We start from the raw sequence: 144,179 nt of genomic DNA on the forward strand, positions 1-144,179 counted from the left end.
CTTCTGCTGAAGCAAACATCTGTATAATGGTGGTCTTATTAACAATTAATGTTTGATCATCTCTTGTTTCCAATTGACCTTTCCTGTATGTAGAAACATACTTCTGGTTGTGCTTAGGTGACCTAGCAATCCTGATTGCCCTGTGAGTGAGTAGTCACTGTCACTGTTCACTCTTCGAGCAGTATGGGGGACTCAGGTAGAGAATATCATCAGCTTTTAAAAGAACAATCTAATGGAACAGTGAGGAAGCATAAGCCAGAGACCTGATTTAAGAGGTCACCATTTAATTACAAGAAAAGTAAGTAGAGAAAGCAAACAACATAGTCTGCAGTCTTGGAGGTGAGAGAAGGATGGGGAGAGAAAGTAGTAGTTTGAAAAACAGTTATTGTTGAGGAAAATGTTTTTTTGGCATGGAAAAAACAAGGTGTATCCCTGTGAGCAGGTGGGGGGAAAGGGCAAAAACTATGAGAAATTGCTTAAATGGAGAATAGGAAAAAGATATAAGGGATGGAGAAGTAATAGGATGAATTTGGAAGTTTGAAGGGAAACTGAGGCAGGATAGTCTGCAAAAGCACATCTCTTTTAAAATGAAAATTAACTGGTTCTGTCCAAAGCCTAATGCAGCATGATTTTTTTCCCTGGAGTTTGTTTCTTTCTTTAGCTGAAATTGTGGTATTTGTTATTACCTGAAATTACCCACTATGGAAAAATAATCACTCTCATACAATGCACTGAGAAACCCATTATGCCATTTTAAAGGTCAGATTTTATAATGGATTTGAACTTGCTTTATTGATGTGAGCCTGGAAACATTGCACACAGTGATTTCTGACTGCAAATAAAGAATATTTTACCTACCTGACTTGTGGGTAAAAATTGCCTGGGTCAGCAAACAAGTTTCAAATACCTGTATGTTGTTGCACATGGTCTTGATCTCTAGATTGCAATGGAGAACAAAAAAGGCTGGTTTTTTTGTATTTGGAGTTCATTACATTTTCTAGAAGGTGTTTTCCTGAAGTTGGTAGGACTGCCCTCTGACCTGCAATTTCATGTGTTCATTCTGTTGCCAGAAAAGAGTTGGGGAGGAGTTGTAGCTTTTCATAGGCACGACCTCAGTGCTGAGTACAGGGGGACAAGTACTGCCCTGGCACTGCTGGCCACACTATTCCTGATACAAGCCAGGATGCTGTTGGCCTTTTTGGCCACCTGGGCACACTGCTGGCTCATGTTCAGCTGCTGTCAGTCAACACCCCCAGATCCCTCTCTGTCAGGCACTTTCCAGCCACTCTTCCTCGAGCCCATAGCACTGTCTGGGGTTGTTATGACACAAGTGCAGGACCCGGCACCTGGCCTTGTTGAACCTCGTACAATTGGCCTCAGCCCAATGATCCAGCTGGGCCAGATCTCTCTGTATGGCCTTCCTACCCTCCAGCAGATCAACAGTCCCATCCAGCCTGGTGTCATCCGCAAACTTACTGAGGGTGCACTTGATACCCTTGCAGGTGGGGTCTTGCACACAGGAAAATTGCCAGGTATGAAACACTTGTATAAGTAGGAACTCCACTGAAGCCCATGATGAGCCCTGTTGTCCTTACATTAGAAGCCTCCACTCTACTGAGTTGTGGCTTTGCGTTTGTCTGTGACTTCTCTCAGGAGTGCTTTGCTTCGGAGATCTCACAGTCAGTGCAGTATGACCAGCATGTAACCTTTCCAGCCTAAGGGGCCTGTAAGCAGATTACTCAGTCTGCCTCTTCTAAAGGAGGACAAGCAACTGCTGTAACCACAGGAGCTGACAGAGCCCAGGGTGCTCTGCTGTCTTCCCAGGAAGGAAGCAGATACATACCTCTACTACACAACCATATGGAGCACATACAGCAGCCCAGCATAATGACAAAGAAAGAAGCAAGCTAGGTAGGAGCTTGTTACCACCACAGCAGCAATTTATGCACTCCTCTGTGGAGTCTGCAGGCTGGATGAGCTGCAGGCTGCAATCAGACTAGGAGCCCTTGGCTTGGTAGATACCACGTTGTCACTTTGTGAGTAAAATTCTTTGTATGCAGCTGTTCATCAATCTGAACTCCTCAGGTTTATAAATTTGGGGCTGCCTTCAGGACAGCGGGCTGAGGTGCTGTGCGTGGGGTGACTGCACCTCTTTGTTGCTGCACTTCCAGCATTGTGCCTTGAACCTACTGCAGCCTTTTATATTCTTTGTCCTATGTGTGAGACATAATTTTAACACCCCTATTGCCACAGCTGGGAAGAGACTCTTGAATGCTTCTTGGAGGGCAACACAAGACACCTTCATTGCTTGCAGAAATGAGCAGATTGCAGCTGTTGTTCTTCAGACATGACTGTGCAGGTCATAGAAAACTGGGTAGTTCTGCCACCATATCTCTTCAGGAACTGGTATGTTTTATTACCTTTTTTTTTTTTAAGCGTTGCTGCTTTTCTGTTCCTACTCTGGAAATTGTTTTTCTCCAAGCCTTCTATAACTACAGCTAACTTTACAGAATTCACGAGACAAGCATAGGTATTATAATAAAGGATATACAATTTTATTGTGACACAAAGTTAAATGATTCAGTGTGGGGGTTTTTTCTGTCAACTGCTGGATCTAGTGGATATTCATGACAAGGCTTTTCTAAAATTAAATCACTCTAGTCATTCCTAGAGTAATGTTGCTCTTTCTTGTATTTGCTTACACTAATTCATCCATATCACTCTTCTACTCCTCTGTCTCCTTAGTTGTTCAGGGGTGATTGTGTTTGTGCAGGTTCATTGCATTATTGCAAGGAGATGAAAAAATCCGATTATTTCTATATGATGACCTGGGTAGTGGTTTCTTAGAGCTGTAACACTGGAGAGATTTCAAATGCACGTGTTAAAATATTTGTATTCTAGCTAGTGCAGAAATATTCATCTGTAAATCTCAGTTAACCACATATTTTGCACAAATGTTAATGGCTTGTGTGAAGTTTGTATTCATCATAGCTGCCTTGGCATGAGCCCTGTGCCTATCCATCCACACACAGGTGTCACACAAGTATGCAGTCTGTGATATAATCATCATCTCTGGCAAAGGATTGCTTACAACCTAGTCCTGCTGTGGAGTGCCCTGAAATAGTGGAATTCATGCTTGTGTGTTTGAAGCCTTACCCTGAGACTTTACAGGTACAAAATTATTCATGTCACTTCCTTCTTTTGTGCCCTGGCCAAGTAACAGGGATCTGACAAGTATTGTAGCTCTTGAAAGTCATACTCATATCTCTCCAAGGGAGGAAGATATCTTCAGTAAGTACACAGATTGACAAAATGAGCAGAGGAGGAATTTCCCTGTGATGGCTAAGATGAATACTCCTAATAAAGTTTTATAGCAAAATTTATGTCAATGGATACTCAACAGCAAATCCCTAATGCTGTTTGCGTTTGTTTGTGGGAGACAGTAAAAGGGGTAGAGAACTTTGCTTGAGCTAGAGATTGTTTTTATTTCACATTGCTTTTAAGATGAGTTTGCTCTGTAATGCCTTATATTTTGAAGGCACAGCAGTACAAGTCAGGAATTACTGGGTTCCTTAAAACTATTTTCCAATTAGAGAATGCCTCCTTCATCCAGTTTTATTAGTGGCACAGTTTATTGCAGAGTCAGGAGAGGACCATATGAACCACCAAAGCCTTGTGTTGCAGTGAGAAGAGAACAAGACAATGTCTTCATGTGAACTTCACTCACGAAAGGATCTGTCCTTAAGTGTCCTAAGTATAACTGAGGGACAGAAAATCTCACTTGAAATATGTGGTGAGGTGTATGTTCCATGTTCTAGGTACAAACGGCTTAATGCTGCTTAATTTCGCTCCGCTGAGTTGAGTGTTTCAGTATCTTTAGTTCTTCTTCCCAGCATGGCGTAATGTTCTCCTCTGATTTGCAGTACTTCTAGAGAGAAGCGATACCCCTCATGAGTGCTCGCTTTGTGTGATGTTTTTGGCTTTCTGGCTAGTAGTCTACAACTAACTTGTAGTTACAAGTTTTTCTATGCTATTTTTTTACTATTTTCATAGTTCAGTACTTTTTATTTACTGCGTAAGAGCATAAAAGAGTCCCATCAGACTATCAGTTAAGGACACATTCAACAATAAATTTGATTTTCTATCAAGCAAATTAACCACTCCAAGGCAAGACAAAAAGGCAATTTATAGCATCAGCTGATATGTATTTGAAATATTACGGCATTGACTGCATACAAAGCTTACACTCTAAGAGATTAACTAGGGCAAATTAAATAACTGGTACACTCTGAAACCTATAGATATCAACAAGATTAGTGAAGGATTCTGCAGCCTTTTACTCATGCTATCAGTCCGAGCAAAGTCAAAGACTATCAGGACTATCTGAACCCTGCTGGAAACTCTTTGAACTGAGATCTCTCACCCTCAAGTGACCAGTGACCATTTCATGCCATCCCGTTGTTTCTGCAGGCTGGGCTCAAGAAATGGGACTGGGAGTGACTCAAAACTTTTGTGGGTTTTTTTTTGGTCAAAAAGTCCATGAAGATGTCTGGCTGTATGGGACAGAATTAGACCAACATTTCCCCTGAAGGTTTTTGAGACAGCATCAAGCAGGGGAAGAGCTTGGAAATATGATGAGTATCCCAGAACCAGGCCCTTCAAGTGCAGCATAAACCCACAGCTTTATCATGTTTATCTTTTATGTAAAATGGCAGTGAATTGTTCAGGAATGCGAACCTATTACTATTGTTACTATTATTTATTATCATTATTATTATTACTATTATTGAGTGACACTTCTCTGAAGCATGGTTCTTTCTTAGCCAGTGACAAAAGCAATGCTTTTTTGAGTATTCATCACATGACAAACTTCCATCAGGCAGTGTCCTATTCACCCAGCTGTGCTCTGCCAGAGACTATTGTTAGTATTTGTCTCAGCTTCCAAAGTCAACCTTTAATTATTTATTTTCTGCTTATCCTTGTAGTGACCTGAAAAGCTGAGAAAATAATATTAAACCCAAGCTAGTGTGTAAGTACTGGATAAAAACCAAACCAAAACAAAGCAAAACAAAAAAATGAAACCATGTTCTGTGCTCCAATTTGGCTTGCAGCCTGGTAAATCACAGCCTTTCCAGGATTAATATTCTAACCTACACGTAGGTTATATATATTCGGAAGTAAAAATTCTTTGTTCATTTTAAGCACAGCTAATTTTAGATTAGATATCTATTCAGATCTAGCAGCATTTTCAGTGCTGGCCAAATATAAATGAAAAAGAAAAAAACTTCCGGTCCAAGTGACAAAGACATCCTACTCCTGCCTACCATGAGGTCAGAAATTCTGATGGCAGAGAAATGAGTGAGTATGGCACTGAGTCTGTCTGCAGGACCGGGAATGTTTTATCATCTGCTTTGCTAATGCCAAACAAACAGACAAGTGCAAACTTAATCTGAGCTTTGGAGTATGCCTGAGCCTAGGAGGACCAAGCTCTGGTCCTTGCAGTTGGGGCAGGAAGGAGTGTCTGGTCAAGCATGCCTCAGCCTGACCACCAGCAGGTACCTAGAGCTTGTCTCTTCGTAAACGACACGTGGATACTGTGAGCTGAAGCTACAGCCGGGCTGCAGCCAGCTAATGAGGCAGAAATGGATTATGTACCTTACTGTACATAGACCTACTGGTCTGCTGCTGGAGTCTTATCTGCAACATGTCTTTGGTACTTCTTTCAAAAGTCCCAGAACCCATGGAGTGGGCATTTCACTTGCAAAGAATCATGAACCGCATTGCTGTCACAGAACAATTCAGGAACAGATGGTGTACTCAGGGAAGTCCACTCTGGGGAATCGGCAAACACTCTCTTACTATTTGTATGATTGCAATAACATCTCAGGAATGGGCTCTGCACAATCAGCTTTGTGAATGAAAGGAATTTTAATGGCAGATTTATACACAGTAAAGAAAACTGCAACAGCCAAGTGTTCAAAACCTGACTGGCTGTGTGCAAGAAAGAGCGAAGTGAACAGCATAGGAATGAAACAAGGAACTTCCAGAGTGATAAAAATGTTGCAAATTACCTCCTTGATACCAACAGAAGAAAGTCCCAAGAAATTAACACTAAAATACAACCTGAAGGAGGGCTGAAGTTCATATACATTACCCACTCGAAGGCACAATGTTTAGATACTAGCATTTAAAGATGTTATTCAGGACACTGGAGTGTACTTACAATGTTCTAAGACCATAGCAGAATCAAATTAAGAATGATGAAATATATTAATAAAAAGGAATAAAAAAGCCATAAAGCTCAAATGAAGGACCTAATTCCATCCCTATTAAAACATAAACAGCCACATTCCCATTAAGTTCAGTGAGAGTCGTATACCGAGCCTGAACTGGGGTCCTTAGTGCATGCTAAAATATACATGCATGCAAAAAGTACTAAAAAAGCAGATGATTTACTTTGTATTTTAATTCTATACTTAAAAGAAAAGTAGGCAGACTAATTCCCTATATTCCGGCTGCTTCCCCAGAAACAAAGGCTGAGTTACTTTTTATTTTCTAAAGCACTTCAGTTAGTGTCAGCAGCCCTGTCCTAAGTTACAGGTGGATAAAAAGTGAGTGGACCTGTGCATGTACTCTTTGCTCAAGGAAAGCCTTGCTGACAGCACGGTTGCTGCAGGTTGGCATCCTCCTTTCAGAGTGCATGTGAAATGCCGTTTGTCTGCCACATACTGAGAGTGGTCGTTAGTGATGGGGCTGAGCCTTCTGCTTTTCCCATGTCAACTTCCCAGCGCTTGCAAAGAATTGACACTCTGGCTGGTCTCAGCATTCCTCTAGGGAGTGTTCAAAAGCCACGTCAGCTCAAGGGGGAACATGCAAGGAGAAATGCAGGGAAAGGCCTTTGTGGGACCTGCAAAAAGTCTATGTGGCTGTATCCAAAACTTAGCACTGTGGGCACTTCTGAGCCCTTGTGTCCAGATGAGAACTTTCCCCTGATCGTGATTCTCTGTCTGGGTGAGTGAGATCCTTCCTCTTTTTCCTGGGTCTTCATTGGGAAGGCAGCCTGAATGGCAGGAGTAAAACACATGCTTTTATTGGTCCCTAATTTGTCTGCCTGGGGAGAGAAGGGTCCTGGGGCACGCTGTGTTGCTTGTATGTCTGACAATCCTTTGAGATAATGGGGCAAAGCTGATTCTGAGATTTATGGTTGGCTGGTTGACACCTGCCACTTGTGCAGAGGTGTTGAAGAGGAGAGGTTATACCTCCTCAGTTATGCTTCCTGGGCCGCAGTCCCAGGTATCCAAGAAGGTGGCTGTACACAGCTGAGCCTGTAGCAAACCCCTTGTCCACCTCATCCATGCAGGACCAGAATCTTTGAGAGAGTGCCAAGGACTCAAGCTCCCAGAAAACAGCTCTTGCAGTTGTATGGCCACAAAAGGGGAGATGTTTTGACCTGTTGTTGAGGACATTGCAATGTGTGTGCTGCCTGGGGTTTCTGGGAAGCTCAAGGAGGACGGTGTTTGCTGACCGTCTTCTCCCCTAGAAGTAGGACAGTCCCTAGCCTCAATCTGACATAAGCTGCTGACCCACATGAGTTTTATGTCTTCTCTCTAGAACTAATTTTCTGCACAGGTTCAGTGCTTTGGGCTTATTTTGTGTTGTGGACTGTGGTTTTGAGGGCTTTTGGCCAGGCAGCTGCTGTGACTTGATCACTACTTGTCCCACAGCTCCCAGTCATCTTTAATGTTGCTCTACTTTTGTGACATTCACGTGCTCTCTGCTCTCTTGTGAGCAAGCCTTTGACTTTTTTGGGTAGAGATTGTTTGTTATTGTGTTTGCTGAGCATCTTGTACACCTCCCTCCTTGAAGCCTTGGGTACCATTACAACACAATGACAATATTGACAGTATTAATGAACTCCCAAGAACTAGAAATACTGCAAAAGGAAAAACAGTAAAAAATCTGGTTTAAAAGCATGAAGGAGAGAGCAACAAAGTGAGAGTCAAGTCCAGTCAAGCCCAAAGATGTAATTCCCAAGACGACGCATTCTACCTACCTGGTACTTGCTGCAAACTAGAGTATCTCAAAGATGCAAATGGACTGTTTGAAGTAGGTGTCTGGTCTCAAGTATGGCAGTTGAGATTTGCTCCAGATCATGCTGCCCTCTCTCAAACCCAGGCAGTTTGTTTCCCCTGTCCATGACTGTGAGGTTAGATTTTACCTGAGGATCCTGAAAAGCACCAGCAACAACCTATCTGCTCTGTAGGTGGTTTTACCACTTTCTCCAGGGGATGTAAGGGTTTGCCTTTTTTCAAAGGCTGTGTAACTTAGCAACCTTACTTTCGGGGGGCAGTTTTCCCCATTACTAAATATTCCCGAACGGGGCAGAAGATGAGTTCTACGAGGCACAGGCAGGGGGAGGAGCCGGGGGGCCGGGACAACTCGGGAAAGCCGGTTCGCCCTCCTTCCCCAGTGGAGTCCCGGAGGCGAAACTCATTTTCCTGGAGGGCCTCTAGCACAGCGGTGCCGGCCGCGGTGCAGCGGGGGAGCTTCGGAGCGCCGGGCCGGCCCCCGGGGAGGTGCCGGCGGCGTGGGCCGGGGCCCGCCCAGTCACCTGGGCAGCCGCGCCGGAGCGCCCGTCCCGCTCCCTTGCGCTCCACGGAGGATGAACGGGTCAGGGAGGAAGGTAAGGGGAGGCCAGGCGCGTCGCGGGGCAGGGGGGCGATCCCGAAGGTCTTCTCCCAGTTCTAGGGGACTCAGAGCTGGAGCACAGGGTCGTCGGGTACTGACTGCCTCCGGGTGATCTCCCGCTCCGGGAGGCACCCAGGGGGATGGTGGAGATGTGTCCCAGCGCTGGTGCTGCCAAAGCGTCTGCCTGACCCCCGCTCTGTACAGCGCCGCTCTCCTGCATTCAGCAGGTCCCGGTGTGCACAGCCAGGGGCTTCCTGCAACGCAATGACCATCCGAGAGGGTTTTGCTGCGTGAGTCCTCAAATATTGCCGCAGAACAACGATTCAAGGGAGAAGGCTTGTGTTATTAAAGTAGTAACGAGTCAAGAACAAGGTTCTTCTGAGGAAACGAGCACTGAAGTCTTGCTGGGGGACTTCTCAGTGCTGGCAAGAGAACCACAGTCACTTTTCTTGAGTGCAGTGATTTACTTGAGTCCTGCTCAAAGGCAAACCAAAGGGTTTGGTAGAGCGCAGAAGTCTAAGCCTTTTAAATGTGATATGATCTCTGTTGTCCTAGGAAATGTGCATGTAACTAGAAGTGTCTGGCCACTGTCGCACCAAAAGTTGAGTTCCTCAAGGGGAATAATGCTAACACATAATGCTATTGCGGGTGACTAAAGCCTATGGTTACTATGTAACCTTCCTCTTCAAAGCAGCGCAGTAAAGGGTTGCTGAGTCTCTCAAGAATATGCTGATAGAAAGGACAGTGCCAGGTTGGCCCATTCTAGGGAAAACTGCAGGTGTCTGTCCCCAGGAGGGAACCTGCATCCCTGGGGCAGCTCATCACCTGTCAGCAGTGGAAAGCAAAAGCCCACGACTGCATCTTCTCCTGCCCCTGGGGAGAGAGAAACAGCTGCAGAGAGAGAAGGGCAGGAACCGCAGCTCTTCCTTGCTTGCAAATGGAGGGGTGCAGAAGGTAGAGTGGAGGAAGGCCCCTGCCCCTCTGTGCACTTTTGGCACAACTTGTGCATTGTGGCATTTACAGCAGCACGGACTGCCAGCAGAAAACGAACCAGACTGAGTTCCCTCTTCAGCTCTGCTCCCTTGAGTGAGCTTGGAAACAGGCTTCTCTGTGACTCAGTTTCCCCACTTGCAAAATATCAATAGTGCAAAGTATTTTATGAACTTCTGAGGAAAACTGAGATAGCTGGTATTGTCCAAGCCACTCAAATTCTGACTGTAAAAGAAGGCCCAAGTCAGGTTTTACAGTATGATTAGAGAGCAATACCAGCAAACCCATTCTGTCTGAACAATATCTACCTGAGGGTGTCTTACTGCAGAATGTTGCTGTTAGGAGATTGTTATTCACAGCACTCACAGAATTTATGCACAGAATATGCAAATACAGTATAACAAATTCATGGTATATTAAAACACAGTTTTGCTGCAACAAATACTTTTTCAAAGTTATCAAATGAAGGTAGATTTGGACATGGAAAAAAATAAGACTTTTTTCTGCTTTATGGTTGAGTTGGAGAAAGGTCATTGCTTTCAGCGTAGTTACTCTTGATTACATTGGTGTGAGAGTCATTGGATTTGTGGACTGAAAACACATTCTGCTCTTCCTCAGGAAAAAGAAATAACCTTTACCTCTTGTATTTAATAACTCTCTATTTTCCAAGCACCATAATTTCTTGTATTGTTGATGAATACCAGCACGAGGTTAGCATTTGATAATCTATTGCAGATTATCACATTATTATAGAGGTGTTTGCAGGTTTGGGGGTTTTTTTGTTGTTTTGGGTTTTGTGGGTTGTTTTGTTTTGTTTTGTTTTGTGTCACAAAATAGAGTTATACAGAGGAAAGTTCTGTTCTAGATGCCATGATTATTATTTTTCTCATATCTATTTTAAGTTAAAAACACAACATACAGTCTGGATAATTTAAATAATTTTTAAGTACTTACTTGGCTCTAATCTGGATATGCAGCATGTTAGTTTTTACTGTAGTTTAGAAATCTGTTGGACCAATATGAAGGGACTGAGCAACTGTTGAACCTCCTATGAGCCTTGTTTGGGTTTGTTTTTGGTTTGGTTTGGTTTTTTGTTTGTTTTGTTGTTGTTGTTTGCTTGCTTGCTTTGGTTTGGGTTTGTTTGGTTGGTTGGTTCGTTTTGGTACAGGCTTATTTACACAATCTTAAACTGATTTTACAGTAAATGAACCATGAATAAAGGTAAATGTCTTCAGTAGCTGGTTGTCAAGTACCAGATTTTTAAGTGTCTGTAAAATGTGACTTCTGAAGTAGTCTATTCTTACTGTAGCAAACTGGGATTTACAGATTTTACTTCCAATAATGCCAACATAAATTTACCAATCTACTCATAGCATAGAGTCTTAATACTGAGTTCAGAATGAAGCTTATGACTGTCTTTGGAATGGATCTGAAGTTTGAAGGAGTATACTTTCCTCATTGTGGAGGGATTTGCAGGTGTAAACACCATAGATAATGTATATCCACTGCTTTTTACTGGAAAAAAAATATAAGATGCTTCAGGGTTCCACTGATGGCTTCTAGAATCACTCATATACTTAAATTAATCATGCTGAAATTAGTCATGTGTAAGAAATTGTTTTCCTCTGAGCATAAAATTTGTCAGGATTTATACAGTTGCAACTAAAACTAGCAAAGGCACTTCAGTAGTGGAAAAAATGGTGCATGTGGTTATCTTGCAGTGCTCTGATGCACTGGCTTAATTCTGGGGCCATACTAAATATGTGTTTCTGAGGGCAGAGTCTGCTTCAGTACATTAACTGCCTCTCTTTTAAGTCTCTGGTTGAATTAGTACATGCTGCTCACAGCAAAGCCTTCTGCTTTAGTGGGCATCAGTCAGGACAGACTGCAGCAAGATGACTGCAGGAGCATGAATTGACCTTGCCGTAAGAGGTGATGCAAGTGTCTGTGTGTGTGTGCGGAATATTCCCTTTTACCTCCCACCCAGTAAATTCGTGGTTGTCTTCTCACAGGAAAGGTGCAGGAAGAGTACCGATGTTAGGAAGAGTAATCTCTAAATTCTTGATTTTGTATTTCAGTGGCAGACCGTCAACCTTCTCCACTGCACCCACTCACTCTGCCCCACTTAAGTGTTCTATCACTCTAAGTTCCTTCTGACCACCATGCATATGAGGAGAGGCTGAGAGACCTGGATTGTTCAGCCTGGAGAAGGCTCAGGGGTATCCCATCAATGCATATAAATACCAGAAGGGAGAGTGCAAGGAGGACAGAACTGGGCTCTTTTCAGTGGTGGCCAATGACAAGTCCAGAGGCAATGGGCACAAACTGAAACATGAAAGTTTCCTTCTGAACATCAGGAGGGAACTGTGATGATGACTGAGAACTGGAATAGGTTGCCCAGGAAGGTTGTGGAGTCTCCATCCATGGTGATATTTAAAAAATCATCCAAATATGCCCATCCTGAGCAGCTGGCTCTAGATGACCCTGCTTGAGCAGGAGGTTGTGACCAGGTGACCCTTCCAACCTCAACCAGCCTGTGATTCTGCTGTCAGATGGAGTTACTCTCCTACCTTTTCTGTTGCTTTTCAACAGTCCATATAATTCCCCATCCTGCAGCCTTCTCTCCTCTCAAGCACTCTGGCGCTTTGCACAGACAGGCTCATTCTCTTCACTGGCGATCCTTCTCTATTGCTCTGAAATCAATAGCACAGTGAGAGCCACTTGAGAGCTGCATTTAGCAAAGGTTCTCCAGAGCTGTGACATCTTATTCCTATGACTTATTCTCTGACATCAGCTCAAACATGTGAGAATGGGTAGGTACCTGCGATGCTGTCTGAAATAAATAGCAAAGTTGTTAGAGAATTTAGTGAAAATGAGGCAGAAACCTGAGTACAGGGATGTTAAAGAAACCTAGGTACTGACTGATGAAATAACTTATCACTGATATCAATTCAGAAAAATGGACTGTGAATATCTAGCAACACAATGTAGGGTGTGACTTGACATTTTCACCAAGCTCAGCCTGCAAAGTCAAAATACAGTTTACATTTAGAACCTTTATTAAAATTTTAGAGACTGTTGATATCTGGGGTGGGTAAATTCCTATGAGCAAAGTTGCAAACTAGATGGTCTACAACTCTTAGAGGTCTTTTGGAGCAATGTCATTTACAGCAATGCATGCGTTCTGAGTGACATTCCTGAGCTCTTGCCTCTGCTGCAAATCTCAGGTGTACTCTAGGGCAGATAACTCAAATCCCCAACTTTAGTTTCCCAACCATTAACAGAAATGAGGAGAATATTAAAATATTAGAAGTAAAACTAAAAGTAAAAATATTAAAAGTAGTGGATACAACTGGTTGGGGTTTTTTGTAATTAAATGCAATTTTAGGACACATTTATCTGCAACTAAGTGCATTATGTACTGGAAAACTGAAAGGTCTCATCCCAAACTGCAGACTAAGTAGCAACAAAGGCTGCATGGCTGGGTCATGAAGTGTAGTCTGCTTCATTATGCTCATACTGAGCCTGTCTTCAAATTGGTCCTCAAAGACAGACATCAGCAGAACAGAGTGGCAGCATGCAAACATGCAGCATATACAGGATATGAGCCATAACTTGGTTTGTGAACATTGGCAACCAGTGGTGAAAAAAATTATCTAGAGAAATTTGATAACTAAGGCCAACACAGGGTCTCTCTGGTGACTGGAAATCTACAGTTTGTCAAACAGGTTGGTGATCTCAGTCACAGTCTTGATGGATGAGTGAACGTACGTAAGTACAATGACCCATGGGCTGGATCAGCAGAGACAGAGGCTAAAGGCTCGATCTCTCTAAATTTAGACATTTTAGCCATGAAGCCACCACTTCTGAATAAACTGGTCTGTAATCCATGAATGCACTTCGGGAGTATTATGAGCCAAAATAACATGTTCATAGCACTTTGTCATTCTGCATCACAATCCTTGCACCAACTGTGCTTCACATTTCTAGTATTTTCACATCACTGACTAAAAACTAGGTGGGGAAACAGTGATCAAACATCAGGTAACACTCCAAAGAGAAGAAAAGGTGTATGCACAAGTGTTCGTTTGTAACTGGGTGTCAGATAAATGCTTTATTAGGCAGGGAGCATACTGCTTGGATGACATTACCGATTCTTGAAGGATTTATAATGTGCCATTAAAAACAGAGAGATTTAAACTAAAATCTTGCAAAGACATAAAACCCACATGTTTAGCTTTACACCTCGTAGGTAGTTTCACTGAGGTCAATGAAACTATTCACTGTGGAAAGCTAAGAAGGTGTGTAAATCTCTGCAGCTTTAAACATTTTGCTTTATTATCTCCCCAGGGACTGGAAACAAGGACTGGCATCTATCAGATGTACAGGCTAAAATACCAGTTTGTGTCTTTGCGTATTTGCCTAATTGAAAAACAACATTAAAAATTGTGGAACAATCCTGGCCCTTTTTCTAAATTTGTAGAGAGTGTGGTGCAGCTCTGAAGTCCTCCCTGCAGTCCCCTCAAACAACTGAGGTTTACCCATCCATGGGTAAGGGAAGTAGGTGCATTTTAACTGTGAAAATAAGTATTTCTAATGCTTTAAAGAAGAAAAAAAGTATTTGGCACAGTTGGAGGTTGTCGTGTTGAACATGTGGAAGGCTTGAAAGCAGACCCTCTGCCAGGGTCGGGAGGGGGCTGCACCACCGATGGTGCTTCTCCTCCTCCCTCCCGCCCCCGGCTGAAGGGGCCGGTGGCCGCAGGCACTTCGTAAGACGCTGCCGGGGAGGGGAAGGGGCTTAACTGGTCTGGGGTCCCTGGAGGCGGCGCGAGGAGACGGTCGGGGGTGCTGGGGAGGCGACGCATGGGCGGGAGCGGCGAGGGCAGCGCCAGCGGCGGGGGGTGGTGCCGGTGCCGGAGCCGGTGCCACCGCGGGGTGCGCAGCGCAGCGGCGACGGCCCCGCAGCCCGGGCGGGCGGCAGGTGGGAGCGGAGCGCGCCGGCCCGCCGGCGGTGCAGCGGGGCGGAGTGGGGAAGCGAAGGGATGGGCTGCGCCCCCAGCATCCACATCTCGCAGAGCGGCTTGATTTACTGCCGCGACTCGGACGACTCCAATTCCCCCCACCAGACCACCACCATCTCGCAGGGCACGGCCACCCTGCACGGCCTCTTCATCAAGACAGACGCTGCCGACTCCATCCCCGCCGTCCTCGCCTACCAGAGCCGGCAGCCGCCGCCCTTCGGCGGCCCCCGCCGCAAGGAGCGCAGGGACCCCGGTGTCTCCGCCCGGGCCAGGACGCCCCGCTGCTGCGGCATCGAGGCGGAAACCCCGACCAGCAACGCCAGCATCAAGGTAAGGTAAACCGAGACCATTCCGTGGGGTGGTCCCGCTGGGGGCTGGTCCCGGCCGGCCGCGGCACAGGGAGGACAGAGACAGAACGTCCCCCGCCTCCGCCGGGGAGAGAGATGATGCTTCGGCGGGAGGGATGCAGCTGCGAGAAGCGGTTGCCCTGGTGCTCACTGACTCACCGCAGCTGCGGCGGCCGGGCCGGGTCGAGCTGGCACTGCTGCGGGGGGGCCACGTCTGGAGCCCCCCCGGGGCTGAGCGCCGGCCGCCGGGCCTCTGGGATCTCTCCGCTCCGCAGCCTTCCGAGGGCTCCGGGGTTCCCCTCTGCTGAGATTGCCCCTGGAGTTGGAACTGGGGTGGGAAGGGTTTGTTTCGAGTCCTGTGGCTGGTGGCAGAGAGTGGGCGTCTGGGAGAGGTGTTAATATTCTGGAATAAAATCGACCCTTAATTCTCAACAGCAAACAGCCCGTACTTGCTGTTGGGTTTTCTTCATCCCGTTTTCTTCCGCCTGTATCTGGTTAAAATGAACTGTTGCTGCTAGGTGCTGACGTTCAACTGAGAACCGAACCACTATGATTTGCACACATAGGCACATAACGCCTCTCTGGTGTAGGGCTGGGGGATACTCCGATGAGGGGCAGACAGGGGCTGGATCTGTAGGGTCACCTCACTCCCAATCTGGAAGGCTTGGGTCTCTCTCTCAGTGGCCAAGGCAGGCGCTGCAGTAACCTGCTCATTAACATCTTCACGTAAGTTTAGCACTTTAAATAAAGTATTGCTGTGTTGTTTTTGTTTAGTTAGTTGGTTTGGGGTTTTTTTGTTATAGTTCGGGGTTTGTTTTGCTTGGGGATTTGTTTTGTTTGGCTGGTGGTTTTTTTGTTGGTGTGGTTTTATATATCAGAGTAGATTTAAAATTTATTCCTCTGAAAGTTGACTAACAACTAAATTTTACTTTGTTGCCCTATTCCAGAGTTTATTATCAAAACAAATGGTGTTGCGATCCCAACTGCACCTTAGCTTACTTTTCTCTTGTACCACTAAAGTGGGATATCATGTCACAAAGTAGTCCCATAGGCTTAAATAAGTCCTGGGTTTTTTTAATATAATTAAGAAATTAAAAGATCATGTGATGTTCAAAAGTCAGAAGTTATCTAAGGAAAACCTTTGAGAGAGATCACAGAGAAAAAACAAAAGCAAAAACAAAAACCGAAAACAAACAAACACCAAAAACTACCACCATAACTCACATTCAGTTTGTTCGTTCAAATGCTGAGAAACTTGCAGAATAGTCTGCAGTTACGTTGTCTGTTTTCCTCATTCAGAAACAGAACTTGCATAATCAGTGATAGGCATAAAGTCTGAGCAGGACTAGAGTAAAAAAATCGTTACATTTCTTGGATTTTTGGAATTTTTTTAGATTTCAGAGTAGAATACTTAAGGCAAAATGCAATATATAGGTATATTTTTAATGCAGAGGAGAGCAAAATAGAAATTTTTGCACAATTCTTTAAACTGAGATTTGAAAAAAGTTTTTTTTAAAAAAAGTGGTAATGCGCTTTTCTGTTCTTAAGAATTATTGTTTGTTATTACATCATGTGCTCTTATAAACTAATATATTTGTCAACTTTCTGATTATTAAAAGTGAACATATTTCAGAGGCTTTTGAGCTTCATATTTGGCACTGTAATATTATTTGGATAGTTTCAGTTCTTTTTACAATTTTAGAGTCCCAAGCACATAAGGGAAATGATGCTTTTTTACTTAACAACTGCATCAATGACGTAGTAGAAATGTTTCCATTCTTATAAGAATTCAGATCTTTAAAATATTTTAGCTCTTTTTAGACTGTTAGAGCCTCCAGTCTTGCTGCTATTGCTGACACAATTTCCTGCATGTTAATATCATACTTGAGTATTTGTGTGGCCAAAGCAAGCTCAGAATATTACAGAGCTATCATAAAAGCAAGATAATACTTGACACTTGGTGGGCTATAAGAAGTGGAAAAGTGTGGAAATACAGTTCTCCAGTAGTACCTGATAACAAAATTTATTTCCACAGAAATTCTAAGATGAAGCAAAACCAGAAAAAAGTTTCTAGTAATACCACATGGGTTTAACTGCTGTGATGCTTGGCTGCATGTATTAGCTGCGTTGCAATCTCATCTAACTGTATTTAGGGGACAAAACAAATACATGGGTCAAATGGCTGTCGGCACTGTTACATATTAGTACAATATTTAAGTTGTGCAACTATTCAGTCCACTTAAACCATGCTGTTTCATTTGTCTTCATTTTCTGTTCAAAATTGTTCTTCAGTTGTTTACCCCATCAAATATTGCATTATTTACATTTGACCATATATTTATACAGTATTTTAAAACTCAACCATACCATAATACTAAACTGGCTTTAAGAGAAATCAACCTGTAATGATTTCAACCTGATTCAATTCAAATAAAAACCATCGCATCCTGCTCGCACTGCTTATGAGTAACCACTCAGCAGTTCTCGTATGTGTGTGTTTCTTCGTGGATCTCAAAAGCTTGCTAACAAATATCAACAGGTTAGCTGACAAAGGTGTTCAGTGGACTTGTTAAGTGTTATAAGGTGCATCTGCACCATAATTTGGAATAAGACCCGCAGTTTCTGGTGCCCAGTCAGCCGCTATGTTGCTAAGGTACTTGAGCAGAAGCGCTCGTGTAAAAATGAGATATTTCTTGACCACGTTCCCTCCTTAGTAAAACCAGTCAGTATCATGACAGCAAACAGTGTTAATATCTCAAAATCTGCATCAGCTTCATATAAAGATACAAGCCACTTAGCTTACATCACCGAGGCATACTATTTAGCACAAGATGATACTGGGTGTAGAATGGCTGCTCGACCCATTGCTCAACTATTGCCAGTTCTGAAGTGCAACATTACCCGCTATTTAGCAAGAAGTAAACAGTTTCTTGAACACTTCCTTGGGGATTTGAAAATATAATAAAAGTTCACCTTATTTATGTTTACAAATGCAACTTTTAATTATGGCCAAATGCAAATCTTAATCAAAAGTATATGCATAGATGTACTTTTCTTGAACATCTTGATACTTAAACATTAGCCAAACATAAAGACTACAAGAACAAACAAGTCTTAAGGCTCTTGTTGCTAACATACAGTCTAGTGAGAGCAAAAAAGAATAAGAAGACCCTCTGCAGTCTCCCATTGATTAATCTTTTCTTCTTGAAATGACAAGAATTGCAGGTATAATGGTTTAGTTCTTCTTATGCTTCTTTCTTCTTTGTGGAAGAGAAAAGACTGTTTATGAACCTTTCTTGAAAGTTAGTCACACTAGGAACAAGTTTTATCAGTTCTCAGGCTTTTCTACAGCAAAATAATTATTAGAAGCAAAGCTCAGAAATAAGAGGAAATACAATGGGACTGTATCTGTTACTAATGTTGATCTGTGCAGGTGGAAGCACTGAGGAGAAGGATGTGCCCCAATATGTCAAGCTTTTACTTTTTTTTAAAAAAAAAAAAAAACCTAGGAGAACAGGGGAAAGGATGCAGCTGCCAAATATAAAGTGCTATGGCGATCATTGAGAAATCCAGGTATGGAGAGAGTTGCATTAGGCCCACAGGTCCTGGAAAAATGCAACCCTAAGCATTGTTTTGATTTCAAATACACTTCTTCTCTTTAAAGCAGTATCATGTGTAAGCAAAGTCACTGTACTTCTTGCATTTCTTGTTTTGTTTGAACTATACTCCTGTTTAACTGGCTGCTAGTATGTTCTGTAGAGCATGGAACATACCAGATGTAGGGCAAACTTGGAAAATAGATCTCCAAATCCTGTGATTTAATGTGATGAATGTCCCTTTCACAACTCAATAGAACATCTAAGACATCAGAATCCTCTTGGAAGTCCTGAAAAATTGGCAGAAAAAAAAATTTGCATTCCAAAAAGTGGTTACAGTTCAGTCATATCTGAACTGTCTTACAGTGCAGAACCTTTTTAGTTTAAGCTAGCTGTTCTGAGAGGTGCTGGCCTGAATATCTCTTACCATAAGGAAAATTGCTAGTAGAGAAGTGCTTTTATTGGACTTCTTAACCCAGACTTCTTAAGTGAATACAGGACTTCTGCAAAGATTTGCTGCTCCATATCTAACCTGTCCATTCCTCCTTCAAATGGTGCAGGTAAACTTCAACAAGCACTGTATTTGTGCTCTTAAGCAATAATAATCAGGAGAAGGTCTACAGAATGGAGAAAACAATTTCCTTGGAAAATAATAAACCACTTGGCAAGGGAAATAGAGCAGTGTGGTAGATTAAACTTACTTGGTATTGAGTCGCACAGCATTCTAAACTTCCAAAACTGTTCTCCAAGATAGGTGTTTATATCATTAAATATAAAATACATCTTCTTCCACCCATCCCCCTTAGTTTGTATAGGAAAAGAGACGTGTTGGCAGCTTGTAAGAGAACAAAAAGCCCCAAACATTTTGCCATTGAAAGTCAACAAGTGTCTCAGGATCCCTGAACCCCTCTAAGACATAGAATCTTAGAATTATTTTGGTTGGAAGAGACCCTTAAGATCATGGAGTCCAACCATAACCTAACACTGTCACTAAACCATGTCCCTAAGAGCCTTGTGTATATGTCTTTAAAACACCTTCAGGGATGGCGACTCCACCACATCTCTGGGCAGCCAAATCCAGTGCTTCACCATCCTCTCCATGAAGAATTTTTTCCTAATATCCAATCTGAACCTTTCCTGGCACAACTAGAGGCCATTTCCTCTCATCCTATCACTTGCTCTAATACCTGGGAGAAGAGACCAACACCCTCCATGCTACAACCTCCTTTCATTTGTAGACAGCGATAAGGTCTCCCCTCAGCCTCCTTTTCTCCAGGCTAAACAGCCCCAGTTCCCCCAGCTGCCCCTCATAACACTTGTTCTTCAGGCCTTTCACCAGCTTTGTTACCCTCCTCTGCACTCTCTCCAGCACCTCAATGTCTTTCTTGTGGTGAGGGGCCCAAAACTGAACACAGTATTTAAGGTGCGGCTTCACCAGCACCAAGTACAGGGGGATGATCACTTCCCCAGTCCTGCTGGCCACACTATTCCTGATACAAGCCAGCATGCTCTTGGCCTTTTTGGCCACCTGGACACATGCTGGCTCATGTTCAGCAGGCTGTCAATCAACACCCCAGATTCTATTCCACCAAGCAGCTTTTCAGTCACTCTCCCAAGCCTGTAGTGTCACATGGAGTTGTTGTGACCCATGTGCAGGGCCCAACACTTGGCCTTGTTAAACCTCATACAACTGGCCTGAGCCCAACAATCCAGCCAGTCCAGATCCCTCTGTATGGCCTTCCTACCCTCCAGCAGATCAACACTCCCACCCAATTTAGTGTCATCTGAAAACTTACTGAGGGTGCACTCAATCCCCTCATCCAGGTCATTGATAAAGAGATTAAACAGAACTGGCTCTAACACTGAGCCCTGAGGAACACCACTCGTGACTGGCCACCAAGTGCATTTGGCTCCATTCACCACAACTCTTTGAGCCCGGCCATCCAGCCAGTTCTTCATCCATCGCAGAGTACACCCATCCAGGCCATGAGCTGCCAGTTTCTCCAGGAGCATGCTATGGGAAACAGTGTCAAAGGCTTTACTGAAGTCCAGGTAGACAACATGCACAGCCTTTCCCTCATCTACTAGGTGGGTCACTTTGTCATAGAAGGAGATCAGGTTGGTCAAACAGGACCTGCCTTTCATGAACTCCATTAAAAAGTTACTTTGGAATATTTGCTTTCAGTGCCCAAAACACTAAACTGTTTAAAGTAAACTGAGTGTTAGTAGCATCTGTTTTTCACTTTGTACCATTTGCTATGTGCAAAATCACAGAATCACACAGAAAGGCTGGGGTTGGAAGGGACCTCTGGAGATCACCTAGTCCAACCCACCTGCTAGAGGAGATACACCTAGAGGAGATTGCAAAGGAATGTGTCCAGGTAGGTTTTGAATGACTCCACAACCTGACTCTGAGGTTTTACTTTCTGAGGAGCTTTATGTGGATCTTTTGGCAATTTCTAATAGTCCATGATCATGCTGAATGCAGAGCAGATGGATTTCAAATAAAACTGACCACACAACTGAAAAACATAATGCAAGCTGAGAAGCTGTGCCATATACCCTGGGGAGCAGCACATGCCCTTGGGATGCAGGTGATAGGTTTGAAATCATGCAGCTGAGAATGCTTGATGATCACTAGGGTGTGACAGAGAAAATGTGCACATAGTTTCCCATTCCTCTCTTCAGGTGAGGAATAATCTAGTCCTCTATCATACTTTAAGTGTTGTTTTAGACAGCTGAGTAATTGAACAGGTTTAAGTTGTGAAATGAAACACCACATCAGGTCTGCCATTTGTCTAAGTGAGAGGCAAGACTACCAAGCATCTTACGTAGACATTTCCTTTCAGCTGGCTCGAATGCGTCCTTTGTGCCTTGGGCATCTATCACATTGAGATGATGAGTTTGGCCTATTTGCTGTAATAGCATTTAAACACCTGACTCTCAAAAAAGTGTTCCTGGCGGGGGTTCTTCAGCTTCTTCAAATACATGGCAGATAAAACTAGCACCAGAGGCAATGTAGGTCCACTGATGAATGGGGTGAATGCCCTAGTGACAGAAGATACAGAGAAGCCAGAGTTACTGAATGCCTTCTTTGTCTCTGTCTACTCTGCCGGAGGCTGTCCTGAGGAGCCTCGTACCCCTGGGGCCCCAGAGGAAGGCAGGGCAATGGAGGAGTTTGCCTTAGCTGATGAGGATTGGGTTAGGGAGCAATTAAGCAATCTGGACATCCATAAATCCATGGGTCCAGATGGGATGCACCCACGGGTGCTGAGGGAGCTGGCTGAAGTCATTGCTGGACCGCTCTCCCTCATCTTTGCCAAGTCTTGGGAAACGGGAGAGGTGCCTGAGGACTGGAGGAAAATGAATGTCACTCCAGCCTTCAAAAAGGGCAAGAAGGAGGACCCAGGTAACTATAGACCAGTCAGCCTCACCTCCATCCCTGGGAAAGTGATGGAACATCTTACCCTTGGTGCCATCTCAAGGCATATCAAGGATAAGAGGGTCACTAGGGGCAGTCAACATGGCTTCACCAAGGGGAAGTCATGCTTAACCAACCTCATAGCCTTTTATGAAGACATAACAAGGTGTACAGACGATGGCAAAGCAGCAGATGTGGTCTACCTTGATTCCAGTAAAGCATTTGACAGTCTCCCACAGCATCCTCGCTGCTAAACTGAGGAAGTGTGGTCTGGACGAAAAGAAGCCAGAGAGTTGTGGTCAATGGGGCGGAGTCTAGCTGGAGGCCTGTATCTAGTGGAGTGCCTCAAGAGTCAGTGCTAGGACCAGTAGTGTTCAATATATTCGTCAACGGCTTGGATAAGGGAATAGAGTGCACTGTCAGCAAGTTTGCTGATGACACCAAGCTGGGAGGAGTGGCTGACACGCCAGAAGGCTGTGCTGCCATCCAGCAAGACCTGGACAAGCTGGAGAGTTGGGCAGGGAGGAATTTAATGAAATAGAACAAGGGCAAGTGTAGTCTTGCATGTGGGCAGGAACAACCCCAGGTTCCAGTATAGGTTGGGGAATGACCTGTTGGAGAGCAGTGTAGGGGAAAGGGACCTGGGGGTCCTGGTGGACAGCAGGATGACCATGAGCCAGCACTGTGCCCTTGTGGCCAAGAAGGCCAATGGCATCCTGGGGTGTATTAGAATGGGGGTGGGTAGTAGGTCAAGAGAGGTTCTCCTCCCCCTCTGCTCTGCCCTGGTGAGACCTCATCTGGAATATTGTGTCCAGTTCTGGGCCCCTCGGTTCAAGAAGGACAGGGAACTGCTGGAGAGAGTCCAGCGCAGGGCAACGAAGATGATTAAGAGAGTGGAGCATCTCCCTTATGAGGAAAGGCTGTGGGAGCTGGGTCTCTTTAGCTTGGAGAAGAGGAGACTGAGGGGTGACCTCATTAATGTTTATAAATATGTGAAGGGTGAGTATCATGAGGATGGAGTCAGGCTCTTCTTGGTGACAACCAATGAGAGGACAAGGGGCAATGGGTACAAACTGGAACACAGGCGGTTCCACTTAAACATGAGAAGAAACTTCTTCACAGTGAGGGTGACAGAACACTGGAACAGGCTGCCCAGGGGGGTTGTGGAGTATCCTTCTCTGGAGACATTCAAAACCCACCTGGACACATTCCTGTGTAACCTCATCTAGGTGTTCCTGCTCCGGCGGGGGGATTGGACTAGATGGTCTTTCAAGATCCCTTCCAAACCCTAACATTCTCTGATTCTGCGATTCAGCTTCTCAGGGGGCCTGTTATTTCAGATAGTTTGCTGTACCTCTTCTGCATCCATGAGTTCCTAGATGAGGTAGCTGTACCAGGCTGGATCATACAGCATAGTCTTCTGTGAAGTAAGGAGTAATGCAAGTGCATATTTTCACAAACTTGGTAATGTTCTGTGAAGAAGTCCTGAATTTTGTGTAATGATACCTAAAGCCTGTGGAAGTTAAAAGGAGTATCGTTTCTAGATCCTAGTGATTTCTGAAATGCTGTGTGCTCATGGACGAGCTTGTCAGATTAATGCAACCAGAGCTGCGGGCATTAATACACCTTAATGTTATACAGAAAAAAAAAAAAAGCAGCAACTTTGAGGGTTTGTTTGATTTTTTGTTGTTGTTGGTTTTGGGTTTTGTTTGGGATTTTAATGAAAATCTTCACAGTGCAAAGCAGACTTGGTGTTTGAATGACTACTGTAATCTCACTTTGGATTGTCTGCAGATTCCCTCAGAGGTGCTGTTGCCTGAAAATTCAAGTGCAGGACAGTAAGATTTGGTGAAAGTGTAAGCAGATGTGTGAAGAGGAAGCAGAGATGGAAAAGAAACCATACTTTGGGTTAAATTTTCCTCTTGGGCCACCTTGCACTGCTGCCAGATCTCAGGGCACTTTACTTTCCTTATAGGTCATTCTCTGCCTGTATTTCCTGTCTGCCTTTTGGTCACTTCTCTTATTTTTTTTAAGATTCAGATCTGTCTCTATTACAGAGTTTTTCAGTGTAGCCTGGAGTGAAAGAAGCATGGTGTATGTGACGTTTGCAGAATTATCTTTGATGTATATGTAGCTTTTTAAAAATTGCCTTCAGTGAAGACTGTGTGTACCTGTGCCGTTGCTAGGAAATAGCATGTGAAGTGTTTTACAGTGTAGTAGAGTTTAACTCTTTTTGGGGAGTGTTGTCGTGGTAACTAAACCCACTGTTTTCTGAACTTCAAAATAAGTCGATGGTAGCAGGATTATGGCTTCAGAAAACCAACAGTCACCTTTACAGATGTCAAGATAAATGTGTGGGCCACTGTGGAATGCAGTATGTGTGTTCGAAGTGCATTATTTTGTGGTTGAGGCTATGAGTTTACAGTAAGGAGTGCCACCTGACAATCTCTTGTGTAGTACTGTCTCACTCTGGCCCAGTTTAGTAGGTGCATTTCTAGCCCAGTAAGTCACTGGTCTTGCAGGGCAGCAACAGCCAACTGACCCCTTGTTTCTCTGAGGGCATTTTCTTTGGGGCAATTCTCACAGGCCATGAAGTACAATGAGGTCATTTTATAGAAGCTCCTATGACTCCCACAAAACACTGCTGGTTTTGGCTCATCAACCTTGAGTCACCTGTCCTTTTGTGTGAGGAAGAAGTTCTGTCTGGAGATACATTCTTAATTCTGACTAAGATGGCATAGGGCACAGCCTTCTGGAGGTAGTGTCTAGTGCAGGTAACTTTCTTCACTTGAGAAGGCCATTAGTCCATTTGCTCATGAGCTCTATTTTTCCCTTGCAAGTCAAGCATTTGTGGCAATCACTGCCCCAGCTTTCAGCACCCAATTATTTATAAATCTCTTTCTCACTTGTATTGTCAGCTAAAAAAGAAGAAAATGTGTTAGAGACATTCTATTCTTTTGGATTAGCCCTAATTCTGTGAATAGACAGTTACTGTGGAGAATTGTTTAAAAAAATCCCTGTATATCTCTACCCACTCATTTGGCCATCCAGTGACAAGTATTTCACACCCTGAATATAGAAAAGGTAGAATTTAGATTTATGCTGACAAGCCGCTCTGCGAAATGGTGTTACTTTAGAATCAGTCTCAACATTAAGCTCTTAATGATGTGAGTTTCTCACTTTGAAAATGCAGAACTAATTTTGATGTAGATTTACAATTTGTCAATCTCCTACCCTGGATTGACACTGCAAGTGAAGAGACAGCTTTCTTTCTAGAAGAATGGGAAAACTGGACCAATGTCAGCTGGTTTGATAGCATGGAAGAGTGGAGCAGAATTTGCAGAGATTTGGGCCGCCTGGACTCCAGCACACAGAATTCACAGAGAACGCAGCCAAGTATAAGCAAGCATATAGATATTATGAAATTGCATTTAAATACGAAAATCAAAAGAAACAACAGGTATCTGGAAACTCTGCATCAGTAGGGTCAGGAATGTCCACTGTAAGGTAAGGGAACAAGATGAAAAGTGCAGAATGGACTTTAGAAGCAATGTAGCTATTGGAAAACAAGCTATTCAATCACTGTTTATAAGCTTAAGACAAACTGTGCTCACAGCCACTTTGCATATAGAGCTGTAACCTGTTAGACTTAATTACAATTTATTTGTTTATATTTGGGGTAGTGGTATCTGATTCCTTTCTCATGGTATGCACATTTTAATCAAAACAGTGATACACTTACCAGAGGTATAAGTTTTAGTGCTATAAAAAAATAAGCTTGATCAAATGCGGAATTTGACTTGAGGTCTCTGAAGTTGGCTTTGGAGCTCCTTCCAGCACCCCATTTTCCCTTTGCTCTTAGGTCTGCCATTTCACCACAAGGACAGCAAAAGGGACATTATTCTTCCTCTGTCATGGATTTGGAAGGCTGTCTGAAGGCACTGTGAACTTGAATTTGTCAATGATTGTCATTGTCAACAGTTATGTTTAATAATGTTGTGTCCATTTATGAAATGCAACTTATCACGCCATTGTGCTACCAGAAAACAGAGAAATCTCTTTTAGAAAAGGAGGGAGAAAGTGAGGCTTCAGTTTTTGTGTGTATTCACTTACAAAGTGAATCAAATATCTCTTGAAACTCAAGAGACTCCAGGGTAGGTGCTGATGTGGTGGCAAGGGTGTTTTCTGGAAATAAGACACCCAATAGAAATTATCGGTTTTAAATGAGTCTGAAGAGGTTCTCCCAAATGAGTCTCCTGCCTCCTGCACTGTTGGCTATTATGACTTTCTCTGAGACTGCTTCCCTGAAATCCATCCATTTCCAAATAATCCTGTCCTGATGTATCACTACTTCCTGCTGTCACAAAGAAAGCTGTTTCCTAAACAGCTATTTAATTATACTGGGAAATGACACAATCTTTCATGAAAAGGTGGTATGTTTCTTTTCAGAATAAAAGCATTCACATGTGTTAAAGGGTTAGGGCTATGTTCATGTGCCAGGTAGTGTTGTGACTTGTGGAAGATGTGAGTAACTGCCATGTCGAACACCTTGCCACAGCATCATTTCAGGCTGTTTCCATTTGCTTCAGATTGCAAAGTGATTTCTTATGTTCTTGTGGACATGGTGTGGAGGGCCATGGACATGGTCCAGTTGGCGGTGGTGGGGTGCTGGCTGGAGCAGCTGGAAAGTGCTTCTGTCCCCACAGATCTCTGGCCAGCAGCTGAAGCACACTGGTGGAAACCTGGGAAATCTTTGTCTACCTTTGTTCTGGAGTTTTTTGCAGACATAAAAAGGTCAACTAGAGTACTATGAGGGTGCAGTGGATGTTTAGAGAAGAGATGGATGAAGTGAAGATCTGAGATGGGCTAAACAGAGTGAGACATCAGTGTCCAACTGAAAGGAAAGTAATCAGTCTAGCCTAAGTTGGGATGGTTGTGGAAGGAGCAGCTGTTATGGACTGGAGGAGGCCAGGATAGAGACTTAAGCTAAAGGGAGTGGGGCTGAAGGGACACTTGTGTAGAGGGCTATTTTGGGAAAAAGAAAGATTTGTCTTGGTGGCACAGGAAGCTGATGACACTTTTCAGTCTTGAGGAGATGTGGTGTCTGAATCTAGTGATTTCTGTCCAGATATTGTAGTTACACAACAAAAATGTAGCTCGCAACTCAGTGCTAAGAAATTTTGTGGCTTTCAGCAATCATCTTGAACATGCTGCTTCTGGAGTTTGTGGTAGTTTTGATGAACTTGTAAAATAATTCATCACTTTCCCTGCAACAGGACATGCATAGGCGGAGTTCTGTCCACTGCTGCCTGAAGTCACCTAATAGTGCTCTTCTCTGGTTCTATTTCCCATCCCGTCACAAAAGCTAAGAAGTCTTTCTAAACCTATGTAATTTAATATTCGAGAGCAAGAGAAAAATAACTCATATTTGTCTAGACATATGGAAGACTACTACGCCAGTCTGTTTGCCAGTGCAAGCTCTATACTCTTGAAAGGAAAAAGAATTCTTAGCTTCAGGTGTTTTTTCTCCTTATCTGAAGTACTGCTCTGGGCAAACTATGCTGGTTTGTTGTGGTGTCGTGATAGTTGGGGGATGAATGTCAGTAGCTAAATCAGTGCCTTTACTATGAGACAGGAAAGGGAGCTTGCAGGGAGAGTCTTGTTGTCCTGACAAGAGCTTCGACAAAACAGGGGAAAAGAAACCCCACTCTACATGACACCACCCCATTGCACCTCCTCCTACTCCCCTCCTAAAAAAAAAAAAAAGCCATACCAACACAAACAACCAAACCAAAACCAAAACCCCACATCCAACTAAAACCACTAAGCAGGGCATAATGATCAAAATAGTTGTAATATGAAGATACCTCTGGTACCACTTTGTGAAATGACAGCATACACATCTACATTACAGGCCCAAATAGGATAGTGCCAGGAGAGGACTCACACAGTATATTAGGCCAGTGGGTTTGGTGCATGGGAATGAATTTAATCTTAATGTCAGTTTTTTTCCTTTCAAAAGTGATTTTGAATAAATGTTGACAGTTTATTTTGTGCAGCAGTTTCTTTGGTGCGTTCAGCCATTTTTGCGCATTTCAGTGTGAACAAGCTAGCTTCTACTACTCTGGTCCTTCAGGTGAGCTTGGAGTGACCTCTGGTAAAATCCTGCAATGAATTATATCTATATGCTGCTCCTGTGGGTTTGGGTCCTCATGAAAGTACTTGGAACAAAGTCTTCTACTTCTGTGCGTTCATAGGTTTTGTTCTAATACCTACCATTTTGTCTCAACACATGCTTATAGAGTGCAGGAACTAAAAATAATAGGTGGTGAGAAACTCTCTTAAAAAGTAGTTCAAACAAAGAGTTTTAGAGTTTGGGCTTACATTTGTTTGGTTTTTTCCTATGTTATCAACTCGGAAGGTTCCTTTGTTGCCTGTTGCAGATATGTGTTAACTAGAACAACCAATGCACATACAGATGTTTTTTAGCCTTCTGGCTTTTTACTGGCTTAGGGACCATCCATAGAGTTCAAAGAGTTCAGTAATCAATCATATTCAAAGAAGGGAATAATTTTCATGGACTCCACCAGATTTATACAAGAGGCTATTTTTAGATCAAGGATTTTTTCCCCTTAGAACTATAAGATGTCTGTGGCCCCATCTTAGATTTGCAAAATCTGCTGTGCTTAAATCTGCTAACTCCTTAAAGGCCATTCTTTCCTGTTCACTTTATTGTTATTTTTAATTTGATTGTGAACAGTCTGCAGATAGCTTAAAATTGAAAACGGCTCTGTACTTCTGTAGCTCACATGTAAAGTCTTATCAGAGATCTCTGGTTTCCTGCATGGTTAATGCAGATGGTTGCCTGTGAAAGGATGACCCATAACTGCCACGGTCATGCTTATTCTCTAGTGTAAATACATAATGCAGTTTACCTGTCCAAGTCTGAGTTATGTGTATGTTTACAATTTGGTATTTCACGACATACGATTTTTGGCATATAGCATGTTAAATAGCAATTGAGTAAAGAGTGTCTTCAATATACCCTTGTTTTATTCAGGAACTCGTGTAGTATAGCTGCACAGAATCCACTGGAATAAAATGACGTAAAATGGAGGCAACTTGCTCGCAGTTGCAAGGTGTTTCAGTTTGTGTTACTGGTGTTGTAAAATGGATACTAGACATACATGATCATCTCTGAGTTTCAACCGGAGAACTACTCCTACAAGGTACTGTCACCAGGCAGATTTAGGAATATCTGGGTGGTAAAGAGCAGCAATAAACTTTTGTGAACGTCAGAGTCTTTTAGGAGAGAGATCAGGTTAACTCTGATTGTGAATACACATTGTAAGAACATTTAACATAACTATCTTTCTAACTGTACACCAGAACATGAAAAAGAGAAACATGACTGTTTTTTAAAGGTGCTTGCAAAGAAGTACTCCGCATTTTTCTCCTATCACTTCTTATCATTGAAGGAAGAACAGTATTTTATTTCAAAATCTAATGAAAGAACTTAAAATACAAAACAGTGTTCAATAATACAACAGTAAAAACTTTGTACCTTTTTGCACTTCTACCCCCAGTGTGTAAATGTACATTTCACAAATGTAGTCTGGTAAAAATGGCCAAATTCAGAAGCCACCATTCCATATGCTAGTATCCAAATCATGCTTCTGGGAAGACTTCACTGACATCAGTGAGATGAATATTTGGCACTTTTCAGACAAGAAGACAGCAATGGGCAAAAGGCTATTCAAATTCTCTGAAAATTTGCCCACATTTTATTTTTGATTCAATAGAAATGACTTATTCAGCCCTGATATTTCCTCTTCTGGTTGATGGGCTGTCAGAGATCAAAACAGTTGCCAGCGTATCTGCCACACAACCCTTAACTATTTTAGTTGTAGCTAGTAGTTGGTCTGGGCATTGCCTCTGCTCCGAATGCCTTGTTCCTAACTCTCCCTAATCAGTGTTCAACATTTCTTGACAAGTGAAGGAGGTAGTGACATGATATAGGCACAACATACCACGTTTGCATCACTTGGAGATGTTGGCAGCGCTTCTTGCCACTACTCCCTTTTGTTGATCTACCACTGTCTCTCTTACAGGATTTCTATTTTTCACTCATTCTTTCAGCATAGGAAGACTGAACAGGATTGTCTGCTTTCTTTGGATGGTGGGCAATCCCTTTGCATGTTTGCATGCATACTTCATGTATGCTTGTCTAGCAGCTGCCAAGTCTTCTCATTCATTCTTTGATGAATTCTTTCTCACTCTGGAGGAAAGCAGTTCTAACTTTTTATTCCAAGTGTCATCTGAACTGATGAGTAGCTGACAACAGTAGGTGTATCTTCTTTTCTGTTACCAGCATGTATGCTGTGGACAGGAAAAACTTTGGAGAAGTTGCTCCAACAACAGAAATATTTTGATGATAAAATTCTGGAAAAATATTTCAACTGTCTCTCAGATTCTGTTTATATTTTTATTGAAATGCCCACCTGATTTGCTGCTTCTTCAAAAGGCTTCACTTCTAGTACATGAAATTTTTGTGGTGGCTAGGAGGATCCAGCTGGGAAATTTCCAACTATCTAGCAATTCTAACTTGGATAATTTCATGCTGCAGCTGAGAGGTCCAAAGACACATTACCATAGAGATATCCACAGTAGTTTTAAACCATCTTTAAATTACTAAAGCTTTAGGGCTAATGATGACAGCGATATCAGCTATGACACACACACTGGATGTATGCTACAGTAGGTGGCTGCACTGACTGCACCTAACTACAGCCCAACAATGTATATGCTGTTTAGGTTGCAAGTGTAGGACCAAGATCTCATAGTTCTTGCTGAGACACAACCAGTCTTGTGCTAAGGGGGCCTGACCACATGCCTAAACACCTCAGTTGTGCCACTATTGTAAAGGACAAGTAAGTGGCCCTGGACAACTGGATTAGATCTACAAAGGTCCACAAATGGGATTGCAGTGTTTGCTGCTGCTCTTCTTCCTCATTTGGTAGCTGACTTGATTTTTTTTACTTTTTGCAGTGACGTATCTTGCATCTTTGGTAGAGGTTGCACTGTTAGATCGAAATTCAGGGTGAAAAATTAAATGAGTGATTATTTACTCTTCTTACCATCAGCCATGACATCATTTTTGTTGTTACAGACGTGGCTTCACTCTCTGTGTTTAATGCTTGCAGATGTGTTCAGTGAGCACATATGAAAATGGAAAATTGTTGCCTTTGAAGGAAAAGATGAAGGTGAAGAATTTAGCAAGCTATTTTTAAATAATGGTTTCTGACTTGGTTTGCATGTGAGTCCAAATCAGTCAAAACAAGCCAAGCAAGGTTTTAAATTGGACTAGTAGGCTGTTACTCAATCTGTTGTCGTTATGTTTCTTTTCATGGAGAACCTAGCCATATGAGGAAGCATATGAATGAAATGCTTACCTGATATTACTGTCAGCAACAGAGAGGTAAAGTGAATGACAGTCAATCATGTGTGTTCTGCTGTACATAAAAATTCATGGAGACTTCTGTATTGCTTCATGCTGTACACATTTCAGTGATAAGTAATAATCTCAGGCGGAAAAGTCTGCAGTCTACCTTTCAACAGCAGCATAGAAAATCATTAAAACAGGCCATCTTAAATAAGATAGATGTTCTTGCAGCTGTTTCATTTTCTCAGAACGAGTCTTTCCACTAGAGCCCGGTTATAAATCTTTGCCAAGTAGGGTATATTTATTCTATTTCTGTACACAGTTGCAGCATCTTCATTAGTCTTCCAAGGATAATAAAATAATTTGTGTTGGGTACCAGTGAAATTACTGTGTTTGTCGTATAATCTATTTACTTGAACTTGCATAAAATTTCATTGCAATTTACAGCAAGTGTCTTATGCAACAAAGGAAAACTCAAAGTAACTGGCATGCAGGAGAAACAGAATAATATTTATTTGCTGTGAACATAGGTAAGGTTTCTATTCTAATATCATATTTTCACTTTCTTAATCTGATGACATAATTGATAACTACAAAATCTTAAGTTTTATTACACGTAGAAATAGGGTAAACTTTTTTCTGATCTGACATAGACAAAGTCAGTTTAAGACTTCTGTGTCCCAAGTCCTGATATGGCCTGCTGTCTTTAATGCTGTGGCTTTTACCTCCCTCAAGAGGGCTGACAGCAGAAAGAGTTCTTGCTTTGCAATGAGGATTCCTGTACCACCACAGAGGTTGTCCCAGTGCTGCCAAGTGGTAACAAGCTCCCAGGTGGCCCCTCCTTGGCTGGAAAAATAGTTCCCAACCCAGAGATGAAGATCCCACTCTGGAGAAAAATGAGAACTGTGCATAGAGTTGCTTGTAGTTATCCTCTCAAAACTTCCAAATCTATATTCCTTAGGTGACTTATGTAAGTGTTTTGAGGCAATCATATTTTAAACGTGACAAGAGTGATTGAATAATTTTAAAATATTTCTGCATACATCATGATTCAAATTAAAATACCTTATGAGGGAATTACCTTTTTTTTTTTTTTTAATGGCAAAGGATATTTGTTTGGGCTGGTTTTGTAAAGTGAAATATAAAAATGCAAGTTAGTGCAAAAGTATTTCATTGTAACTTCTATGGGAAGAACTGTACATGCAAATATGTGTGTCTCTCTACTGGAAGATGCAAGAGGAACTAAAACACAACAAAATTCCAGAACATGAAATATTAAGCATAACCCAGCACTCAGACTTTTATGGGGGAATGGTGTTATTTCAGCATTTTGGGTGTATTCATTGCAAATTAAAAAAAAAAAAAAAAATGCTGAAGTAGGTCAATAATGCATCCTTCTAAACTCCTTACAGTTCTCATCACTAACAAAATGACTTCTCTCTTTCTTCTCTTACTGCTAACTTTTGTGGGGCTCCTTTCCTAAAGTCTCCCTGAAACCAAATTATCTTAATCTGGATCTGAGAAGCAGTATTCTCAGTTTCTGTAGGGAAATAAAATCACTGGACAAGATGCACAGGTGCACATAAGTGATGTATCAAGGTCACTTTTCTTTTAGAGTACACAAGGCAAACTCCCATTTCAGAACAGATATCTCTGCAAGATAAGTTCACCATGCTGACTGTTTAATTGCCATAAAAGCTATCTGACCTGTTGTCTTAGACCTACTGTAGATTCAAGGATATGCTGACTCATACTAACTTTGAAAATACTACTTTATCTACCTTGAGGACATAAAAATGACTTTGCTTTATTTTTAATTAAAGTTTTCCAAGTAATCTGTACCTGACATACAGCAGTTTCTGTGAAAAATATAATGATTGCAAATTGCAGAATGTGTCAGACTGTGCCTTGCATTACAGCTATAAATACAGAAAAGAGGTAGTGTTCCACAGAGCGTGTAACATGAGTTCACTGGGATGCTGAAAAAAATAAGTGAAACAGAGATCTTTTGAGGAGTAATAAATCAAAAATGACTTCTGTGTATTTTGTAAATCTCCAAAGCCTGGGATGGGGGATGGGTGCAGGAGGCATCATATGTACTTTCCCTGGTATTGCATGTATTATCCGGTGTTGACCATTCTCAGACACATGATGTTAGTTTGGTGGGTTGATCTGACCCAGGGCACCTGTTGTTATGTGTTTGCAATCCTGGCCTCCACTGAAGCCTGACTTAGCAAAATATTTAAATGCACAGGTAGAACCATCCGGCTTGACTGGAAAAACAAGAGCATTGGTTTGACTTCGTGTTTCTACAGGGTCATTGCACTCAGAAGAAGTCTAAAACAGCCTTGGGGTGGTTATAACCTGTATTTGGCAGTTAAATATAGAACAGTTGGTTAGCTCTGTGTCACTAAAAAGGTCTAAAAAGAAATATGGAGAAAAGTGTCATTTCCCCAGAGAAGAGCTGCATGTGTGAAATTTCTTGCTCTGATAATGTTGTGTGGATCTGAAGACTTGGAGCCTAAATTCTGTAAGGAGGACTGCTAATATATTTGCAATTCCATAACTGAAATAATCAGTGATGCTCTTATGTGTTACTCAGTGTGGAGGATCTGGCTGTCCATACTGTGTTATCACTTCATCACAAAGTTTCTGCAGATGTGATCAGTGAGTTAGTCAGACTGTTTTATGTGTGCCCAGAAATGGGCTTTTTGTATGTTCAACAACCATAACAATTATAGATATTTCATTGCAGATGTATTTTGTTAGGAGGCCCCCTAGCCCAATGCCTCTCAGTTACTTTTGGGGAAGCATTTAAATTTTAACAGTAACTTACTATGTAAAGTAAAAAAGTAATTTCCAGAAAGGACTCTTGAGTCAGAGAGCTGGCCCTTGCAATTGTAGGAAGCCACCATCTATAAGCCTTTTAATTTAATCAAAACCTTGAAAAAGTTTACTTCTAGTCCTTTCTGCCCTTACTGATGGGAGTCCTAATCTGTGATTTCTGCTTTTTCTGTTGTATTCAGCTAAGAAGCTTCTAACAGATAGCAAAACACGTAAGTGCACAGTGTGGTACTTTATACTGTTTGAATTTCAGCCCATTTCTGCGACTTCTGCCCTCCAGGTTCTCTGCTACCCTACTTACCTTGCAATTCTTTTATTCATCCCATTTTCTCTGACTTTTTTAACAGCTTCGCCTTTGGCATCCCAACAAATGACTTCCAGTAGTCTTGAACAGGACAGGTTTATTAAGTTTCCTTTCTCTAGGTAGTAATTATCGTATCTAGGTAGCAATTATCCTATTAGTGTGACCCAGTAAGTTTAGTAAAATGCTATTGAATTGCATCTTCTGTTCAATGTAACACAATGTCTTTATAATTCCATGCAAACGTGGCACACATTTTTAGCATGAGTGCCAATATGATGGGCCAGTGATTGCCCAGATTGCTTTCCCTGCTCTCTTAGCAGCTCATTTCCTTCATCTTACGTCAATTGTGTGCTTCTCAGCTCCTTTGAAAATTGATTGTGATTCAGCAAGATATTTATAGAAATTACCGTTTTCTAGATTTTGATATGGACTTGTAAATAAGTAAAATATTACAAGGAACTAGAACATATTTCTCTGCAGTGCCCAACCAAAGACAGTTGTAAAATAAAGATATATATAAGAATGATATACAACAAAGAACTCCAGGACTATATATCTCTGTTGTAATCTGATGAACTGTAGTGTTAGATTATAAAGAATTTATGCATAAGCAGTTCTTCAGTGGAGCTGTATGTGATACTGAGTCTAATCCACCAAAATGAAGAGATCATGCCCTACAAAAGTTTTGTTGGTAAAAACGTTGTCTGTGAATTGGATCTAAAATCTTTTACGACTTTTCAGAGACAGTAATTCTAAACAAAAGTGGTTGGAAAGTGCCAGGCTTTGAAGTCTCCATGTGACCTCTTGGAGAAGAGATTAATATTCTCCTACAGTTCGTGATATGTATATAATTCCTGTTACTTCATAGATGCTTAATTCTGCAAAATGCAGAGTGTTTGGGCTATGCTCCTTTAATTGTACAAGAAGCCCTTCTTGTCCCTAGTGATATCGCTCATAAAATTAAATGTTGCCATACTGAGGCTGTGTTGCACAGAATTTAGCTTCTGCAATATAAGATTAGTTGAAAACAGGCATCTGTAACTATTCTCTAGGGAGACAAATTGTGGCAGTTAGCACTGCATTCAGCAACAAGAACTTCTGGTTTTAATTCTTGACTGTGGAAGTTCATTCTGTACACATGCAGAAGCTATGGGAGAAGACTGGTTGCTGAGACATTTGCAAGAAAGTCATGTTTTACTATCTCTGGAGAATACAACAGTGTAATTTTTTTATCTCAATACTGTTTTGGTAGTGAGTTGCATAATACATCCTAATGGTGGATGATCCTAATGGTGGACTAAGCTGACTATATTCTGTTCTAATAGATGCCAGCACATAAAAAATGGAGTCATGGTAAGAGCACTCTGTAGAGCATTGGCATGACTCTTGTAAAGCTGCGTCTGGAAATTGACACTTAAATTTGGTTGTGCTTCTCCTCATTAAGTCTCAAATAAAATGTCAAAAAAAGTATTTTTCCAGAAAGATTTTAATGATTTTCCCCCATACTGTGGAAATAGTGATGAGTAACACCAAGATGATTATTGCTTATCTCATAAGCAATAATTTGCTCTGGTGCAGCAGATCACTTGAAGGACCATGCAATGCCTTCTTTCCATACTTTTGCAGAGCTTATTTGGACTGGAGCTGAATGCAAAAGTTAGACTCTAACATAAGATGCTGATGCTACCAGCATTTACATGACTAGAGTAAGGGCAGTGAAAACGGTATGGCTGCATTCAAGTTTGTAAGACTGATTAATAACTTCCATGTTTGTCAAGGTGATTCTTACTTTTGCGAGGTATAATGCTTCAAGCATATCTAAGACTTGTTACTCTGTTGCTCTGGGGTCAGAGCTTTCCCTTCCTTTGACCGCTTCATGTGTGCCGCTGTACCTACCTTGTATAAATACTACTTCCATTCTTCCTCACTCCTTGTCTGTATTTGGGTAGGGCTTATAGGATCAGTCAGCCTATTTGACCTGTTATATGAGGTATTATAAAAGTGAGAGGTGATCTTCGCCTCTGAGATTTATAACCTAAATAGATAAAACAAGCTTCATAAACCCTTTACAGTCTTGAATTACAAAATACAGACAGTAAAAATGCTGGATTTGTGTTAAATTCATGTAGCTCAGTTAGATGACTCACCAGTGGACAAGGCACTGTCTATGTCCCAGAAGGTGTTATCCAAATGTCAGTATTGAACTCAGATTCACACACTACTGCTGCTGTCTGGGTTACCTGTAGTGGCTTTTTCAAAATTAAAATAGAAACTTTAACTGAATTAAATGTGAAAATGAATTATTCAGTCCGCATGAGAGCCTCAGAGTTGTTTGTTTTGATGACATTTGGCTTTTATTTTTGTGGTCTGCATGATTTTTAGTGTGAGAAATGGCACGGATTTTATGTTGATAATCTGTAGCTCCACAAAAACAGGTGGTGTTGAGCTGGAGGCTTTGTTATTGGAAACAGCATCACTTGATGCTTGAGATGGTAAAGTCTTCTCTGGGAATAATTCTTCTATCTGTGGGTTTCTGATAAAAGAAGTGGCAAAATAGTTAATTTTGAAATATAGTCAAATGCTATTTTTTTGTTTTAGACTTAATGTTACATTGTAATAGCAAAAAGTGTACATACGTATCCATTATCCTGAAAACTTGTGAAGATTTTTTTTTTTTGGTGGTTGTACTGTATATTTGCAATTTGGAGTTGTTGTTGGGTTTTGTTTATTTGTTTTTAATAGAGTTTCTAGGTATAATTCTAAGGCATATCTTGTGGATGCCAAAACTTTAATCAAAAGGGCAGCTTGTTGGTTTCAGCTGCCTGTCCACAGACTTGAACAATCAAGACAGAAGAACTGCAAAGCAAATACTGTCTGGCAGTGTGAAGGACTGAGACAGAGATGGCATTATGCCTTTGAAGAATGTAAGGAATACCCTATTGCTTAGTAGTGCTTATTTTGGGGTTTTTTTGTAAAATACAGATCAAGGTTCACAGCTGAGATTTTTCTAAATTAAAGATTATTCATAGCATTTCAAGAAGTGGATAGCACTCATCAGAACATCTTTTTCTAGGTTTCATTTGTTTGTTTTCTGTGTTCCAGCAAGAGTGAAATAGCATTCGTTTTAGGCTGAGATAATATGTAGGTGCCTTACAGACCTTGTTGAAGCAGGAAGAAATTTTTTCCAGCTATGTCCACCTGGGATAAGAAACAAGAGGAGGTGATACTAAGCCTAAGCTCTGATGGTGGCATCCAACATGCATCTCTGAAGAAGACGACCGTTAACCACTCCATCTTAAGGTTGATATTAATATCTAGTCATATCTGCATTTAATAACACTGGAGAAATGGTAGACTAAAAATAGTGCATCCCTTGGGTAAAACGTTGTCTTCCTTTTAACCCTTGGAGTCCATAGTGCCCATATGTGCACTTGCAGACCATTATTTGAGATGACGCTTCTAATGTCTCTCAGACTATTGAGAGGCATAATCCTATTGGTTTGAAGGCAAGAGAGAACCTGTGAATTCATCTCAATCTTAATTAGTTCACTTTCAGGAAAACACTGTAGAGTTTATGTTAGATAAACAGTGGAAGCCAAGACAACTAAAGTTTTCTCCTTCAGTAAGAAAACAGGTAGGTTACCTACTACTGTAACAGCAGTGTTAAATTATTTGAGAACACACCGTTTCTTGTAAAAATGTCCCTGAACTAAAATGATCCTCCAACAAGCAGCAGCCAAAGCTAGTAATACATTGAATTGAAAGACAAATTGCCCTTTTCTACTAGAAGTAAACCTGTGGAAAGCTCTGAATATTCACATATTAAAATACTTAAGAGGAATTTCAAATATGATAATGGTCTTCCAGGAAACTCTTACTGACATTGCAGAGTCCTGGAACTATGCCTCCCCACAAACCAGCACAAAAGTGGTACTTGCAATTTGTTTTGGCAGCACATTCCTTGTGAGGTGGAGGGAACTGAACTGTCTCTAGAGCAAATGCTGAGCTGGCAGCCCCTCAGGTATATACAAACAAGCTCCAGAGGTTTTTTTTCTTAGTCAATCTTTGGAAGGCAAAGTTAATTTTACATTTTAAAATGACCAATTGCAGACCAACGATATGCTTCATAAGTTATGAGTATTTGCCTAGACCAAGAACTGGTGGAAGAAGATCAGGATCATCTAGATAGCAGCTTGCTGTGAATGAATGTTATAGCTGTTTCCATTCATACATGCATGATCATATTACCTAAATCTGGTATTGAAATCCTCTTCATATCTTTTTGTATCAATTTTAATAGCCATGCCCAAGAATTGATCTGCTATATTGAACCATATATCTGCCGGTCCATTATCTTGTCTTGGGCAAGACCAAAGAACTTTACACAACGGACAGGAAAGAGAGCAGAGGGAGGGGAATATCTCCCTGGGTCCCTCTTAGCATATGACTGAGGAGCTTCTGAGTTGAGGTTATGTTCCTACTGACGTGTTTCACAGCAACACAGGGGCCTACCTTTGGTAAATTTTGTTCAACTGTTTTTTGAACAACAGCCCCCCCGGTGACCTGATAATTGAAGCGAAAGCATCATATTTCTTGTATTGTGATGACTATTTATGAGTCATTCTTCATTCAGCTCTACATCATTCACGATTTCATAGATGCCTATTCTGTTCCTTAGTTTCCTTTCTTTCTGACCGAAGCAGCCCAGTCTTCTTAGTTTCCAAAGATGTCTTGGAATATCTATGATTATTCTTGTTGCATTCTCTTTATTTTTTCTAGTTTTGGTTAACTTATCTCAAGGAAAACAAAAGATGATGTATAGCATTGAAATGTGGGTTCATCATAAATTTACACGGCAGCATAAAGTTTTTTTTTTACCTCTTTGTGCTTATCCTCACACTGGTTACTTTTTTGACTAGTTGAACATACGAAGATGAAAATAAGATTAATTTTTAAATCTTTCTGTGTCTGTAGTTCTGGATTTTGCTCTCTCCTAAACACCAGTGCAAGTATTTCTGAAACAGTTCAGACTTAGTTGCTGTGTTTTTCCCTAAGACTGTTATAAGGAGATTTGAATAGATTCTCTAGTAATGTGTGTGACTCGTTCTCCTACAAAGTTGAGAATGGACAGTAATGAGAAATAGATTTACAGCAAGATGTCTCAACATGCCAAGATCCACAAGTCTTAGGCAGATTGTGCTTACTTTGACAGATGTTTGGAAAAGTCTGTTTTCCCCATGTCTCTTCACACTGCAAGGATGCTAATGTAACCTACTTGCCATGCATATATAGTGAAGTGAAACGTATATGCTAGCAAAATAATTACACTTCCAGAGAAAATTCTGTTGACAAATTGAATATTCAAAATAAACCTGATGTTACTAAAGACCGCGTTCTGTAACTGGTTTTCTTTTCACAGGTCCGAAAATGTTGCTCTTTGTGACATGGGTCTGTCTCTTTATTGTCTGTGTGCTGCTGGATAAAAATGTGGAAGTGTGTTTTTCTCAAAGAAGCCATCATTTTTGAGCTTGCCACAATAGTTAGAGGTACTGGAGTTTCATATCTATGGAAAAGACTATAGCATCTGTCCAATGTTAACATTTGAAAGTATTTTAAAGTAAAAAATTGTTCGCACGTTTTACAGAAAAAATGTGCCAGTTTGGTCTGAATTTACTGAATATCCCAGACAGAGGAGTGAAATAAAACAGGACAACATTATGACAGCAGATTTTTCTCTTACACAGTAGCTCAGAAGTTAAAGCATTTAGCCAGTCTATGTATTTTAATTCCTTCCTTGCCAGTACAGGCTGGGAGGTGATTGCCTGGGCAGCAGCCCTGCTGAGAAGGGGTAGGCAAAGACATGGTTGACCTGATTTAGCATTGCCATAGCACCACTTGCAGGGACCAGGTGACTTTCAGAAGTACCTTCAAGCCAATAGTTTTGCGATTTTTTTCTACTCATTGTTGTTTCACTGAGCATATCTAGAAACTATTTGGATTTTGAGTATCTGGGGGAAGGGGAGGATGTTTCCTACTGCTGTAGACCTTGAGGCACCACAGATAGTCAGTGGAGAAAGGTATGCTCTTAATTTATGTGTCCTGCTGCTCTGTAAGCAGGAATACCTAGTCCAAATACGATTGGAAACTGATGTTTTAGATTTTTGCCATTACTTAATCCCATAATTAGGAAAAAGTACTGCAGGGTGTTTTTTGCGTTTTGGATGTTTTGAGGGCCTGGGGGATTTGTTTCATTTTGTTTTTCCTTTTGAACAAATTAATGGGATCTGTGGATAAGAAGCTGTTATCATGAAAAGATACCTTGTCACAGCCAATTTGGTTTCTCAGTTATTGTATTTCTATGGTATAGAAATCCAGGCAATTCTAAGCAAACTTACCTCTAAATTCTACTTAAACACAAGAATAAGGAACACATAATACCTAAGAACAGCTTAATATAAAGAGGAATAAATGCTTAGCTTTCTTGTCAAAAGGTAGAAAATAAACCAACTGTGCTCTATTTTTCTTGTTTCTGTAGACTTGCATGTAAAAACATCAACCAGAAAGCCTCTCAAGGAATATGATTTTTTTTCTTACAATCAATACTGAACTTAGAGTGAAAAAGACAGAATGTATTGAAGATACAATTTCTTGGAAGAAAATGTTTGGTATCAAACTGTAATGTAGCATCTTGTAATTTGATGTCTTCCTGGGTGTGTATTTTACCTATTAAAATTAATTTATAACACTTTCATCATACTTTCATTTATGTCATTGCCATAAAACTTCACTGACAGTGAGGACATGGATAATGATATCTTTTGAGACCATGCCCTTCTCAAGTAATGTGAATAGCTGACAAGTCACCTTAGCCACCTCTTTGGGCACTGCTCTTAAACATGAACACATGGGTAGTAGGTCTGGGGATGTGGGCCATTTATTGCTCTGCTGTAGGAAGGAGGTGAAGTACAAGGAAAGATTGCCAGGACACAACTGGCATATTGAACCAGGAGTTCACAAGAAACATAAATCTGAAGTTGCTGAATTACTATCTAAGACGTGTCACTTGTTCTTTAAACTAATCTCAGTGCTAGAGGAGTGAAAATCAGATAATGACATGTTAGTCTTCCTTAGAGGGTACTACAGACAATTTAGGAATTACATTCTGTTTCCGTACTGTGCAAGGCACTGTCTCTAGAGATAAAACATAACTGAAGTAAATGTGGTAGGTAATCAGATAATATGATGTCCTGGAGAAGAGTTAGCATGGCTGTTTCTGTAAGGAAAGCATAAGGTGAGATGAGCTATCATCATCAGTCTTAGGTGGTATAAGGGACAGTGTCACTCTGTGCTTACCCTGGTTTTGCATTTTTCAGTTCATCATCTGCTGTTGGCCACTTGTGGAGACAGGATGTTGGGCCAAGATAGGTTGGTCTGACCAAATTTTTGTTGTTCCTCACCAGGCTTCTGAAAAAGACACAGGAATATATTTTGAAATTGCCCCAGAGATTTGTAGGGTTTTATTAAGGGATATCTTCATCAACTGTGCTTAATTAGCCGTAACTTGGCCACCAAATCTATTTTGTGCTAACATCAAGAACCAGAATTGTGGTGCTGGTCTTATTATGAGCCTTGAATCCATTTAAGAAAAATGTGTGTGGGGAGAAACTGAATGTACAAACCTGCAGAATTGCTTCCAGATTATGATGGAAGACTTAATCTGCAAATTATAGGAATAAAAGGGATGTGGACTACTCTTTATGGATAGTGGGCCTATATTCCCTTGACAAGTCCCAAATCAGCTGCTGCTGTGAGCAGAATTGAGGACCGACAGACAATGGTAGTTTTTGTATGTCAAATTTAACAAAATAATGGCAAAACCAGTGTCTTTTCTACTTGACTGTTCTACTTCCTATTATGATAATGTACTGATAAGGAAGCTGCTACCAAAATGTGAACAGAATGCAAAAAGTCCTAATACAATATTCTTACTTCAGTCGTCATTTTATATCAAGCACACATTTGTTATATTAGAGCTCATATAATTATTTTACAAGTGTCAGCTTGCTTGTTCAAGAGGTTGCCTAAAATTGTCAGCAACTTGACACCGGTACATTTTGTCTTTCTCAATTCTTTCTCTCTTAAGGATGATCTAGTTTCTGTGACTTGTTTGTGCTAGTTGCCCTTTTTTCCTCCTCTCTTTTCCCCTTGTCTTTCAGAGGTTTACCTGCATCCCATTGGTTTGCTTTTATTCCCTTACCACTGATTTTAAATTGAAACAGCAAGATTATACTATCACTACTGTCTGTAATTGCTTAAAAATACATGAATTATGTTGCGGGGGTGGGGAAGGAGTGAGCAATAAAGAAACAAATCTGGGTTTTTGAATACTTACTTTTCTATTTTCTTATTTGAAACACAAGCCAGGAAACCATGCAGAGTGGAAGGAGAATGAAGGAAGAAAGAGAGAAATCTTAACATCTGCTCCTGAAGCTGGCTCTGATCAGATAGGTACTTGCAGCTTTTCACAGAAGCAGTTATAGGTGCAGACTCTGAGAACCAAACTCAAAAACCAGCTTAAGCATCCAATATGTTACCAATCGTGTGATTCACAGAAATTCAATGTCAGCTCTTTGATCCTTGGACTCTGAAGTTTTTATGAAGATTTCTGCTTATCTCCAGAACTGCTGCCAATCTTAGCTCTACTAAGATATATGGTCTTGGCACGTACCTCACACACTGAAGAATATATGGAATTCACAGCCAGAGGCACTTCTATGGCAGGTCCTCTGAAGAACCCAATCAGCCTGGTGTTCTCGGAGCACATGGGAAATGCAGGGACAACAGTGGGCTGGTGCATCTGGTATATGGTAGTCTATACACAGCCAGGGTTGGTTTCAAATGCCTTTCTCCCAGGTGAGTGCTCCCTCACCAGTTGAAGGCAAGGTTGGTGGGAAAGAGGGGCATGGGAAACAAAGTTAGATATTGCTTAAGGCTCCTTTTTTCAGGCACAGGTCACTGCAAAAAAAAAGAGTGCAATGGTCATGGGTGAGGGAGAGAGTGTGCAACAGGAGCCTGACCTCATCATCCAGAGGTGAGGGTGGTTATGGAAGGGAAGGTTCTTCTTCCTCTTGACTTTCTCCCTCTACCTCACAAATTTTCAGTTCCCTTGTCTACAGTGACATAGTTTTAACTGGAGGCATTGCAAGGGCCTCATCCTAATTCTGCTTAGTTTTGGGAAGCACAAGAACCAGTTGCAGGTTTGTGAACTCTACCCTCGAGCTAGGTGCATGAAAGTGCAGTAGAGCCTGCCAGACCTACATCTCTTTGTGAATTTAGATCTAGTTTATTGCCTGTATATGTAGTGTTCATGCTATGTGCCTGTGTGTGGTGTCCTGAGCTGAGGATTTGGCCCAGTTGAGTAGTTGTACGTGTGACTGCAATACAAGTAAAAGTCACTTTTTTGCTCCAAGGGAATTTTGAGGTTTATTGCTTGTGAACAAAATCTCATATAGTATCTGGAAGAGGAGAATCCGTTACAGGTCGTGCATTTTTCTCGTACATATGAGAAGAGTACGCTCAAAACTACACAGTAAAATTTTCCTGGTGTATAGGTAAGCTTTAAGAGATTAAATCCTTAAATCAGGGAATTGCTACACTGCATGAGTTAAAACTAAGATGCAAACATATTGCAGACCTCCTAAATGAGTGTTAAATTAATATATTAAGGAAAAAAACTACACTTATCTTAGAGTTTTGTAGGGAGACTTTTTAGTACTCTTCATTGAGTATGCTGTAAAAATTGTTTTGATTTTAGGTTTTTATAGCATTAACCTATTTGAGGTGTTAAATTTTAAATAACACTTTCTTGAAAACAGAAAGCATTCTGAAATCTAATGGAATGTTTTGCAAAACAAAAAGACCCAAATTCCAAACAGTCATGTCCTGCTTGCCTCCATCTGGAGTTGTATAATTATAGAGAAGAGAGGAGATAGTTTTCAAGACATTCAAATTTCCTTCAAGGAGAGCTTGGTTCTGATTTTATTTTCTACAGTAATAAGAGCTGTATTGGTTCCCTAAAATGTGGGAAAATACCACATATTTGCAAGGTCTATGAAAATTAAGGGCTATATTTTTAATACACCAATGTTATCCTAAACATGTTATCACCTATCTTTTAAAAATGTTGTACTCTGCTACAAAAGACAAGGCAAAGAAAAGAAGGGGAAGAAGAGAGGGATGTGGCATTGCCAAACAGTGGAAGAGGAGCTGGACACACCCTTGTCAGGTGTGTTGTAGCAGGAAGATGAGCAGGACAACAGCTCAAGGCCAGGGATATTGGAGAACAGCTGTGAGTGCTGTGTCTTGTAAGGAAATCCAGGCAAACCTAAAGACCAGTGTTGAGGTATATATGGTTGTAATCCTTTTCAGGGCTGCAGTTTGGCCAGGGGAAAAAAAAAAAAAAAAAAGAAAAAGAAGCATGGGGGGAAGGGATTTGAGCTTAAAAGTAGTGGTATAATCAAGTATGGAAATGGTAATAGCCAAAGGATGGGCTGAGGTGTCAACTCTCATCAGTAATGTGGATGGGAAAAGCTGAGCTGGAGAGAAATGCAAATGAGCCCTAGCAAAGTTGGGGAGATGGAGGCAGGGGAACACAGCAGTGTGGTAAGAGCTGGCTCAGAAAGAGAGTCCCATTACCCACTTAAAATATCAGAGGGACAGAAGTCTGAAAACACACTACAAAGGTGAGGGAAGGAATGCCTCATTGTAGGAGCAACTAAAGAAATAGCAGGTAGAGGGAAGGAGCCTTCGGGGCTGGTATCTGTATTTGTATGTACCTTGGCATCTGTGTGATGTTCCCAGCTCACCTGTCTGTCCTGAGTCTTTCTAGGAGGCTGAACTCCCCAACATCTTTGCTTCACCACTTGGTTGTCTCTAGTTGTTGTTGTTTCTCTGGAGAAATGAAGAATTATACAAGATTTTGCTGTACTAATTAATATTTTTTTACAGTGGTTGCGTTACTAATTATTGGTGATTCATAATCTGCAGGTGCTCTAAGTCTGCAGGCATATGGGGGAGGTAAAGATTTTGTATGAGTGATTTAAAACGATGGAACTTTAATGATGCGATAAGTACCTTTTGCTTGATGGTATTACTATCATAGTAAGGTAATTGCTGATCACTGGTTTACATAAAAGCATAGGATTTAAGAAAGCAGTATTGACTTTTTCTTTAATTCTTTGATTAATAGCTGATTCCTGTGGAAATTGCCTAAGAGGTTAGAATGACCTGGAAGTAATATTGAACAGCTTAAAATGTTAAAACACTGGGTTTAAGCTTTTGTTATTCCCAGGTAGTTGGTTTATTTATGATTTTTTTGCTTCTAGCTCTCTGTATGTTCCTCTGCTCATGGAAATCAGGATTTTTTTTCACTGACCTCTTTGGAGTCAGGCTTGTCTTCACATATTTTACCAGAAAAGTTCGTCATGAGCTATTGTACTAATTGCTATAGGTTGCAAATCTATTAGCAGTCCTTCCTGACAGTCAATAAAATAAAGAGATTTATTTAAATTGGAAATCATTGGCAATGAGATGTTCACTTACATCAGGAAATGAGCAGAGGTATGATCGTGGTATCACTAAAATGCAACGTCCACATGGTCAGATTCTTCTGGGACTTGGGAAGGTGTGGAATTAGTTCCTTCAGGCCAAGGAGAGACCCATAAGACATTTGTGAAGGACAGGCCCTCATGTCACTATTCTTGCTGCCTTCTCTAGCTGTGTTTTGAAAGAGAAAAGTGAGACAGTCACTTGTACCCAGAGCAATTTGGGCATATAAATCTAAGGGACTGATTAAGCTTGTAAAACAAAACTCAGAACTCCAAGTCCAGGAAGAAGGATTTCAGGCATACTTTTTGCTGTGTTCGATGAGGATTATTAATCCTTCCTACACTCAGGTTCATTACTAGTCTTAATTTGAGGGTCCCATCTGTTTCCATGCTTAGTATAAGTAATGAAGTTGAGCAACTTAGGGTCTCAAAGGTTATACATGGCAATTTTTCAGATAGAGCAACACCTTTTCTGCATCCCTGGGTGGTTCTGACACTATCATGTCTGCACAGAGCAGGACAGGGACAAGTTCAGCTACTTTTGGTGCTCTCAGATTTTCTAAGCATCATTAAGCTTTCCTACCATTAGCAAAGGCAGGAACACCCAGAAACTGGGAGCGAAGGAGAGGCAGAGACTTTGATTTTTAGGCCCTTCTATTCAGGTATTTTCTATTCATGACGCTGACACAGAAATAGCAGGGACAGAAACCTTGAGTCACAGTTGTGTGGACTTTTTCTTGTTGTTGTTTTAAAACACCCAGGCGAAGAGAAGCGGCTGTCCTATAAATGAATCTCTTTAAAGGGACTGATAGACTTGCCTGCATTGATCTATGTCTTAGACACAATTATTCCATCCTGGACAAAACAGAGTAATTAAAGCTGGATGTCCTCCATAGTGGCAGAAAAGTGGAAGACATTAATTTACAATGTCAGTTCCCTAGTAGCATTAATAAATGGATAATAAAATAATTATCTGTGTCCTGTCTTTTGTGAAGGAATCCAGGCTCTTGATCAATACATTCTGGAACAGTCTGAGCTGTGCATTGTAAAAAAAGAAGCTTTTGCACTGATACTGACCCAAGTCTGTTGCATTTTCTGTTCTGATACACTTACTGGCATTAAGTTACCTTTTGCTACGGCGGAAGCTCAAGTGGGAAGTGAAGCTCTTGTGTGAGAAAAGGAGAGGTTAACTATGCTTACATTGGGGGCAGGTTTTGCTTTGGAAAACAGTGGCAGGCTTTGTAGTTTAATATTTTGAAGTACTGCCTGTTACCACCTTCTGACGTATGTTGTTGGGCTGAGAAGAATTGATGCTCAGTGATGCATGATAATCCAACATGTCAGTTGTAGCTATACAAAATATCACTGTCTCAGGAGCAGGCAAGGAGGTTTATACTTAACATGGTATTGTACTGTCTAAGGAAAAATGTTCAATAATGGTAACTTCATCCATTTTGAATGTTTATACACGTTTCTTTAAAAAATATTACATTTAAGAATAAGGTAATACTTGGAAAAAAGGCGTGAACTAACGAGCACTGCAGAGCAAAATGCTGTAGAAAGGAGGGTCCAGGACTCCTGATTTTGTTGAAAATACATGTCTTGCAGGCTTTAACTTGCCTACACCTGGCACCTGGGGTAACTGGTACCAGGAAAGCAGAGAATCTGCCATTTGGAGATTGCTAACTTGTAAATAGTCCTCCATACACATGAGGGGAATAATATTTCAAGTGTTCAAAGACTTCTCCTTAAGTACATACATCTGTGGGAGGACATAAGTATTGTTCAGTTGCTTAACAACCTTCTGTGGCTAATGGTCTGAAGTGAAACAAATCAGTAGTGTACAGGAGAAGTGTATTGAAATGTATCAAGAAACAAAAAGTATTAAGATAATCCAACTCCTAGGATATGTGGCAACAAAGCAGCCACAGCCGATGTTCGCTGGCTTTCTTGCCGTAGCTTTAGATTATGATGTGCTCTCATGTCTTCTAAAAAAATCTTGGTTCACATGGTAGTAATGTTTTTTTTTCACGCAAACTAAAGACTATGCTTCTGGAAAACAATTTAAAATCCAAAAAAATTCCTCCTTTCTGAAAAGTCACTCTTTTTCTATCAAGGCCATTAAAATACTATTATTGAATACATGTCACAAGACTTTTAATACAAATTCTGTAATACATTCAAACGAATAAGGCAATTTTTGGCCAGAAAAAAAAAAGCTAGCTTTCTGTAGTTCGAAGCAAAATGTAAGTCATTTGCGTAACCAAGGTACTCTGATGAAAGAAAGGAAAGGAAGTTGTGCTTCTTGTTTCCTCAACGATTTTTAATTTGAGACAAATAAAACAAAATTAGTAGTTTGGTAAGATATGGTCATAAAAGATACACTTCAAAATAACTAAATCAAGGCTGCTAGTAATATGCCTGCCTGTCTTTGAGTGTCTTTCATGGTTCTGTTTGATTTTTCATTCTTGCATGTAAAATGCTACCTTGTTAAAAAACAGACTGGAGTAAATATCTGTATTACTCTTCTTTAGCAGGCATCAACTACAGAAGTACAGATTGGGCCCATGAGACTAATGCAAGATCCAATTCAGGTAAGATGCTCTTTCAGTTTCTTGATACAGTGCTAACAGGTGAAGAAATTAAGGTTCAACCCCTATAGTTAAGTATAATGTTTTCATTTTACTTGTGTAAAGACTGTCACATTGGTAATTGGTATTTGGTTTATCTGATTGCTTGAGATCTACAAGTAAACTAAATTGGTAAACGAGGTACTTAGACTTCCATTAACATCAAACCATTCCTTTTATATTTCCTGTCAACAGGAGTGTGTGTGCATGTGCATTACTGGTGAAAAAGCTGCCTCTCTGGATGTGAAAAACTGTTTGGTTCTGAGATACCAAAGCAGAAAGCTCCATTATGATGTTTAGGTACCTGGCAAGTTTTGCTGGGTTTTGCAAAACAGGACAGAGAATGGTGCTTTTACAAGTCACCGATTCAAGAACTCACCACGTCCAACAAGAAAGGTTGAACTTCAGCGTAAGGACCAACAGCTCTCACCTGTGCTTGCTTCTATTTCTGTATATTTTGTTCCAGTGCCAGTAATCAGAGGTTAAGCATTATTATTTTAGCTTATAATGCGTGTTAGGGCTCTCAGATTATAGGAATTTATATCGTCTTAGTCTTTAACATTGCCCTGGTGATACATCATTCGAGTTAACTTTTTGCGTCACTTAACTCTGTAAAATACCAAGAAGTTTCGTCACCAGTGACCTTTTCTGGTTTTGGTGTTTTTCTCTTCCATATCTGGCCATGAGAGGGAAAAAACCTACACGTGGAAGACATGCAGTTCTCAAGGAAAATAAATCATGTGTATATGCATCATTAAGCTTTACATTTTTTATTTCTGTATTAAGCATTCAGTCTTGATGATGAGCTGATCTAATTGAACTATTTGTTTCTATTGTAAGATGGTTGTGGAACCGTGGCTTCAGCAGTAGACTGGTCTTGGGTTTTGCAAGGAATTTCAGCATAGAAGTGTGTAATTCCTAATGGAAAAATGTTCTTCAGATTGTGACCATCTTCAGTTATGATGTCAGGATTTTACTTTGCAGAAATTGAATTTGCAGAAATATCATAGTACAAGTGCTAGCTGTTTTAAGGGAAGATTTTTCATATAAGGGAAAGTGTTGGGTTTTTTGAGGTTTTTTTGTGGGGTTTTTGTTTGGTTGGTTTTGGTTTTGTTTTGGTGGTGGTGGTGGGTTTTTGTTTGGTTTTTGTTTGGTTGGTATGGTTGGTTGGGTTTTTTTTAAGTTGTTGACATTCTTCTTGGTATCTTGTCAGGTGTGGATGTTGTTTTGTCCCTACATCACACAAGTGAGAATCTATGGTGCTACCATAGAAGACTTTAAGTTAAGCAGACCTTAAGAAAAACCATTAACTGAAGAGTTTTCTGTAAAGACATGACCATACACTGACTTATTTACAGTAAAGTAAAACATTTTGTGTAAACCCACCTCCTTTGTTTGTAGAACAAGCCACATTACCTCAGCTAATTTGGCAAGTATTGCACACATGCATGCATTTACAAAAATGTGTGTTAATCTTTTATTCCATCTTGACAGTAGAGTTACGTATTTCTATGTGCAGTGCAAACAAGCTACTGAATATCACATTTTAAATATCTATTTGTGGGTGCTTAATCATATTCACAATTGTCTGATAAGTCAGTTTAGCTTGTTAAAACAATTGACATCAGGGCTTCTTTTAGCAGTATTAATTTTATTCTGGTGTATGTTTTATGCTATTATTTGGCACTGGGACACCTGTGCTTACCTGGAAATGGCCTGTACTTTTTTTTTGTCTGAGACATGACTTGAACTTGTGACTGCAACCTGCCATAAACCATTTAATAAATTCCTCACTGGACTTTATGACCGTCTGGGTTAGAGGACGAATCTGGTTTGGTTTGTACTAGATCATGACAGAGGCGCTGCTGACCTTAAAGGGACAAGGGGAAGAGTCCAAAGCAAACCTACCAGCTCCGACCCTCCAAACACCCTCCACACACACAGCTTTGCCCCACCCTGGTTTTGTACCAAGGCTTGCAAATAGGCATGGTTTGGTTCTGAGACCTTAGAAATTACTATGGTAAAAGTACATGTAAATGTGCTTTCTCCAGGGACACAGGAGAAAGATGGTTTTTATAAATGTTTAGTGCACAGAAAAAAGCTATCTTACCCTCTTGCAGAAGTGTTTACCAGGGCTAATAAAGGTTGGGATGTGTCCCCCATTTAAATACTGCGTATTCTCACCTCTTAGGATATTCAATGGCCATCATCTCATTCTTAGCATTGACACCAAACTCCTTTTCTCATGATGATGATCTTCCCTGTTAAGCTGCAAACAAAGTATGATGATGTACAGCTTTTTATTGTTCCTCCATGCCAATTTTTGGTGCAACAAGAGCTCCTCCCTACTTAATTCAGAACTACTGTGTGTTTTCTACCTTAAAACTGTCTTGCTGCGTTACAATAACATAACACTAATTAAGTAACTTTAGTTTTTACATCTTCAGTTTCTGTTTGTAATTTTCTTGGTTTTGTTGTTGTACACTATGTGTCTGTACTCATTTGGTGTCACTTGTTTTATTTTGAGCTCTGTAAAGCAAATATCTGTCCATTTTCTGTATTTGTATGATACAGTGGGAACAAGACATCTAATAGTTGTGCAAAGCAAATACTTAGAAATATGCTAGGAATTCCAATACATCACAAAAATTGTGAACGTCCCTGCAGAAGTCCACAGTGCATTTAAACAAGGGCAGTGCTGAGTAGAATTATTTTTTTACAGTAACACTGACAAATAATACACCATAAAATAGCTACATGTTGTGTTTTGGGTTTGTCTGGGTTTTTTTTGTCAAGAAACATAGACTGAATTCAAGCTTTTCCTTGACTGTGTTGTTTATAGGGATTTTTCTATTTTTATCTTGACTTTGAGAGCATATCTTGCAATATACTTCTAGTTACATTATGCTTTCATGGTTTATAGTAAGATTCATCCAAATGTTAATGAGAAAGCATGGTAGTAATACTTATAAAAAAACCTTTTAAAGTTAATACTCTCAGAAGGATTCACACACTCATAATTAGCTACCAGTGGGAGATCAGGTAGTTTAATTAAGCTCCATTATTTTCCAGCAGCAACTGGGAATACTGAAAGAAGGGAGATATCAAGAAATGTGCCCTAAAAAGACTGTTTTCTGGCCACATTGCACCAATCAAGCTAGGAATAAAATAAAGCTACTAGCAGTTGGAACAAAACAGAAGATAGTATCAGGGAAAGGACTTCATCAGAGTATTTGCAGACAAAGTCTGCAGCTCAAGCCATGTCACTGTTTTCCAACACGTCGATATACTTTCTAATAAATTGAAACTTCTTAAGTTATTTCTTAATATTTATGGAAATTCTGAGCATATCATTTTCTCCTACTGATTAAGGAAACCTTGACTGGTTTTTGTCTTGCAATAGTAACATTAATTAATTTATTTACTGTTTAGAATTCAACAATCCAGACAGCTCAAGATAAGAGAGAAGTTGTGGTCACCTTTTCTAGCTTCTAGACTGATGGTGTTGAATTTCACGTGGTGACACCACGGACATATAGAGCAGCAGAGAGTAAAAGTTTTTGGCTTTTCTTGCAGGCATTTGGGGCAAAATTTTGCATATTTTGCTCAGACAGGTTGTTTCAGTAAGGTCAGAAGATGACTTTTATTCATGAAATGAGCAGGATTTTGCTTTATACATAGATTATTCTCTAGCCGCTACCTTTCTGTGAAATTTGAATAGCTGTGGATAAACTCTTGACTTTTTGAGGTCTTTCTTTTTCACAGCATATTTGCACTAAATTACCTTTTTTCTTTATCTGTCACATTGGGTAATCTGTTGCTATGGTAAATATGTGCATACTGTGAAGGGGGTGTCTACATGGCTTGCATTTCTAGCTGTGTAATTTGTTTGCTGATAATACATGTATTACGTGGCAAGGGTCAAAAAATGTTCTTTCCTAAAAACACTATTTCTTTAACAAAAAAAGCACATAAACACAGCTGTTTTCAGCCTATATTCTGTGCGTCAGTTAGCAAACAGACTTCCTACAGCACTGATTTGGTATTTAGAACCGTGTCTCAAAGCACATCCTACCTCATCTTGCGTGAGCAGTTCCTTAAGTGTTCAGTGGATGTTGTGAAAACTACTTTATATATTTACATAATTAGGGACAATTCACTGGGTAAAAATTGTGATGTTTGAATCAGGCTTTTTTCCGTACTCAACCCTCTCCATACCTGCTTGTCTGTTATTCTTTTCAGTTTTGAATGAATATGACTTAACTCCATTTTTTTTTGTATGTCAAAGGAGAAATCATGAATAAAACCGTTACGTCAATATTTTGTCCCTGAAGAGTGATAATTAGGGACAGTTGCATTTCAGACAGTTCATTACAATTGAAAGTGGGTGTAGCTGGGATGGCCTGATGAGAATGGCAATGATGTTTCAACACTTACCTACCTACTCTGGGTGGCTGCCGACTGAATTTGAAGATGAGTTAGAAAAGACTCATCATCTGGCAGCTGGTTTTGTCCTAAACATCAATCATACACAGTTAACTGTTGATTACCTGTTGATAATCACTCTATCTATTAAGAAAATTGTGCTACTGCATCAGCTGTTTTACAATCTATAGTTCAATCTTCCCACTTTCAAAGTAGACTCTATTTTCTATATAGCAGAAGTGTTTGTTAAGATTTGCACCATGCAGAAAAATATTTTGTATGTTTAATGTGGTGCCACTGTTTTACATGCTTTACAGGTTTTGCTGATCTTCGCAAAAGAAGATAACCAAAGTGATGGTTTCTGGTGGGCTTGTGACAGAGCTGGATACAGGTGCAACATTGCCCGGACTCTGGAGTCAGCACTTGAATGTTTTCTTGATAAGCACCAGGAAATAATTGTTATAGATCACAGGAACACCAGATATTTTGATGCAGAAGATATCTGCAGGTAACCTGAAGAACCTTATGCTTCTCTTGAACTTCAGAACACAAAACCAAATCTCCTCATTTAAAAATAAATAAATAAATAAATAAAGTAAATAAATAAAAAACCCCACAAAACTCTACTAAAATGGAAGTTTGGGAACTGAGGCCAGGAGGTTTGCATATGTGTGTAGGAGGCGTACAATATGAAAAATACACTTTTGGCAAGGTTGAATTGTAGAATCCTCTCTTCATGTCACGGCTTCTATCAAGCGTAAGTCAGAGCTGTTGTGAAATTATTCTTTGCTGTTTGTGCCTGCTTCTTTCCTGGGTTAGTGCCGCAGCAAAGTCTGAAGGTTCAGGGCTTCAAAGGAACGTGTTTGTTGGTCCACTGGGTCAAGCACTGCCAGCTTTTCACAAAAGTTTGCATCACACGTCTGGTCCACATGACTCTTTCTTAGCAGTTCTAAGGTTTCAAGTGCTTAGTATTGGAGTTCTTTGCTAAAATACACTGTTTCAGCCAAAGCATACATATAGAATCACAGAATCATTTCAGTTGGAAGAGACCCTCAGGGTCATCAAGTCCAGCCATAACCCAGCTCTAGCACTAAACCATGTCCCTAAGAACCTCGTCTAAATGCATTAAAACACCTCCAGGGATGGTGACTCCACCACTTCCCTGGGCAGCCTGCTCCAACACCTGACAACCGTTTCCATGAAGAATTTTTTCCTAATCTAAACCTAATCTTTTTTCTTAGTCTAAATCTGCCCTGGTGCAACTTGAGGCCATTTCCTCTTGTCCTATCACTTGCTACTAGGGAAAAGACACCAACACCCTCCATGCTACAACCCCCTTTCAGGTAGCTATAAACAGTGATAAGGTCTCCCTTCAGCCTCCTTTTCTCCAGGCCAAACAGCTCCAGTTCCCTCAGCTGATTCTCATCAGACTTGAGCTCCAGACCTAGTACCTCAATGTCCTTCTTATGATGAGGGGCCCAAAACTGACCACAATATTCAAGGTGGAGCTTCACCAGCACTGGGTACAGTGGCACAATCACTTCTCTAGTCCTGCTGGCCACACTATTCCTGATACAAGCCAGCATGCTCTTGGCCTTTTTGGCCACCTGGACACATGCTGGCTCATGTTCAGCAGGCTGTCAATCAACACCCCAGATCCTATTCCACCAAGCAGCTTTTCTGTCACTCTCCCAAGCCTGTAGTGTCACATGGGGTTGTTGTGGCCCATGTGCAGGACCCAGCACTTGGCCTTGTTAAACCTCGTACAATTGGCCTGAGCCCAACAATCCAGCCAGTCCAGATCCCTCTGTATGGCCTTCCTACCCTCCAGCAGATCAACACTCCCACCCAACTTGGTGTCACCTGCAAACTTACTAAGAGTGCACTCAATCCCCTCATCCAGGTCATTGATAAAGAGATTAAACAGAACTGGCTCCAACACTGAGCCCTGGGGAACACCACTCGTGACCTATCACCAACTGCATTTGGCTCCATTCACCACAACTCTTTGAGCCCGGCCATCCAGCCAGTTCTTTATCCATCGCAGAGTACACCTATCCAGGCCCTGAGCTGCCAGCTTCTCCAGAGGCATGCTATGGGAAACAGTGTCAAAGGCTTTACTGAAGTCCAGGTAGACAACATGCACAGTCTTTCCCTCATCTACTAGGTGGGCCTCCTTGTCATAGAAGGAGATCAGGTTGGTCAAACAGGACCTGCCTTTCATAAACCCATATTGACTGGGCCTGATCATATGGTTCTCTTGGATGTGTCATGTAATGTTACTCAAGATCATCTGCTCCACGACCTTCCCCAGCACTGACAGGTTTGTAGTTCCCTGGATCCTCCTTCTGGCCCTTCTTGTGCCATACACCATATTGTTCTTCTCAGTTCATCACAAGATGTAACTTGCCATGTTTATGACAACGAGCATTTTAAAGCTCAAATACTTATGCTGATGGAAGTTCTTCTAAAAGACCAATACATCAATATAAAGACCATTTATTCAGGACAGTGTGACACATTTTTAAAAGTTACCTTTAACCAGTGAAAGGTGAATAGATTGTTCTTCTGATAGTTGGTCATATTTTTTTCAGTTTCTCAATAATAACTAAAGTGGTAAAATCTTGTTTATTCAGCATCTCATAGATGATAGGCTAACATATATATTTGCTATATCCTCTTTTTTTAGTTACATGCACTAAAAGCACTTCCTGCCCTCTAAAGAAAACTTTATGGTATCTAGTAGGACAATGGTAAAGATGGGAGAAGGTGGTGGAGATTGTTTGAATTAGCTAGTGGGGATTGCAAATGCATTGTTAAGACTGACCTTTCTCAATCCATGCAGTCAGGGCAGTCTGCCCCAAACAAAGTAAGTAAACAGTGCTGACCTTCGCTAGGTTATAAGAGTAGTTTTGAAGAACTGCTGTTCATGAACTGTGTTTTTGGAGCTCTTGCCTCACCACAGCATGGAGGAAAACCTGAGGAATCTTCTAGCACAATGGAAATGGATTGTCTAAGTGGGAGTAAGTAGGTTTTGGCAATGCGTTATACTATTTTCTAGCCTCAATGCTGTCTTTCAGTCCTGGTTTTCATTTATATTGTCTGCGAAGATACTCAGAGTAACATCGAGAAAGCATATTGTGTAACTGATAAATTTTTGTTTTCTCAGGTCAATTCGTGCCACAAAACCATCAGAGCACACTGTAATACTTGCTGTGGTTCCACACACGTAAGTATGACAATTATGTGTAGAATTTTTATTTTACTTGATAAGAGTGTTATGTGTAATAGTTACCTAATAACAGAAAGTATCTTACAAACAAGTCCCATAGAGTAAGTTTAACATTATTTTAACTGAAACGGGTTAGTGATTTTTTATGTGGCCTATATAAGTATTTGATAACTTTCCATTTATACGGACTAGTACTATCCCTGTTACCTTCAGAGAAGCATAATGTAATGGCTTGTATAGTAAGAAAAATAGAAAGCTTTCTAAAAGAAAAATATAGAAAACTATGTATTAATTTCTAAAGGAAAAAACTAAATCAAATAACACACTGTGTTTACTAGATAATGGAGAAAACTTAAATCCTTTTGCCACTAAACTCCTGAAATCCTTGTTCTGAAATCGTTGTTCATTAATTCATAACCTATGTATTCAGGCAGAATTCTTACTGACTTAAATACATTGTTTATCATACATCTTTGAAAAAGAGGCCTTTTTTGTCTTTGTTTAAAATTCCTGCACACCACTGAATCCATTCTAATTTTATTAATTTCCTAGCTCACGTAAAATACTAGGAAATAGAGTGGCAGGTGAAGAATTCTTCCTGCCAAGATTAGAAAAATTACTAAGTTTGTTGCTGAGCAAGACTTTACAACTTGCTTCATCTTTTGCTTAATAACACTTTTTTAGATTCTTTCTCATAGGATATCGTAGGATGTCCTTCAACCTTTTCATGCTTTCTTTTTGTAATGCCCCCATGTGTTTGTGAAGAGGGCTTCCATAAAGTACATCTGTCAGGTTTGCTGTAGGGATAACTATCACATTGTAGTAATAGCTGCAAATACCTATAAAAGAAAACTATAATATCATCTTCTGTAATAGTATGATTTAATGTATGTATTTTATGCAAGAGTGTTCTCACTGCATCCTTTATTTTCAGGTAACCACATCAAATTTATACCACCTAATTCCTAAATGTTGTGTGACCATATATTTTGTTTTGTAGATCTGCTGATCAAGAAGAGACTTCTGTTCTTCCCCTTCTTAATGCAGGCTTTAATAGGGTATGTATAAACTACATATTTAATATAGTAATCATGATTACTTGATAAATTACAGACACTTCTGCTTCCTCAAATTGAAAACTATGCATTTCCTTCTGTCAAAAATGTATTGATAAGAAACTGGTGGCAGTTGATTGGGTACTCTTTTCAACAATTTATCCAAGAAGCATGTGAAATAATCTGTTATCTAGCTAATCCTTCCAGAATAAGCAGGAATACTGACATCAATTTGTTGCGGTCTGGGCAGGTTGTGGGCGGGGTTTGTTTATGATTGCATTAAAAACACAGTGATGGTGAACCCTGATTAATATGTCATGCGTATCTAGTCACCTGGACATCTCTACATGCCCCAGACTGCTAGGATTCCCCTTCTAAAAGGGCTACAAGCCTAGTCCAGCTCCTTCTGATGTGAAGAAGAATTTTCCTTTTTTCATAAGGGCTATTATGTTGGCTTGCACCTGTTCTTCTCAGGACAGCATTTGAGGCTCTCCTGTACAGGCAGTAGGAAGGAAGATGATAACTTCATAGTGTTTCTCAGAACAGCTTTGTAGAGAGAGTAGAAAGGCAGGAGTTCTGACCTCTGAAAATCTAGTTTCAGTTGCTTACCATCTTCCAGCTTTTGTAAGTGGTTTTTGATGGATATTAATGTTATGTTTATGTAATATAAATCAACCGTAATATTAAAATTAGCCATTCATAAGGACAGTTATGTATTGAAGTGATAGAAGCACATTAATGGATCCTGTAGCTAGAGAGAATTAACTATACACAGTTTGGACAATTAACTATAGTAAGGAAAATCAGAGAAGGAAGGGAATTAACCCAGGCAGAATTTCGTGTTAATATGCTCATATTGAATTGAGTATCTGAGTTAACTCATATTTAGCTTAAGTTTCTTTACAAAGCAGAACATGCGCCAGAGTCACCATTTGGAGATCATCTCCAAAAAGAGGTAACAAATCTCGCCCCTTCTGCAAGGCTACTGTGGAAGCAAAAGTCCTTCCGAAGTGCTTAGATGTTCCAAAAATCAGAAAAATTGAGGCTAAGAGCTGTCCCAAATTTATTGGACAGATTGCATAACATAGTAATTCCCTATTGGAATTATTTTTAGGCCTTTAAAACACATCTGATGTCAAAGATCTTATTTTCACAGCAGGATGGACATTGGAATTATTTCTGCTTGGATGGGGATCAGTAGAGACTAAATCCATTAACACAAAGAAAACATACAAATGTGTGTGTGTGTGTGTATGCACGCAAAGATTTACAAGTACCATTCACAAAGATTTAAAAATACCCTTCTTCAAATGGAGAGACAGTATTTGGAGGGAATCTCTTCCTCAGCAGCAACATATAATTTGAACAGATATGATTTTCAAAAAATAAATTATAAGCTTCTCTTTCTTATTTTTATTCTTACAGTCCAATCTTCCTGGTTGCATTATTACTGTTAATGACACCAGCATTTGTCCTATTTTTGCTCATCTTCTTCCTTCTCCCTTGAAAAAACACTGAATGTGATTGCTCTGTCTGGCGGTGGCTGTCTTTTAAATGCAGCTCCAACTTGATTAGTAAAGAGTCTGAGCTTCTATCCAATTTGTCTGTTATCTTTTTGTAGAGTTTTGTAGGCAAACCCAGACTTTTTACATCAGGTTTGGAGAACTCCTTTAATTTGGAGCAGGGATACTCTTGCAAATAACCATAGTTTTCTTTTCATGCAGTGAACAGCTGATTATTTTGCTTTAAAATGTTCTGTTGCCTTCATGCTTACTTATGTTAGAGTAATACCTCTCTATGTTTGTGTGTACCTAAAATATGTAACATCAATAGTTCTAAAAAAATCACTTTTTATTTCTTATAAGGAAATCAGTGATGACTGATCACTATCCACATCTGGATCACAATGATCATTAAAAGATATTATGAACAGAGATTTTGGGAGTGTCTCTTGTTAATTTTATAAATTCCTTTGGCATTTTCTTTATGCTGTGTCATTTCTGGTTTTTTCTTCCTCCTTCTCAAGAAAGTCTATATTATTACATGTTCTGATTTTTTCCCCTATTTCATAACAGCTTTTGTGTTTGTATATTAACAGTGGTGTTAATGCAGTACATTTATTATGCTGATTTTTTTCCCTCTCAGCCTCCTATATCTGTTAGCGATGGCATACTTAGGATGGACTCATTTAAATAAGTTATGTGGCTTCCTGACATTTTTAACTATGATTTCAATGAATGTTTGTGGGTCCTTAATTACAATCTTGTCATGTATTTTGAACTTTACTTGTTTTCCTAAACAAATGTTGATTCTCATTGACCAGTTACTGTTAAAATTTTCTGGCTTACAACAAAATAAATCTTTACTATTTAACCTAGTACTGCATTCCTCCTAGGTGGTGGCTCCTGTGGCTTGTGTCAGGTTCTGTATAGAATGACAGTGGAATCCCACTATCGTGAAGTAAAATGTAATTTAAGAGTATATGTTAGTTAAATCAAAATGTACTGTATAAATACTAAAGTTTTTTTAAAAGAAAGTATTGTTATCTGCCTTCTAATATTTGAGAGTTAATAGATCTTCATCTTCTTGTGCATCGTTTAGATGTATAGATTAGAAAAAAATAAGTGTTTTCTGTTTTTTCAGGTCCCGGTTGATTTCTCGGCTTTGAGTGAGCCAGTGAATGAAGGGCATTAGTACTATAAACTTAAAGAGATTCTGTGCTTCTGCAGAAGACTATACAACAGTTAAGAGCAGGTTTAGCACTTCAACAAGCTGCCACTCTTGGTTTTTAGCCAAAGATTTACGCTGAGATAGTGGTTGATTTTTGTCAATAAGCAGCAGTGGTTAAATTTTGTCAGTAAACAGCACTACTTTGAAATTCAATTCATAAGGAGCTTTAGTATATTCTCATAAGTTTAGTTTGTAAAATATGTTGCCATCATTGTTAAATTGTATATTTGTTTTTATATTGTTTTAAATTTAGTACAAGCATTTTTGAATATTTCAAAGAGCATGCTAAAACTGAAAATCTAAATCTACAGTGGTGTAGAAGACTAATTTGTTTGCAGGCAAAAGCACAACATCGTTTGCACCTTTGCTTCTGCCAAATTGGTATTGTGACTTTTGGTTCCATATGCATTCACTTAATGTGTGAAGTGAGAGTTATAGAAATATTTTAAGATCTTAACATTAAGGAGGGAAGCAAACCCAGTTATTTTCAAGAGTTATTTTTAATATTACTTTTTTACATTTTGCTGCCAGCTTGAGATTAAACCATGGATCCCCAAAATACAATTTTTCATATAGGAAAGAAGCATAGATTTCTTAAAAGTCATTCATTGTTCCACAGAGGTTTGAGTGCTACCTCTTGACTCTTCATGCAGCTGTGCTGTGAGAACTAGTGACAGAGAGAGTCAGTGCATGTATTTCTGTAGGAATATTTTAGCTCTTCATGGCAGAAGTTTACTAGTGAGCAGTAAACTTTAACTGCAGTCACAGAATCTACTTTTTTTGTATCAACATAAAGATTCTGATTTCAGCAGGACCAGTCACAAGACCTTTCAGCTTACTACCTTTGCCTAACAAAGAGAGGACATTCTCTCTCATCTGGAGTATATAAGAGTTTGTGAACTGTTTTCAGCATGTCCCTTACTTCATACACTTTTCTACACTTCCGAATTCACAGTGACAGCCCAGTGGGATTGCTTGTGGGGCAAAGTTACTTGAGCTTCTGAGCTTCGGCTGCTATATTGGCTTCAAAACGTATGAAATGCCAAATATCATTATTTTGGTGGCTTTGGTTTTTTTATTTTTTTTTTTTTTAGCGTGAATATTTTGTGTCTCTAATGTGTTCCATTTCCATTCTGAATTAGGGACAGATACTCAAAATGAAACATCAAGGCAATATACTGGTTTTGTGTGAGACTGTGTTTGGGTTTTTTTCAGATTACCTGGTTTCTAACTGTGTCGCTAAAACCAAATGGGAATATTCACAATCACAGGATGGCTGAGGTCGGAAGGGACCTCTGGAGGTCTTCTTGCTCAACCGCCCTGCTCAAGCAGGCCACCTAAAGCAGGTTGCTCAAGACCATGCCCACAAAATTTCTAAAGATCTCCAAAGATGGAGACTCCACAACCTCCCTGTGAAACTAATATCAGTACTCAGTCACCCTCACAATAAAAAAAAAAAAAAAGTTTCCTGATGTTCAGAAGGAACCTCAAGTATTTCCATGTGTGTCCATTGCCTCTGGTCCTGTCACTAGGCACCACTGGAAAGAGCCTGGCTTTGTCTCTCACGCTCTCTTTTCAGATATTTATATACCTTGATGAGATCCCTCCTTGAGCCTTCTTTTCTCCAGGCTTGGTAATCCCAGGTCAGGCATGTCCTCACAGGACAGATGCTTAGTCACCTTCATGGACCTTTGCTGGACTCATGCCAGCTCTCCATAGGCTGACGTTTTAGATGCAGGAACAGAAATAACAGTTTAAAGGCATTTCAATCTATTTCATGCACTCTTGATTTGTCTTCCAGCAATTCATGGAGAATAGCAGCATAACTGCTTGTTACAATGAACTGGTTCAAATAGAACATGGGGAAGTGCGATCTCAGTTCAAATTACGGTATGTAGAAGAAAATGCAAACATCAAGCGCTTGATCTACATAATTGTATCAGGTTACTTTCTACTTTTTCCCAGCTATGCATATATGTGCTTTGCATCTATATATTAACTAAAATACAATGTATTTATTTCCTTCTTCTGATATTTTGTAAAGGACAAATTTAAGTGCCTTAGTAACTGGTACCCTGAGAAAGCTTGGTCTGTGTATGCTTCATTCAGTGGTGGTTTAAATTATGGCTTTCCTCAAAGTAAATTTCAGTACATGTCTTTTTTTTTCCGATGCTTGCTTGTGTCCCATATGTCTTGTGGTGACCATATTGAATTTGGCAATATTCTACTAGACATTACTACTGGCATTACAGTCAGGGCAAGATCTTTTGGGAGAAATTTTGCAAAGCAACAACTTTGTCTGATTTAATAGCAAGGGGAGCATTTTAAAAATGCTGTATTGTGTGTAAGGTTTATGGGCTGCAAATGTATATGAAAGTAAAACTTCACAAAGTCATTCGTGATCTCGTGTGTGAGAGGTTTCATATTTTATAGCTTGAGCTCAATGCAATCTTGATGCATCTCTTCATACCCTGAGTTTTTATTTTCTTTCTTGGGCAAGTCTTGGCAGACCCTGAGCACTGTTTCTTATCTTAGTGAGAAATTAAACGACTTTTATTCCCTTATCACTTTTTGTTTAATGTGACTATTTTTATATTTAATACAGGTGCTTATATATGCATGTAAATATGTTTACAATTCAACCATATGAAAAAAAGACCTGAAGTTGAGTGTCATGCAGGGAAGTTGTAGTTCCCTGGCTGTCATAAATTGATTCCTGTTCCATCTACAGAAAATACTGTAACTTCTCTACAGATTTTAGTGTCTCTGTTTAAGGAGCAGATTTTTCTAATAATTTCTTTGCAAACCAATCTCAAAGTGACTTCATGCTCAAGTGACTATGTGTTTGTATATGCAGAATGCAATTAAAGTAAAATTTTCAGGGAAAAAAATAATTTGGGCTCATGCAGTTTTTAATAAGTGTTTTCCAAAACTCAGCAGGAAAATAAAGCAGCTGTGAAATTGCAGAAGTTAACTAGATGTTTTGGTGGTCCTGAGTTGGTTTGTTGGTCAGCTGTAAATGCAACATGAAATGAGTGACTTTTGAATTAACTCAGTGTAGATCAGAAACATCAGAAAGATTAAGCTGTCATTCATGCACACAATGCTTGTAGCTTATGTTTCAAGAATGAGATGCAAATACAGTTTAAACATCTCTATGTGAGTAGTATCAATTATGAATGCAGATAATTAAAACTTCAACACAAGGAGAATGATTCATATTGGCCACCACCTTTTTATGCAAGTATATTTATAGCCATCACCAAAAAAAATCTTAAAATCCATTGGAATTGGAAGGAGACAATGTCAGTCTCTGGCAGCATTTCATCTACTGACAGTTCTTTCATTCATATTGTTTATGGGAAGAGAAGTAACCCACCCACTACTTATTCTGTTCGTGTTTGCTCTCTTGAATGTTTTTACACAAACTTCCTTCCAACTTATATAAATAATAACACTATATAAAATGTATTCTGTGTTATCATGTCTTTTGTATACTGATAACACACATTATATATTTTTATGTGTGTAAGTACATTCACATCACCTCTGGACACAGTTTTTGGGAGCCTTTGGCAGCATTGCAAAATACTATGAAAGAAACTGGTGGTATTTTTGGATTCACAACTGCCATGGCCAAATGCAGTCTCAGAATAGTTAAGTAATTGTTGTGGTTTAACCCAGCAGGCAGATAAACACCACACACAGCTGTTTGCTCATCCCTCCACCCTCAGTGGGATGAGGAAGAAAATTGGAACAAAGAATGGCAAACTTTGTGGGTTAAGATAAATACAGTTTATTAGGACAGAAAGGGAAAATAATAACAATAACAGTAACAATAATAAATATTATATAAAACAGGGGACACACAATGCAATTGCTCACCACCTGTCAGTCAATACCCAGCCAGTTCCTGAGCAGTGATTCCCCTGGCCAGCCTCCCCAAAAATACATATTGAGCATAACACCATATGGAATATCCCTTTGGCCATTTTGGGTCAGCTGCCCTGGCTGTGCCTCCTCCCCGGTTCTTGTGCGCCTGGCATGGTGTGAGAAGCTGAAAAGTCCTTGACTGCTTAATGATGACTAAAACATCAGTGTATTATCAATGTTATTCTTAATCCAGGACACAGCACTATACCAGATACTAGGAAGAAAAATTACTCTATCCCAGCCGAAACCAGGACAGTAGTTTTTTAAAGAGTTTAATAGATGCAGGCCCAGGATAATTAAATAGTTAAATATACCTTGCCATGTAACAAGCGAAAGTAACGCCTATAAGTAATCTTTGTACTAGCATATGGGGGCATGAAGTAGCCTTTTAAAATACAAACCTACTGAAAAGGCATATTTGTAACTTGGAGAAGCTGATGTCTTGCAACAGAGGATTGCCCCTACCTCTGCCTGATTATGCAGGTGCTCTAAATGAGTTTGCCTTTAAAAAATAAGCAGAACTAGTGTTTGGTAATGCTATTTTATTATAATTTGTTTTCATCCATGTGTTTTTATTAAGTGTGGAAAAATGTATTGCACTATATGTCTATTCCACTGGGCCTCTGATCTGTTTGCTGTCTCAGTAGGTCATCTGTACAGCTTTGTAAAAGTGAAAGGGAAGAGAGAACACTTTCAGAAAGTCCATGGAATTAAAACCAGGACATTTCAGGTGTTCAGGTGCAAGAGAAACATGGTAAAAAAGCAGGACCAGCCCAATAAGGCAGTATATAAGGTCATGTCAATGTTCAGAAATGTCTTTCCATCCCAGCAGTGACACTGCTTATCCACATACCTTCTTCTTATTTGAAGCTTGGTTGGATGTCTGTGGGAGTTTTGTATTAATAAAGAGGGTCTGGGCCATTTAAACTTGTAATTTTGTTGGCTTAGTTGCCAGATGCTATGAAAATACTAATGTTTGAATAGTGCAAACATAGCTATGTGTTTTCTTGCAGAAAGTTTACATAATGGCATTTGTTAGCAGCTGATGTACCAGATGGGCATCTATCACTGAGATAAATTAGTTGTTTCACACAGCACAAAATCACACTTCAAAGCCAGCTTGGACCGCTAGAAAATCTCTGTACCAGTTACATTGGAATCTTCTTTTATTGTGTGAGCTGAAATACTGCTGTCAACTTCTATATACAACACTGTTTCCTACAAATCTTCATGCACACGGCTACCTGTCTATGTCTTCGTGTATCCTGTTTGGTTTTGAGCTACTTCCATGATGAGCAGAACTAGCAATGCCCTGTGTTTCTTAATTCTCTAGTCATTAGTATTAATTCAAACCCCATTACGCAGCCTGGGAGCAAGATGTTCCTTTTAGGTAATAACTGCATATAAGTATGTGTATGCATGGTGTATTTATGCTTCCCACAATGAGAGGTACATAGAAGACAATTAATTTACTTTTAGTTCAAAACAAAGATGAAGTACTGACATCTACCCAAGTAAGCATGCCTGGGTTGTTTCTAGTATTAGGAGTCTATATTAATGTTAATCCCATTCTGTGTAAATTATAATTTAAGCAGTTTACAGTTTGTAGCAAGAACGTAAGGCTTTTTTTTTCCTCTGTTAGTTCAAGGATAGCCCTGAAAATAAAAAATGGGAAACAAAGATCATTTTGGCCCTTAATAAAGATCAGGATGTATGGAAATGAAGTACCTTAATTATTACTCGGAAGCAGGAAAATTTGTAATTTTCTGACTAGGACTTTGAGATGGCTTAAATTGTTTCTTTAACTATGTTGTATTAAAACTTCTTTGATAGTGCTTAACTATTTGCTGTATTTAAAACTTTGTATATATTTGCTGTGGTGATTTTTGTGTTCCCTGTATTTAATGATCACAAAACTTTCTATCCTGATGTAACAGACATCTGTTATTTTCATGGCTAATTGTTAGTTCCTGTTGTCTAGAGCATGTTTGGAGGAAGAAATACGCTCTTAAGATGCAATAGTACCCATGAGCAATTTTACAATGTGATCTGCACTAAAAACACACTAACAATAGGGATGTCTAAAGCTGAATTTCCTGAAAAAAAAAAAATCATAAGGGAGATAGCAACATGGTTCAGTCAAAATATCATGCTACTCTGTGATCCACATACCGATAAGTACGATATAATAATGTATTGATTGTGAGCAACATGTTCTAACAATAAAACTAACATGAATCATCTGCTAATTTCAGGGCTTGTAATGCAGTGTTTACAGCGTTAGACCATTGTCAGGAAGCTATAGAAATAACCAGTGAAGATCATGTCATTCAGGTAGGGGAAAAAATGTTACCTGTTTTGTAGAACTTCAAGAGAGGAATCTCAAAGAGACCTTTTCTCAGTAGTCTCTGTTCTATTTCAGTATTTTAGTTTTGTTGTCCATTAGATAGCCCCATACAATAAACTGACTTATTTCTGGATGCTGCACATTGGCGCCTGATGAATTTTTAAGACTTTTCCCTCAGCAGCTTTATTTAGACGATGATTTTCAGTAATGTTGCTTATGGTAAAACTAGCATGAAATCTGTAGCAGATCTAGATAACCTGTACCATAAAGAGTTCTGTTCTCTTTCTGTGCCTTCTGATAAACATTTACATATCACTTTCTGTGTTCAGCTCCTTGCTTGAATAAAATGTTTCACCATTATATAGATTTTTATATGAAAAACACTGAAGTGTAGAGATGTGTGGTTATGGCTTTAAATGTGTAACTTGTAACACTTTGATAGTTATATATGAGTAGTTATCCTTTAAGTATGTTCTTTTTCATATTATCCTAAAATATTTTTGTTTTGGCAGTATGTTAATCCAGCCTTTGAACAGATGATGGGATATCACAAGGGAGAGCTTATTGGCAGGGAACTTACTGAACTACCAAAAAGTGATAAAAACTGTGCAGATCTTTTAGATACTATCAACACATTTATTACAAAAGGAAAGGTAAGCAAATAAAATAAACTCATGCAAAATAGCTTTAGATTTCTATTCTGCTTTGGTTTTAATGGTCTAGGTTTAAGAATACAAGTTGTGGTTTTCATGAGTGCACATATAAGGCTGAAATTCTGCTCCCCAGGTGTCTTAGGAGCACAACAGCCCATGCTTCATACAAGTGATTACAGATTTCCTTAGCTTTGTTTTTAGGATCTGATTGAACTCCTCTTCTGATCTGTTGGCTTAAGATCAATATAAGAACGCTTCCTGTGTTTCTGTTTTTCTTAGAGCTCATGGAGGTTTTGTTAGCTGGAACAAAACAATTTGTCTCTCAGTCAGTCTCTCAGATGGCTGCATCATCCAACCAAAAGGTTTAACTGTTCTGTCATAACAGCAGAGCCTTCACTGACTGCATGTTTTAAGCACTATGTGTTATAATCTGTTGTGATCAAAATATACCACCACCCAGTGGAGTTTGTTTTTCTAACTATAGTTGGAATATCTGCAGTGTATTGTTAACTCCTGTCATGGTGGTGATGGGCCACAAAAGCGCCACATGTTCCTAGCAATATGTTCCCCTAACATATGCAACAGTTTCTTATCCCATTTCTCATGGGTTGCACAAGTACCTTTCAGACTTCCCTGTCTCCCCTTCTGCTTCATGAACTTTGGGGAGTTCTTGAACACTTGACTCATCTCCAGCAATGGTCTGAGCTTTGTGGGTCACAGTCTGGAGTTGTGTGCAAGTTCGCCTTGATTCATTAGAAGTAGCTGCTAGCACTGCCTGCGCAAAGGCCCCATGTGCCTTCTGCTTTGTTCATCTTTGTCTGTGATGAAGGTATCTTGCACTCATTTTCCAGCTTCATCCTGCTTCATTGCCAAGTAGTTCCCTCCTTAAAATCTCTTTTCATTGAGGTGGCAAAGAGAAACAAGCTTTCTGCTTTATCTTGCTTACTTCTCCAATCAGTCCTGGAGGATATATTTTATCTCTGCATCAGTGGACTGCTTAACGATGGTGCATGTATGGCTTTTGGTTAGCCTGCATTCCTCTTGATGTTTTCCTGTACCAGTAGGGATGGAGGAAAAATTAGTGGCCAGTCAGAAAAACTGGCATTTGCATGGGAGAACTGGATAGAAGATGCCATGAAGAAACTGTTTCTTCCTTTTGCTGATCTGGAGTGCCTCGGATATTCATGGTCATGGGAAAACAGTCATGGCTATTAGTTGAGGGACACTTTTAGGTCAAGAGCTTCTGAAAGTTACCATGCATCTCAGTTGACAACTGACAACTTCAAAGCTGAATGGTGTTCAGGACAGAGTTTGATTCTGCTGTTCCCAAAGGAGATATTCTCTGGATGTGTTGTAGCCACCGTTGCTTATGGTGGTTACTAGCAAGAACATTTGTAATCCCTCAAAGTAGATGATTCCTAAAATTCTTTGTGAAAAATTTATGCTCTCTCACAAGAGAAATGTATTTACACTGATCTTACAGTAACAAATGCCTGTAAAAGTTGCTACTCTCTATTAATAATTTTTGCACTATTTAAAAAAATACAAACATTAAATAATATGTAATCATTTACTGTGTAAGGACTGTGTAATAATAAATGGATATTTGACTGCAAGCTATGTATCTTATATGCCATCGCTGTTGTGTGTGTTTGCTTAGGAATGGCAAGGAGTTTACTATACAAGAAGAAAATCAGGAGACAGTATCCAGCAGCATGTGAAGATAACACCTGTGATCGGTCAAGGAGGGTAACTAACTTGTTCAGAACATAATTGCTTTCTGGTTTTAGAGCCTTCTCTCTGCTTTCTCCATCTGTAAGATTGACATGAACCTCCATATGTTTAGTAACAGAGTGATGATATAACTGCTGACTTCAAGCAATGTGGAAAGAATTAGCAAAGTTGAGAAGGTCACGTTCTTTCCTGAAGTTCCTCCATTTTGGTGTCACCATATGCTGGCTAAAAGAACTGTAAAGTCATAACAATTAGTAGTGTTACAGGTACAGATACCTGTAGGTTGAAGTTTAGGTTCATGTTACTGTTAATTTCTTTATGAAGTTACTCTACAAAATCCAAACAATTATCAGGTCAACTGGAAGGATCAGCAGCTGGGTGATCCCCTTGTTTGTGTGTGTGCTTGTATGTGCTCACACCTTTGCAGTGTAGTATGGGCACATTGCCAAATTCTGCTCCCAGATCTGCAGGTCAATTCCTGCAGGAGCAAAAGGATTGTGGTCCTGGGACAAAAATGTAGCTGTAATGCTGGAGGAGCCCTTGTCACCCAGTCATCTGTTTGGTGTTGGGTTTAGTATCTTCTTCATTAGGGCGTGGAGACCTGTGCTTTAGAAAATAGCAGTGTATCACTTCATTTGTCTCTTTGTCATTTGAAATGGTAACAAGTGATTATTTCTGTTGCTAGGAAAATAAGACATTTTGTGTCCCTCAAAAGGCTGCATTGTGCCAATGAAAACAACAACCAGGTACTGTATTTCTTTCCTGTCAAAATTTTCATAGCTTTTAGTAAACTGATATTTTATGGTTTAGAAATTGATATTTTTCCAAGAGAAGGTGATCTATATTGTCAACAAAATTCTCATTGATTGTTGGAGCAAGCAAGAAAATTTCAGCACTTCTCTGGGGCTGTTTTCCTCTTGTAGGACTGCTGAGTTGATAAAGGCAGGCTCTAACTCTCTGGAGTACGTGTGTGACATTTGAGTCCATGATACTGCAGAGCAACATAGACCGTAGTCCAAAGGGATTTCAGGGGCTTTTTCTAGAGCTGCTCTTGACAGTCTGATCTGGTGTACTTATGTCTCATACTGATCCATGCTCAGCTGTCATAAGGTTTGCCAATGTGTGGTTCTTAAATAAAGTGTAGCCTTCGTGCAGGACCTCAGACATGGCATGTTCATCAGAACTTGTGTTGTGGAGGGGTGTAACCCAAGTAAACCAGCAGTAGAAGTTGACCTCAGTCTCTGCAGTCCCAGCACATATCCACACAAGCAGGTCCTGCAACAAAGCTGGTGGCACAGGGACCTGTTCGTTGTCGTCTGCTCCTGGTTCCCTCCCTCTGAAAGTGTCTGAAGCAAATGATCATACCACATCCTTTGCCTCAAAAATTCTCTAGTACATGGCCTGTAGAGTAAAGAAGTTTGAACTTCTGTGAGCAAAGGAGTGAAATCTATCTTTAACCTGTGGTCTGTAGGGGTGAGATAGAAAGTGGAAAGCATAAGAAGTAGCTGGCAACATTTTAGACTGAGGATGTGTTTGGGAAACACATTGCTATGTTCTTTAGCAGAAGAGTTATGTATCTTGTTTTATTTACAGTTTTAATGTGCTCTTATCCATTATCTGCTCAAAGACACTTGTGCATAAAAGGTATTTAGAAAGTCATTACTATTTCTAGTTGACCCTTCTTCAGTGTAACAATACTGAATATTAACACATTATTGGAAAGCTTTTACTGTTAGAAGAAGTTCATATCTGGTATTCTGTAAAATTTGACTGTTGAAACCATCCCTCTTGCACAAGTTTTTGTGGGGGCAGGTAGTAACAAATCAAGAGAGAAATCTGCACAACTTTTGGAAGAATTTTGAACGTCTAGCACTGAAAAACAAGGCTCAAAATATTTTAAACTGACCTCACCTTTGAACTAAAACACAGATTTAGTATTTGCAGCAATGTATCATTTACAACAGCAGGATGTTTTAAAGTGCACAGGCTAGAGTGCAAGAGTTTTGTAATAGAAGCAGCGCTAAAGTTGCATGTTTTTCTTTTTAATTCATTATTTAAACCTCACTGTTATTGTTTCGTTTATACCTGCTTTGATGTTGATTTGAAAGCAAGATACAATCCAATGTTTTTTCTATAATATACACACAGCTGAAAGAGTGGTACAGGGAAGTGTACGTATGATACTCTTAGTGCAAGATAATGAGTGTAAAACAATTACAAACTTGCACCTATCTGTAAAAAGCAGCAGTAAGAATATAGATTAAAGTCCTTTTCTGTTTTTTTGTTGCCCTGTTCATTTGATTGCCTACGCCAGGAAGCTTAAGAAACAAATTTTAGTTAGGGACTTGTGTCCAAGGCCACATTCATATTCTCTGTACTACTGACGCTGTCAGAAAGCATCACCTAGTCACGCTTTTTAGCATTGGTTCATGAGCAGTTATTGGTAAATGAAGCATTAACATGATGAGCTATAGGTCTGGAGACATTTCCACACATGGTGAGCCTAGGGAATATGGCCTTTGAAGGGTTCTCCACACATGCAGACATCTACCACAAAGGTTAAAGACCACATCCTAACAGAAAGCATGGTCTTCAGAGATGTAAAGCCCATTGGGGAGAAAACATGGTGCATCCAACAGAAATACGTGCTTATTCTGTTTTACTTCTGTGATAGAAATATCTCCTGCCTGTAGTAGAGCACCGGGTGCTCTCACATTGCATGAAAACTTCAAACAGTGTCTTGGAATTTTGGGGGTTTGGGTGTGGTTTTGGTTTTCGGTTGGCTTTTTCATTTTGGATGGGCAGTGATGGTGATGTATAGGAATATCTGTATTATATTCATAAGACTTCTTAGAGTTATTTTTGTAGCAATACTAATGTGATGGTATCAATCTTGATAACATCTGTTCACTGCAGTTTTCCTAAAATCCATTCCTGAATACTTGTAGCAGCAGAACTTTTCTCTGGCCTATGAAAATATTAGGTTTCTTTTCAAGACACAGATAATTCTTTACGTAAGGACAAAAAGAAATCAAACAAACTATTTAGTTAGTTGCAGATGAGTACAGGTGTCATGATTCAAATTTTGATGCAAATGTCTAATGTTTCACTGCATCAACATAATTAGACACTGTGTGCAGACTTAGAAACATCCTTACATTATTATGCATTGTTTCACCTTAAAAAATGTAGGCATGTTCTTTGTCATTACCAACAACCTCTGTAAGGGATATCACAGTATGATTAGAGATCACTCTATAGGAACCTTTATGGGTTTCTGTGCCAGATTTATCACACACAAAATTCAGTCATGTTAGATCTATGCACGGGAAAAAAAATACATCTGAGAGTGTATTAAGTATTCCTACAGTGAAGATTTCTGAATGCGAATTGACTTTCATGTGACTATCCCATGTGCTGAAGTCTAGGTAATGATTAATGCTGCATTTGTCAATTTGAGGCCTGGAAGGATAGAGTCCAGTGTTTGCACACTCATAAAGGTAAAATAGAGGTGGTGTTTCTTCTCTTAAAACCATATCGTCCCAAGATTAACTATGTAACTGCCCTGATAACTTACTTTACATGGCTTTTTCAGATCATGCCTTCAGAAGGGGTAAGAGAAGTATTCAGAACTGAAATGTGGTTTGTTTTATATTTTTAGTAGAGCACTTAGAGGACTATGCCAATGTTTTCTGTCAGATGTGCAGTAGACAGAGATATGTCCATGGGCTCTGAGAGAAGCTCCAGTTTGGGACCAGAACGAGCAGTTCAGATGCTTTGTGTCTCTGTACCACATCTGCTGAGCTTTAACTTTACTCTGGATGAGATGATTCTCTGAAAGTTCCTGTGTGATTGCAAGAGAGGTGTTTAAACTTTTAAAATCAGTTTTCTGGAGGAAGAGTCATTCCTTACACTCCCTCAAACAATATTTATATGGACCATGAGCACAGGATTTCTCCTTCCTTTTTTTTCTCTGTATATGTCTCTTTTCTTATTATTCATTACAGAAAGCCATCCACTAATTTTGGTATGGGTTTTTTTCCCTTTCTCTTCACTTTCCCTTTCACCCTCTTCCTCTCCTCTCCCCAGTAGCTAAAAGCTAAAAAAGAAACGAGGTGTACAAAAATGATGGAAAAGATAATTTGTATAATTCCTTTCCTTTCTTTCCTGAATAATCCTTCTGAGGAACCTGCAGCATGTACTGTCACAAACTGATAGAGATGCTAAGGGCACATAAATGCAACTTTGCTGTACTTTCCTTTTAACTCGCAGGTTGTAACCATGGATTTCATGCTTTCATACAGTCTAGTGCTTTGCTATAGGCAAGTGATAGATTTGCTCAGAGGAACAGTCACCATAGATTAGATTACAGTATTGGAACCCTAAATGTGATGTGTAATGAATAATGTGTAAATGCAGTGTCAAGCACTGAAGTTTATTCATCTGATGTAGAGGGTATGTCTATTTTCTCCAGTGACTACCGTAAAAAAAAAAAAAAAAAAAAAAGCAGGCTTTATTTTTAGTCCTTTTCAGTGTCTCTGTTCTCTACACCTAAATACATCATGTGCTACTTTTAGAGAGAAGACTTTAGGAACTGAAAATTCTACTAAGTTTTCCTATTAACAGCAAAATACTTTCTTGTAACCATGTAAGAAAGGAACAAGATGAAGCAATTAGCAGATATTAAAATGTCATGTATTGGAAAGACTGTGCTTTTATTTCTGAGCAGGATGGAAAACCAGAGGAGCATTTATCTATGTTACTGTAGATCAAGCAATAGGTATAAACTTTAAGATGGTGGAAATATCCTATTTAAATTCTAAGAAAGTTTGAAATACCTATTGGTGGAGCTACCCAAGATGTTTCAGAAACACAAAGAATTAAGATTTCGTGTTTAATCTCTTCATTCATGAGAATAATTAAAATTACTTAGAAATAAAGAAAGTTCTGATGGATGACATCTAGCACTACCCTTCAGTTGCTGGAGAGTTGTTTTCATAACTGAGTTGATTGAAGCTCAGTTTATCAGTGACCCATGAAAGGATGAATGCAAAATTAGCTTAGATAATGCCAAGAAAATGGGTTTTAAACTACTGTACAGAGGGGAAGAAGTGAACATTTTAGAATTATTTTTCGTTTTTGTGTTTTATTCCTGGAATCTTTCAGGTTCATATGCAATTTGCACATAAAATACTATCTAAATATGCATGCCAGTTCTCTTGCAGACACAGGCATTAAGCAGGAACATAGTGCATAAAAGCCCTATTGTATCTGTGATTTTCTGCGTTGCATATCTATTTACTTTCATATTATTTCACCATATCTAATTAAACCTAAAGAAGAGTCGTTGCCAAACACATTTTTTAAAAATAATTGAACAGAAAATGCTGCGTAAAGACAGTGTTGAATGTAGCATTTCAAACATATTTTTGTATTCTTTTTTCTTACATATATATTTTACTCTTGGTGCACCTTCAGCTCTACAAGAGTCACCGTGATGAGAAGTACACAGGAGACAATTCTCGGTCAGGTTAGAATACTACCATTTACATCTATATATTGCTGTATTTGAGGTCATGGTCAGGTTCTTTGCTGGTATGGAAAGTTGTCTCTTCCCTCTGTCAAGTCAGTGGTTGGAGCAGGTGGCCAATGATGGATGCCAGTTGTTCTGATGTCGCACCGTGAATTGGATTTGTAACCATCATTAATACTTCCATCTCCTGCACAGAGCTCTAGCCATGCATTCAGAGTTAAGATGCATTGCTCTTCATTGTATTAAAACAGTGTCTGATCCTGAAGCTGGTGTACCTTGTCACTCTTTTGTGTTTGAAATTAACACAGAACCGTGCTGATTTGTGCCGGCAGATCTGCCCTCATGTTCCCAAGATTAGGACCTGTCAGCAGGCCTTTGGTTTGGCTCAGTATAGGGCTAGGATGGTTGTCTGTGGTGTCCAGGTTAGAGCTAGTCACGTCCAGTCAGCGCTGAGCTGTTGCAGGGTGTCTACACAACCCTTGCCCTGTGTCTTGGAGAGGTTTGCTCGCTTGCAGACAGCACGTTCAGGCTCTCAGTATCTTCCGCAGATAGCTTTTGATTAAAGTGTGGAGTATAAGGGGATAATCACTACTTCTGTGTAATGTTTGGAATAACACTTTTCCCTGAAAAAGGGCCAGTTTTAAGCTTGTGACTCTAGTGATCTGAGCCAGGTGCAGCACTGCTGTGTTATCCTGAGTGAAGAGGTTCTCATGCCCTGTTACTTGCTGGCACTCCAGACTCTTTTCGCTGTGTATCTCTAGAAAATGTTGCTTTGCAATGTCAGGCAGCTTCTGATTTTCACATGAGAGGAGGCTATAACATACCAAGAGCATGGGAAGTGACTGTTTGACATCATCTGCTTTTTCAAGCAACATGAGGATATGTACAAGCATTGGAGAGCTTTGTGATACCAAATAATAATGGGCAAGGGAGAGAAGAGACAATATGTGCAATTTGCGGTTCTCATTACCATTACTGCCATCAGAACTGATCCATAGTGTGTTAAACTGCTGCAGCTGTGTCCCTGTAATAAATGCAGTTTTTCTTTGTCACTTTTTCTTTCCTGCAAACAGGAAGGTGAGAACACTCATGAATTAAACTGAAGAACTAGTTACCAGTTAAGACATTGTTACTAGCTTACTAATGTGTTTTACAGATTATGTGGGGCACTTAGTTTTGCTCATTATTGTGAGAGATTTTGGCAAGACTGGGAAGTGACCTCTCATGAAGCCATGTTGATGACTGTGGTGCAGTGAAATTGGACAAACTCACAGTCACATGGATGTGGTGTAGGTTATCCTTCCCTGCGGTCTGTGGTTGTGCACCAAGAATAAATTCCCAGAGCCATGGGCATATACCAGTATGTGATGAGTGTAGAAAAATAATCCATGCTTATTGTGCTTTTTGCAGTGGTGTGATTTGTAAAAAATCTAGATGGGGAGACATTTGGGTCACCAGGTGAAGGAAAATTTATTATTTAGGCATTTAAAGATTTTCAGCTGAAATTGTAGTGTGGCACAGAGTAGCTTTTATGCAGCTGTGACTCTCCAGCTAGCACTAGCAAAGTTTCCAAAGTTTCCAAGGAGAGTTGTCTTGTCAGTTACTGCCACTCGCAGCTATCTTCATATGTAAATGTTTGCTCCCACTCAAGTGCTTTATGTTAAACTCTTCCAAATGGTAATGCAGGAAAGGGGTTTGAAAGAGAAGTCCTATCAAAATAATAAATAAATAAAATAATTTAACATGCATTAGTTATGCCCTGCTCTTAGGTGTCGACAGTGGAAAGTACTTTCAGTTTCTCCAGTCTGGACTACAACAAACTAAGATGACCCAAGCTGTCTTGTAAATCTGTGGTAAAGAAAACAATTAAGACTAACCTTTCCTCTTCTTTCCTCTCCTTACCTCTCCTTTCCTCTCCTTTCCTTGCTCTTCTTTCTTGTCTTCTCTTGTTCCTTCTCTTCTCTTCTCTTCTCTTCTCTTCTCTTCTCTTCTCTTCTCTTCTCTTCTTCTCATCTCATCTCATCTCATCTCTTCTCTATTTTTAGGCTCTTTCCAGGCACTTCATCCACCTTTTGCATTTGTCTGGATGTGATAATTTCTCTTACCTTACCAAATGGCAGTTTTGAGAATGACAGCTTGGTGCATGGTTAGTTTTCACAGCAATTGAATTGGTTGTTTACAATCATTCTCAGTATGCTGGATACATAAAAAATACTGCAAGTAAGACCAAAAGCTGTCAGAGTCTGAATTGTGCTTGGGCTGGAAGGGTGTAGACTGAGACAGGATTTTTCACATTTGGATACATTTCTAGGCAGTTAAACTCAGGCTTATTCAGTGGTTGGTGGAGAGCAAAAGGGACTTGCAGGAGGGGTTCAACCCACCTGCCTGAGACTTCTCTCCTAAAGCAGGACCTTTGACAACTACCTTAGACAAAGCCTGAAAGACTACTGCTTTTAGGCAGCTAAAGTTAGTTGAAGTGAGTCTCCTGTTCCATAAGGCATCTTGGCTTACCTTGTGAAACAGCTTTTCAGGTGACTTTAGACAAGTTGCTGTAAATTAACAGCCACTGAGTCCCGTGTTTTAATGTGCAGAGATTACAATATTTCCCCCGTTTATGTGGTGTCATTAAGGCAATTTAATTCAACGTTCAGAATTTTAGATAGAGGAGACTCTGTAGAAGTCTTATTTGACAGATTTTTAAAGCTTTTGGTTTATATTTACAGAATCCCATTCCTGCAAATGCAAGAACAGAAGAAAAGACCCAACTGATGTTAAGTTAATAACATCTCAAAGTAGTGATGGTAAGAAAGTTAACTGTCAAGAATTATGTTATCAATAAAGAACAGAGTTGCCCTAGGCAATAAAAATGCAGAATGAAAGAGGAACCAGACAGATTCACAGCTATTATCCCATTTTTTTTATAACTGCTGTAAAATTTCTTTATTCTGATTTGTAAAACAGTGCCCCGGCACCACTATACAGTGCACAGCAGCACAGAGTGCCCTCACAGAGGAGGAGTGGCTGTGCCATGGGATGGGGGCATCCTGCTAAAAAAGTGCATGGTGAAGCATTAGTTCCACTTCTCTTAGAAAGGTGCGGCTTGAGCTGATCAAACAGTATTTTGGTTTCATGAGTGTGAGACGTGAAGGTATCTATTGCTGCTGGTTACTTGACAGCAGTACTTCTGTTCCTTATCCCATTTCTGACTGCTTGCTAGGGCTGGGACAGTGGTAGCAGGGATTTCTTTCTGCCCCAGTACGTAGTGAGAAAAGCACAACTTATGGGGAGTGAGAACAACTTTCATTAGAGCAGCCATATCACTGAGATGAGGGACATACACACTCTCACAGGAGGAGCCATGTCTGACAGAGACCCGTTGCAAACAAAGGGAGAGTAGCAGGTACGGGGCATGAAGTATAATATAGCTTACATATAACTTAATTTTAGTACAGCTGAAGTGAAGGATGGATGGAAAAACTGACAGAAGCGAGGGGTGGCTGCAAAGGAGGTAAGCAACAGTGCAAGTGATGAAACAGTAAAGCAAGAAATCGCAGAGGGGAGACATGGGAGAAATGAGAGATGAGAGTAGATTCTGCCATGCTCTTCCCCAAAGACAGCCTTCTGCACTCTTTAAATGCTGTCATCCCGTTTACACTCTGAGGAATGTAAACGATGCTCTCTTTAATGGCAGCTGCAAGTTTACAGACCCGACGGTACTCATCCATGGCAAGAATCCACTCAATGACAATAGAAGCTCCTATCACAAAGGTGAGTCCCAAGCGCTGCCTTTTCCACAAACACAGAGTTTGGAGTCACTGTCATTGGGAAGTAAGTAGCTTGTGGCAGGAGAAACATAGGTTTCCCTGCACCTTGTGTTTAACAAAATAATATAAATCAATTTTTTTTCATGCCTCTTTCTGCCTCTCATAAACTCATTCCAAATCCTAGCCATAAGGAAGAATATTAAAAAGGAGAAAAGGGTGTCATTGCTAGAGGCACTGCTTATGGCAGGAAGGGGACCCCGCTCTGTTGGGCTGTGCATGCGTAGGAGGATATGTGTGCATCCAGTCTTACCTTTGCTTTTACCGTTGATATTTATAAAATAGCATGCAGTGGAGATAACACCTGCATCATATTCTGTCCCCACACTTCCCTGCAGTCTTTTCTTCACTATCCATGTTATACAAACTCTGTTGTCGCAAACCAGCTGCACAATCTCTTGTCCTGCAAAGCAGGGTGTCTGCCATCTGTCACCCTCAAACAATTTTTTCCTCTCTCCCCATCTTCTCTTTCTATCATCAAGCTCTTTACTTCCCAGCACCACCGTGTCTGTTATAGCAGTCGACTTCTTTCCTATTTCTTCTCCCCAAAGGCACCTGTACAGAGGCCTGTAGTGTCCCCACAGCAGCTTCTGCTTGCTGCAGAAGACACCACTTGGGCTTTCTCCCTCTCAGTCCTGGCAATGCCAGGAGCAGTCCTCAGTGCTGCTGTGTCATTGCTGCATTCCCAGATGCGGCTGAGACACAAAGTGGGAGGCAAAGAAGAGCCATCTTCTTCTCCTTCAACCACAGCCCAGCTGTTCCTGCTCTCTGCCCTTCATCTTCACATTATGAAAACTAAGGCTTTACATCCAGTATCAGGATATCTGTGTCATATTCAGGAGTTTGTTGGGTTTTTTTCCTCTAGGGACTGAATGATTGCTTCTGAGTGGCCCTGGCTATGCTGAAGGACAGGGACATAACTAGTTTTTTGTCTACCCGTCTGCAATTATTTCAGATATTTCACGCCCTTCTGCTTTTGCTTCCCAGGAATTTGCCAGTTAAAAACAGCAGATGGATACCAGGCAATCTGAGCACAAATCTACATTTTCAGAGTTGTACTTCAAAGGTTTTGGGGAATTACATAGCATTTGCTAAATGAGAAGTAGCATAATCAAGCCAAGAATAAATAAATAATAAGAAATAGATAATAATTTAAAAAATAATAAGAAAATAATAAGAAAAGATGAAAGTGCCATTCACTCTTCCTCACCTGCCTCTTTAATCTGCTTCCAGGTTATTAACATAATTAATGCTGCCCAGGAAAACAGCCCTGTCACAGTAGCAGAGGCCTTGGACAGAGTTCTGGAAATCCTGCGGACAACAGAACTTTACTCCCCTCAGCTAGGTACCAAAGATGAAGATCCTCACACAAGTGATCTTGTCGGAGGTCTGATGACTGTGAGTAAAATGAGAAAAAACGAAATTACTAGTACTAGTGTCCTACATCGCAGTTCAGTGCTCTGTTTTGCTAAAATTTCACAAGGGATGGGAAGGGGACTTGTAGTTCAGCACCATTTCACTTAAGTGTTTTGGCGTCTCCAGCAACAGTAGGCACCAAGATGTAGTGAGAGATGGCCACATCTCAGTCCATTGGGTGATTCATCCTCATAAACAAGTGAACATGGTCGCAACTAGAAACCGTATCATCCAACCTGATTTGTCTCAAGGACAGATGCTTTTTAGAAACCCTAGAAGCTTTGATGGGATTAGAGGGATTGCTCTACAGCTGGTCCAGTGTAAGAATGAGGCTATTTTAATCAGGTTCTGACTTTGGTCCTGTCACAGGAGCAGCAATACTGCCTGCCAGAGACAGACCACTTAGATTTTATCATGGATTACTCCATTTTTAATGTACACCTTGTCAAAATAATATAAAGAAGACAAAAAATAAATTATGGTGGTTAATTTGAATGATGAAATCCTGTAGGTGTCAATGAAAGGGTCAAGGAGGGCAATAAACCGTATAGTTGATGATATGCTTTCTGGAGACCTCATATTAGCATTCCTTGGATCCTTTAATGTCTGTTTCAAAAGACCTTAAAACGAGGATTGTGCTTGAAGGGCTACAATAGAAGCAGTGCTTTTAGTACCCAGGAAAGTGCATAAAGTGGTTTTGCAATTAATGATGCATAGTTTTTATGCCTAAAACTTGCAATAAACTTGCTTTTTCAGGATGGCTTGAGAAGGCTGTCAGGAAACAAGCATGTGTTTTCTAAGAGTAAGCCACCATTTTAAACTTCCTTTTGCACGTGTGACTTCTTTTGTACATGCTAGTGACAGAGCTCCAAGCTAATTTGCAGTGGAATGTACGTCTTTGGAAATGGTAGTCTTGAGTACAGAACAAGTGCTAGACTGCCTCTATTTTTGAGTCAAAGCAGGTTTAAATAATTACAATAATGCATTTCAAAATATAGAAAACCAGACTAGGAAAAAACAAAATTGTCAGTCAAAGAAATGTTCACTGATCTTTTGGTTTATGTCCAAATCATCTGTGATAACATAAATGACATACATTATAGGCTTTTACACACCTTTTCATATAAGGAAAAGAGTTGTATTTCTTGAAAAATAGTTGTTTTCTAAGTTGAATTCTGCATGGGGGGGTAAATAATCCAGAAATGTTGTAATTCCCAAATTCCATTTTAACAGATGTGAACCTGAGCCATAGTCTCCTTTCAGTGCCAAACACCATCAATGATGTTCCACCCTGTATTGCACAGCTCCTGGATAATGAGGAAAGCTGGGACTTCAATATATTTGAGTTGGAGGCTGTTACAAATAAAAGGTACGGGACTCCTTTCCCTGGGTGCCTGCAAAAAAGAAATTTGAGGAGCTGTAGCAGAAAGCACTTTGCTCTGGAAAAACCAAAGCAAGACACAGCAAATCTGAAAGAGCTGTCTTTCTTTGTGTGTGTGTGTGTGTGTGTGTGCGCGTGTGTGATGATAGCACTTGTTCAGCTAACAAGCCAGGCACACATCATGGTCAATCAAGATGCATGTACAGGCCATGGAGAGCCCTGTGCAGACTGTTGTCTTCCTTGACAACATCTGCAACCCTCCAGTGTTGTCTCTTGTTCAATGTTTGCTTTGCTCAGCTTCCATGCACTGTCTAGGTGACACTGGTGTGGTTACACGCTGGATGTCCCACAGATGCCTCCTTTTCCTGGTGATGTGCAGATGGCCATGCTGGAAAAAGCAAGTCTCTCCCCTCCCTCACCTAAGTCACCTTATGATTTAAGTAGCTCTTGGGCAATTGTGGCTTTTCCTTAGAGGGATAAAAATCTAGGATGGAGGCTAAACCAGTCATAGGATCAAGAGCCTAAGATTTCAAAGCTTGCCTGAAAGAAGATGCCCGTAGTTTTGAGGTCATGCAGACCACAAAAATAAACACCATCCACAGGGAAATCTGATTTGCATTCCAAATGCAAAGAATTGGAGAGACTACCAGGTCTCTCGTACTCTGTTTGAAGAAAATGGCCATTTTGGGAATTTTCATTTGCCTGGCTTTAATTTGCAGATATTGGCTTTTGTTTCTGCCTTTCTCAGCTCAAGAGCCCTGTAGATCATCTCATAGGAGAGAAAAATGTGGCTGACAGATAGGACCCTGTCACAGGCAATGCAGAATAAATGACAACCCAGAGTGGATTTGGTTTTAAGAACCAATAAGATTAGAGATTTTACTCTACTTACTGCTTCACACACAGGCTCATCACTGTCCTCCCCAGCATTATATTCACCAGAACTCAAGTTCTCTTTCCAGCTGGGAGGTCACTGCAGGGAGGATGCAGGACATGCCACTTCTATTTAGTCCAGCCCATTACACTTGAAGCAAGAAAGTAGCAGGCTTCTGCTTGAGAGTTCAAAATTAAATTTTAGAGATTAAGCCCCTGCACACAGACAGAGTTACCTGCTGCCTCTTAGCCTTTTGAATTCAAGGGAGGTGGTTTACCAATGGCAGACTTCTGCCTCAGCTCTAGAAAGTGATCCAGTCCCCCCAAAGCTAGAAGAATTCACATGAAATAGTAACCTGGTGCTAAGAGCTGCTCTGAGAAGCATCAATATTCTTTACATATTGCCAGCTTCAAAGAGTCAGAAGTAGAAATCTAGATCCCCTGAAGTCACAGGATTATTTGAAACAACAATTTGTCAGTTTTTGTCTTAAGCCTTTGGGATGTGCCCACATCATGTTCAAAGTCTGCTTTTTCTCCTCAGAAAAGAATGTATTTTTGATTGATTGGCAGATACTAAAACCACAAAAGACCTAAGCTTTTAAGAATTTTTTCTGAAGCCACAGAATTAGTGAAACTGTAGTGCAACTGCACCATTTCTACAAACATATTAAAATAATGTCTGAAAGCATGGAAGATGTAAAAATTTGTAACCTTGGCCAGGCTTTTGAGAGGTTATAGATGTGCAATTTAAAAATGTGTAACATTTTCCTCCCACCTTTTATTTTTAAGGTCTTACTGGTTTCTTTGTCAAAACTGTCGCTCCTTAGAACATCAGAAGTTCCTGCTTTACTGTGGTGCCTTTTTCTTCTATTGTTTTTTCAGGCCATTAGTGTATTTGGGCTTGAAAGTTTTTTCCCGGTTTGGGGTCTGTGAGTTTTTAAACTGTTCGGAAGTAACACTGCGAGCATGGCTGCAGGTGATTGAAGCCAACTACCACTCCTCCAACTCATACCACAACTCCACACACGCAGCGGATGTCCTGCATGCTACCGCCTTCTTTCTCAGGAAGGAGAGAGTTAAGGTATAACCACCACCTAGGAGTCCTTTGGGCTGGGATTTTGGTGTGTTTGTCATTTTATGTGTGTCACTCAAAAGTCAGATGTTTACTTAAATAATGGTCCTGGCTTCATAAAGTCACTCTGCCCTTGAAGTCTTTTCCACAGAAAGACTTTCTCTAAAGTCTGTTTATACAAATTAGGAATCTACATTTTTAAGTAGCAACAAGAGCAGTTGGGTGGGGCGGGGGGTAAACCTGGCTCTTTTCTATCTCTTGGTAACTCACTGTTAGTAACAGCTTTTAATAAAGCTTCACAAAATCTTTGGAGAGGGAGGTGCTGTCTCTTCTCCCAGGTATCCAGTGTTAGACCATGTGGGAATGGTTCAAAGCTGCACCAAGGAGTTTTAGACTGGACATTAGGAAGCATTTCTTCACTAAGCATTGGAACAGGCTTCCTAGAGAGGTCGTCAGTGCCCCAGGACTGTCAGTGTTTAAGAGGCATTTGGACAGTGCCCTGAATAACACTCTTTAACTTCTGGTCAGTCTTGAGGTGGTCAGGCAGCTGGACTAGATGGTTGTTGTAGGTCCTTTCCAACTGAAATATCCTAGCCTAGTCTATCCTCTTCTAAAACACACAAGCTGTGTAGGAACAGAGTCAGTACAGAGTCATTCAGGCAAGCACACAAAGTGGAACGACAGCATCAGAGGATCCATCCACCATTAGAGGATTTAATGCAACGATATTGCTTAGGTGATGGCACAGCTAAAAGCTTCATTAAGGAAAGAGGATTTGGGTAAGCGTGGGAGGGCAAGTTTTGGAATAGGTAATCAGTGGGTGCAGTTAGTGAAAAACAATTGAAAGGAGGTAGAATTCCTGCACTCGAGCTTACACTTGCATGTTTGTGGGTACCTGGAAATTATCAGAAATTATTTACTGTAACTTTTCTCTCTTCCTGTAGGGAAGCCTTGATCATTTAGATGAGGTGGCTGCACTAATAGCTGCCACCATTCATGACGTAGACCACCCTGGACGGACCAACTCTTTCCTGTGCAATGCAGGCAGTGAATTAGCTGTCCTTTACAACGATACTGCTGTATTAGAGAGTCATCACACAGCACTGGCGTTTCAGCTTACAACTAAAGACAGCAAATGCAACATTTTCAAGAATATTGATAGGTGGGTCTGCTGGAGAAGGGGAGTGTGCATGTGTGGATTGCTTGTTTAGGGATTTTTAGTCTGGGGCAGATGGAGAGCCTATCTTCTAAATCAGAAAATATAATTTGAATAAAGACATTAATATTTAACCTCTTCCAGAATCCTATGTAGACATCATTTTTTAAAAGGCTTTAATTTTCCCCCCCTCCCCCATCCTCCAATTTGTATTTTTTGGAAGCATATAGAGATGTTTGATAATTTTTTATGGATTACATTGGCATGGTCTAGTTGACAGCCTCAAGGCTGCATCTTGACCCACTGCCTTTTCATTGCAGAAGCCTGAAAATGACTTTTTTGGGCCATGCATTTCCCCCCAAACAGCCAGACTCTGTATACTGTGGATTCATGCTCGCTGGCACTGCTGCGTTCACATGGGACAGAAAGGGGTGGTAACAGAGTGAGCTGATTCATAAGAATCATAGAATAGTTTGGGTTGGAAGGGACCTTCAAAGGTCATCTAGTCCAACCTGCCTGCCATGAGCAGGGACATCTCCAACTAGATCAGGTTGCTCAGAGCCCCCTCCAGCCTGGCCTTGAACGTCCCCAGGGATGGGGCATCGACCACCTCTCTGGGCAGAAACTCTCAGAGAGCTGGAGGCACCCTGCTGCTGGGTGTGCACATAGCCTGGCAGTTCCCATTGCATCAGCCTAGCTTTTGCAGGGGCAGAGTGGGAGAGAAAGGGATCTGAAAGGGAAAGGGCCTGGCTCCAAACAGGTAATGAACTTGTCTAGCCCCCATAATGCTGCTGGGTTTTGTATAACATGAGATTTGAGTTTCAAGCTAACACACAGCTAGATGGAAATGTGTTGGTGCCATTCCTGGAAAAGTTGTCTTAGTGCTACAGCATTATGAAACTGAATTGGAAATTTTTGTTGACTTCACAGGATTGGTTTTCATTAGATAAAAATAATGGAAAAAAGAGCAATACAGGAATTCAAAGCTAGAGGAACCCGGAGAGGCATGATCTAGTCCATCCCTCCAACCCTAGACTCTTCATAACTCTGAAGGTGCCAGCTTATGTGGATGAGGCCCCAAGCAGTGTTTTGCAGCACTGTCTGGGCAGGGACGAGGAAAGGACAGAGCTCTGTCTGGCAGACTTGTCAGCAGGAACTATTTTTCTTTCCTAGAAATCACTACTGGACGTTGCGCCAGGCCATTATTGATATGGTTTTGGCAACAGAGATGACAAAGCACTTTGAGCATGTGAACAAATTTGTGAACAGCATCAACAAGCCAATGGCATCTGAGGAGACCAGCTCACATGTAAGTGCTTGCAGGACTTTCTGCCTTCAGGCATTTCAATGAAGTTCTTCCAAGACAACCTGAAGTGTTCAGACTCCTTTCAGTGGTGCCCAATGATAGGATGAGGGGCAACAGGCCCAGACTGAAGCATAGGAGGTTCCACCTAAACATGAGGAGAAACTTCTTTACTATGAGGGTGACAGACACTGGAACAGGCTGCTCTGAGAGGCTGTGGAGTCTCCTTCTCTGGAGATGTTCAAAACCCACCTGGACACATTCTTGTGCAATCTCCTCTAGGTGAACCTGCTTTAGCAGCTGGGTTGGACTAGATGATCTCCAGAGGTCCCTTCCAAGCCCAACCATTTTGTGATTGTTTTCATTCACGTTGTATTAATTTGCACTGTGATAATGCCCACAGGACACAATTGGATCTGTGACCTCATACCTGAAAGTGTGAAAAAATATTTCTGTTTTCTTGTTTTCTATGTCTGGCTCTGCCCTTAGGTCACTTAAACACTTCATTTTATAAGCCTTAGTTTCAATGTCATCTGGTGTTCAAAAAACATGTGGGTGGGTGCTTTTGTACATGCAAAATTCTGTGCATGGAGCCAGGTTGGCACTTGTGCCTATGGTCCTGCCTCCAAACACTGGGATTTGCCTAAGCCTGGGGTTGTAACTGAGGAACCTGCCCTGATGGTTCTGTGTTTATGTAATCTGGAGCCTTCAAGCCACAAGGAATAGCTCCATTGCTTCCTGAGACGTCTCCACTCCATTCTTGACTGTATCAAGAGACGTCCAGGCCTTTATTCCTGTTGGTTATGCACCCTAATGCTCCATGACTGGTATATTTCATAAGACACCTCCAAGTTTCCCAACCCAGGTCCCTCTTTACCTTGTCTTGTTGCCTCTTGAGGTTGAGCACTCAGTACCTGCCAGGGTTCTCCAAAGTAGTGTTACCCACTTAAGCAAAGACCAATGTATCACAGTTTAGTGAAGACAGTACTTTGATAGAAACACTGAAAAAATATCAGAGCAAATTGAAGGTCAGTGATATTAAAAATAAATAAAAGTAGCTTCTGTCAGTTCCCCATAACTGAATTTTTTGCAGTGTAAAGTGTCATGGGTACAGAAAGCAGTCAGGACTGTGGGGTTTACAACTTTAGGGACAGCATTACTTCAGTTGAACTGGCCTGGTTTCAGAGACTGCTGAGCTCCATTTTCCCAACAGTTTAAGCTGGAAATCACAAATGCTGCTGAACTTCACTGGACTCTTTGCACTGTACTCCCTATCACTTTGAAGCTCTGGTGGGCTCACTGGACATGGCACTGGGTCTGAATTAGCCTGATCATCTCCAGTGTCAGACATCCCAAGGCACAGAGGGACAAGGTTTGGGCATCACTGGGATCCCCTGTCACTGTTTCTGCCCTCCCAGCACATCTCCGGGTGCTGTGCTTCACGGATCTGCCCTCACGGCACAGGCCAAGCTGGGGATCCCACTTCAGATCAAAGCCCAGGGGAAAGGAAGGTTGGTGGTGTGGAATTTACCCACTCTCAGTTTTCTCTGTATTTACATGTGGACCAGATAGCTGCTTGCTTCACCAATTTCTAAAAAAGCCCTCCGAGGTCTCACTGGGAAATGGGACTTCTCACAATACTTCATTTTTCTCTCTGACAGCTGAAGTGTTTTTCCAAAATGTTTCCTCCATCTCCACCCTTTTAAAATCTCTTTAGTTTTCTGGCATCCCCAGATTGGCCTGTAGGATTTAAGTGCACAAGCCTCACCAAAATGATGGTGTTTCTAAGCTCTAAAGACATTTCTGGGAATCTCCCTTTTATCCCATGCATGCATTTGTTCCAGCACTTCCTAAAGAGCTTTTAAATGCTCTCCATACATTCTACTGCAATGAGCTTTTCTAACCTACAGAAAACATTTTCTTTGACTCTCCTTTATCTTCCTGGTTTATAGTAGAGGTTATTTTAAAATCTACAAGAGTTGGAGAGCAACCACTGTAATCACTTGTGTTACAGACTTGTTTTTTTCCTCAGTATTAGGTTGTCCTGTTCCTTATTGTTAACAGTGGCTCTTCATATTTTTGATCTTGAACAGCAGGTAAGGAGCAGGGTTAATTTGCAGCTCTTTGCTGGGCTACCCATGCTGAAAAAAAATTAACGGCTAAACATAAAGTTAGATGATTAATGCCTGAATTGGCAAAAGTCACTGCAAAGTATCTCCCCATAAACCACAAAGACATTAATTTAGCCATGGTGGTAAAAAATATTTATGTTCAATTTTTGATTCAAGAGTTGAATTTAGCAGTGAAGGGAGGCCATAATTACACAAATATATTATTTTGAGAATAGTGTTAATGCCATGGTGAGCTGAGGTGGAGGTTTTTATTACTCAATAAGGAGCTTAATATACCTGTGCCCTTCTAAACTGGTCAAGACCCAGAAGATAATGCCACAGCGGACTTGTAAAAACTACTCTGTGCCCTGCACCCACTCTCCAGAGCAGTCAATAACCAGTTCGGTATTTCACTGCTTAGCAAGCAGACTTTCTGCAGTCAGTCTGCCACTCATGCATTTTCCTCATAGATTATTTGAGACTTCATCCTAGATGGTAACTAAGACCAAAAAGTATTCCAGACCAAGGATTCAAACTCCAGCACAAAGAAAGCGGTTTTATTTGCAAACATACTGGAACTGAATGGCACAGACCTGCTTTTCTTACTGTGAAAGAAACAATTGGTTGTGCAAGTTGGTTCAGCCCCCTGTCCCTGCCTCAGTTTTCTCATCTGGGAATGAAAACCAGACTCTAGAAACTCCTCTAAATGAAGCAGACCTGTACCATCAGCACCCCCAAATTTAAACACTCAGTAGTGAGGGTGGTTTATCAGCTTGCAGTTGATGCTTGTGTCCCCTATCCTGGTCCTGTTCCATGAGGGCAAGGCTGAGATGCAGAGAAGAGTAACTCATCCTAGCTGATAAAGAGCCTGTGACTCCTTTATTTTACAAACTTTGCTACTAATTCTGAGAATCTCCACAACTGCCACATGTAATGGGGCTATCATTAGTTACTTAGCAAGGCTGCAGTTCTCAGATGTCACTTTCTCCTCACAATTCCTGGTGCTCTCTGTGAAATTAGAAGGTGTAAGGCTGGGTGCCTGCTTACTGCCTAAGTGCAATAGAACTGATAACAATGCCATCACTCCTGCTACCAGGGATAGTGGCCACCAGCTCCTGTAACCAGCTCTCTTTTACAGAATGACAGCAGTGACTGTGAACATACAGCCAATATAAAGAATTTTCCAGATAAGCAGACGTTGATCAAGCGCATGATGATTAAATGTGCGGATGTAGCAAATCCATGCCGCCCCCTAGAGCTATGTATCGAATGGGCAGGAAGGATTTCAGAGGAGTATTTTGCACAGGTATGTATATTTTTATAATTTGACTGTTGTGTTCTATAAGAAAGTGCATGTCGGCTGGTTTGCTGTTCCAGATTAGGTCTGCCTGGCATCACCATGGAGTCCAGACGTACATTTTTCAGCCCCAGTCAGAACTGGCCCCTCACATGCAGAAGAGTTTACCCTGAAGTTAGCTAGTGTGCTTACCATGACGCCTGAGGTACGGAATGATGTAAAGGAGGTTTTACACTTTCAACTTTCTCCATCTGGCCAAAACAAAACTATTTGATTAACCTTAGTCAATTTAATTGGCTGAAATTCAAGACTGTCACCATTCTAGCTTCTCGTCCCAATACCCTCCCTGCGGAGAGCATGAAGTTCCATGCCTGACAAAACCCTCAGCTGAATCATCAGGCTGGCTCTTTGTCTTCTAAGATGGCATCTGAACTATTTTCACGGTACGCAGATGATGTGGCTGACCAGGAATGAAGACACATGGGCAGTGTAAATGCTTATCACATGTGATCTCTCCAGACAGAACATGAAGCTCAACTTTCTTAATATTCAGTTTTCCTAACACAAATAGAGCAGCTTCCTGAAAGTGAAGCACTTTTCTAGTTCTTTATTTGAGCAACTGATAGATTCTTAGCTTTTATTTGCCACTAATGGTGTAGAAATCAGCAGCTACAACTGACGAGACAGAAAAGCGGGCGGGTGTGCCTGGCATCTAAATTCAGATCACACGTCATGGTTAGTTATTACTGAAATAAAATAGTAGTTAGTTCCTGAGATGTCTGAATTTCATTTTAATCACAGTGAATAAATTTGATCGCTTCCTAGGTAAGATCAAGGATCACTTACATTGTATCTCCCTAGCAGCCAAGACACCACAAGCTAGCTTTAAATTGCCAGTCTTAGGCACTGGCCTATCTGAAGCAATGTGAGGTGCTGAGAACATTTCTGCACTTCATTGGTCTCATCTGGTAATTCTGGGGACTGCTTTGCAGCCAATTCCAGCATTAGGTCCTGCCTTTACCACTTAAATTGCTTTTTCGTAATTAAATTGTAAGACTATTGGGATGATCATCTCCTCCACCACACTGAGCACAACAAAACCAGTGCTCTTCCAGTTGTGGACAAAGAGTTAAAGGGCATACTCTATTTCTATTCATCTTATAACCCAGTACAAGCAGAGAAAGTAGCAACAGCAACATCCCTCTTACTTAAAAGACAAATGGTTTGAAACATCCATTAGAGATGTGGGGGAAAATGGAAAGATCAAACCTGTCCTCTGCCAAAGGATTCTGCAACCCCATTTTCCATTTTTAGCTGGTGTGCCCTAATCACTAGATTAGAGCATTCTGTCTCACAGGAGCTAAAAGCAATCACAGCACTACAGTAATAGAGTACTTGTGAAAGGGAAGAGATGTTTATTTCAGTGCCTGTTCCAGATGAAATAAAGCACATGAAAAGAAGGCTGTTCACCTCAGGGGTTCCAAGGTTTGTCTCAAGTCTCCTACTGCAGTTCATCTAATCCCCTGGCCTTTGTCACTCCAGCATGAAAGCCAGAAAAAAACTCTAGGGGGTAACTGGAGTTTTGTTTTCTTAGACTGAAGAAGAGAAGAGAAAGGGTCTGCCTGTTGTAATGCCAGTATTTGATAGGAACACCTGCAGCATCCCCAAGTCTCAAATTTCCTTCATCGATTATTTTATAACAGATATGTTCGATGCATGGGATGGTAAGTACTTCTGCTTTTTTCTTCCTTACTCTGAGGCAGAGATTTCTACAGACTAAAATGAAGTTGGACTTGAGTCCGCCTTTTCAGGGGCAGTACCCATACATAAGCACTACAGCACAGGATCTAAGCAACGATGCTGCTGAAGCCCATTTAACTGCACACCACAACACCAGCTTTATGAAAGTTGAGCACTTACCAGACAGTCTATGTGAAGAAGGAAGGAGTAATGGCTTAAAACTACCTTTTTTTTCATCTAGGTCTTTTTTTCCTTTTGCAATGTATTTCTTCTGAGCAGAAGAAACTGAGACCACAGTGGTTAGCATAACTTTTAATAAAGCCATCATATGTTAAGGGATTTGCTTGAAGGAGAAACAGACTGAAAAAGATCTTTCCCCTTTTGGCATTAGCTTACAGCTGAAGGAAAAAGAGAGTAGGCAAACACCAATCTTACATGAGGGTGGGCTGTTCTCCTGCCTGTGTACATACTGTTTCTCCTGTTCATTACAGCATTTGCACATCTGCCTGTTTTGATGCAACACTTGGCTAATAACTACAAACACTGGAAAACACTGGATGAGTTAAAGTGCAAGAGTCTCAGGCTCCCATCAGAAAACAACAACTGACACTAAGGCAAGAAAAACAGACCTCTTCATCTACCAGTTTCACTGTGAATCACTTACTGACTTGGCTGCAAGAGGAATGTTTTTTTCTTTTCCAGTGAAATTAAGACTGCATGGCAAGAAGGAAATATTTCATTCATCATTTCTAAGATTTTCTGAATCCTACAAAAAATGTTTTGAAAACTCCTACATAATCCACAGATGAATAGTGGTCTTTGGAAATAAATTTTTGTGGCAGAAAATGTACTTCTGAAACTAATTTCTAATACTGAATATGCATTTGTCGAATCTTGTAATTGATACAACTATATTCACCAACACTTCACTCAACTGTTTCTCAGTCAGAGAGGTAATCCAGTCATCAGTAGAGTAAGAATAGCTTGACAAATAAGCATTGAAAACTTCCCACTTATCTAGCATGTGATCCAATTCTATCCATGTTCTTCAGTTCTCTGAATCATAGTTCTAAGGAGAACAAACACAGTAGAACAACAATAAATCAGATCCAGTAAAAAACAAACCCTACGTCATCTAAAACAACCTTCTTATTACTATCTCCCAGAACACTACCTCGACTCCTCTCTTTTCCATATAAAATCTTGGTAGGATCCAAATTCCCTTAAAATTGGTCATATAGTGGAGGAAAACAAACATGTTCTATATAATTGGTGCCATTTACATGTTTCTCTTCCATCTTAGAGGGGTTACCATGCAATGTTTCATCAAATTTTACACAGAAACCATTGTGGCACTTGATCAGTATCTTTTTTTTAATAGTGTTTGTACACATGGTCATCAATTTTATTAAACTGATCCCAATTTTATGTTAAGTCCATATATTGTGCTACTTACTTCTAGGATGAACCTGTCATTTTTTCAAAAATGTTTCCAGGTTATAATTTATAACAGGATTATAATTTGTACTGCTTTTTCCCCTCTCAATAAAATGCTGGTTTGTTTTGTGAGGTAAAAAGTATTTCAAAATATCTAAAGCTAGAAAACAGTTTTTCATTAGTTTTAAGATACAAAATTATGCTAAAGCCTACAAAGAACAAGTGCATATTTTTGTACGTCTCATTTTAATCACATGTAGAACATGAACATGAGTTCAAATTTTAGACTATTCTCAGACTATTCAGTTAATAAATACTACCAGAACTGCTGGTTTTTAATACTGTGCACTCCATGCTGCAGGCAAAAGTGCCAAAGCTGTGGCTGCAGTTGAAGAAGCAGTCCACTGCTCATTAAAAGGAAAGGTCTTGAGACATACTCTTTACAGCCCTTTGGCTGTATCAGGAATTGAACCCAGTAAAGAAAAGACAAACAAACAACAACAAAACAAACAAAAAAACCACAGCAGTTTGCTGTGGAAGAAAAGTGACAACAGTTGTTGTTTACTGCAGGTAGCTTATATAACATGCCAACCTTTTTTGTATGTTTTGTACAAGTTCTGAAACAAAAGGAAGCATTCATAAAACGTATGTGCAGAGAAATGTAAATAAGCTATATTTTTATTAGAATTGCAATAGAACCTTACTTTTTCCATGGCTAAGGCAGGTTGCTGTGTATTAAAATGCTGCATTGTGTATATTTGAAGAATGGTGTTTCTGGTGAACTACATTTTTTCATTATTTCCTATTCTCTGTTGCCACATTCTTCAATGCATTTTTATTCAGATAAATCAAACCTCTGATTTTTACACTGTAAACTGTTTGCTTTTACTACTCCTTTATTTAGTACTAGTGCTCTTGGTGGTTGCACCTTAACTATTCTGATGACTGAACATTTGCTGCAGTTGCATTAGGGAAAAGAACTTCATAAGATTCAAAGCTTTGTCATCACTTACTTGAATTTGTTACATACAGCAACACTGTAAGACCACATATATGTAAAACACATCAATTCGTTATTTTTGTCATACTTCTGTCACAAGAAAGAAAATGTAAATGGTGAAAGGAACCTAAGAAATAAAGTTCAGCCTCAGTTCTGGTTCACGAGTTAAGACGTTAACGTGGAATCAGTATATTTGTTGCAAGATCCCCTGTTTCTTCCCACAGTCACAAACTAAGCAAAAAAAGGTAAGTTCTTTGAAGTTATGTCCTCTTTAAGAGCAAAATAAATTGGCATTGATCACTCATCATCTACCAGTTGCGCTGGATCTCCCAGACTCTAACCTGTCCAGTTGACTAACAGCTGCTTGTTTCATGCTGTTGTCAGTACACAGATATGTAAAACAGCCAACTCAGAGTTGTACAAGTATTAAGGATAGGTCCGATAAAGATATTTACTTTCATAATGTGAACAGATGAAATTCTGCATTACTGCAGGTAGAAAAATAAATTTAAAAGGACACAAGGTGGAAGTAAAATTTCTAATCTGGTCACCTTAATTCTGCTCACTGCACTTCCCAACAGTAAGTGCCAAACTCTTATTTAACAGGAGTGGGCTAGTTTAGCCTTATTGTGTTCACTGTTATGGTCAAAGTTTATTTGTAAAACAAAGAACCCAATTTAATACTTTCAACTCAACCGTCTTTAAAGGAAGAAACCCTTGGGAAATCTATTACCAATAGAGTGTATTTGAGAACAATGGCACTTTTGAGAGATATATTTATACATGCCTGTAGGATTATTTAAGGCTGCAATACATTCCTGTAAAATGCACAGTGAGTTTTGCAACTAGAACTGTTCAGTTAAACAGGTATTTCTCTATGAGGTATTCACTTAGAAGCAGTCACATAAAAATGAAATAGTTGTTCTCATGGTATAGGAAGAAGAGATAATAAAAATATGATGTTCCTTCTCTCTAGTCATAACTGATGATAGCAGCTGCCTCTCCAAAACACCAAAGTTTTATAAGCTTTTGGTGTAATGTTTTAGTAACAATGTGTAAACACAGAATATACAACAGTTATTTCTCAATTGAAACTATGAAAAGAGAGCCAAAGAGAAACTGATCCCTGCAGCTTGTACTCAGGTAGCCAGAAATGCAACACTTGCTGATGAAGACAAGCTGAAACAATGCAGACTGACAGGCAGAAATGCTTAACCTGCCTTCCTTCCCCAGGTTTCATACCATATACCCAAAGGCAGGTTATCAGCTGTAATCCAAATGCTTTTCCTATGGTGGTCTATAGAATGGCCACTCTGAGCAAAGAACACACAAGATTTAATGCTGATTTAACCCTCTTGAATTTCAAGGAGAGGATAATTTAACAATTTTTCCATTTGTTTTGTCTTTTCAAAATCTGTCATTTTGAGCTCTACACTCAAATAAGGTTAGTTGCACAAGTTGACTAAAGTGGGGGTGGGGGGGAAATGCAGCTCAAAATTTGGCTGTCACAGAATCACAGAATTGTTGGGGTTGGAAGGGACTTCTGGAGATAATCTAGTCCAACCCACCTGCTAAAAGCAGGTTCACCTAGAGTAGATTGCACAGGAATGTGTCCAGGCAGGTCTTGAATGTCTTCAGAGGAGACTCCACAGCCTCTCTGGGCAGCCTGTTCCAGTGTTCTGGCACCCTCCAAGTGAAGCAGTTTCCTCCTATTCAGATGGAACCTCCTGCGCCCATTGCCCCTCATCCCATCATTGGGCACCACTGAAAGGAGTCTGGTCCCATCCTCTTGACACCCACTCTTGAGATATTTACAAACATTGATGAGATCCCCTCTCAGCCTTCTCTTCTTCAGGCTGAACAGACCCAGCTCTCTCAGTCTTTCCACATAAAAAAGGTGCTCTAGGCCCCTCATCATCTTTGTAGCCCGCTGCTGGACTCCCTCCAGTAGTTCCTTATCCTTCTTCCCTCTGCCCTGCCTTCCAGGAAAGATTATGGTAAGACTCAAGAGGCAAAGCTTGGGGGGGAAGGCCAGAACACAGGGGGACTGGGGGAAGGCAAGTGTGAAAGGCTTCTTGGTTTCTTCTAGGAAGTTAGAGCTTCCTTCTTTTTCTGCGTGTCAGGATCCGCTTAGCCTTTAACTGCACTTAGTAATGCTGCTGTATCAAGTCCAGAATTACAGCCCTGTAATCTCCTGTGCTGGAAACAGTTCTCATTGATTCAAAGACATATGGCACTGAAAAATTGCATGAGACTTACTCCTAAACTGTTTAACCCCCAGATCTTCTGAGTGGACCTGAGGACAGTGGCACCTTCTTCTACACGGCTTCCTGACAACTAAGTTCCAAAATTCCCCCCTTCCCTAGCTCCTCTCTGTTCAAATGGTGCCTTACAACTCATCATCTCATCCTCCTTCCCACTTTCTTTGTATCAGTTCTGGGTTTAACTTCGTGTGCGTGATTTTTTTTTTTTTGGTCAGTTGTTTTTCTTTGTTGCTGTTGTAGTTTCTTTTTGGTTTTTGTTGCTTTGGTTTGGGGTTTTTGTTTTAGTTTAGGTTTTTTTCCTGCTCCCATTTAACTTGCAAATTACTGCTGATATATTAGACTTGAAAAACACATTGTGTACTTCAAGGATTTTTATTTTTAAACTCTAAAATACTATTTATCCTTACAAACTTGGTGCAGATTTCTCTGGAGTCAAACTTCAGCTGCAAATATAGTATTAATCTAGCACAAGTGTTCTACTAGTATTAAATACATCAACTGCTACTGCTTAAGAAAGTATTTTACATCCTGAAAACCCATGGTAAGGCCAGTGCTTTTTATTAGATACAAATTAGTTTGACAAATGCATTATGGAAAGACTAAGCTAAACCAATCACACTTCATGCTAGACATGTTAATGGTGCTGTATAAACTCCAGCAGTGTAGATTAACCCACAGTAAAAATGCAGCTACTACAAGCAAGGAGCATCTATATATCCTGCTTTACCAAAAATTAAAACCTGGCAAACCAGTATTGTCTATTTTTCTTGCCCTTTAGTGCAGGGTAGTAACTTCAAATGTTAAAAAAAAAAAAAAAAAAACTATGAGAACTGTTTCTCTTGGAGTTTTTTGTCAATACATAAACCTGAGCCATCAGTGACTGAAGTTTAGCTTCAAGAAATAAATTACATAGAGCAGGAAGCCTTTCTGCCCATAACACTGTGGAATGCCCCTAACTGCTTAGGTACTATCCATCTAGGGATTTTCACAAATCTTAGTTTTGACATCCACCCATGATATTTTTAAACACTAGGAATAATATTAGAAATTATTTAATGAGTCATCATTATCTTCAGTCTTTCAAGAGAACACCATTTCTGCTGACCGAGTAAGCCAATTAAGTTTCAACATGCAAAATCCTCCTTCGAGAAGAATATCAGCAACTAATAAAAATTCCAATATAATACATGGCATTAAGTGTAAACCTTACTGGTAGTCACATTCTCAGCAGTTCAGACTTTATTCTTCACACTCACATTTAACACACATCCAGTTTATACATGTATAGCCTGTATTTCAGCAATTTAAAATCTGAGCTGCAAATCACCATTTTGCGACAATTTTTGAAATAGTGTTAAACTGCGAAGTCTAGATTCTCGTGCACCATCCTTCCACAAAATAATGAGGTGGTCAGCAGAACACGTGGCCAGTCCCAGGTCACCAAAGTACAGGAACATCTGCAATGAAATCACTGCTATTACCATGATGCCCACATGAGATTGTCAGCTTGCTTAAATGCTCAGTGTACAGCTGGACTAAACAAATACATGTGTCTGAAATTGTTCTGCTTGCACATAGGGATGTAAAATTACAACGCATACTTTCTGTATGTTTGTTATAAAATCCCTACATGAAAACACCTCTTAAACAGCACTTCACACTGAAAGATCTCAGTTTAGGAAAAGCAGTAAAGCCTTACAGATAGAGAAGCTAAGATACAGAATATTGAAGAAATTTGTTCAAAGTCAGCAGTAGAATAGTGAATAACTTGCATGAACTCTGTTCCCCTGGTTTCTTAGGAACAGAAGCCACTGTTCACTTGGGTACACTGTCCCCTTCCCGCACAACACCACAGGCTACCATTACCAGGCCCAGAAGGATCAAAGAGTAAACAACTGTGACAGACATCAGCATGTGCCTGGTCACACAGAGGAAGTCAAACCAGCAACAACTGCAACACAGGAGAAAAGTACAGCAGCAGTGGAGTGATTTTGCAAGACCAATGGAGCTGACAAATCATGTAGTCATCCCTGACTTGGGAGACCTCCACAAGGCTGCCTACACCTGGGCACTGACTGCAGTTCAACACAACGGCCAACAGAACCAAGTCATGTGATGCCACTATGGCATGCCTCCAGTGTCCTGACTCTTCAACTTGTGGAAGGGATCTATCTGCCCAGGGGAAGCATTCAGGCCAAGGACTGTGCTACAGCCCACCTGCGCTGGGAAAAGCCACGTACTAGCTACACAGTTCCAGTAGAAATACTCCGGCCAAGTTCACATCTTTGACCATCACATTTCATCACCATGCAACGTTTCCAGCCTCAACTGCTCCAGTCTGCCCATAGCTTAAAAATATAATTTTCCATACGTAAAATACCGCAGAAAATCACGCCCACCACCACCTCAGTTACTCCTTAGCTCTGCAACATTCCAGCAAAAAAACAAACGTGTCTCTCACCTTCTTTGCTATACCTCTTGCTGAATTACACACTATGTCCTCTTTCTTACATAGCAACTACCTGTACTGATAATAGGGCCTCTTTGAACAGTTTTTCACAAAAAAAGATGGTAGAGAGGAGCAGAAAGCCTTGCAGAAATCCCTGTAGCAGAAAGGTTTACCTTAGCTACTAGTGAAAAGCTTTCAGTTTTTCAAAATAGCAGCTCTGAAAACCACTCAGTCTCATGAATACTTGTGAGCAAAACTACTCCAGAACCACACTGCTCCTCTCCACCTGCCCTTTCTCCTGCTCCTGCCAAGACTGTGTATAAAAGTCCACTACAGGAAAGTGATTTGTTACTCCAGTAGCTTTGTCTAATACAAAAAGGTGTGGAGGAAAAATGCCATTTGAAACAAAAAACATACTCTGTTATGCAGACAGAAGCACAGAATGGTACCTAGTATAAAATTAAAATATCCCCCTAAGGCTCATAGCACAAAAGGCTAAGAAAGTCCTGCATGGGTTTTGTTTTATAAGACCTCATTTAGGTTGAGAACTTAAGATGAAATCTGGAATAAACAAACCACTCCCAGCTGTGTTGTTTGCAAGACCTCACCAGATTATCTGTACCATGTACATGTGTGCCTGCATACACAGTCCTCAGGTATCAGTGAGTATTTGAGTTCTCATTAGAACTTTAAGTCAGTATATATTATTGTTTTCACACTGCACTAAATATACCACACAATCAACATGTTCCCAGCCTCCAGAGGCCAGACAGTCGAAAGTTACAGCTGCTTAAGAAACACTGCAAAAATTACATCAGTAAGTGAAATTCACTCGTTCTTATGAGAGCTGACCTACCTGCACAGCTGATGAATGACCAATTAAATCACCGACCAACTCCAAGAAATACATAGGTGTATTCTCCTGCGTCTTCTTAGCAGCTTGGTTTGCCTGCTTGTTTGCCCTTCCAAATCCCCACATATTGAAAAACCCTGGAAGAAAAAATTGGCAAAAATCACAAATAGTTTATTTCCTCTAGCTAAAGAGAGAACTACAAGAGTCACTTAAAATCTAAAAGCAGGACAGTCTGCATGGCAAAGTGACAGAAGCATTGTGCTGCACGGCATTTCTACATCTGGATTATTCATCTTGAGTGGGGAAGGAAGCATAGCTAGTTTGCCTTTTGTCCTTACTAGACATAACTTAGCAAACATGTTGAATTACTCACCTGGATGAGACAATATAGAGATTTAGCAAAAAATCCAAGGTCTGCCTAAATGAACTAACTGAATAGCAAAGGTAGATGCGGGACAGTGACGTTTACCTTTGCTCTGTCCTCCTAAGCTGCTACTTGTGCACAGAGAAATAAGGTACCAGTCTCTCCCCTGTGCATCCTGCACTAAGGCATTAGTGTGCTGGCCTACAGGTAGGAAGCAAGTTTCTGAAACTGAATTGCCTGGTTTTATACTGTCCACTGGCTTTCTCCTTCAGATTTCAAACTATCAGCCAAACTGGAGTGTATAGATAGTATTCCATATGTTCCATTTAGATAAGAAGAAAATACACATCTGTCACACAGCCTCCAGAAGAACTGTGTAATAATACTGACAAAAGGAAGAAAGTTTTTTTCTGTACATAATGCAGTTCAGACTTTCTTCCTAACCCTTCCCTCAGTCCCATCAGCACACAAAACAAGAAGTGTGCTAGACCATGGCCCTGGTGCAAGTGAGATAACTGGAGATATGAACTCTTCTTTATTCTACTCTACTTTATTCCTTAGAATAAAAAATAGAGCAAATAACAGCAGTCCACCTATCTCACTACTGCATACGGTTGCTTTTAATTGTCTTCAATCACAGAAGTTATAAATTTCCAATGTGAAACCAAATACCACTTGTCACAATCAGAAGCAGAACTGTGTATAACAGATCAGCTGTCACCAGCAATACTGAAGGCAGAATATTTGTGAAAAAGTGTTTCTAAATCAACCCAAGCAGCAATAACATACTTGCAAAAATTACCATCAACAGGTGAATAGCCAAGTAGACAAGATACATTAAGAAAATTATTCACAGCTCAGATTAAAAAAACCTCCTACAAGAGAGAGTAACAGCTCATTACTGTTCCCAGTCCATAATACTAATTATATTGTCCAGACTATCTGTCTAAGACCACAACTATCAGTGCCCAGGGAAGCAAGTACTACATAGGCAAGCTCTGTACTTTGGAAAAATGCTTCCTAAAACACTAGCAGCTAGCCCTGAGGGCTGCAATGCTCAGATGTAGTATGTGAGGTTGGATACAGCCTCAAAGTGAGTCCCAGTGTTATTTCAAGTTCAAGGAGGAGACACGGAAAACTTTTTTTTTTCCTGCCAGCTTCTCATCTGCAAGCTTCTCTTTAGCTTTCCTCACAAGATCCTGCAACTATTTATTCTTGCATGGTAGAGGATCCAGCACTATTCAGTACAAGCAGAAGTAAATCAAGGTTTGTCAGGAGAGGTCATAATTTTTATTAAGGCAGCTGATAAAACTGTAAACTCTAAATAAGCTTTATGGCACAGAACTGCTTCAGCTGGACCTTCTAACTTCCCATAGCAGATCTCAGAAAGCTTGTGCACCCATGTCTTTTCCAGTTTGCCTCCCACACCTGTTATCAGTTGCTTGAACACAAGACATCTCTTCTTAAAAAGCCTGTAAGCTTGTATTCCTACACAGTGAATACTGGGTTTCTTGTTACCCTTTTTTAAAGGTTATTTTCACCACCCCACTACTAGCAAACCTGTTGGAACTGGTTCAGGTGGCAGCTGCTGCTTTTCTCGGAGCTCCCAAATGCGCACACTGCCATCTTCTGAACAGGAGATCAGCTGCCTGTAAAAACAGTTGATAAGCAACACCAGCCCGAATACTGATCTGTGCAAGTCACCTTGTGATGTTTCTATAAAAGAGACAGCAAGTGCCTCAGGTTCTACAAAAGTTTCCTAGAACTGTCCACGGTAGTGGGACATCCAGATGTTCCATATAAAACAAGGCACATTTTTAGCAGGACAAACTATAATGGACTTGCAAAATAGGTGGGAAAAAATGACACATTTTCAACCCGATTTTAAAAGCCTACCACTCTGTAAAACAAACAAAAAACCCCAAATCTAGATTCTGCAAACATAGTTCCCTAACTGGCTTCCATAACCTTACTTTTCATTAAGCAAAACCATATTTTTTTCTTATGGAAAAATAACAAAAAGAAAGATACTCCTTTTCATCACATGTTTAAAACAGTTTAGAACAGCACATGCATTTACAAGATTAGGACCCTAATTTTTACCTTCTGACAGACTTTTGCTCCATTGAACAAGAGTATAAAGAAATCTAACAACACAACTATTAGATTATATATATGTGGCATATTGTCAACTTGTCTGTCAAAATAAATTCCAGCACTAATGAGTAAAGGCTGGAAGTTGTTATTTTTTGTTAAAACATTTCAATTGTTACAAAATATTTAGTGAAAAATATTGACTGAGTATGCCAGAGGCCTTTGCTTTATGGAAGTAAAATGCTACTAACCTATATTTTCACAGTGCAGACGAAAGTGCTTTATCAAGTCTCATTTTGAAAATAGCCAAGATATTTTACTCTGAGCCTGTGCATCAAGCATACTGGATTACAGTGGTTTTTTAAACTGATTTAAAACAATGCATTTTAAAAAAAATCAGATCAACAAGCCCTATCTAATAAAAACAGATCAAACTAAAGATCAAGTCCCTGCTCGAGGAATCAGATGTAGCTTTGCAGACTGTCTCTAGCCATCCTTCAAGTTCTGCATTTCTTTATTGCATTAACAAAATGTACCATGACTCGTACCTGTTTGGAAGCTTCTCAATGTGCAGTACAGAGGAGTCGTGAGCCGTTCTCTGGCAAGCAATCACACGCTTCATTTGAAGATTATATACGTATATGCCTTTCCCAACAGCAGCAAACACACACTGGAAAGAAAATTCAATGGAACAACTTACAGAAACAGATACTGAAAGATCACTCTGCGTGTAATAGATTTCCAGCAGTACTATGATGTCATCCAGCCCACATTATCTAGCTTGTTTCTATGCTTGTGTTACTGCTTTATGCCAAACATACAGTATCAGCAAGTTATAGAAAAAATATGGATTTTTTTTTTTAAGGAAATGAGAATATCCTCCTATCCTCTAATCAGTTTTAGAATTTAAATTTCTTTATTTTCATCCTGTACTTACAGTCTAAGCAGAAACCAGTGATACCATCAACACATTTCCATAATTAAAAATTTATGTTCTCACACTGAAATAATGCTCTGTGTTTTGACAAACTCTTGTTTTATCAACAAAGACTGAGAATACAGGAAGCTGTTCTGCATTTCTGCCACCTTTTTAAAATTTAACTGAAGCTGCACAAAGAGGTATTGCTGAACCATTTGGGCTCTACTGAGTGTAGAAAAGGAACTCTCTCACAGAAAGGTATTAAAAAATACTGCAAAGATCTGGAACAATTTTGCACTTTCTATTTCAGGGCATAACACTAGAACTACTTTTTCTTCTCACCATTTGAAAGTCTCACAATAAATAAAATTCTGCAGTAATTTGTTTAGTTCAGTCCCATGAATGGAAGAAAGTCCTCAGCAGCCTCAGATTCCACATTCAATATTTTAACTATTTCTGAATTCCCAAAATTATTTTTCCCTCCCTTAAGACATATCTTCTGTAGCTTTCAAGCAGGGAATCAAAATGTTTTGAAGCCAAATTATAGAACTTTTCCTGAGGAAGATTGGCTTTTTGCTCCTTCTAGAATGAAGCACGCACAACAAAACCACTGGAAATTATACCTTTAGAGACAACTACATCTCTTTCCCCCAACACCCACAGCCCACAATGTTTCTCTCTCTGGTATTTCTCTCTCCATCATATGAATGCTCTTTTGACAGACAAATGTGTCAGGTGACGACTTGGTCCTCAGCCTACATTCAGGTTTTTCCACAGCTTTTATTTTGTTACAGCTCATATTTCTGAATCTGTTTCCAAGAATCCATTTCTTAATTATTGCCCAGCAAAGGCCCCAAAACAGAATCCCACCGTACCCTATGAAACATCTTTTCTTTTGCCACTAACAGTTGGTAATATTTACTTTTGTGAAATAATAACCTGAGAATTTTTACTTTTTCCTGAACAATAAATGGGTTCTGCCTGAGTATTCTGACAAAGAACTCCTGAATTACCTCCAAAGCATGATTAGACTGGATTTTGGACCCATATTTGTGCTCTTTACAATTGAGGATAGCCCATCTGAACAGAAGCACAAATTTATTTACTACTAAGCACAGACATATGCCTATTACTTAAGTCACTTCATAGTACCCTAAGCTATAACTGTTCAAGAGGCACATTATCACGGAAAGTGCATTTCCAGAACCATGGAATATGAAACATGTATGCCATCAAAACATGCACCTCCTGTTTATATTTCTCCGGTGGTACTGTAAAGAACTAATAAGTCTTCATCAGTCAAAAAGAAATACTGTTGTGATGGTCCATTATGCCAGTTCCCATACCATCAACGTATTATACCTTCAGCTAGATCAATGACCAAATTTTTATACAAAAAAATTTTATATAAAAAATGTTGTTGTATAAAAATAGCTGTGCACATTTTAAAGAAGAAAACTGAAAACCCTTGGCCTTCTGTGGTAAGGTCATGCTAGTTCACTTGAAGTAGTTTACTCTGTTTAAAGCTTTTTACCTCCTCATCAGATGTTAGGTGTTGAACAGAAGTTTCATTTGGGCTTTGGGATAACTTTATTTCTGTCTGTGCATCTGGATTGACAGAGGAATCCCAGAAGTTGCACTCAGATGCCTGTTCTGTCCAGTCAAGTGCATCCCAAACTATTAACTCACCCACGTGAGAACCTGTTGCAAAAGTCAAGTCTAGAGGGGGAAAAAACACACAGAGAAATCACATGATACTAAAAAGTAGTATCAATTTCACAAAAAGTTACAACCCTAGAAAGTTGTGAGCTCATTTTCAAGTGAAGCTATGTAGAACACGCAGTATGTAACTGACTGGACAAAAACCTCTCCTTTAAGTAAATACACATTACCTAGCATAACTCAGATGAGCAAAAGGAGATGAGCTCTCTCTTGTAAAATTAAAATTAGGGCCAAGAACACTCACCAGCCACAGTGCACAGTGCAGTATAGCAAAGGCAAGGAACACCACCAGTAGCATGTACGAGCATTTGAAGTTCATTTGTTGCTGACATACAAACCACTTCTACTCCTTGGACAAGCAGGCACACCTCAGACACGGCAAAGTATGTCTTTGCCATAAACAGAAATACTGATGACAAATAAAATGGATGAGTTAATGGCAAGATTGAAGTAGCTGCTCGTGACTTTGTTAAACACACTTCGAAAGGAATTGTTTCAACGATACTTAACGCAGATAGCACACTATCCTTTTAAGCCTAGTATTGCTCCCCTTTCATAATCAAAAAGGAGAAAATAAGAGCAATGGGAAACCCTAGAAACAACTACCAAGTTTTCTTTTTTCCAGTTTCTTGTTCTCTGTACCACAGCCCCCTTGTGCTGACCAGGCTGACATAAATAAGCCCACAGACAAATATACACTGTCACACTGGGAATAACTTGTCCTGGGCTCTGGGCATGCTCCATAGAAAAACTCAGAGAAGAAAAAAGTAGGGGTTGATATCTGTAGCAGAGTAGACAAAATTTCAGGTAATAGGTCAGTACTGCCCTAATGAGCAGCAGAGATTGCATCAGAGCCTCCAAATAATGGATCTACATGCAGGCCCACACCCGTACACCTGGAACTTTCAGTTACCTTGGGACTACAACTGCAAGGGACTTGGCATTGTATATTCCATTTCAAGAATCAGAAGAAACATGAAGAAACAGCACTTTAAACTTTCCCAACAGGAAGAAGATGCACAGTTCCATTCCCATCAACGATGCTGACTCTTCTGTGCCTTTTCTACATTGTAACCTGCCCGGTTTCACTTCATTCTTAATCCACAAATAAGGCTATTATATTTTCACATTTCACTATCTTTGCAGCTACACAGGAAGACACATCTACTAGTTATGAAGTTTCACTCCAGTTTAAATTTTTGTCCTAATAAAAACGTCATAGTTGAAATATTCCCCTAGTAACTAACAAAACTAGTAACGTTATGAAACGACTCTTACCATTGACACTGACTAATGACAAAATGTTATCCTGATGGTCAACAAGGCGTTTTACTTCCAGGACATTCCAACCTTCAGACCCATAATTAGAAGCAATCAACCTAAAAATGACTTCCAAGATAGAGACAGGAATTGTCTAAATAAGCTTTAAAATTCAGAATAAAATGTAGCTATGCTTAAATAAAACATAACATTTTCAGAAAGACACAAGCTAAAACATATTATAAAAGAGACAGTACAAGATGTGCAAAGCCATTTATTACCACCTGTAACAACAAAAACATGGGAATAAATTTTGTGTTATTATTAAGGCCTCTTGCTACAGTAACTATAGGATAAAACATTTCAGCCTAACTACTCTGAAATTCGGAGAACTGGTCAACACCAGAAGCTGCAGAAAGCAGAAGTGAAAAGTATTAGATATCTTTATAGATAAGTAAACAAAAAGCAAAAGGTCTTTCCTAAAGGCTTATCTGACTGAAAACTATTATACAAAAGGATGCAATATGCTCTAGTAAGGCAATCAAGATCACCAGGAATTAAGACCTTATTTTAACCAGTCTTGGAATTTCTTTTATAACTCAAGGGCACTACAAAATAACTGCGCGAAGTTCAGATTGAAATTTACATTGCATACCAATGTCTAAACATAAGAATATTTTTAATTTGATCCTGATTCTTTGATCAGAATATCAGATTGCTATTTTTCAGCTAAGTGGTTAATCATATTGAGCAAAGTCTGTTGTTTTGCTGATTCAGTGCTCTACCTTTTCTCCTGGATTTTTTTCCGTATTCTGAAATTTCAGTAATTTTATTAAATACCCTTACTTAAAAGACTCTCCACCAACAGCTAGATGATGATCTACAGTTTGCACACATAGAAAACCCTGTCTCCAAATGAGCAACAGAAACCATCACATTGTATCATTATAGTTTTGGACAGTGTAAGATCAGCAATATCTAAGGTCCTGATCTTGGGATAAGAGAAACATTTAACAGAAATGCAACATACTCACTTAGCTCTTTGCCAACAGCTGCCACAACACAATTTTTAGGCAATTCAACCAAAGCACTGATACCTTTTAAAAAAATAAAGGAGATAAGGACAAAAAGATATTTGTTGGCCACAAGAAAACACAGCAAATTGTTAATTCCTTATTAATAAAGTTCTTCATAATCTTCCTTCCACTTATAAGTTATTATCAAAATAAAAGCATATTGCATGAAGTGAAGGTTAAATGGCATTGGAAGTGAACGGATTACCTTAGGTGGAGGTAGAGTCAGGAGTTTTGGTCCTGAATCTAGCTGAACTCTGAATGTCAAACTTGAGGTGAAGCTGAGAGTCAATAATCTCTTTATTCTAAATACAGTTAAGATGTTTATGTTGTAATGCTGGACAATATTAAGGACACTGAGAGTCTAAACATACTCAGTACCAAAGTCATTAGATACTGATGCTACTGCAGTATGCATAATACTAAAATACCATGCAGAGCCAGATGAAGAAGAAGAGGTCACAAGATAAAATGCCCAGCTTGCTGTTACTCTGCCTTCATCCTCCACAGAATTCCCCTATTCTGTGCTGCCACACGATTAAAGGAAAATTCCCCAAGGAATAAGCCATCTGCACATCCTGTTGACACCTTGTACACAAGTTTCAATAGCACCTTATGCTAAACACTACAGCACCACTTCGAACTGGTATTTGACGCAATGTTTTGTATTGAACCAAGAGAAGTATTAATATCCTCAAGGATTCAGAAGGTTTTGCCTACCATTACTTCATTCTATGACAAAATAAGGAAAATATTGGTTCCATTTTTGAATGCAATTAACAGCCTCGTAGGTATCTTTGTTAAAGTATGGCAATAATAAGCAACAATTTTCTCTGCATAGACAGATGATATATAAGCTTATTAACAGAAAAGCATGATTGACATTGAGATCCAATTACATTACCGTATTTCTATCAAAACCTGCATTTTCTACGTCAAAAGTACTGATCTTAACAATTAAAAAAATCTTTACTGCTTTACTACTACAAATCTTTACTTAGGAATAATAAAACTCCCACTCGTTCACAGATAAGCCAGTCAAAGGATCTGGTTTGTGTTACAGTAAATACGTACAAATCAACATCCAAGGTCTAGTCCCATAAATTCAAGCTAACGTACGGTTACTGAGATTTGACATATTCTAAAACTCACACAGCATGGGAGATTAAAAGCAGTCTTAATTCTGAAACTATTAAGTCTGACATTTAAAAAAATAGAGAGTGGCTCTAATACATAATGTTATCATTAGAATTAAAGAGAATTTGCCAAGTTGGTTTTGCATCATTGTACAGATCCATTTCTCTTGCACTTTAACAGCTATAATGAGTCATTTACATTTTTACCTGCATCAGTAAGATGACTGGTCTTACACAAGAGATCTAATTTTCGGTTCCAAACACATAGATCACTCCCTCCAGACAACCATACATCCAGTCTTTGAAGAACTGTCAAACACTGCAGAACAAAAATCAGATATATGTCCCCTGCGAAAGTTCTACAGGGAATTTCTCAGTGAAATTATCACGAGCTTTAGCTAGATAAAGCTGTAAGTACTATGAAATACAGTTCTAAGGTGTCACTTTCCTGAGAAATACAGTTAATTACATACCATGTGTTACATTTTTCTGCCAACAGCTGAAAAACAGATTTTTCAGTGATTTTTTCTACTATCAACATTCAATAAATAGTTTAACTGTAGGTTGCCGTTTCCAACACAGTCACAAAATCAAGCCATAAAATGACCTTTTTTCTACATCCTTTCAAAAAGAAAATTGAGGTACTAAGAGTTCCAAAAACAAATTAAGAATTATGCCCACTTCTCAGCTACTCATTATGTACCTGTTCTTAAACCAAACTGCCGTTTATTTTAACACACCTGTCCATATGGCCCACGAGCAATAAATAATAGAATTATTGTATACAACAAAACAACAGACATACCTAGGGTTTCCTCAGCTTACCTTTACAGTAGAATGGAAACATGACACTTTCTGAACCTGTCTGCCACTAGTGCAGTCCCAAACCTGACTTTATTCATTAAGGAAACTGAAAGGCTTTTATATATTATGAATGTAACTGCTGTGTTTGTAACTAAATGGCAGATTGTGAAATAGCTATTCAGAGACTCAGTCTTCTAAACCCTGACTGTCTTCAATATTTGACCAAAATGACATATTAATAAAGGTCTGTTACAGATTCATTTTTGTAGCAAGGATTGCATTCACTTGTGAGCAATAACTAGTAAAATCCTAGTGTAATCCACTTAAACCTACTGGATATTATCAACCCAAAAAAACAACCTGCAACCTGCCTCGATGCTACCTTTAAAAATAAAAACCAGCAGAAAGCCCATAGAAATTTGAATCCTCTCCAGATCTAAGGATACAATAACTGTTCTATCAGCTGACGCTGTTAAAATCAAATGTTTTTTTTCTTCAGAAGCATCTGGTGAAGAAAATGGTGTTATAGCTGTAATTTTCTGTGTATGTCCATGAAGTTCAAAAAGTTTTTCTCCAGTCTGAAAAATAAAAACATGGAAAACTAAGTGTAAAATTTGGAAAATGCCTACTGCAACATATGACACAGGTACCAAATTACTTTTGAAAGCAAGAATATCTGAGAGTCTAAAATCTCCCTTTCTACCGTAGTTTATGGATTTACTTCTTATTATCTTCAATATTGTTCAAGATCTTAGCCAGAATTAAATAACATCTGAAGTGTAAAGGAGTAGTACATAATAAAAATCACTCTAGAGTAAAACAAACAAACAAAACCCCAACCAAATAAACAAACAAATAGTCCTCTAAAGGCCTTTAGGAACTAAATTCTGTATTAAACTCATTTCATTTCAATGCAAATATTGGTCATTCAGCTTTTTTAATGGATACTACAATAATCCAGATCTGTTCACAAACCCTCTCTTGAAAAATTTTTTTTTTTTTAATTTAATTATTATAAAAGCTTGGAACTATATTTATGGCAAACACAGTACTGCCAATTTCCTGACAGCTTTTTTTAGTATGTATATTATCTATAGCTTCAAGCTGGTGGCTTAGATAACTGCAGCTACTTCTCTCTTTAGTTAGATGACAAAACCCTACAAACAGAAACATACTTGCATTTTAAATATGCAATGGAAATACAGGGTAATTATAACTGTAAACTTCTTTACACTTGTGGGTTAAGTTTCTAAATTAAAACTACAGAGGACTTGCTTTAGCAAAAACATAATAAAAATCCTACAGATAGAAAATGGAACTCAGTTCCTGAGCTGGATATTTAAACGGGTTTTACATTCACAGACTGCTCAGAACACTGACCTGATATACTCACATACATGGTTTTGAATATTCAAAATCAACTTGCTTTTCCAAATTATAGAATTATAAAAGGTCTCCAACAACAGCAAAGCACTAACTGAAACTGCTCAAAAGAGAAGAAAAGTTTCAAGTTCTCCCTTCTGTATTTTAAAATTACACCATCATAAGTGTCACACATTTTTCAGACAGCTTCTAAAAAAGTTTAAAGTCTGACATTTTTTTTTTCCTGAGTTTGAATGTTTGGTACTCAGTTTTGACAGCACAGTGTCTCCCTTTTAGACTTCATATTGAACTATCTAACTTGTATACTAGCCCTCCTTAACACAAGTCTAACATGCATCCCTAGTCTATAATTTTATTGATACAGAAACACAGAGCAGAAGAGCAGAACAGTGGGTATCACACCTACAGAGCACTGTTTCCATTATATTAATAAATTTAATGTCTTAGTAGGGTTTTCAAAAGTTATAAGAAGATCTTATCATGGCAAGCAATTAAGGCCTTGTTTCTGCACTGCATGAAATGTTTGACTTACACTGACTTTGGTGTCTTTCCAATACAGTTTTTGTCAGCTCTCCAGTTAGTCTAATCAGTTTATCACAAATAGGTATTGCTAATAGAGCCACTGAAACGTACTTAAAACTTAAGTATATATATTAATGTCTGCAGGATTGAGACCTTGCTACATATTTGTTGAGTTAGTAGTCAACATTTCAGTGTCTACAGCAAACACCAAACATTTTAAAAGAAGAATTAAAGCCACAAGTTCATACACACTTCTGCTTTTCACATAATTATTTCATGTCAAATCTTTCTAAAAATCACTATGTCTTCCCAAAACATTCTAACTTTTAAAATTGATTGTTCTCTTGGGTTCACACAATTTTTACCTTTATAGTTCCCCTTTGTAAACTAAGATTTGACAGACTCCCTACACTTCAACATTTTTAAACAGCAGCTCTGCAGCAATTCTTATTTATTCTGCTTTTCTGCTACTAGGCATTTCTAACTCTCCCTAACTTTTACCCTCTCCATAGTACACAAGCTACCCCCCCCCACAAAAGAGCTAACCTGAGCATTCCAAAGAAATACAATTCCATCATCTCCTGCAGATGCAAACCTGAAATAAAATAATATAATAACTTTAAAAGCTGTGAAAACTTCAATATAGCATAATATAATGGAAGAGCAGCGAACAGTTATGTAAGAAAAATATTTACAACATATATCAGACTCCAGCTTTAAAGAATAAGTATGCATTTGCAAATCCCAGTTACACTTTATAAACTGAAGCCAGTACATTTGAAGAGGTGTTTATCAACCCATACTTACATAAGAACAAGGCTTTAGAATTTCAATATATACTATTATAAATAGAATCCCACATTACCAAACTAATTCTCTTGTTTTTTAAAAAATGAGATCTTGCACACCTAATAAGAGCGAACTCCAAAACCAAACCTTATTGGTGAGAGCCAACTGACTGTAAGACATTTAAAAAGTTACAAACCAGGTTCATATTAGCATGTTAATCTCACATGGACAAAGTCTAACCTACATTCAATCTTCTTCCCTAGCCTAGAGTGTATATCTTACCATCTGCCTACATTTGCACCTTATCACCACCACAGCTACAGTGTAGCTAGAGTACACATCCTAGCTATCCCAGTAAGAGTACTATGAGCTGAGAAAGCCTAGAACAGAAGCAACAGATTCCACAGAAAATTGTATGCAGTTGTTACCTTCAAGTACCTACCTTCTAGTTTTTCCCCTTTGTTTTAAGCCTTCACCAAGGGTTAAACAGTTTAGAGAACTAAGATTTTGTACTACGAGCAATAAAGTCATGAAGAAGAGAGGTTATATCACTTCTGAACCCTTTTTTTTTTACCAGCTGTGAATGGTTTCATTAACTACATACAAACCCTTTCATGTAGTGTCTTTGCCATTACAGTGTTTGTGAAACTCTTACAGAGTAAGCTTCCAGGCATAAAGCCATAGGGTTTTCCCCCACTCTTTATTCCACAAAACCTCCTGGTTTATTCTATTATAGTATTAAAAAAAAAAAAAGTATAAGCTGTGCTTTCTTTATATCTTTCATTGTTTTACATCCAATCAAGCCCCTTAATTAAAAAGACTCGTGGAAAAAACAAACTCCTATGCACACCTGTGATAACATTAATTTCTTATCTTTAGTTGCCTTTTAGCTCTATTATACCTTGTTTTGTCACAACATCAACAATTTAAGATAGTAAGAATACCACAATTCAGTAATAAGCCTTTATATCCCAGTTACGTTCTGGAGTAGCATTTGGAGCTGTGTGCCACTTGAACAAAATTCTGGGAAGAAAAGTTGCGTTTCAAAGAAGGCATGAGTGTAATTCATCAATGCAGAAGGTCAACAGAGTGCTGCTTTGTGTATTTCCCCTGCACCTCCTAACCAGGATTTCTGTTTAAATATAAAGGTATATTGGGGAGTCAGTCATCCTGCAATTATATTCTATTTGCCAAGGTGGAGATTCATGAGTCACCTGATTTCTTTCCAATCGTGATTACCATCATCCATAACTTTGTCTGTTTCCTGAAGGAGCAAGAAATGGTCAAACGAGCAACAAAAAAGGCTATTCTTAAAATGTGTTATGAACTCTGTTTAGTTTAATGTGTCAAATGCTAGAGTATCACATGTAATTTTATCTCAATCCATTTTGTGGAAGACTCTTGCTGAGGCTTAGCGTTCTTCAGTGATCTTCCAATCAATATGATCCCTATTTCATGTTTAAAAAGTACAAGAAAAAAAAGAAAAAAAACCTTTCTGTTACACTTATACAGGATTTATTTAGTATCTTCAAAAAACAATCTGAGAAAATTTTCCACTCACTAGTTTTAGCTGAGCCACTGAGAAAACAAGAAAATCCTTCTGCAAAATTTTCAATAAGATGATATTATCTAAAGACCTGAAGCGTGAAACTTGGCTTACAATAGTTGACAAAAAGCACACAATGGAATAGCTGCAGAAACTAAATAAAAACATTTCAGAAGCTGAGTAACAATACTAATTTTATAAAAAGAATCAAGTGAAAAATATTATCAGCTGTTTAACAATCCAGAAACTACCATATTCTCGATAAATAAAACCTTAAAATTACTGTCCAGTGAAGCGACTATTAAACTCCTCAAACTCTCAGAATATTAACCAGGTATGTAACTTACTCCTTATCCATACGTTATTTTATAATCTATCTTCAATGCAGCCATCCAGGCTTTAGTTTTACACTGATGATCATTAGTTTAGCTTCAGTAATTTACCTGCTGCCACACAATGAAGCCCAAAATAGTCAAAGATTTCTTTGCATCAGACAGTGCATGCAATCTAAGGATACTCTGGTATTTCTATAAAGACCAATTACATTTATCAAGTATGTGTTCTGGGAAAAGTATACTTTGAGGAAAGGTTATTTTAATAACTTGTCTGTGGGGAAAAAAGGTCTGAAAAAACCACACAAGTTTCTTCTGTTTCTATAATAATCTCCTGTAGGATTACTATAATGTAGAAAAATAAATTTAAAGGCAATGCACGTAACTTTTCTAATATATACATAGTTATTACATTAAGAATGGAAACGGACATACTAAAAATTCTCCATAGAGTCTTCTGTGAAATTTGTATATATTTATTTATTTTTAATTTATATTTATATTTACAAAATCAGTAGAAAATAAGATTCTGCAGGCATTCCAAATTTGGAAGAGACCACCTGCCCGATCAATGTGCAGGGAAGGAGAGAACCTCCCTTCACAAAACAGCTGCTGTACACTGCAAGGATATAAGCCAAACTCTTACCCATGTTAACTTTGTGCAGTGTATTGATTAATATATTCTAAATCCCCTTCTGTGTCTAATCCATAAAATATATAAATTACTCCAGCTTCTTAATGGAGAGACTCTTGCCTATTACTCACATTCTTAGTTCTAAAGGTTTTCTATTTAATTCTCCACATCAGCCAAGAGTCACTACACTTACTGTTGAATAAAGACTTCATAACTTTACTCCTAAGGCAGATAAATATCTCCTCTCTTGCAACATTATTAATAAGTTATATTAGAGAACATGCAAGGCTAATTTAGAGAAAGATAGGAGAGAAGCCAGGTTGTAACATAAAACCATCATAATTTATTCTCTCAGTCACACTTCCGAAGTGGCAATGGTAAATGTAGTGACTTCATCTCTGCTTCATAATCTATTTTTCAACTTTTAGATAACTCCATCCTCAGAGTTTACAATAAAGTTGGACCTACCTACAAGGATCTAAGGACAGAACCAACAAAGATTGTCATGGAACATAAAAAAAAAAAAAAAAGTGCTAAAAGCTAAAAATTGGAAGAGTGAAACAAAGAAATAGTCAGGTTTCAAAGAAGTATAGCAAGTTGAACAATATCAGATTGGAGGAGATATGTAATGCAGAAATTACACATATGCTGAATTTTACTAAGTAGTCATTCTGAATAAAGTGGTGAAAATTTCAAAACTTGAAGTTCAGAAGAAAGTTGCATTAACTGAAGCTCAAGTGAATCAAGCACTAGAGTTCCAGAAGAAAGTAGAACAAAATACTAGAAAGAAAGAAACAGCAACATTCAATATTGCTGAGAATGTCATGTCCAATTGCTACAGTGTATCTGTAGGAGTCTATTGCATTGCTTTGTAGAAGCAAAAGGTGAAATAACAGCTGTCCTCAATTCAAAAACATACAACACACACGTCCAGAACAGAAGCAGACACTACTGCACACTGTCCTGGGAGAAAGTGTGTGCGTGCATGCACAGAAGGGAACGTTCAACCCAGGAACACCTTAAAAGAAAAAGGGCTGAATTAGCTAAAGGCATTTCTTTCAAACAAGAAACATAAGTTCATCACCATTATTTTCTCACAAAAGTCTAACAAGAGAGGCCAAAAGATGTAATAACATATCAAGAAAAGGGAGTGTTCGTCCCATGCCTTTTTTAACTCCAGGCTTTTTCTGCCCACCCCCACCAAAAATAAAAAGAGAGGATTAAAAATATTACTACATCTTAATAAATATTCTCTGAAGTATTGCCAAGGATGCTGTGAAACAATTTGAAATACAATTTCATACCTGCAGTCATCTATTTGCACTAGAAATCGTACTATATCTTGATGACCTTTCAACACAAGGAGCTCCGTGTAAGGATTCTGTATTTGTTCTTCACCAATTGTCTGTACAGATGATCTCTAAAATTCATAAAAAAGAATTTCTTTTGTACTGACATAATTATTTTCACCACGTCTTCGTAATGTCTAACAATTGACTTACAGACTCATGTGTGAACATATAGATATATTTGCAGTTAAATTGTTTCTGAAAATCACTAGAGAAGATCATTTCTTAATTATTCCAAGTAAATAATATCTTTCTATAGCACGTATTTCAAATTATAATATAGCATTTTCTGTTTAACAAAAAACATTTTGTACTCCTTTAATCACTGACACAGTGATGAAAACCCAATTTAGTCATGAGCTGTCATGTGGAGCCAGCTTCATGACTCAATTCACCATACATTCATTTTTGCATTAAATTACAACTCTTCCAAGAGTTCTGTGAACCTATCATATCATATCTTTCATCTACTGCCCAATTTTAAAATCCTATATAAAGATGACATATTTAAAATAAATAAGAATAAATGCTGTCCTGTTACATAATATATAAATCATGTTGGGACTCAATTAACAAAATACCAAAAGAAACTGCTTAAAAAAAAAAAAGAGAATGATTAATCATTTTATAGAACAGCATCTGCAATTATTCCCAACTAGACTATTAATTAAAAGAACAATCAATCACTCAGAGCAAGCTGATCACCAGGCAGGGTCAATACAATATTGCATAGGACTGCAGCTTCAGGGCACGATAGTTCTGCTGATCTCAATCATCATTTTGTTTCAATAGAAGACAACTTTTTTGTATTTAGGACTTCCACATTCTAGAACAACTTGCTACTAGACATCATTTAAAAAAACCAAACACTAAATAGCTTAGTAGTAACTCAGCACTCTCCTCCTTCTAGATTTATTCTACATCACAGTCACAGTCAATGCCATCTTACTTCCAGGACTCTCTTCTTTGAGAACTTAAACAGAACCTGCACTGTACAACAGTAATTACTGAACACTGTACAACATGCAGCATGCATGAGAGGTAACCCTACGTGAAAGACAAAGGTATTATCCTCAGAAACTTCAACATTTTCTTGAATGAATAATAAATTATTTTCTATTACTTCCATATTGGTACTCTGATACTATTCTTCAGAAGTTAAGAATGACAAAGTTAATAAATAGGGAAAGAAATCTGTGTTTATTTTTAAAATAAAGAGGTTGTCAAAATGCTAGTTCTTGTGATTTTATCTTGGTTTTGTGCTATCTGATGCATTTCACGAAGCAACTGTTCCTCATTTTATGCAATTATGTGAGAATAGCAGTTCCCATTTTAAATAATGTAAGTAGAACCTGCACAGTTACAAAGAAGAGTTGGACAAATATGGAAACTTGGAGTTCAGCTGTCAAAAGCTAAACAAACCATTCCTTAAAAAAAAAGTGAGTCCTAACAATCCTAAGCAAATCTCAGCCATCACCAGATGACATTAACAATACTGCAGTCAGAAGACTTCCATTTTTATTTACTAAAGGAAACATGCATTCACAGAACAATAGTAACATTGCTTTGAAAAAGTCATAATTTTTAACATTAACATCCCCATTCTATATTCTGTTGCTTCCTATTCAGTACAAAACAGTGCTACTTCTTTTGAACAATGTGTCTAATCTTATTTTTTCTGAATTCTAAGAATGTCTGCAAATATTGAAAGGTACAGTGCTGATGAAGTACTATAGATAACAACAAAAAAAGTTTCTCCCCCAGTACTGTCACACAACAAGCTATGCTGTCTTCAGATTCTTTTTTAATATTTCTTGGAGTGCTGCCTTGGTTACATGTGCATTCTTTCTCTGAAAAAAAATCTATTTTTGACATAAACTATTTTTAGAAGAAAAAGCTATTATAGATGCTGATGCTAATGGAATCCATTCCAAACTTGCACATTTTCATGCAGGACCTGTAAGCATCACTTCAAAAATCAGTAAAAAAACCACAACATTCATCTCAGCTCCAGAACTTCCTATAACCCCTGTGACCTGATGCATTTAAAAGTGGCATTTTCAAAAGCAATTCACAAAAAAAAAAAAAAAAAAGGATGCAAGAGTATACAAACCTACTTATGTACCTATTATATAGCATGACAAATTAGATTATATGGAGCACAATGCTACTGCAGTTAGACTGTTCCCATTATGAGAGCCACCCTGCTGAAGTCATACACCATGGCCATCAGCTGAAGAGTTTCAGGAGCTTAAGTCTAAATAATTTTTAGTTCCATAGTAAAAAAATAAATGGGTAAGGAGAAATTTACATTTCATGAATTTAGAACAGCTTTGCCAGAGGCTTTCTCTATTCAGTCAGTGCAATGTCGCTCTAATACATCTAGCCTTTTCATGACTGGCTGAAGCCATAGCACGTGAAATAATCATCTTAAGTCCATAGACGACACACTGCTATGGGCTTCCTTATCTATTTAAGAAGACTACAGAGAGAATCAATGGTTACCAAAACGATCTTTTGATTAACAATATTACTTAATGTAGGAAAGAAAAAAAAATAGTTTGGGGACTAAACCTTGTCAATATTTCTTACTCAGTTTTTCCACAGAGAAGCAAAACAATCACCATCATGCAGCAAACCGGTGGTGGCAATGGAAACAGAGGTCCTGTGGATAGAGTTTAAGCAAGCTACAAATGGCAGAATGGAAGAACTGGACCACACCCTGACTCATGCTCCTGCTTTATTAAATCACAGTATAATTAACCATAGTCAATGTTTACACTTTGGAGAGGCACACACACCAACATAATTTTCTAGCACATCTTGGAAATCTGCTGCGTATTTCCCATCTTCCTTTTAAAAATAACTGCACATGAACCTGTTAAATATGACTGCAATACAATCAACATTTTGACTGATGACAAAGGTCAGAGGCATTCCCAGACATGGTCATTCCAATTGGCTTCAGACTCAAACTTCCACCAAAGTAACTACTGGCATTTGAAAGCAACCAACATATTGTCATGGCTTTCTCACACGCAGCAGCTGAAAAATAACTACTTCCTTGTATTTGCCTAGATTACAAAAGCACTAAGTGATGGGAGCCCAGTAACAGTGTTAATTAACTTGTTAAGTCCAGGCTGAGAACTTCAGCAGAGTCCTAGGGACGAGAAGATCCCGATAATGTCTCCCTCAAAACCAGTAAAACTCTTTTTTCCGAGTATGGCAACAGGAAGGACACCAGTGTCCAGTGCACTACATAGGCCTAATTTATTATATGGATGAGAAACTGAAAAGAAATGCTGGAAGATTACTACAATTAGGCCACATAACTACAAGTCAGTGCCTTTAATTTACGTTATGGACGGCAAAGTCTCCAGGGCAGGACTCAATATGCTGGCAAGTTATACAACATAACTCCCACTCGCCCAGGACACACTGAGCCAGAGGGAAGAAGCCGGTACGCTCCTGCCTGCAAGGGCTCCCAGGCTCGTGGGTTTGCTTTTGTGTATTTTTCACCTGCCGTCTTTCACTTTAACGAAGCTCTTAACCCTTCCTAACAGCCAGAAAGCCTCACAGACCGCCAGCTGACCGCGAAGGGGCGCAGGGCCCAGCCGCGTCACCCCGGCACAGCAGACCCGCCCTGACAGAAAGGCCACGGCCAGCGCGCCCCTTCCCCACAGCGCTCCCCCCAGACCTAGAGCTCCCCACGGCCTCCCAGCGGCGCCGTGCTGCGTGAGGGCAGCTGCTCCCACAGGCCGCCCCCCGGCCCGGCCGCTGAGGAGACAACGCTCCCCGCGCCCGCGCCAACGGCCCCAACGGCCCCAACGCCCCTCTTGGCCCCGCCTCCCGCCGCGAGCTGCTCAGCCCCCTTCCGCCACGCCCGCCCGCCGCCTTACCTCCGCCAGGCCCTGCGGCTCCCGACCGCCGCCGATCAGCCACCGCAGCATCGGGACCGGCACCTGCGTGCCCACCACGGGTGGCTCGTCTGCGGCAGCGGGACCGTCCCCCGGCGCCCGCGGCAGTCGGCGGGATGGGCGGGGCGGGGCGGGAGCTCCCGCTGACGGAAAGGCCTTCTTAATCGAGCTCCCCGCGGAGCGCAGCCCTTGAGCGGGCGGGGCCGAAAGGGGCCTAAGCAATCGATCGCCGAGTGGGTGTGCTGCTGCCGGCGCGGCGGCGCCGTGAGGGGCGGCGGGGAGGTGGAGGCGCTGAGGGGCCCTCAGGCTGGTTCGCATGAGCCTGTGGGCAATTTCTGCAGTTATAACTGCCAAGCGTATTAATTACATATGGCGGACAAAAAGAAATATTTACTAGCTTTTTATGTACCGCATCTGGAATATTGTGTCCAGTTCTGGGCCCCTCAGTTCCAGAAGGACAGGGAACTGCTGGAGAGAGTCCAGCGCAAGGCCACGAAGATGATGAAGGGAGTGGAGCATCTCCCGTATGAGGAAAGGCTGAGGGAGCTGGGGCTCTTTAGCTTAGAGAAGCGGAGACTGAGGGGTGACCTCATTCATGTTTATAAATATGTAAAGGGTGAGTGTCAGGAGGATGGAGCCAGGCTCTTCTCGGTGACAACCAATGATAGGACAAGGGGTAACGGGTTCAAGCTGGAACACAGGAGGTTCCACTTAAATTTGAGAAGAAACTTCTTCCCAGTGAGGGTGACAGACACTGGATCAGGCTGCCCAGGGGGGTTGTGGAGTCTCCTTCTCTGGAGACATTCAAACCCGCCTGGACGCCTTCCTGTGTAACCTCACCTAGGTGTTCCTGCCCTGTCAGGGGGGTTGGGCTAAATGATCTTTTGAGGTCCCTTCCAATTCCTAACATTCTGTGATTCTGTGCTGTCTTCCAATCTCAGATGAAATTTATGCTACAATGAAAGAATAATTATTACCATTTTATTGTGACTGTCTTGTCTGTTTCCTGCAGTAAACGACCACCAAAATTTTCTGTATATAACAGATTTCCCTTGGCTGTGACTTTTCATTTTCCCTCACTGAACCTCCTTTAGGTCTGTGGTGTCCTTCTTGGGATGGAGCAACAAATACAGATGGGGCTGCACCATCGGGCTAAACCACAGCCTCACACAATTCACCATCCTGCCCCTCCTCTGTCCTCAACATGATGATCTTGGCAGCCTTTTTGAATTTTAAGTGCACATGGAGTATAATCACAAAACCTAACCCAAAAGGCTTCACAGACCCCATTCCTGAGCAGACACAGGTAACAAACAACTCCCTAACATGTATAAACTTGTCCAACAGGCACTGCTTGGTACATCTGAATCTACATATTTCTTTTATCTTGTTGCCTTTTTCAGGTAATCAACACTGCACAATATCATGAGACATAACTGAGATTTGACAGATACTTACAGCAGGAGATAATGGTGGTTTGCTAAAACCTGAACTTTTAGTGGTGACCAACCTGTGCGTGGAAAGCATAGGATGCATCCTAGGTCTAGGATGAAATGCTGCTGTAGTGAGGTAACTTTTACAAGTATTGGTAGCATGTAGCCTGAATATTGCCGTTTGTTAACTTATGTGAATTCTTTGCAGCTTCTCAGCAAACTGAAGATGATGACAGCCATAAACTAGATTTAAAGCAGGATATCTTTACTCCTAAACATACTCCTGCTTTTCCATTTCAGTTCAGTTGTACTAGACTCTCAGCTCAGAGGTGCTGTTCCTGCAGAATAAGGGCATGACCAGTTGGATTGCTTTGTGCCTGTAGCTACGTCTGCCAGGGTTTCCGTGGTAATGTTTTGTCACCACCAATCTGCTCTTCAGCAGCCTCCCTAAAATAATTTGGTACCTTCTCCAAAGTAGAAACTGTTGACTTGTTTCATTGCATTTCATTTGTTGGAAGGAAGTAGCAGCACAGATAATCCACGATAGACTGACCATAACCCCCCATTCCACAACTCCTTGCACTGCTCAGGCAGAGGAGGTAGAGAAATTGCGAGTGAAGTTGAGCCCAGGAAGAAGGGAGGGGTGGAGTAAAGGTATTTGAAGATGTGGTTTTTGTTTTTCATTATCCAGCTCTGATTTGATTGGTAATAAATTAAATTATTTTCCCAAAGTCTAGCCTGTTTTGCCTGTGACAGTAATTGCTGAGTGATATCCCTATCATTATTTCGACCCACGAGCCTTTCATCATATTTTCTCTCCCATGTCCAGCTGAGGAGGGGGAATGATAGAGACCTGGCATCCAGGCAAGGTCAACTCACTACAGATGGACTTCAGGAGAGTGCCTTTTGTCTCATTAATTAAACCTAATTTCAGAACTCTGCTTCTGAGCATCTTTGAATTCCTTCTTTAAACTAACAATGCAGTCTGCTTCCAGCTTTTTTACTCCGTTTTTCATTTATCTACCTTTGTGTGTCATATGAATTTCTGTATACTTCCTTCTTGTAATCTTAAAAAAACACTTGTTTTTTTAAACATCTAAGGTATTGTACGCTTCCTGGAAGCAGAAATCACTCCTCTGTTTCCCAGTGTAGATTGTACATGTGCTGTGTTTGTCGTGATGTCTAGGTGAAGAGTGTGATCCACCACAGTGTTGCAGTTGCCAGGCAGAGATGCAGTGTCTTCCTCAGTGTGATGGCTCGTTGGCAAAGGGTTGTGTTAAGGCTCTTAAACAATATGGAAATGATGGGTCAATTCAAGAATAACTGTCACTGCAGGAAATTTGCAGCACATGTTATGATTACACTTGCAAAAGGAAACTCTCTTCCACAAACATGACATTTATTGTTCCTAGGCCTTTGTGGCTAAATGGAGGAATACTTTTTCTTTCTAGCTTCTAGCACTGTGGCTTCCCTTTTAATTCTTCCCAATGAGGTCCTGGCCTCTGCTGTAGTGATTAGGCATAGAAACTGTCCCTGGCTTACCTCTTCCTCTCTTAACTGACACTTCCATCATGTCACATTAATTGTATACCTCTTGCCTGGCTTTTCTTGTTATATCAACCAAATACACTAACATAAACTTCTAAAAATCCTGAGTCTTCACAAACAGCGATTTTGCAGTCACTTCATTAGATTGATAACATGAATGTTCCTGTAAGCTTTGCATAGCGAAAGTACTGTGCAGTAGTACTATGGGTTTTGGATGCTTAGCATTTGTAACTCTCCTCCAAATGATGTTACATTTTTGTTTTCCCATCATGTTATACCTGAAATAATAATCAACTATAAGAAGCTTTTCACACAGTCATCTGCAGTCCTGTTATTAAACAGCATAATGCCTTAGTTTACTGTAGGCATCAAGACACTTAAACAAACAGATGTTGCTTGCTCCAAGAACTTGCATATATGTATGCATAGGTATCTATAGGTACGTACAAAACACACGGATATAGATCTGTGTCGCTAACGTATATGGACATCAGAATTTATTTTTATATAGAAGAGAGAAAAGCTTATCAATGCACTGACATTGCTTCACTGTTTACAAATTGCTGAAGCCTATTACACTTTCCTCAAATTACAGAGTTCAAATTTTCCTATAGATTGTATTCGTTGAATAGAGTAGCTAGGAACAAGTGAACAGCTTACAATCAGTCTTATTTTAAGAATTACTTGGGGAGATTTTTACAAAGAACATATTGGAAAATGTTATTTTAAAGTTGCTTCTCTAAATATATACCATTGAGATATAGTTAGTTGTGATTCAGTTTCAAGATCCATGTCTAATCGAGACAATATTTTCCCTTATGTCTAATAAATATGTCAATTGAAAAGTGCCTGCAAGGATTTCACACTCTGCCAGGATCAAATACAGTCCAAAACACTTTACATATGAAAGAAACAGAGTTAGAAACAGAGTAGTCCAGCTGACAGATGATGTTTCAATGGATGTGTGTTATATAGCTCCACGACCAGCATATGTGCCTTAAAAAGCCGTTCTGCTGTTCCTTACATTCAATGCCAGTTAAATCCTTCTCTTTGGGAATTGGCTAACCTTGCATTCCCCAGGTCAGGTGAGTGATAATGAATACTCAGACATCCATTATTCCCACAGAGAAGTTATCCCTTTCAATCTGTAGGGCATCTTAGAGGTACAACCTAGCCCGTGGTGACAGCTAAGTGTCACTTGCTTCTGGTGTTTGAGGCCATGCTGCCTAACCAGCTCACTTAGTAAATGAAGGTGATTAAAAGCACTGAGAAAAAACCTGGACCCTGTGGCTCCCACCAGCTCAAGGTCACTGTGGTAGACCTACAATGTGCCACCAGGGCAACCTGGGAGCATTCCTTCAAGGATTTGATGCATTTTATCACATCACCACCTATCTCGCATCTAACCATCAGCATACAGAGGTTTAGGAGTGGGGCAGGAGATAATCCAGCAATGCCACTCAAGCACATTGAGTTCCTCCTCCTAACCTGAGTCCGGAGTATGCTAGGCTTGGTGTATGAGCTTGATCTAGGTAAGCCTGGATCTAAACTCTGCTAGGAACTTGCTAAGGAATGGAAGTGCACCCACAGGTCATAATTGACTGGACTCTGAGTATCCTGAGAGGGTTTACACAGTGCCAGTCCCAGCATGGTCTGTGAGAGCAGGAATGTTTCTCCATGGAAGGAGGGATTAGCTGCTTCCATCAAGAGTAGCTAGAGTTGCCCATGGGCCAAAGAAGTGCATCGATCCAGATTCATAAAAATGAATAATTTTGCATTTTACCAGATTTTTGGGGCTGCAAGAAAAGGCTTCGTCGCTACCAGTCCCCTATAGGTCAACAGCTTGAACTACCCTTGAAGACACATTAGAAATGCACGTTGCCCAATTGTATGTGATCCCCTTTACATTCTGTCTTCTTTCTCTGTTGATCAAATGATCTGTGATGTGGACAAATAATAACCCTCTCCTAGAGACAGACGTCCTTCATGGTCCACCTTACCACAAGGACAGCCAAGTTCCCAGGTCTTTGGCCCTGGAGCAGCTCACTCAGTGGAATGATCCAACAGTACGTACCTGAGTGCTTTAGCATCTTACAACTGATGCAGCTCATCATAAAAGCTAAAATCGACACAGGTTGCGCAGTACTCCCATTGACTCCTTTGCGAAGAATTTCAAGAGGCTGGGGAGAAGTGGAGAAGGGTATCACATTGCTCCTGACTGAGTGAAAACTAAGTGGTGACTTGGTAAAATTCTTAAGGAAATGGGATCACTTATCTCCCCCTGGCTTTAGATTTAACATCTAAGTGTGTAAAATTAGTATTAAGTTCTTCTGTCTGGTCTGAATCATGAAAGTTTACCAAAAGTGCCGTTGAGGTTACCTGCATGTTTCTAACAGCAAGAATTTGTATTCAGTTGTAATTTCTGGCAAAGATTCAAGTCAGTTCTCACTTTTGTCACATTGGGTTCATGATCCCCTAATTTAAAGTCAAGACTTACCTTTAATACTAATTAAATTGATTACCAGTATGATCTGTATATTCACATTTTTAATGCTTTCATTTGCTGCATTACATAGTTTATTTGTGCTTGAATGATCACTCTTCTGCCTCCATGAACTCTGTGGCCTTCTCTGTCATATGGCTAATGTTACCTAGTGTTTTCTACTGTATGTTGTGAATAAATATGCTTTTTTTTGTATCTTGTGTTTGGTTTACATTTCTTTGTTAAAAGAGGCATAGTAGCCTGCATAGAGCCATAAAGCTGTGTTTCCCTTTGCAAAGTAAATTGGTTTGCTTCTCCAGTGCCCATTTCTTATATTCTTGCTGAAGGACCAAGGAAGCAGGTGCCATAAAATGAAATACCTTCATGAGTTCCTAAAATCTGACTGTACTTTGTGAAGAAAATGGAGTAAACTTTTTTTTTTTAATCTGACAGTACAAATGACAACCTGCTCTGATCTTAAGTGTGATGTCAATATAAGCCCCCAGGTGGCATTCTAACCTTGTTTTTCTAAATCATTTGTTTTTATAAGGAATGGATCTGATTCTTTTGTTTAAAAGAAATCTTTTTCACCTCCATGATATATTTGAACAAAGAAATTAAAGCTGTACTCTGCTGATTTTTTTTGCAGGTTTCCAATTTGTATATGTTTTGGTACTTCAAATGCGGTAGCCTCAAACCCAGCTTGAAATCTGATAGATGTTTAAAGGAATCATGTAAATTATACTAGATTCCAGATATTAAAGTCCTTGAGATGATGACGTCCTGCAACAGCTATTCAATAAAAGACACCAGTCAAGTCTTAAAGATTGCAATTACAGTAAAATTAATTACATTTCAAAAAGTTTATGAGAAAAGTTTAAATCCAATTATGACTAATACTTTACAGCAGTATTTGATGCTGGGTCACAGTGAAATCCAGGCGGAATTTCACATTATGGCTACATGAAACCAAAGGGATTCTGGTGGGATTTTTATTCCCTTCCAAGAGTAACAGGTAGACCTTTGCAAAGAGCATGACTTGCACCTCATAACTCAGGCATCCAGTTTAGGTGCTGAGGGTGCTGACGGTTCATCTTCAACTCTCTCAGTCATCGGAGGAAGGATGGCTCCCACAGAGATTGACTCAGACTACAGTAGGTAGCTCCTCATCTGAGTTGCTTCCCTGCTGAAGCATTTCTCTCCCCATCAGCTTCACAGTTCAAATGCTGGGGTCTAGTGTCACTCTTGTAGTGTTGTTTCCCCTTCAGACATATCATGCCCAGTTGTTACGTTGCTGGTGAATGCCTGTGTACTATCTCCCGCACTGTCTTGAATGTGTGGAAGGAGTGCCAACAAAAAAAATTTTCACTTCCGTCACTCAAATCCCTTCTTCCAAATCTCCTTTGCAACAAAACTCATTACTTCCTTAGAAACCTCTGGACTGAAGTGCTGCAAGTTGGCTTGAGGCACTGGCCAAAACTGTCACCTAATCATGCACTCCATGGGCTGCCCTGTCTGTCTCCTTGCAATCTCTGTGCTTGTATATGGATTATAACTTCTTTGAAAGGCAGATCATTCTAGTTTGTATTTATGCAGCGCTTAGACAAATGGGATCTTTGTCTCTCTTTAAGATTCCACTGGGATACCGCAGCACAAATACACAGTAATCATATTTAATAAAGCAAACTGAGCAAATTTAAATTACTGCTTCAAATACATTGATATGTAATAGGTCATAAATAAAACCTGACCTACACAGTGCCCTGCATATCTTTCAGAATGTGCTTTAGGAGAAGTCTCTAAGTCACAGTATCATCAACCGTACTTCTTAAAGCAATAATATCCAAATTGCTGCAGCAGTGTGAGACTGTGGGTAGCCAGGAGACAGAGAGGAAAATTTTGAAGTTGAAACTTTCGTGTGTCTTGTTGTGTTTCAGCCCTAAAACTCCCAACAGTACGTCTGAAAAGTCATTACACTATGTTTTTAGGGACTAAACTGCAGTTCATGCTAGTCACTTGCAGGTGGTCTTTGGACTGGACAAATTAAAAACTTCCTTGAATTTAAATGTATTTTGAAACAAAGCTGTGTATGTTTGTGCTCAAAGACTTATGAATAACACTGCCTTGTACTGTGCACATGACATATTTCTGTTCAGTGACCTTCCTATTGGACGATCACATATTTTACTCTGTGTTTACTAGTGGCTCTTAGGTATGGTTATGGTTGAGTGTTAACCATAGACTTCTAATTTAATATCCTATCCCCTTCACAGTAAGTGCAAAAATGGTCACAGGGTATTCTCTTCTTCCCTAATTCAGAAATGGTTGAGAGATTCCTATGCCCTTACAAAAAATTCCTCTTGAGAAGTGAAGTATAGAATGACAGCTGATTATAGTAAAGTTTCATGCATGTAGCAAAGAGGTCGAAAATGGAAAAAGTCTCACTGTCTCAGCTGCAGCGAATACTCTGGTGGCTGCAGCAAAAGCTTTCAATACCTACAGCACATTAAGTCACCTCAATGAGAGGACGGGTCACTTCTTGTTGTCCTCTGGGGCCTTGCCAAAGAAGAAATTGTTGAATGTCGTTTGCTGTTAATTGTTTAATTCCATCAGGGTTACACTCTGTTTCTGGCAGTGTGACACAACTGTGCAACTAATCTGTGCAACTGCAATGGTGAGGTACTTCTAGTACAGATATGGGTTTATAAAGATCAACATACAGGATTCTAGTGAGACCTGACTCACTGTGTTATGTGCAAGCCTGATCCTTCTGTCAGAAGGGAGTAGTCACTGTAATCCCAACACTGATCACATCAGATGGCACCAGAAATTCAGCACAATCAAACACAAGTGGAAAGGGAAGAACAGCTGCCGCTCATGTGTCATGGAGACACTAGAAGGCTGGGAATTGAGAAGCAGTTTTAATCAAAAGCAAAGTTTCAGTGGGAAAAGCCCCTAAGGAGCTATGCAACAGCATGTGGCCAGCCTCAGAAAGGGCCTATAGGGACAGAGGTGGTGGTTATCCTCAGAAATCCCTTCCTGTGCTCCTGTCCTGGTGCACCAGGCTGGCATAAGGCCACTAGGTACCCACTTCAGCCATACAATTAGATGGGAATAAAAAATGCATATGGCGTTGCTCTGATCTCTGAACTGAGGGTGGGAGTGATGGGGAAATTTCACCACTTATTTGTCAAAGCCCAATCTAGCAAAGTATTTCCATCACATTTCCAATGTGCACTGTATGAGTTGGGTCACCAAAATATTAAAAGGCAAGTCTGTGTTTAAGTATGTTTCCTGAACGCTATGTGGGCCACATGCTGATAACTGGATTTCATGTGGCATGCCCTTGGTTCCCACTCAGAGCAACAGAATAAAGCCACATTCTTGAAAATATTTCATCATTTCATTCATTTATTCCAATCAAGTAACTGGGAAGCAGGCAATTGAATATCTGAAAGAGTGAAGGCTCAGTCATAAAAGGTGATATCCAATCAGACCGTAAACTCCAGTGCTGCTGTTAAGAAATATACTGGAGTTACATGAGCACCATATACCGAGGTTTTTTCTTTCAGTCTGCACAGTTTGAAATAAAATGTCATTCAACTTTACATAATAAGTTCAAACAAAAATTATAATTGATGAGCCATAATGATTTAAAAGATTAGCTAGGGAACAGTTCTTCTCTACACGTACCATGGTTAAAAAATATTACTGTATTAATTCATACTATGTCATTAAATAAAATGGTGTTCTAATTCTGACTCCCTTCTCCGTATGAAACTACTGAAATGCCACAAAAAGACGGCAATATTAGGCCACATCCTTTGCTCCCTTTTCATACAAATTCCCCCTTGAAGTAATGAGTAAGGTTAAGTCAGGAGCAGCCTCATTTTCTTTGGCCTTGATCTCATAAATCCTTGCACAATGTACAGCTGGAAGCTTAAACATGTTGCTCTCAAGGCTAATTTTGTGACAGAAGAGTCTGGATGGAGTAGCGTAGTGTGTTTGAGTGCCAGCTAACCAGCTGTGTCATTTGTCCTGTCACTGTACTGCCTTTCCTCACCTCCTCCCATATGAAGCTTGCCTTGGTTATTTTCTGGAGCAAGTATGGGCAGGCGCTGCATCTGGGCTGCAAGGAAACTTAGGAGAGAGCTGCAATCTTCCACTTAGTGCATGAATTATTCCTGAAAGCCTGGTCTCTTACACTGTTCTCTTCATGACGAGAAGGGAAAAAAAATGGTAAAAAAGCAGTTAAAATGAGAAACCAATGAGACCAGAAGCTTTGGCCAAAGGAGCAACGCTAGTATAAAAGCAACATGAATTTCAGGAGAATTAGTTCCTCTGACTAAACAGCAATCCTCAGAATTGCACTCCTCCTCCTTTCCCACTCTCATTTTAGGATAGGCTGTGTTGATACCAACACTGGGTCAGGTTATCTCTTCTTTCAATACCACTTTCTTGAGTAATGCACCGGTCTCCACGGTGTCCTGCCTGGAAGGCATTTTAATAGGCTTTCAGTTGTTTCTAAATGTTTCCTCTTCTTTCCTCCCAGACATTCTTCCTACAAAAGTCTGTTGCTTCGGAAATAAATTTTAAGCCAGAAAAAGCTACTGTGTTCAATAACTCTCATCTTCTGTACAACACACACCAGAAAACTTCGTCCAACCTTTTCTATAGCAAATTTCCATGCCAGCTGCAGCAATTCCTCATAAAGGCAGCCACTCACCATGTAGGGACCTCATGTGACAGAATCGGGCACATATGAGGTCAAGCTACTTCAGAACTTGGTTCACCTCACTATTTAAAACATTTTAAAATGTCTTGAAATGTGTCTGGATATAACATCCAACTACAAGGACCATTGTATGTCTTTTTCTGCCAGATTTCAATAGCTAATCCGTTAATTCCCAGTCAACTCAACAAAGTGACCAACTAAGTACTTTCCTGTGCTTCTGTATACTTTCTTGTACTTAGAAATTTTTTCTTCTTTCCCAGATATGTTCTTGCTCCCCATCTCAGCAGCTGGGCTCTCTTTCCTCACCTCTTTACTGTACTAGTGCTGTGAGCTTGCACGCTTGTTTATACCTCCTCGTCTGCCCACAGACTTGTGAGAGCACAAGCACTGTGGCATAGTCTCACTACTCAATTTTAATTAAATAGGGAATCAGAGGGTTATGTCTACCAGACACCATATGAAATTTTGTAAGAGGACTGTAGTTGAGCCAATCCACATAAGTAAAAACTTAACTTTTAAGATGACTAAAATTTAGGCTCTAAGAACTGCCGAGCCCTGTTGATAAAGATTAAAGCTCATATCTCACCTGAACACAAGTTCCTAAAAAACAATTATCAGCATAGTGTCTTGCTTATCCTGAATTCACCAGAAGATAAAACGGCTCCTGTGTCAGCTGTGGGAACTCAGCCATGGTAAAGTATAATCCTGTTCAGATCATGATACTGACATTAAAAACATCAAGAAACATTTGCCAGATAGGCAGCCTCAGACTGGCTGAAAGAATTAGGGGACAAAAAAGACATGTTCCTGCCCTGGGGCTACCCACAACTCCCATCACTTGTTGTGAGGGAATGGGAAAATTTCAGGCCCATAGCTCCCCTCCCACCTCCAAGGGCTTTAAAAACTGATGGAGAAGGAGTGCTGCTCTTGGGCAGATCCAAATGAGGTGGTGCTGTAGCTCTGCAGCTTTGACCATATTCAGTACCCTAGCAGGTTCAAGGGGAACCTCCTGGGCATGAGCTATCAAAAGGGTGAAGATGAGACACAATTGGCAAGGACTCAGTTAAGCACTTAAAAAGGGAAATCTTACTCTTCTCTGCTAGAGACATGTTCAGCAGTTAGACACATTTCCCATCAAGAACTACCAAAGCTTTAAATACCAGTGGACCTTTTCAGAACAAAGCTCAGTAGCTTCCATTTTAAATGAACACATTTGGGGGTGTTTTGGTTTAGGGTGCCAGGCTTTAGGTCCGTTTTCAGAAGTGCTGCGCACTGCCCACCAAAGGAGGGTTGCCCACAGCTGTTGGTGCTCAGTGCCTCTGGAAAACACATCTCAAGGGGCTTCTAAACAGATAGCCGAAGACCAGCAACAGCTTTTGAAATATGCAGGCTTCCAAAGCAGCTGAAGCAGCTCTGCCATTAACCAGCCAACTTGCTACACTGCCAGTCAGGCCTTCTCCAGCAGCAGCTTTTAAAATCAGATTTGACTGTTGAACAATTTTATTCATTGCGATTTCTGCAAGTGCTACTTTGTGACTATGGACTTGGAACCACCATTTCCTCTTTTGTTGTAGCAGTAGTTATGCCCACGTGGTATCTTAGCTGGATCAATTCTGCATCCAAGCGAGAATTCAAGAGAAGCAAAGGAAAAGGATGAGGGAAACACTTTTTCCTTCAGATTCCAGCCGAAGAATATCCAGGCTCCCTCACCTGCACTTCCTAGATATCCATGTGGATTTCCATGAATATCCACCTGGATGTGCACCTGGATATCCATCTTAGCATTATCTGAAGTTGGTGGCACGGGTTGCTTTTTTTATTATTATTATATTATTTCAGTGGGGCTAGAACCTCTCTCAAATTCTTGACACAGTCAAGGAGAATGCATCCCTGTGCACAAACTTTGCTTTCTTGCGCAAGGTATAAGAATCCCCAATACAGCTGAGCTGTGAAAAAAAAAGAAAAGAAGAAGAAGAAGGAAAAAAAAAGAAAAAGGCAAGATAACCTTTCCTGACCAGCAGTGTGGTGTGGAGGCTGAGGGTCCGTGTGTATTGGAGAGAAGACTGACTCCTACATATGGTTCTTGGCAGCACCAAGACACCCAGCTCAGCCTTCAAACTTCACCAATGCTGCAGTTGATACCAGTGCTGTCACCACTTGCGCTCCACTCCTCTTGACAGCCTTTGAGTGAGATGTGGACTGGATGACCTTTGTGCCTTCTCAGCTCCAGGTTAGGGACAACTTTTGTGATTAAAATAGCCGTGAAGCAAAATGGAGTGGCTGGATTTGTGATTTAAATCCAGTCTTCTGTCACAATTTTTATACTGACTCAGGCTGCTGTTTCTCTCTCCCCATAGCTGCAGGCAATGGGGATTGTTTTCCTTGGTCTCAGGCAGTCAAGAGGTACCAACAATTAAGCAAATACAGAGTGATGAATGCATAAAGCTTGTGGCTGCATGTAGACAGACATCCCCACCTTTGCCAGATAGTTTAGCTCCTCTTGTCATCTCCCAAGTTAGACAAAGAGCCTGTCAAAGCCAAACAGATCGGTGCATTCAACAAAAGCCCCTCTGACCCACTCTCTTCTCCCGAGAGGCCTCAGCTCCTCTCAGCGTTTACATCATTAACACTCTCAGGGCAGGCAGGGGGTCATTTCTAATTTGTGAATGCCCTTGGACGACAAGCTGGGATTTTTAATTTGTTTACCTCGCATATTAAACAGTATTTTCAAAGGTACTGTCAATAAATCCCCTACGAATAGGGATCTTCATTCCAGACCTAGTTGTTACTTTAACTTTTTTTATTTGATTTTTAAAAAATTCCATGAGGGCAATCTGAGTCACCAAACACAGTGTCACCACCAAAATCCCCAGAGAGCTGAGGGCAAACCTCAGGCTTCATGACATGAAGGAAGAGCACTGCTTTGAAAAGGAGAAGTCAAACCAAGCTGCTACTTTGGATCCGTAAGTGGGCACTCAACTTATGGGGTTGTGGAAGTGAAAAGTGCTTCCTTGAAGAAGTTCACACATGGCTTTTGCCCATCAAGAGGGATTAAGTGGGCTGTGTCACCCTGCCGAGGGTACTTTTGAGAGTGCCTAGACCTGTGTTATCAATACGCGAAGTGCCACATACAAGGAACCAACAGGTAAATCACAACAAGTTCATCAGCTTAACTTTCCGTCAGAGCTCCATGCCATGTGGGCAAGTATAGCCCACAACACACCTGTTTCTCCAGCAGGTTTGCATCCTCATGAAATCTTGTTTGTACACTTGCATCTTGTTTCTTCTCCAGGATAAATTAGGAGGTTTTATTTACTTCTGATCTTTACTTTTCCCAAAATACTTTTATTAATCTTATAGGGCAAAAAGGGGAATATTGGCCTCTGTTTGAACGAAAACAACATGACAGTAGATCAGTAGCATTTGCACTATCTCCTCCTCTCTGCCTGCTACATGGTCTTGCAGGGCTACTGAGCTGTAGTACTAGTGTTACATATAGAGCTACGTGGAACTCAGCCATTGGGGTTCACAGGGTTTGTGCTAACCTTGCTCCCACTTCTAGGTCCTAGGAAGTTTGCTCACACATATAGACAAGACCACGTCTGAGTTTCAGGACATCTAAAACATTGGACCAAATCTTAGCTACTGAGTCGTCTGTGCTAAGTTTCTCATAGGAACTGTGGCAAAGCCATCAAAAATTTAATAATATGTTGTCAAATGGTCATCTGAAAGAGGTCCTGTCAAAACTGTCCCAGGTTTGCTCTTTCTTAGTCTCAAATTCATTCATAATGGTGCCTCGTTTCTCAAGGGTGTGGAAACTAGAGCAAATGTGTAAGGACCCAAGAGATCCCCATCCCGTCCAGGTGAGTTTATGATAAATTGACTTTGTGATCCTTTGACTCTGGTATGTCTCAGTAAATTTCACTGGCTGCTTCATAGGAAGCTGCAACAGGGAAGTAAAAGTTAAAAAAAAAAGTGACAAGCAAGCCAGAAACTGCTTCACGTGCAGTTATGACTTGACCTTCTCCAGGGTAAGGGGTAAGTTGCCTTTCAAATAACTGTGTTTAGAGGTTAACTTACATCTTGAAACATCAAGGATTTTCTATAACACAGCATGGGAAAAGGAAAGTGTGCTGTCAAACTAAACACAAACTGAGGAAATGCTGTCAGTGAGGGACAACTACAAGCTCAAAAGATAGTTTCCATTTTCAAGGAAGAATGAGACTTGTGGTGGCTGCTCTCACACAGGCAGCCCTTGCTGTGGAGATATGCAGCTCCCAGGCTTCCCCTCCACCTTTATCATGAGTAGTGCAGTGGTCACAGCTCCCTCTCCTTCCTGCTCTTGCCTGTGGTAGCCAGGTCTTCCAGGTAGGGCTGCCCCACCATAAAGAAGAGGTGGTTTCATCAAGCCAGTGAGAGTAGCAGGAGTGTGAACAGAAAAACAACGCCAAAAAGAGACAAGAGAGCCAATGGCTAACCTTGGCCTGAGACTACAAAGGGCCATTTCTGTTTGTGGAATGTGTCAGCATTTATCTTCACAGCTGGATCTTCCCTCCAATGCTCCTCACCAATGTTTCCTTTCCTGTGTTCAGGGCCATGAGGCTGGGCACAGGGGTCGTGTTCTGCCTGTAGGGTTTGAGCACACACACTTCCATGACGTATTAACATCACTGCCCCACAGAAAGCCAACAAGTGCAAATGACTCTCTGCTGTATGTCTAAGACAGTGGCACAAGCAATGCTGTAGGGCCTCAGTGAGCTGGAGACCAGGGCCATGTTGGCAATAGAAGCAACGATCCAAGGACTCTGCATAGGAACCTCCTGAAAAGTGGGATGCTAGAGTAGAGACCATCAGGGATAGCCACCTTGCTAGACCAGGCCACCTGAAAAGGAGAGGCAGAGGCCAGAAGAGCTCCTTAGACAACAAATTACCTAAATCAGGCACTAAGATGTAGCACTGATTGAAAAGCTTGTTCAAATTGCTTTCACTGTGATTCATAAACTCTTCATGTAAATTCATATGTTAGGATGAGCACAAAAATTAGAAAGCTGGAATAAGATTGCTTTAATTTAAATAAGAGACATGGTTGTGAATATTAGGCTTTTACACTGTTAGCAGTAACCCATCAGATGTTAACAAAATCTGATATGCAACAGTTTTACATATCCCCTTGTGGGAGAAAGATCAACTTGCAAACCGCTTTATAAATCAGCCACACTGTTAGAGTTAGGCTACTGTATCTAAATGGCTTTTAGATATGCTTCCTGTTTTAAGCTACCATATTTACAAATGAAAGCTTTTTCAAACCACGTCTTTTAATATAATTTGCATATTTAGTAATACATTGATTAACATTAAACACGGATTATTGCAATTTATTTCAGAAACAGATGGGATGCATTAAGTGAAAAGCCAGAGCGTTTAAACAGAGCACACTCCCTAGCTGACTCCTGATGAATGATGAATACAAGAACTTTATTAACTAACAAGAAAAAGGAAAGAGGAAAGGACACTTCACACTGTCTCCTTTTCAAAAGCCTCCCTTGCTTGAGAATTTACGAAACTGCCATTAAAGAGAATTTAAATAAAATCATGCCATTCAGAGATGTGCATGAGTTTGCCGAAAGCTGTGGCACAGCGAAGACAAGTTCCTGACCTTGGGTCTCAGCCGAAATGAGGAAAAACCTACTCCGGGACCGGAGCCTCGTCCCGCTCCGGGCTCGTTTCCCGGTGCCACCAGGTGGCAGCCGCGCACAACACACATTTTGCCGACACGTTTTGGAGTTTTTCCGCCATCCCGGGGAACTTCATGGGCTGGGAGAAAACTTCGTCGGGTTCTTCTCTATTTTCAATGGCCTCACAGCACCTGGTTTCCAAATATGCTGCTAGGCACCTGGTAGCTGGAACACCTTACTATAGGTTGCAGAGCTCTTGTTTGTGTTTGTGTGTGCAAGTACATAGATGATATATATAATTTTGACACAAAACTAAGACATATATAGCCTGTATAAAATGATTTATGAAGCAGTCACATGTTCATGGATGTGCATTTTTTTAATAGCAAAATGAGCATTTACAGCAGCAAAGTGACGTAAACATGCTATTCATGTTTACAAATATTCTCCTCTAAGAGAAACATCTCTTTCCCCAAAACACATTGGCAGGTCTTTCATCTTTATTTAGCAAAGTACATTGAAATAGTTTCAGGAAAAGAATAGGCAGCGTTGTGAAAGGCAGATCCTTTAGTGGGTTTTAAACATGACAGTTCAACATCTGACTGAGTGATTCCCACAGCCATGGAAGTACAGTACAGAAGGGATTACTTGTGTATGTGCCCCGCTTTTTACATTCTTTTCTCAGGAAAATGTATCCACTGCTGGGCATTGATGAACCTGTAGCCTGACCTAGTGCATTGGTTTGTATCTTATTTAAATTAGCTTTCTGTATAATTAGTGATGCAGCCAATTAATCTGCCAAAGGCTGAAATATCATAGCTTAAAAAAGCTTTGACTCTTCAGTAGATCTGTTCACGTAGATTGCATAAATATTATTTCTATGCTACCCATTCAGAGCCTTTCTTTTTGTTCTTTTGGTTTTTTGTTCTTTTGTTTTACATTTCTAACAGGAATGGTCCTTTCCAAAGTGGGAGGTGGAGATCTCTAAGGGGAAGCAGTTCTACCTTCCCTTTTTTTGGTCATTTCATTTCCAAGGGGACCTAATTCTTATCTCATGCAGTTGCACGTGAGCTTTGCAATATAGGAGAGCAAAGGAAGGGAAACCATCCTGCCCTCCACACACCCTGTATTCCACACACACAAACACACACATAGCATATTTGGGTTTTTTTTCCTTTTTAGCTGCAGAACATAAGTTACTGTAGAGCTGGGGAAATAAAGACTCTGTCCATCAGAGCATATCGTTCACCCTGAGGGAATGGGAAGGGCTGCCCTTGAGAGAAACCTGAGGGAAGGGACCTGGGAAAGGAAAGGTGTGTTTCTCTGGAGCTAGCTTAGGGAGTTTGCTCCAAAATACGTCCAAAGAGAAGGGGCTAAATCAGTGGAATGATGCTGTGTTTTAGCTCCCAAACCTGCAAACATCCCTAAGCTGTCTGTGAATTGAGGGGGAACTTGCAGAAGGCCAGGGCACAAGCAGAGACCTGTGTGCTTAAGTCCACCATAAGTCAACCCACCACGCCAGCAGTCAAGCTCTCATGGGAGTAGAGGAGAGGAGATCCTGAGCTTCAGCCACCAGGGCTGAGCTGGGAGATGGGCCAATGGTGGCCACAGTGGAAGGAAGTATTTCTTTTTTCACCCCCATCACTGTTCTTTCTTCTCTGTCCTCTTGACCCTGAGGACTCCTGTAGAGGGAAACAGTTTTCAACACCACTTCCTATGGAGGAAAGATGGAGTATGACAAAGGCAACTCCTGCACAGACCTCAGTGAGAAAATCAGCCCATACATGTTCGTATCAATGTTGGGGTTTGTATGCAGCACTGGTGGGCACCTGCTTCCCCTCCTGCAGCCTGGCTGAGAGAAGGCACACAACTTAGTCAGTTCAAATCCTGCCATTCGATCTCTCTTCATCTTCTTTCAACTCAGACAGCAGATAAACCTGACTGCCTTACTAAAACCTCTTAATCTCACATCCTTCTATTTTCCCCTCATTTAACTTTGTGCTGTTGTTACAGTGTGCAATTCTGGACATCGCTTTGGGTTACAATTTAAGGAAAGATACTGTGCACAACTGTGTCTTTGCTTGAATCTCTTTGAGATTAATCGACCACTTAAGGATACTTGGGTAAGTTTCTTAGTTTTCAATAGAGAAAATTATTCTGAACGGGGAGCATTTATTTAGGGGAAAAAACCTGAATACAGAGAGCTTTTTAAAACATACGAGCTCTCCCAGCACTGGGAGAGAAATTCTTTGCTAACATTTTGGGTTGCTGTGGCACAGAGCCAACGTTTCAGTTACACTATAAAAAGCACCCAAAAATTACCAACACCTCCTTTCCTCATCTTCAAAGTTTTATTAAATACTTGAAAGTATTTAAAAGGTCAGTTACCCATTTCACTGCTATCGGGGGATTACTCTAACATGATGTGTTTGTCTCCTATTGTGAGTAGTGAAAATCCCCCTGTATCCAGTGTGTTTTGTTTGGATTGAGATGGCATGCAGCTGATGGCTGTGACCTTCATGGTGGCTTAGATCCCTGGCTGGCACTGATTTTTGATTTAGTGCCGATCTGCTGCGCTTGTCACAGGCTGCAAGGTGCTTTCCATGCACTAATGGAACAGCTCAAGGGCAGAGGGGCCCTGTAAATGTCTATCTTTCACCAACACTGTGCTAAATAGAGAGCTGAGTTTTCTACATGTGAATGACAGACCCTGAGATTATATACAGGAGGGAACCAGGAGTTCTTCTCCTGGGGCTGATGCTTGGTGGTAAATAAATGTCACTGTAAAATGGGAAGTTTTTATTATTCTGAGTGGTAAAGAATTTAAGTGTACAGCATTAAACAGAATACTTAATATTGCCTGTATATCCCCACCTGATGTCAGGAACTAGCCATATACAAACCACATGCCACATAAGCAGTTGTCTATTTCTTTTGAATCCTAGAGATTTGCACGAGAGCTCAGTTTGACTTTGCATTAATAGGTCATTAATAAAGCCTGTTCCTTAATGACATATTTAGCTGAAAATGAATTCACCTCAAGCTCTCCCTAGCAGGAAACCAGCACTGGATTGCAAATGGCAAAGGATTCCAGGTTAACTCTATCTAGTAATATTAGGAACAGATGAAGGGCCAAGTCTACAGTGTCTACATAGGGAAAATATCCTATTAGGCTTGGTAGAAGTTTCTTCTGCATATGAGTGCAGGGAGAGGCTGTTAGGTTTGCTTCAATAGCATGAGGACTAACGTGCAATGCAATTTGGTGTCATATTAGTCTTCTCAGTTATTTTTAACAAAACAGGCCTTTACAAGACAAACATATTCCTTGCACTCAGAACATTGTATTGAGCTGATTTGTAATTTCCATATATTAGATGCAAACTGGAATATTCAGATTACATAAACAAATGGTATAATATATACTTGCCCTCTTAAGTATAACAGGCCAGATCATACCATCAGTTTCTGTGCAGAACTCCCAAATTAAATAAAAATTAAGAAAAGCCCTGCATGGGCTTGCAAAGGAAAGAGGAATTCTGCTTACAAGCCAGAACTGTCCTTCTCTCAACCAATTGTCTCTCTCTTTGTTGGAAAATGATCTATTTATTAACTACTTAACTGCTTTTTTAAGCTGTTGGTTTAATGATTAAGGTTGCCACCACTAATTTCTAAGGTGGGAGAGGAAAGAGACTGCTGCCTCTTCATTCTGCCTCTTGACAGCTACGTGCATTCTCAAAGCTACTTGAAAGGGCGTTTTGCTGCCCATTGCCCCACAGAGAAGTGAGGGGTAATTGAAACCTGGGACAACTCTGGCCCTGGAGCAATGCTCAGGACCAGCTCTGCTAACTTCAGTTCATGTACTGTGTGAAAGCTACATTAAGCCAGTTTTCCAATCAAAGGGATACAAACAAGCTGTGGTAGAAGAAAATTATTCAACTCATTTTCAACCCAGTCTTCCTACTTACTACAAACAGCAATAACAAAAATTAAGATATTCTGAGCATGTGAATTATGAAGTCAACCAAGGAATTTTTATGGGTAAGGTAGAGAGAGTAACATCCACTCTGAAATTTTGTAACACAGTAATTTCACCAAGCCCTTTTTTTCCCAGCAATGAGTACTCCATGAGTTTTTTCTTTAGGAACCATTTCTTCCATTGAGCAAGGGTTGTAGTCCTCTCATTTAGCCCAGGAAAGTATTTTCTCTGGTTTTGACAGAGGCCAAGCAGCATCAGGCTATAAGCTACAGAGCCTCAGTTTCTTCATCTGTGACAGAGGAGAAGTGCTTTTCCTAAGGGTGTTGTTGGTCTAATTAATTACCATTACCAGACTACAACAAGAATCTTACATGGATGAGAGAGAGAGAGATCAATCCCACCTGGGGCTGAGCTCTCTGCTCTGATTCAGCCTGAGCCTTGGCTCAGAGGAAGATGATTTGGAGGGATGAGGGTGGCACAGTACAGCTTCAGGCTGTGGAGGACCAAGGTTTTCCTCCAGCACCTGCTGCTGCCTGGGGTTTGTTCAAGCATTGTGGCTGTTTGGAAGACCTTGAAGAGGGGCACCTGGAGCTGTTCAAATCATACAGTGCCCAAAGCTGCCAGGCTGGCACCTTGCCTACATCCAGATGGTGGCTTGGCACTCAGCTCTCTCCACAGCCTGTAAGGGAGTCAGTGTCTAGCAGCCCCATACCATAGCAAGTCTGAGCTCCTCCTCTCTACTTGAACTTAGACAACACAAGAGGTTCAAAACCCCACAGTTTTGGTTGCCATGATGCAAGGGCTTCATGTTTTCAGGGTGCAGTTCCAGTAAGCAAAAGGTGCTGTGCAGGGTCAAAGCCCTGAACTACTTCTGCTGTGCTTCAGGTTGAAGATATGAGGGCCACCTCCACTGCACTGATGCCTTGTCTTTGGGTGGTCCCCATGGGCCCAGGACCCCAGATATCCAAACCTCTGGCCATACCTGTTTGAAAGGTGGAAGAAGGCTGGTCCTGGTGGTGAAATTTGGATCCTGGAAATAACTACTGTGAAAAAGGCTTTGACATCTGTAGTCAGGACTTGATGTGGAATATTGTAGCAGCTGTTGGGAGACTGCAGGCAGGCATGCTTATTGATGGCCATAGTTAAAATCCAATGTATCTTTTGCTCTGATATGAGCACAATGCTCTTACACAAATTAGTATCCCTGGATACTCTTATATGTTCCATAGCATGAGAATAAGTTAGGAGGAAACCATAAAATGACCCAGTTCACCTCTTAATTTCTTCTTATAATATCAGAAGAAATCAGATTGAGAGAGTAAGTATTATTTGTCCCAGCCATAATAAATTGGAAATTGAAAACATATATAGACAGCATGTAACAGCATGGATTTACCTAACATATAGGTGAAATTTTTCAAGAACATTTCATCTTTACATTACCTGTTCCCCTATAAAGCTGCCAAGGTCAGTGAGACCTTGGTTCATCCGGTGCCTAAGTGCCAGTTGCTTAAGTGAGAGCTGCTGTGGGACAAGTCTCTTGAAGTATTCCTCCCTCCCAAATTTGTTAATCAGTGGAGAACCTCATAGGTGTGTGTCCGATCCTTTTCCGGTCCTCCTTATCCCCTATTCCCATTTAAGCTTTCTAACATAGCATATTTCCAAATGTTCCTCTGAAAACACTTGACCTCTGGGGTGAGAAAACAGACCATTAGCTAAAAACTTGCTTTGCAAAATTTACTGGAAGTGTCCATCAAGTTCTTTCTTGTCATCAAAGAGTGACATTTACAGTAGAAACTGCACATGAACCATAAATCCCTACAGCCGATCCACTCTGCAGAGGTGTTGATAGATGGGTGATGCAGTCATCGCATTCTATGTGAAAGACCTTTTGTCGTGTGTGTTTTTGAAGTTAGTTGTTTTAAGTTTTTAACTGGGTCTTACAGAGATAAGAACAAATTCTGCACGCGTCTGTTCGCCCAGGGTCTGAGCTGGCTTTTTGTGTGCGTGAGGTCGCTGATATGGCTGGAGAGTCCCAAAGTGAAGGATATTAAAACCTAATTTTCAGTCTTAATTTTAGAAAAAGCTGCTTCAGTGTTATGTGGTACAGAGATATCTCATTAGCTCTTACTAGATCCCTGCCTTTGGAGGGCTCTTTCACTGTGCTAATGGCACTTTGACATTTTGTGGATTACTCTTTCAGGTTCCATAATCAATTTAACATTAACATTCATGTAAACTATTAATGAAATAATATTAAAAAAGAAAAATGTTCCTACAATACTGCAACATTTTAATGCCTCATTAAAATCATTAGTAATGCTAATATTAAAGAACTTCTTTCATCTTTCAGAGAACCCCAAAATAAATCATAATCAAATGTTTGCTAACGTACAGCCTGAGAAATAATTTATACATTGCTGGCATATAGGCATCACGTACACCAAAGATGACACCGTAAGGTCATATTATTAAGCACTCACAACTAGTTCTGGCTTTGGAAATTCATTGTACACAGTCTTATTTTATAATTATCATTAAACATACTGAATATTGTTTGTGGGTTTTATTTATGAGAAAAATATATAGTGTGCCTCTCAGCCAGCCAGTGCTTTCATGGAATTCAAGTTGCAAACAATGACATGCTTCACTGACCTCAATGACTTACAAAAGCCATTTATATTCAGTACTCTCATTTACGTTATCTTTAAAAATGAGTAAGAGACATATATTAATAGCAAGAAACTGGGAAAATGGTTGCATCACTGCATCTCCAGACTTATTGCAACTCTTCATTCTCCATCAGTTGAACTGGCATGGGAATGTAAATGTTGTATATAACAGTTATATAAAATTTTACTACATGCATAACAGGAGGTTTGTGATGCCTGCATTGTTGGCCAACTTTTGCACCCCATCCTGAAGAGCTGTGGACACGAGATTAGCCTTTACACAGTGAGTCGACTGGCATCCCAATTTGTGGCACGCCCAGGCTTTAGCTGTGTGACAAGAATTTCCTTAATGGTGGGGCTGGGAGGAAAGCTGGCACTGAGTGGGGGGTTCAGCACCATTTCACACCAACACCCTCTGAGCACGTCATCTAAAGATGCAACAAGACAGGTGCTAAAGCTGAGCTGGAAAGATTTGCTAAATCATTTGGTTTAAACCAGCGCAGACACACACTGACATGCTGCCCACTCCCAGCAGTCCTGCGATATAAAGTGACAAACATCTGGATAACCGTCCATCCAAATCCACAGCAAAGAACCAGAGAGAGAAAAAACCTTCAGCCCATCCCCAGGAGCCCCATCCTCCAAACCAGCTCAGTACCCAGGTGCCAGGATCCAGCCTTCTGGACTTTCTCAGGGTGAGAGCCACAGGTGATTCCCCCAGTACAGGCCATGTAAGGCAGGGCTGCTCCAGGGGCAGCCTTGGCTTTCCCTGCTGAGAACTCAGCATAGCCAAGGTCACCACATCTGGTTGAGGACAAGCCAAGAGTCCTGACATGCTCTAACAAAAAGGGAGCTTGGCAGAGATGCTCTCTCCATTAAGCCATAGTGTTCAGTCAATCCCTTGATCTGGAGCAAAACACACTTGATTTTAAAAAATGCGTCCTCACTGCTGGGGTTTGCTAGTTGTTGTGCTAGTCATTTGGGTACAGGTCCACTGGACTAAGCTGGAGCTTTGGTCTTAGTTTCCAAAAATGAGATATCCGATCTTTCCCAGACAGGCCCCCAGCCCACTCACTGAACACAGCAAAGGCAGCATGCACCTCCCATTATTTTGAGCGTTGTCTGACCCAAGCCCTTGCTGCTGAACAGGTTTTGCTTCGAAAAACCTCCTCGAGGAGTCTCAGCAAATAAATCCAGCAGTGTAGTCTTGTGAATTCAGAATCAGAGGGCTAATTCTGGCATGGTTTGCATTTTCTCTTTTAATTTGTCATTTGGTTTAGATGAAAGGTTAATTGCGTTTTCTCTTAATATATTTAATACATTGTGGTAATAAGCAAAAGCTAGAAATGATAAAGTCATTTGTTAAAAAATTCAGCTACATCATCTTTAGCCATTCATGTTCCCTTCAGAGAGAAAATTAATTGTTCTAATCTCATACGTTACAAAGGAAATACAGCCGACAAAGGGTGAAATATGAACATCAATGGTAAGTTTCAAATTTACCCTATTTATTTTGAATGTAAGATCTCATGACCCACTAAAATTCAGTTCAGAGTGTTTTATGAAAAATAATGGCTAAAATTGAATGTCTTAATTTACATTTAATGCAATTAAGAATGGTTTAAATTATGACTGATGAACAGCACACACAGATGTCAGTCAGTTTCATCAGAATAAATTGAAGTCAGTGTCAATGAATGCTCCACTGATAAATCCCACTTTACATAAAATTAATAAAAATAAGGAAATATAATCCTTAGCTAATTGCAAAATGTTCTGGAATTCCCCTGAATTTTGGAGCAGGGGGGTGAGGGGAGTGTAACTAGAGAAAGCCACAAAGTAGTATATGAAAAGTGATTCATTTTCAAAGGTGCGCTGTGTGAAATTGCAAAATGGTCCAAAAGTTTATGACAAAGGGCATTTCTGTGCAGAAATACTTCTCTGTACTGAAATGAGTCATAGAGGACAATGAAGATGTCTGTAACATGCAGGTGTGAGTGATGGCAAGAGTGCTGTGCTCCTCACAGGTTTCTGGGAAAGGAGATGTGATGTACTTCTGTGCAGGGTGCACATGAATCAGTATTTTCTTTGCTCTTTCAGCTTACTGGGGACCTGACTTACCTTTGCCAAACCTGGTACCAGCAAGAATTAGCCCAGAGTTTTCAGCTCATGCAGTAAACACGATGAGATGCTGGTATCATTTAGTGCTCTCAGATGTAGTCAGTGTCAACTCCTCCACACAGGCATCATCTTTTGGTTCTCTCTTTGCACAGAACCTGACAGAGCAGGATCACGGCTCATTATTGATCCCTCTAAGCACTTCCACAGTATGGAGGATAATTAAAAAAAACCAAAAAAACCAAAAAAACAACACAAACACATAGTACAAATTCAGGCTGATTTACCAAGTGGTTTTGAGGTAAAGCAAGCATACACTGGAATTTCACTGAGTATTTGATAGACATTTTTCATGCTAACGCATGAGGCCAGCTTTCATTCTGCATTCTTTATAGAGATGTTTTTGCTTTCTAAATTAATATAAAACATATGAACTATTTTTCAGTTTGTCTTCCATGAGCAAATATCAAACATAAGGAGTGCCAAAAGCTCAATACTCGGCTCACAGAGTAATTATGGTGTGGCCCTATGGTCCTAGTGCATGAGAAAAAAAGAAATCTAACAAACATTGAAGTCAGTAGGTTTTTGAGCATTTCTTCTGTCTCTGTAAGGACTGCAGAGGCTGACTTTAACAAATCTAAATTCTTAGGGTAAACAAAAAGTATTTATCTGGGAGACAAGGGAACAATACTTGCATGCAGAAAAATGTGAGGCTTCCTCATCACAAAAGCCTACGTGTGCTCATGACAAACACAAAAGCTTCATCACCTTTGTGCAACAGCCTGTGAGAGATCAGTCTGTGTTCTGATTCACTGGTTTTTAAAACTCAAGCTCTTGTACCCAGAAAAGCTCTGGAGGACAAGCTTATCTGGAACATATGAGCTATTCTCTGTAGTTTGTCGGTATTTAACAGAATCTTATGCATAAACACTTTCCCAGGTAGAGATCGTAGGTTACTGAGCATTTGTTTGTGTATATATAAAGACAAAAGT

At 40.0% G+C, this 144,179-nt stretch overlaps 2 protein-coding genes across 4 annotated transcripts; one reads left to right on the forward strand and one right to left on the reverse strand.

Annotated features, from left to right (window-relative positions):
• Window positions 1-14,541: 14,541 nt before the first annotated feature.
• PDE8B (phosphodiesterase 8B) lies at window positions 14,542-91,308 on the forward strand. 2 transcript variants are annotated; one of them, XM_065655762.1, is made up of 22 exons: window positions 14,542-15,029; window positions 48,794-48,853; window positions 53,632-53,822; window positions 56,484-56,543; window positions 57,547-57,604; window positions 62,133-62,221; window positions 66,520-66,598; window positions 67,124-67,264; window positions 68,925-69,013; window positions 69,684-69,744; window positions 74,477-74,528; window positions 77,255-77,332; window positions 78,223-78,299; window positions 79,586-79,750; window positions 80,525-80,570; window positions 81,002-81,137; window positions 82,905-83,103; window positions 84,039-84,256; window positions 85,424-85,559; window positions 88,803-88,970; window positions 90,556-90,685; window positions 91,193-91,308. In XM_065655762.1, the coding sequence occupies exons 1-22, from the start codon at window positions 14,721-14,723 to the stop codon at window positions 91,306-91,308; spliced, it is 2,658 nt and encodes an 885-aa protein (XP_065511834.1). In that variant the 5' UTR covers window positions 14,542-14,720. The 2 variants fall into 2 exon arrangements, with proteins under 2 accessions (XP_065511834.1, XP_065511835.1); XM_065655763.1 differs by having other exon boundaries at window positions 14,721-15,029; window positions 48,797-48,853.
• A 4,447-nt stretch (window positions 91,309-95,755) lies between these two features.
• Window positions 95,756-118,676, reverse strand: WDR41 (WD repeat domain 41). 2 transcript variants are annotated; one of them, XM_065656427.1, is made up of 13 exons: window positions 118,531-118,676; window positions 114,587-114,702; window positions 110,528-110,576; window positions 108,523-108,654; window positions 108,098-108,160; window positions 107,480-107,591; window positions 106,098-106,160; window positions 105,082-105,192; window positions 103,616-103,800; window positions 101,711-101,832; window positions 100,629-100,717; window positions 98,708-98,841; window positions 95,756-96,859 (listed from the first exon to the last, which is right to left on the reverse strand). In XM_065656427.1, exons 1-13 carry the CDS (start codon window positions 118,579-118,581, stop codon window positions 96,707-96,709), a joined length of 1,380 nt encoding a protein of 459 aa, XP_065512499.1. In that variant the 5' UTR covers window positions 118,582-118,676; the 3' UTR covers window positions 95,756-96,706. The 2 variants fall into 2 exon arrangements, 1 of the variants encoding a protein (XP_065512499.1); XR_010607839.1 differs by lacking the exon at window positions 100,629-100,717 and having other exon boundaries at window positions 96,777-96,859.
• Window positions 118,677-144,179: the final 25,503 nt, after the last annotated feature.

Source organism: Caloenas nicobarica, chromosome Z, assembly GCF_036013445.1.
Source record: "Caloenas nicobarica isolate bCalNic1 chromosome Z, bCalNic1.hap1, whole genome shotgun sequence".
Lineage (NCBI taxonomy): Eukaryota > Metazoa > Chordata > Aves > Columbiformes > Columbidae > Caloenas > Caloenas nicobarica.

Bases quoted from the DNA above. Each gene is read 5' to 3' on its own strand.
- PDE8B (XM_065655762.1), top strand. From the start codon at position 14,721: ATGGGCTGCGCCCCCAGCATCCACATCTCGCAGAGCGGCTTGATTTAC. The intron at 74,529-77,254 runs GTTAGAATACTA...TTATATTTACAG, and splicing joins AGGAGACAATTCTCGGTCAG to AATCCCATTCCTGCAAATGC. The intron at 83,104-84,038 runs GTATAACCACCA...CTCTTCCTGTAG, and splicing joins TCAGGAAGGAGAGAGTTAAG to GGAAGCCTTGATCATTTAGA.
- WDR41 (XM_065656427.1), bottom strand. From the start codon at position 118,581: ATGCTGCGGTGGCTGATCGGCGGCGGTCGGGAGCCGCAGGGCCTGGCG. The intron at 110,577-114,586 runs GTATGAAATTGT...ATTTTATTTCAG, and splicing joins GTGCAAATAGATGACTGCAG to GTTTGCATCTGCAGGAGATG. The intron at 105,193-106,097 runs GTGAGTATGTTG...CTATCTTGGAAG, and splicing joins AGCTGTTGGCAAAGAGCTAA to TCATTTTTAGGTTGATTGCT.